The following is a 128,220-nucleotide window of genomic DNA, read 5'->3' on the forward strand; positions in this document are numbered from 1 at the left end:
CAACTATGACAATAGATGCCAAAACTTCCTGTCAACTGTGAATAATATCACAGGTCTTAGCTTTCACTGACATTTGTAAGGAAATGATTTAACAATTCAAAGTACTTAGGGATTATAAATGCAGGTTAAGTGATTCATAAACATATAATGGGTAGCTTGGCAGACAGATGGAAGAATAATTAGACAGATATGTAGGTGAATGGAGCTGTTGGGGGATCCTTGGATAGAGGGATGAGTAGGTAAATGAGTAGTTAGTAAGAGTGTAGAGGGTACTGGACTGGTGGGTAAATAAGTGTGTGGATAGAAAAGTGGGTGGTTTACAGGGGTATATAGGTGAGCCGGTAAATGGAAATGATCATAGATATGGGTAGATGATACCTAGACATCAATTCTAGATTTAACCCTTGAGATTGACCTCATTCATATCTTGGCAGAGAAACTTCATGAAGAAATTGACAGGGTTATTGGGCCAAGCCGTGTCCCTGCTGTCAGAGACAGAATAAATATGCCCTACATGGATGCTGTGGTGCATGAGATCCAGAGATTCATCAATCTTGTCCCTTCCAACCTGCCCCATGAAGCAACTCGAGACACAGTGTTCCAAGGATATGTCATTCCCAAGGTCAGGCATGAGTTGGAAAGCACTCCATGGGCATTGTCCTGTTAGCTTATCACCTAGGTTGCCCTTCAGGATACCTTCAAGGGCACCTTTGACAAGCATATGTGGTTGGATGTGGGAATCAAGCCAGCATTCATTCATTCCCTGCAGAATGCATTACCCATAGTCACTCCAATAACCTCATGACCAAAGAAATGGAAAATGTCACCTCAACTGGTCCAGAGGACTTATGGACCACTCTAAAACTGAGATCCCACAGCAGCACAACCCAGCCTGGAACCCATCCTATGAAAGATATAGGGCCTTCCTTTTCATTTAGACCTGGTTTGATCCCTGTCTCTTTTTCTACATAGTCCTTAAATAAACAACACTGCAAATTAAAAATATGCTAACCTACATATGTAAAATTCCAAGAGCCCTCTTCACTAGTGTCTTCCAGATGAAAGCCTATGTTTTGTTAACTTGACTGATAGAACTTCTACTTCTTCCAGGGTACAGTTGTGATTCCAACTCTGGACTCACTTTTATATGACAGCTACGAGTTTCCAGATCCAGAGAAGTTTAAACCTGAGCATTTTCTGAATGAAAATGGGAAGTTCAAGTACAGTGACTATTTCAAGGCATTTTCAGCAGGTAAGCAGAGTTCAGGAGTCATGCCTTCCCTGGGAAACTGTCTTCTTCAATCCTAAACTTACTTTTCATGTGCTCTTCCCGGATCCTAGATGAGGACTACCATCACAACTCCATCATGCCCTTGTAAGATATAACCCAAGTACATTCCTCCCTGTTCAGAGAAGTCAAATGATACATTTCACAAGGAGCCCAGGAAATGAGTTCTGGGTGGATTATCACAGAATGGACATGGTTTTCTAATTAATTGTTCAGCTATTTCTATTCTAACCAGACTCAGTAAAAAGCTCTCAAAAATGTATTACCTAATCTTCATAAGTTTCAACAAAAATTACTAAACTCTATCTTTTGCTACCTGGACTCCTCTTAGGAAGCATCCAAACCTCCCCAGATGGTCCCATCACAGGGCCTCACCTAGGGTTCCTGTAAAGGGAGATCCCACAGCCAGTTTGATAACTTAAACAGCCTATGTTTACATAGGCTTTGCCAGCCCCACCTTCCTGAAGTTATGGCAAATATGCTTTGGGTCCATTTCCCTAAACTATCACTTGTTTATGCAGTGGAGTTCTCAGTGAATGGTATCAGTTGTTGGTCCAAGTCAGTGTCACTGACATTCATGTTTTCTGACATATGAGCACTAGTGTTCAGGGACCAATGGGTAGGGATGGTGGATCCTGCTTTAGGTGGTGTGCCTGAAACCTCCTCCCATACCTCCAAGCCCTCAATGTTATTAGTGTTAGCTCTGCTTGGGTCCCTCAGTACCTCATCAGCACTGTTGTCCCTTCTAGGAAAGCGTGTATGTGTTGGAGAAGGCCTGGCCCGCATGGAACTGTTCTTGCTCTTGTCTGCTATTTTGCAGCATTTTAATCTGAAGTCTCTGGTTGACCCTAAAGATATCGACCTCAATCCTATTGCAATTGGCTTTGGTTGTATCCCACCCCATTTTAAACTCTGTGTCATTCCTCGTTCATGAGACCTGGAAACTGCCTGACACTGCTGCCCATCATTATCCCTTAAAATAGAACTGTTTAAAGAAATTCCAAGAATATGGAGTTCCTATCATAAAATAAAACAGAAAAGAATAAAATATTGATAAACTATGTTAGTTGTGGATTTAATGAGTGCCTTGTCCCTTTGCACATGTGAAAGTTCCCCAGTGAGCAATAGCATTTCACAGCCGGTAGTATAACATCTTCCAATCTATCTGCCCCTGACTTCTCATAATTTGTTTACACATGCATGGATGATCATGGTTATCTGCCCATCACAAGACACTGAGTTAACAATATGTTCAAAGTTCTTTTACCATATAGGTATCATACTCATAGGTTCTTGGGATTATAATGTGAGCAGCTTTATGCTGACCCTAACTTTCTAGCTCATCTACCTTGGGGTACTACTGAAACCCAAAGTTAACAGACACTATAACAGTGGCCCCACTGAAGGTGTTTGGATCATTGTAGCTCCATAATGACAAGATTGCTTCCAAGGAAAAAAGTGTAATTTTAAAATTTGCTTTGAGGTAGAGATGTTTCAACTTCATAGATTACCATTAGAGAAATTCTCAAGTGACAAAGGAAAGATAGTATGTATGTAGCTCTAGGGGCCATCAACTAATTGTAGCATCATCTGGCCACTGTAAGGTTGACACCTGGTCAGCAGTCACCAACTATCCTCTCTCAGTGGTAAAGCTTGAGATGGTTCAAGTCTGGTTGTCTTTTTGAGGAAGCAACATTAACTTCACAAATACAGTTGCAAAAAGGCATGGTGGCACACATCTCTAAACCCAGCACTCAGGAGGCAAAGGCAGGTAGACAGATCTCTGTGAGTCTGGGGCCAGCCTGGTCTATATAGCAAATTCCAAACCAGCCAGGACTAAAAATGAGACTCTGTCTCAAAACAAATAAAACATGAGTGCAATTCTTTAGAAACAGTCTGGCCTTAAGGAATTTACTATTGCTTTTAATGTACGTATTTCTTCCAAGCTTGGCATGCCCATGCCCATTTTGAAAATATAGTAACTGTGGCAACCTATAGAAAACTTTATCCCTGAATAATGGCAATGAAATAAGCTACACAGCAGACATCACGATCTATGAGAATAGAGCTGTTAGCATTCACTTATGCATGGAAGGGAAGTATCAAAAGACCCTCAGGAGACCCTTACAAAATCCTCTGCTAGGATTCCACAAAATTCCCAAGTGTTGCATTCTGTAAGATAAAAAACAAAACCTGACTGAGGCAGAATTTAAAAAGGTATAGCTCCTGTAAATCACCCCGCTAATTCATTTATTCACTGAGTGGGATTTGATAGAATCTTTCCTTTTTTGTCCCTTTCCAATATTTGGGGTAAATATACATTCATCTGCATCTTACCAGGAAAACCAAAAAAAAAAAAAAAAAAAAAAAAAAATGGCAACCAAACAAGGACCCAACAGAACCACAGATGAATGAGGAAGGTCTGCTCATTTATGTCCTCCCCAAACAAAAGAGCATTTTTAGTTTAGCATGTTCCTGGCAACAGTTTGGGATTGCTCACAAACAATATAGACTACATGTAGACTCAAATCTCATTTATTTTGCTTGAATAGTTGGTTTATAGCAAGAATTAAGAACTGGTGATGTATCTTCCTTTTGTTTCAAAGTCTATGCTATTCTGAACCTACATGAGGGAACTAAATTACAGAGTGGCTTCAGATCCTATAAGAAAGTCCATATTTGTATCCTTCTGTCCAAGAGTAGAAGAGTGTCGGATATTAGTGGTGAGCAAGAAACATGGAAAGAATTTGCTAAGGGCTGGCAGTGTGGACCCTAAGCTAGTTGAGAATCAAAACTGATCCAAGACTTGAGGTTTAAAGACTTGAGGGGCTTGGCCCCAACACCCATTCTTCCACTCAGCACATACTCAGATGAAGAAAGCTACATAAAACATCCCCATGTGATGTTTGGAGTTAGTATGTCCTCCAGGCTGAGGAGGGTATTACATCCTGCTTGATGGGCGCTCATGGACTGTCTCCTCGTGGACTTCTAAGTGCTTAGGATTGGCCTGTAGGAGGTAAAGGGCCCAGGCATTTTTCCCTGCTCCTACCACCCCCTTTCCACTTTTCTGTGCCCATGCTACCATAAGTTTACACCTCTGCTTCAGCTGTGCCTCCCACAGTAGGAATGCCCTTTCCACAGACTATACTCTGGAGAATACCACTTTTTCCCTTTCCCTTCTGGCTCCCAGATTTACCATCCTCCATGAGCTATCCTCTTTGTCTTGCATACTCTGAACTTGAGCAAGGATCTGTACCCCATGCTTTTCTAGTTCTTCTTTCAGCCTGTTAAGAAGAAGTGAACAAAGAGAATAAAAGCAGGAAAATCAAGAAAGTATGAGAGACATACAGGCAGAACAGGGGAAACAACTGCCATTCGTCTTCCTGGGATAAATGAGGACACAGGAGCTCCGTGCCTACCTCTGCCGTTTCTGCTGTAGCTCCTGGCACCTCTGCTGCAGCTGCTGGTGCTGCTGGGCTGCAGCCTCTAGGAGCTCCTCAGCTTTCTTGTTCTCATCCTTGAACATCTGCCTGAGAGTGTGGAAAGGAATCAGTGCTGGGCATTTCCTTCTCCTACCCCACCCTGCATCTTACATTGCAGCAGCTGCCTCATGGCTTCGAAGGAAGAGTCCCTCAGTGAAGGTGGAAGAACCCTCAGGCCCACACAGGGTACACAGCCGATGTTTCACATCCTCCAGCTTTACCTTAATCAGTGTCTCTACAGAAAGAGTAATAAGCAGGTGAGGGCAGGCTGGTGCAAGTGAGAGCCACCCTTCTGCCCTGACCTCACCTTCCTTAAGCAGCTGCTCCTTGCTGCTGTCCAAAACACACATCTCCTCTGTCAGATGTTCAGGCTTCTGGGGTGGGGAGAGGCACAAACAAGAAAATATGTCCAGATTTCCTGGCTTCTTCATGCTTCAGAGAAGCCTGTAGATCTAATCATTTCTCCTCTCAGTGAGTTTCACTTCCTAGTACCCTGCCCCTTGGTGTATGCCAGCCATGGCCTAACCTCAGGACACTGACCTTGCCATGCCCTCTCCTCGGACCTTTAACCTCTAAAGAGGTTCAAGGGAAAGTATTCAAAACTCTAAAATCTGCAAACCTACAATCCTGAGCCACTCTCTGGGGATTTAGTTATTAGTGCTTCTTCCTCTCTTCTCTCCTCCTGGCGTCCTCTTATCTCCTCACTGACCTCTTCTGATATCCAGCCTATTTTCCTACTGAGTGTCTGGGAACTCCCAATAGGGAGATGTCCCAGTAAATGTCAACTGTTTGTCCTGTGATATTTCTACTATGTCTGGGATAGCCTCATGCACATCCTGTGATATCTCTACTGTGTCTAGGATAGCCTCATGCACATCCATGGACACTCTCAATGAATGACTCCATTTGGTGCTACCACAGTACCTAGAGAACACTGAATGGACACAGTAACTTGAGTAAATGTGAAGGACCAATACTGAGGACACCAAGTACCTCAAGAGTGGTCACCAGGGGCTGGATTTACAGGGACAGCAGAGACACCAAGGCTTGCATAGGGCCAAGTATAATAGGTGATAGCATTCATGACTCACATGAAATTCCAAGGTGTCCTTATGTTGACTCATCAAAGTCTCCAGATGTTCTTCAAAATCCAACCTAGGAGCCAACCACAGAGCCATGATGGCCATGAGCTACCACAGAGCCTGGCCACGGTCTGAGTCTATATAACACCCAGGGACTTTGTACACTCTTCTGCAAGCAATACCTTCACCCCTTTGATCAACCAGGACTATGCCTGGCCATCAAGGGCATTACTATACCTATAGCACATCCCCAGCCCAAGCCTCATGCCTTGAGGTTTACCTCAGTTTTCTTAGTTTGGCCTTTTCATTGTCGATCTGGGAGCTCAGGAAAGAAATTCTCTCTTTACACTCCTGCAACATGCTGTGCTTCCTGGGAAGGAAACCAACACTCAGCCATGTTCTTTGAATGACTCTCCTGGAGGGAGGGCTGGGGGCTTCTATTCTGTTCCTCTGCAATGAAGCCTGTGTCTAACATAGCAGGTAGTGTGGGAGGTAACAGGAACACTTAGGGAGACTACTACAGGCATGGCATCTTACCTCTGTGCCTCACTTTCCTTCTCCTGGCAGTGCAGCTGCATAATCCTCAGGGTCTCTGTAAGGACAATAGAGCCCTCTGAATGCTTGGTAAGGCATCTAATTTGACAGATGGAACAAAACAGATCACGACAAGTCTGTGAACACTTAAGTGGAGTTTGAAATTTTCTGGGTCTGGTAAAAGCCATAGGAATGTCATAAGGTTGGGAGTTCTTAAGTTTCTAGCTACTAGACAGAGTGGGCTTACACAGGGTATCACAAAGCCTAGAAATGTGGAATATGGGAATACCTTCTTTTCTGTTCAAGATATCCTTCAGACGTACTTTCTCTTCATATACTAGAAAAGATGATGAAGGTTCAGGCATTAGAAACCAAACACAGACATCTCAAGGGCAGTCATATGAGAGGCAAGATATAACTGTGACCCTAACCCAGATGTAGTTTCTTTGAGGTAAGTTCCTAACCCTATGGGTATCCACATTTCTATAAACACAATGTGTCCTAATTTTCACAAACGATATCCATGACCATGAATAACAACTATTAGGACTGGGGAAAACAACATCAATCAAAAGGGCTATGTGATCAGGTAATGCAAGATGACTAAGAAAGACCTCTCCAATAACACACAGATGCTAGTGTGAGGCAATAACTTGTGTTATCTGGGTTAATACATGGAGGATCATCTCTGCAAAGGACTCAAGGCAGAAGTGTCCTCAAAGGCATTTCCACAACTTTTCTATTAGAAGACGGGAATGCTAGAAGAAATGAGGAGAACAATCATGGCCCTGGTGAGGCTATCAAGTACCTGCAGGACCACAATAGAAGTCTAAGACATCATAGAAATCTCTAGTGACTCTCAGTTAACTTACATGAGTCCAGTTCCTTTTGCAGGCTATCCAAGACAGATTGGGCCTCTCCAAGCTCCTCACTGGCTTTCTTTTTTGCTTTGCCAAGAGTAGGACAAACATTTGGTAAGTACGACCTCAAGCACAAATGATAAGATTTCACAGTCTTCCCCAAGAAAACCTAGAGGGGGCCCAGATTTTACAAAGTAGGAAACAAGGCTTTCTAAATCCTGGCCCTTCTTGCTAGGCTCAGGTGGCAGTAAGACCGTGTTCACAGGCAATTGACTATGGCAGTTATATGCAGAAGGGCCCTGCATTTATGCTCTCATGAAATAACTACAGAGATTTTAACAAGGACCCCTGTATTTCTACTTTTTACTGGGCCTGGCATGTTAAAACATATAGCTGGTCCTAGATAGCAGCCAGTCACTGAGCTCACCTTGTTGAACCTCATTAATACGGTTAATCAGGACCTCAATCCGGGGCTCTAGACTTCCCACTGCAAAGCAAAAAGGAAGCTCACTGTTGATAGAGTATGTCTGCCTGGCATTCTGCAGCTTTTACTTCACAACAATCTCCTAAGCATCTCAGATGTACAGGTGCTACATTATGGTCTCAATCTAGGATTGAAAGGACAAGGAACAGGCCGATAAGAGACACTGAGTCAAGCTGTAGAAACTTCAGTCAAGAGAAATGAAGCTAGGGAAAGGTCTATAGGCAAAGGTCAAGACAGACACGGGAAAGTGTCTTAGGGGCCTTCCATCAAGGAAGGAAGGCCCTCAAGTTCTCTGGGTAAAGTGGAGGGTGCCCTGACGAGGAAATGAGAAGGAAACAGGATACATATAATCAAGTAGAAGGTGGCAGGATGTAAAGTGGAAGAGGATTATGGGTAAAACCTCTGGATCTAACAGAATGCTGTGGAGTAAAAGAAAACCTGGGACAGGGCTTTGGGAAAACATTTTGCCTTCTATTCACTCTCATACTGCTATAACTTTAAATCATCAGGGCTCCCTTTTTAGTTCGAAAACTAAAATTTAAGGGGCCATTGAGATGGTTCAGTGGGTAAAGGCACTTGCTACCAAGCCTGACAATCTGAGTTTGATCACTGGAACCCACATAGGAGAATGAAAGAACTTAAGCTAGCCTGTGACTTCATTACATGGTATGTGTGAGCATGCACATTGCATACATACACACACACACACACACACACACACACACACACACACACTAAATTTTCTTTAAAATTAAAACTTATGTTCAGAAGCACCTATTTTGATTTTATGTGTATGAGTGTTTTGCTTGCACATATGTATATGTACCACACATGTGCCTGGTACCTACAGGGCATCAGATTTCCTAGAACTGGACTTACTAATACTTGTGAGACACCATATGAGTGCTGGGAAACAAATCTGTCCATTGCAAGAGTAGTTAGTGTTCTTAACTACTGAGCTATCTCTCTACACACACACATATTCAAATTTAAGTTTTAAAGTTAATGTAAGTAAAATAATTTCTTATTTTTGTGAATAGCAGTGCTTGGAGTTGAATCTACATCTGCCTGACTTCAAATCTCATGGTAAGAGACACGTGACCTTTCTGCAACTTTTTCACCATTTCCATTAAGTCTTCAATTTTCTGTGTGGACCCACGCCGCCCTGTAGAAATAAAACCAAACATTTCAAACTCAGCAGTATAAACAGCCAGGAGAAGGATCCCGTACCTAGGCTGATACTAAGATTAGCTGAGGACAGATGTCTAACCAGAACAGTGTTACTGATCTTTGTCCCAAATGAATATTACCAAAGTTGAACTAGGCCTTTCCATGGTTAGCCTTTTCCTACAGGGTACAATAGCACCACACAAATTCTCTTCATAAAACTCAAGGTGAGGGCAGTGCTATACTTAAGTTCTCTTGTGTTGCTGATATTATAAAAGCTAGGTCTTATAAGTATAAGACTGGGATACTAGGTGTAATAACATCTACCTGAAGTCTTAGAACTTAGAGAAAGTGGAAAGAAGAGCAACAGTTTGAGTTCAACCTAGCCTACATCACAAGGTCAAGTCTATCTTGAGATACACAGAAATCTTGACTCAAAAAGGCAGATAGCTAGGGACTGATCAGAACCTACTACAAAAGCCTATAGTAGATAAAACTGGTAAGTTTAGATGAAATGGATACTTTTCTAAACAGATACCATGTACCCAAGTTAAATCAAGATCAAGTAAACTATCTAAGGAAATAGAAATAGTTATTAAAAACCTCCAAACCAGAAAAAGCCCAAGACCAGATGGTCTTAGTGCAGACTTCTACCAGACCTTCAAAGACTAACATTTCTCAAACTATTCCACAAAATATTAACAGAAGGAACACTACCTAATTCATTCTATGAAACCAGTTACTCTGATACCTAAACCACCTAAAGACCCAATGAAGAAAGAGAACTTCAGACCAATTTCCCTTATGAATATCAACGCAAAAATACTCAATAAAATTCTCACAAACCCAGTTCAAGAACACATACATCAAAACAATCATTCACCATGATCATGCAGGCTTCGTCCCAGGGATCCAGGGATGGTTCAATGTATGAAAATCCATCAATGTAATCCACTATATAAACAAACTCAAAGAAAAACATCACATGATCTTCTCATTAGATGCTGAAAAGCCTTTGAAAGATTCCAACACTCCTTCATGTTAAAAGTATTGGAGATATCAGGAATTCAAGGCCCATACCTAAACATAATAAAAACAATATACGTCAAACCAACAGCCAATAATAATTAAATGAAGACATACTTGAAGCAATCCCACTAAAATCAGGGACAAGACAGAGCTGCCCACTTTCTCCCTGTCTATTCAATATAGTACTCAAAGTTCTAGCTAAAGCAATAAGACAACAAAAGGAAATCAAGGGGATACAAATTGGCAAAGAAATCAAAGTAACACTATTTGCAGATATGATTGTATACGTAAGCAATCCCAAAAATTCTAGCAGAGAACTCCTACAGCTGATAAACAACTTCAGCAAAGTGGATGGATATAAAATTAACTCAAACATATCAATAGACTTCCTTTATACAAATGATAAATGGGCTGAGAAAGTAAATAGGGAAACAACACTCTTCACAATAGCCACAAATAATAAAAAGTATCTTGGTATAACTCTAACAAACAAGTAAAAGATCTGTATGACAAGAACTTCAAGTCTCTGAAGAAAGAAATTGATGAAGACCTCAGAAGATGGAAAGATCTCCCATGCTCATGGATTGGTAGGATTAACATAGTAAAAATGGCCATCTTACCAAAAGCAATCTACAGATTCAATGCAATTCCCATCATAATACCAACACAATTCTTTAAAGACATGGAAAGAGCAATTCTCAATTTCATATATAAAAAAAAAAAAAAAAAAAAAAAAAAAAAAAAAAAAAACAGGATAGTGGAAACAATTCTCAACAATAAAAGAACTTCTAAGGGAATCACCATCTGTGACCTCAATCTGTACTACAGAGCAATAGTGATTTTTACAAAAATGCATGGTATTGGTATAGAGACAGACAGGTTGATTAATGGAATAGAATTGAAGATCCAGAAATAAAACTACACACTTATGGACTTTGTTAATCTTCAACAAAGAAGCCAAAAACTTATAACAGAAAAAAAAAAAAGCATCTTCAATAAATGGTGGTGGTCTAACTGCCAGTTTACCATATCTGTCACCTTGCACGAAGCTCAAGTCTAAGTGGATCAAGGACCTCAACATAAAACCAGATACACTGAATCTAATAGGAAAGAAAGTGGAAAAGAGTCTTGAACTCATTGGCACAGAGGCAGGAACGATTTCCTAAACAGAACTCCAATGGCTCAGGCTCTACGATCAAGAATTGATATATGAGACCTCATTAAACTGAAAAACTTCCTGCCATGATACAAATAAACTAACCCTGCAGAAACTGTAAACAAACCCCCCAATTCTTTAAATAAAAGAAATGCTTTCTTTTATTTAAAAAAAAAACTATAAAAAAATAATAGATGTTTAAGAGCAACTAGATACTTTATGTGATTGAGGAATTGTTGGTGCTGTTGTACAGCTGTGGCAATTGTTATTTTTCTGGAGTACCTGTCCTCTAGATACATATGGGACATTTATGGGGGACACTGCTGTCTGAGGTGGTCGGTCATAGAACAAAGAACTGAGTGTTGGGGGGGGGGAACTGACAAACAATCATAAACATCAAAGCTGGGCAGTAGAGTCACAGCGTAAGCCCACCTTGCTCTACACTTTTGTATAAACTTAAATTTATCACAATAAAAATATCATCCTACCGCCCCAAACACAGAAAAGCGCAGAGAAGTTGAGAACGGGAGTTTTGTTCGGATGCGGTCCCAGCACCCCCATGGCAGGGGCGCTGAGATGGCATGGAGTTCTGGACAGCAAAAGGGCGACTCCAGCTCAGTAGGGTCACAGGGCTTCGGCCTGGTGCCACAGGCCCCGGTGCAGGCCCGCTCTGAAGGTGACAGGTGTGGGACCGACAACAACCCCACTCTAGGGCTGGCGTCACAGGGAGACGGCAAGCTGGCTTCTCCTCAGTCAAGATCCCAGTCAGCAATCCCAGTCAGGCCCCTCCGGGGGTGCGCGCCCACCCACAAGGATCTCCTCAGACCTCGACAGGCGTTCCGCTCACCCCGCCAGCTCACCAGGCCAACCCAGGCACCCTTCAACCACTACCTCTGGCCCCCTCAGGCCCGTGGAGCAGGTCTGCTGATCCCTCGGGCTCCACACCCAACGGCTGCGGTCTGGTGGCCATACTGCTCCACTCCCTCAGCTGCCACAGCAGCTTCCAGGCCGTTCCACACTGCGCCTGCGCGGTACGCTGCGCGGGTAAACGCTAGAGGACCGCGTGGCCAGCTGCTACGCATGCGCAGGCGTCGTCCCCACCACCACCATCAAAAACAAATCCTATTTAAATGTAATAGTCGGAGTGAAGATTTCCGAGCAGTGTTTGGCCAGTTTCAGAGGCAAGTGCACAAGCATGAAGGCCTCACCCTCTACAAAGGTTAGGGTTATGGTTGTTAGGAGTCGTCGTCAAAGTTAGGATTAGGGTTAGAATGTGGAAATTTTCTACTCTCAGACAGAACGAGCAAACCCGTAATGCCAGCTGAAAGAACCCCAAGGACCTTCAGTGAACATGCTAAACAGTCCAGTTCACAGTTCCCAAGAGACCATTCACCACCACTACTTCAAAAAAGCCTGTGGGTGTCTCCATACACGCTATGCCTAAGCCACCATGCCAAGACAGTCCAGGTCGGAGCATTTCTGGCACCTTCTACACGGACCTGGGAGGTCTCATCTTGCTCATCTATGACTCGGGTACAGAATTTCTTATACCACAATACTCCAACAGTCCATGTGTCTGGTACTTTGCTGGCCCCAGTTCCAGTCTAAGAGTCTCAAAGTATCTGCCTTGGATTACACTGGGTTCTCAGAGTTCTTAATGGAGGCGGGGTTGTGGGGTGCAGACTCCTACCCTGAACAGATGCTAAGTAAGTAAGGCTTAATGGATTCCACTCAGCAGCCATTCTAGAAATGCGAATGAATAGCTGGGTCTCAGACCGTTCCTGGTGGCTTGTAGAGATGCTTTATATACATTGTATTAATAAATAACCGAGCGTTAGGTGGCCATAGGAAAAAATAGTATAATATACTAAGAATTATGTATTTTGTTTTATTAAGGACCAAGACTAAAATACTATATGTATTAAATACTAATATGTGTGTGTGTGTGTGTAATTGGTCCTAATATATATGTATATATAATTGATATATATAAAGAATTCTACAATCTGCTTCATTAAGGACCAAGAATAAAATTTTATATACACACACACATATGTATGAACTTTTCTAAAATAGACCATACCCTGGGACACAAAATAAATCTTTACAAATTCAGAAGGCATGAAATCACTCCTTGTGATTTGATTATCTGATATATTGATAGGATTATCAGGGCACAGTCATATATATATATATATATATATATATATATATATATATATATATATATATATATATAACTTTCTCATGATTAGAAATGTGAGAATGAGCTGGGCAATGGTGGCACACGCCTTTAATCCCAGCACTTGGGAGGCAGAGGCAGGCGAATTTCTGAGTTCAAGGCCAGCCTGGTCTACAGAGTGAGTTCCAGGACAGCTAGGGCTCCACAGAGAAACCCTGTCTCAAAAAAGAAAGAAAGATAGAAAAGAAAAGAAATGTGAGAATGTAATAGTTACATGTTTGTATATTTTAAAGGGTGGCAAATAGACATACACTTCTTTCCTACTTATGATGGTTAATCTTCATTGTCAACTTGATTGGTTTAAGAATTACCATGGAAACACATTCCTGGTTATAGCTCTGGGAGAGGTTTAACTGCAAAGCGACTTGACCTGGATGTGGACAGCACTATTCATAATGAAGTTCTGGACTGAACACAAAGAGAAGGAGCTGAGCACAGATCCAGCAACCTCTACTTCCTGACCCTGGAAGGACTGTGACCAACAATGCCCTGCTCCTGCCAACACTCTTCCCCAACACTGATGGACTATATCTCCTTGACCTATAAACCAAAATGAAGTCTTCCACCCTTAAATAACTTCTTGTCAGGCGTTTTGTATTTTAGAAAAGCAAGTTTTGGTTGTGAGCCTAGCCTTTAACAGCTGAGCCATCTCTCCAGCCCAAGTCAAAGATAGTTGATATATCTAGGTTGGGTATTGGGTTACACTTCTGATTGAGCATTACCAAACTTATAAAGCCTTTGATTAACATTTTAAAAAATTGTATAAAAGGAAAAAGGGAAAGGGGGCATGGGATAGGGGTTTTCTTTGGGGGGGTAATGGGGAAAGGGGATGGCATCCGAAATGTAAATAAAATATCCAATAAAAAGATAATACAAAAATAATTATTATACACTTTAAGCAATTTGTAAGATTTTTCTATATCAAAAGTATGTATGAGCTAAAAATTAAAAAATAAACATAAGTATTTTTGATTAAAAAAAAGCAAGTAACAAACTGGGCTTAATTTACAAATTAACCTTTCTTATAGCTATAGGTATATGTGTATAGGTTTAGGTATCTGCAACTAATAAATTTGTTATTTTTAGAAGTTTTCTGGTAAAATTTTTGGGATTGCTAATGCATAGTATCATGTCATCTGCAAATAGGGATTATTTAATTTCTTTCTCTAATTGCCTTTAATTTCCTTCTCTTGCCTTTTTGCTTCAGCTGGTACTTCAAGCCCAGTGTTGAAAGAAGCTGCAAAGTGGACATCCCTCTCTAGTTCCTGTCTTCAGTGGCATTGCTTCAAGCTTTTCTTTATTTAGGATGATGTTGGCTATGTCTCATCCACAGCTTTTATTATGTTAACGTATGTTCCCTCTAGCTCTACATTTTCTATGACCTTATCATAAAGGTATTTTGGATTTTGTCAAAGGCTTTTTCGGCATCTATTGAGATGTACATGTGATTTCTGACTTTTAGTCCATTTGTGTGATTTATTACATTTATTGACTTGTATGTGTTGCATATCCATGAGTTTCAGGGATAAAGCCAACTTGGTCATAGTGTAAAATCTTTTTGATATATACCTATATGTTATTTGGAATGTTTCAGTCAGTGTTTTTGAGTCTATGTTCATCAGGGATATTGGCCTGTTGTTTTCTTCTTTCTTGTACCTTTTTCTGGTTCAGGTATTTGAGTGATACAGGCTTTGTTAGAATTTGGGAGTGCTCCTTCTACTTCTGGTTTTCAAATAGTTTAAGAAAAAGTGGGTGTAGATCATTACTAAAAGAATTCTACAGCGAATCCATGTGAGCATGGACTATGTTTTTCAGCTGGAAGGCTTTTCATTACTGTTTCAGTCACCTCATTTGTTATGGGTCTGTCTAGGCTCCTTTCTTGGTTTTTAGCTTAATGAAGTATTGGTTTTTAAAGCATTACCACATAATATTCTAAATTCCCTTGGTGTCCGTTGTAATATTTCCCTGCTTATTCCTGAGTCTGTTAACTTGGGTCCTCTTTCTTACTTTTAATTAGTTGAGCCAATGGTCTATGGATCTTATTTATCTTTTCAAAATAGCAGCTTAGATTCATTGATTCTTTCTATTTTTTTCTTTGTTTCTATTTCACTGGTTTACACTCTGATTTTTATTATTTCTTGCCAACAACTGGGTTTGGATTTAGTTTGTTCTTGTTTCTCCAATGGTGTCATTAAGTTATTTATTTGTAATCTATTTTATTTTATTTTACTGTAAGCACCTAGAGCTACAAATTTTCCTTATAGGACTGCTTTCAATGTGTCCTACAGGATTTTCTGTGTTGTTTTCACTTTCATTTTTTATTTCTTCATTTCTTCTTTGAGCCATTCATCACTCAGTAATGAGTTGTTCAATCTCAATGAGTTTATATATTTACTAGAGACCTGTTTTCTGTCAGTTTTTAGTTTTATTACATTGTGGCCAGATAGGATACAAGGAATTGTTTCATTCCTTTTGAATTTGTAAAGATTTATTTTGTGTCCCAGGGTGTGGTCTATTTTGGAAAAGTTTCCTTGTGCCTCTGAATAGAATGTGTATTCTTTGATGTTTGGGTGGAATATTCTGTAGCTATCTGTTAAGTCCATTTGACATATGATGTCAGTTATTCTTAATGTTTCTTTGCTTATTTTTTGTTCAAGTGATGGAGAAATGGGTATTATTGAAATCATCCACTATTAATGGGTTGATGTTAATCTCTGCCTTTAAATCCAGTAGTATATTTTTTATGAGTTTGGTGCACATATGTTTAAGATAGTAAAGTCTTCTTGGGTAACTGTCCCCTTGATTAGGATTAAGTATCTCTCATTTCCTCTGCTTATATTTAGTTTGAAGTTTATTTTGTCAGATCGTGATGTCTGTTTGCTTCCTGGTCCCAATTGACTGGAATAGTTTTTCTAGCCATTTACATTAAGGTGGAGCCAATCTAAAGCTAAGATGTGTTTCTTGTAGAAAACAGAGAGATGGATTTTGTTTCTTGATCTATTCATTCAGCCTGTGACTTTTGTTTGGAGGATTGAGGCCTGTGATAATTAAAGACGCTATTAAAATGTGTGTGTTGATTGCTGGTATGTTGTTGATGTTTGGTGCTGTTTGGATTCTCACCCAAAGTGGTACTTTGTGGTTTGTTTGGTTTTTCTTTTTTCCTTTTCTTTTTTTTAGGGGGGGCGGAGGGCGCTGGGGGGGCTTGGGAGGTTTGTTGTTGTGGTGGTTTGGTTTGGTTTGGTTTGGTTTGGAGGTTTTTTTTATTTATTTTTGGTTTTGGGTTTGGGTTTGGGTTTGGTTTGGTTTGGTTTGGTTTGGTTTGGTTTTTGAGTCAAGGTTTCTTTGCAGGTCTAACTGTCCTGAAACTCACTATATAGCCCATTCTATTTCTGGCTTATTTATCAAAAATAAGGAGTCCATCTGTGTTTGAGTTTATGTCTGGGTCTTTAATTCAGTTCTATTGATCAACATGTCTGTTTGTAGTTAACACCATGCAGGTTTTATTACTACAGCTCTGTAGTACAACCTGAAATCAGAGATAGTGAAACCTCCAGTAGTTATTTTATTGTACAGGATTATTTTAGATATCCTGGATTTTTTTTCATATGAAGTTGAGAATTGACCTTTCAAAGTCTGTAAAGACTTGTATTGGAATTTTGATAGGAATTGCATTGAATCTGTAGATTACTTTTTGTATGATAGTTATTTTTACTATGTTAACTCTACCAATCCATGAACATAGAAGATCTTTCCATCTTCTGATAGTTTCTTAAATTTCTTTCATCAAAGACTTGAAATTTTGATCATACAAGTCTTTCACTTTCCATTATATAGTTACCCCAAGATACTGTGAAAGGTGTTGTTCCCCTGATTTCTTTCCTAATCAATTTGTCTTTTGTATATATGAGGGCTACTTTTTTTTTTTTTTAGTTAAACCTGTATCCACACAGTTTGCTAAAAGTGTTTTGCCAGCTATGGAAGTTTCCTGGTAGAATTCTGGGGATCAGTTATGTATACAATCATATCATCTGCAAATAACAATACTTTAACTTTTTCCTTTCTAATTTATATCCCCTTGATCTCCTCCAGTTGTCTTCTTGCTCTAGCTAAAATTTCAAGTTATGTATTGAATAGATATGGAGAGAGTAGACAACTTTGTCTTATTCCTAATTTTAATGAAACTGCTTTGAGTTTCTTACCATTTATTTTGATGTTGCCTATAGGTTTGTGGTAAATTGCCTATATTATGCTTGTGTGTGTCTTTTGTATCCCCAATCTCTACAGGACTTTTATCATGAGGCATATTGGATTTTGTCAAAGGCCCTTTCTGTATCTAATGAGATGATTATTTGGTTTTTATCATTCAGTTTATTTCTATGGTAGATTACATTTACTGATTTTTATATATTAAACTATCCCTGCATCTCTGAGATAAACCCTACTTGGTCATGGTGGATGATCTTCTTGATACACTTTAAAATGATACACTTTATACACTTTGTACTCCACCAAATTGGAAAACCTAAATGAAATGAATAAATTTCTTGATATATACAACCTACCAAAGTTAAACCAAAATCAGATAAGCAATTTAAACAGACCACTAGTGAAATAGAAGCAGTAATTAAAAGTCTCCCAACCAAAAAATGGCAGGTCCAGATGGATTGAACATGGAATTTTACCAGACTTTCAAAGAAGAATTAACTCAAACACTATCCAAATCATTCTGCAAAATAGGAACAGAAGGAATATTGCCTAAACCTTTTTACCCAAAAACCCAACAAGGAAAGAATATTACAGACTTATTTCCCATATGAACTTAGATGAAAAATTACTCAGTAAAGTATTTGAAAACCAAATCCAAGAACATATCTAAATGATCACCTACTGTGATCAAGTAGGCTTCATCTCAGACATGCAAAAAGAGTTCAACATATGTAAATCACTATATGTAATCCATCATATAAACCAGACTAAAAGACAAACCATCTCATCATCTCACTAGATGCAAAAAGAACTTGACAAAATCCAACATGTCTTTATGATAAAAGTCTTAAGGAGATAAAAGAACAAAGCACATACCTCAAAATTTAAAAAAAAAAAAAAAAAAAAAAAAAAGGTGAGTTACAGAAAGCTTACAGCCAACATCAACCTAAACTGAGAGAAATTCAAATCATTTCCACTAAAATCAAGAAACAAGACCAAGGATGGCTCCTCTCTCCATATCTATTCAGTAAAGTACCTGAAGTCTTAACTAAAACAAAAAGATAACTGAAGGAGATCAAGGAATACCAACAATAAAGGAAGAAGTCAGAGTATCTTTATTTTTCAGATGATATTGTTTTAAGCATAAATGATACTTATTTATGCTTATTTAAAAACTCCACCAGAAAATTTCTACAGCTGAAAAACTTTCAGGAGAGTATCAGGATACAAAATTAGCACACAAAAATTAAGTCTTTCTATATGCAAATGACAGACTAAGAAAGAAATCAAGGAAACAATACCTTTCACAATAACTATAGCTAAATAGGTGGTAGGTAGGTAATAGGTAGGTAGATAGATAGATAGATAGATAGATAGATAATCTCCCAGTAACTCTACACAAATAAGTAAAAGAGTTATCTAACAAAAACCTTAAGACATCTGAGAAAGGAATTGAAGAAAATATCAGAAGATGGAAATATCTCATATGCTCATGGATCAATAGGATTAATATAGTGAAAATGGCTGTCTTGCTGAAAGCAATCTGCAGATTCAATGCAATTCTTATCAAAATTTCAGCATGATTCTTCACAGACCTTGAAAGGACAATTTTCACCTTCATATGGAAACACATACACAAAATCAAGATAACGAAAGCAATCCTGCACAATAACAGAACTTCTGGAGGCACTACCATTCCTGATCTCAAGTTGTACTACAAAGCTATATTAATAAAAGCAGCACAGACAGCATGGTATTGGTATAAAAACAGACATGTTGATCAGTGGAATTGAATTAAAGACAAGACGTAAGTCCACAGGACCATGGATACCTGATTTTTGACAAAGGAGCTAGACATGCACACTAGAAAAAGACACCAATTTCTCAATTGGTGCTGATCAAACTAGATGGCTGCATGTAGAAGAATGCAAATTTGTCCTCTGTAAGAATCCCAACTCTAAATGGATCGAGGACCTCAACAATAAGGCCAGATACACTGGACCTGACAGAAGAAAAGTGGGGCACACTTGAACTCATTGGCACAGGAAAAGAATTCCTCAACAGGACACTGATAGCACAGGTGCTAAGAACAACGATTAATAAATGAGACCTTGTGAAACTAAAAAGCTTTTGTATGGCAAAGGACACTACCATTGAAACAAAGCATCAGGCTACAAAAATAGGAAAAGAAAAGATCTTTACTAAGTACTCCAATAGGTGGTTACTATATAAAATATATGGACATTTTTTAAAAACTAGACATCAAAAAATAAAGCCTAGCATGTTCACTCATACCTTTAATTCCAGAACTTGGGAGGCAAAGGCAGGTAAGTCTCTGAGTTGAAGCTAGCTTGGTCTACAGAGTGAGTTCTAGGATAACCAGGGCTACACAGAGAAACCCTGTCTCCAAAACCCAAAAATAAAAACAACCCAATTAACAAATGAGGTACAGAAGTAAATGAGAGTTCTCAAAAGATGAAATACAAAGGGCTGAGAAACACTTAATGAAATGTTCAACATCCTTGGTCATCAAAGAAATACAAATCAAAACTACTTTGAGATTTCATCCTATACCAGTCAAATTGGCCAAGGTCAATAAAAAAATGACAGCTCATTATAGTAAGAATGTAGGGTCAGAGGAGCCTTCATTCATGCCTGGTGGGACTGCAAACTTGTACTGTCACTATGGAAAGCAGTCTGGTGATTCCTCAGGAAGCTGAGAATAGATATGCTTCAAATCCAGCTATACGACTCTTGGGCATATACCCAAAGGACTCCACTTACAACAGAGACACTTGCTCATCCATGTTCATTACTGCTACATTCATAATAGCCAGAAATTAGAAACACCCTATATGTCCATCAGCAGATGAATGGATAGCGAAAATTTGGTACATTTACACAATGGAACATTGTTCACCTGTTTAAAAAAGACAAAGTCATACTGTTTTCAGGTAAACCAGGAGTAATGACACATGCCTTTAATCCAAGCAGAGGATTTGAAGGCAGAAGTACACAGATCTCTATGAGATAGAGGCCAGCCTGATCTAGATAAAGAGTTCAAAGACTGCCAGAGCTACATAGTAAGACTCCAAAAGGGAAAGAAAGGAAGAAAGGAAGGAAGGGAGGGAAGGAGGGAGGGAGGGAGGGAAGGAGGGAGAGAGAGAGAGAGAGAGAGAGAGAGAGAGAGAGAGAGAGAGAAATGAGAGAGACGAGAGAGAATGAAAGAAAGAAAGAAAATAAAGAAACTTCAGGTAAATAGATAAAGCTAGGAAAAAAATCATCCTAAGTGAGGTAGTCCACATTCAAAAAGACAAATATGTATTCTCTTATATTTAACATTAATATTTGGGCTTCTCTAGGCTTGTTACAATTCATATAACCACAGAGGTTAGGTATACAGTAAGGGACTTGCAGGGGGAAGGGAGTCTCTGTGACTACCATGGCCAGCAAACTAATAATCCACATGAAACAAGAAGGTAGTTCAGTTCAACACAACTAAGTAGCTGGTGTTGGTTCAAACTTCAAAAGTCTGACCCAAAGGAGTTTATTTTAGTCATTGTTTAAGCCCAACACCATTTGATGAAATTTCTCCTGCTGATAATTAACTCAATCCCATGAGCACAATAAAGCTTACGATATGACTACATCGAAACTCATTGTAAAGTACTGTGATAGCTTCCATAAATATGGGTTCTATAGATCGACTACATATAACAACTTCCATAAGGATAGGTTCTAAAGATTGAAAAGCTCACCATAAGGGTCTAGGGGAGGATCCAGTGTGGTTTTTGCCACACAGATAATGCAGAGGTCACTAAGCTATTAACCATGTCCCCTTCTAGCCTTCTAGGATGATAACAGATTATGCATCCCTTTCTTTGAAGAAACAACCGTGTGTATTTAACACTTCTGGTTCCCCAGTGCCTATATGTGAGCACAAGAACCTCTGTGCCTCCTACAAGACTTGGGAAGAAGAGAAGGGAGGATCTCCCCAGGAAGGAGAAATAAGACATATAGTTATCGAGAGACAGGATTGGGATCTGGATAAAATTTAAGAATTTAATGGAGAGAGGTAAGGAAGAGAGGGAATAGCAGGAAGGACCAACACTAAGGGCCCTTTGAGTTATAATATAAAAACCTACTACAGCAGAAGCTTCTTAAAATGTGTACCTATATGAAAGAAATCTAAATGGAGTCATCAAATGATGGCAGAAACAAAGCCCCAAAATAGACAACTTTTGCCCAACTGAAACCTTCAGTGTCAGAAATGTGTTACCTCTAGTTGAATTGTTAGCTAAAGGGGTCCCATGGAAATTCACAAACAACTAAGCTATTGCCATGGTTTTCAGTTGCTCTCTGCAAACTGATGGTAAGGCCCTATTGCTGAAAACAACACCTACATGTCTCGTTGAACACAGTGAAGTTAAGCTGGAGCCTTAGTAGAGCCTTTATCCATACTGAATAGCACCCATGGTATTAGAAAGTATTCAGCATATGACCAGAAGAAAATGGTAAATACAACCCAGCTACAAACCTTTCGATCTACAGTGGTGACCTGTCTGCATGATGCTCTGGTGCAACAGTGGCTCAAATGTTGTAGGAGCAACCAACCACTATCTGACTGGACTTAAAGCCCACTCTATGAGATGGAACCCATGCCTGACACTGCTTGGGTGTCCAAGAACCTGAGACTAGATAGGCAGCAGACCTGGGGGAAACCAAATACTATTGTTCTGCTGAAGGAATGTAGCAAAAGGATGACTCCTAATGATAATCTGTGTACTCACAGATTAGTATCTCAATCAGCCGTCATCAAAGAAGCTGTCTCTAGCAGGAAATGGAACTTAATAGAGAGACCTATCAGACCTTAATAGAGAACTGAAGAGTGTGCAGAGAACGAGACACCTTGTAACATTCAGTCCTAGATAGTATGTCTTCATCACATATACTCTCAGGGCTCAGGGAGAAGGGGTGGAAATATTATTAAGAACCAGAGGGGGTGGGTGATACCAAGGAAATGCAATAAGACTGACACACATATAAACTCACAGAGACTGTGGCAGTGTCATGGCATGCCTAGGACCTACACAGGTCCATGATAGACTGGGTCCTGGCACTGAGAAGGGGAAGTGGACATGAGCTTCTGTCTCTAACCAAGAAGCTATCTCCAACTGACAACCACTTGCAAAGGAAACAGTTCCTCCAATGGAGTCTCCCTAGATATACAAACCACACTTAAGGGGCAGCCCCATGCTTAGCAGTAGATACCCAACACACAGACACACACACACACACTCACACTCACACACACCACAATCTCAATGTATTTTTGAAGATTTTTCATCTCATATTGCTTTGTTTGGCCATTTTTTACCTTACTGGGTTTTTGCGTGTACATTATAGGTTCCTATTTTTGTTTTTATGGGTTTTGTTTGTATTGGGGGGCTGACTCTGCATTAATATGTGTTTCTAGTGCTTTTTCTTTGTTGTTGTTGTTGTTTGTGGTGGTGGTGGTGGTGTGTGTGGGGGGGTGTGTGGGGGTGTGTGGGCATGTCTTATTCTGGTTCTTTATTGGCCTGTTTGTTTTCTTTTGTTGTTATTTTTAACTTTTCATTGATTCTTTGTGAATTTCACATCATGCGCCCCAGTCCTACTCATCTCCCTGTCCTTTCATATCCACCCTCTGCCCTTGCAACATCCCCTGCAAAAGAAAAACAAAAGCAAACAAAAATCTCACCATAGAAGCTGTAGTGTGTCATACAATACATGTATATCCTTTCGTCCACACATCTTTACTTGCAAATGTTCATTGTTGTGAGTCATTGGTCTGGTTCAAGGCTTCTGGCTTCAGCTACACCATCAATACTGGAACTCTTCTCAGATATCCTGTTGTTACCCTGTGTCATGGAGATCCTGCAGCTTAGGATCTGATGGCCTAGCCCTTTCACACACTCCAGCAGATCCTAGATGAAATAGATGGGGTGAATCAACTCAAAGCCCTGGATCTGGGCCTGGAAGGTAGCTGAGTTGGTTAGCCGGCCAGCTTTTCTGGGCCTATACCGCCAAGGCAAGCTCTCCGACACTGCTCTGGCTAGCTCACCCAATGCTGCACCTACATGGGGCAGGGTCAGCTCTCCTGCTCTCCTGCCCTCTGGGTGAGCTTATCTGTGCCTTCAACACTAGGGCCAGCTCTACTGTGTTGCCCAGGCAAGGTGCAGGGCCTGCTATCCTAAGTGCTGCAGTGATGATGGGGGTAGGGGGTAGCTCTCCCACTCTTAGGACCTCAGGGACAGTTCACTAACCTGCCACAGGCAGCAAGGGTCAAGGAGGGAGAAGGTCATGTCTCCCTCACTCACCCCACCCCATGGCAGATGAGGTGAAGAGCCAGCTCTCCTGCACTCAGGCCCTTGGTACTAGCTCACACCTTTGGCACATCCTCCTGTTCTTGGGGCCAGCTCACCTACACCCCTGCCATCTGGATTAGCTCTACACTGCTGCCCAGGTGATGGTCATAACCATTTGTCCTGAGTGTGATGTCCAGTGAGGAGAGTGGGGGAGGGCAGGTCAACACAGTGCCTCAGGTGACAGTCTATGTTACCATCTGCATGGCCTTTGGTGGTAACATAGGCCTGGGATATCAACACAGTCCCTGGCTGTCAAACAACCAGTACCCAAACATGGCCCAGCAGCAGAATGGGCCTTGATATCCTCATGGCCTCAGATGGCAGCAAAGGCCACTTACATCAGCATGTCCTGCTTTGGCAGCATAGCCCTCAGACATCCACATGGTCTCCAGTGGCAGCCCAGACCACAGACATCCATTGGCCTTTGGTGGTAACTCAGGCCACAGACATCAACATGGACCCCAGCTGTAACAGAACCACAGACCCAGACATGGCCTTTGACAGAAGCCCAGGCCAGGATCTCACCATAGTCTCCTCATATCTGCCTGTTTCTCACCACTGTTGAGTTGACTCTTCAGCTCCCCCTTTCTCCACAGTATATGAACTCCTTGGCTTCACTTTCTCTTCCACCACATGCTCCATCTCTCCCATCTCTCCATCACACATTAGCCCATCATAGTGCCACCTGTGGCAGGTGCTTGGGGATCTTTCTTCTAGCCTCCCTGGACAAGGGTAGGGGTGTGGGAGGACAACCCGGGGCCAGCAATGGATGTCTTTTTTCTGGCCTCCCTGGGCCACCATGGCCCACTTGTTTGTTTTCTACAAAGAAAAGGAGGCATAGAGTTGGAAGGCTGGAGGAGTAGGGGGAATCTGAGAGGAGACAAAGGATAAACTAAGATGTGAATATTGTATGGAAAAGTTCTTTTCAATTAAGAAAAGAATATGGATTAGTGTTACTTTTATGCTCAGCCATCCCTGTTGCTTTTGGGCAAGTGCTAGTAAATTTGTTCTAGGGCCAGATCTTTGTATGGTTTGGCTAATATTCATTCTACTTGTTTATTCTGAGCTGGTTGAGCCTCCTATTTTATTTGCAGGGCATTTGGACGGGGTGTTTATTTTGGCCTGTTTTCACAACATGGGTTTAGATTCTTCATGTATTTGTCAGTGCTCAGCCTTCTCCCCTGCCACTTTTTCCTACCTTTCTATTTCCTCTCCTGCTAATTGTAGTGTTGTTCTTTTTAGCTTAGAAGTTCTATGAGTGTCTAATCACAAAGATCCCACAGTCTCTGCTACTCAAACCTAGCCAAGCAGAACACTAACTGAACACTGGTTGAGAGATACCCTGTATCTGTGTCCCACAGACACATACGAGGCAGGTCCATGTAGGGGTCAGAACCAGGGTCTCCACTTCTGTGGTGATTTGAATGAGAATGACTCCTATAGGCTCATATATTCAAATACTTGCTCCCCAGCTGGTGGAACAATTTGGGAAGGATGAGGAGACATAGTGTTGACAGAGGAGCTGTATTCACTGGATTTTATCTTGGAGGTTTCAAAAGCCCACAACATTCCCAGTTAGCTTTCCCCTGCTTCTAATTTACAGATCAGGATGTGTTCTTTTAGCTACATATAACTCCAGTGCCCTGCCTACCTGCCTGCTATTCAGGCTCTGCTTTCCCGCCCTTCCCAGTTTAGTAGGTTTGTGACTGCAGCAGGGGACCCTGAGGGGAGGAAGTGGGGGGCAGAAATGGTGAGGGGTGATGCAGACTTCAGGCAATGGAGAGCTGTGAGCATGGTGAAAAACAGACTTCTCAAGAAGGCTTCAGGAGAGGGGAGAGGGGAACAAAGGCTACCTAACCTTTAGGGGGTGGGTAGAATCTATGGAGTGAGTGTACATCATTGGTCTGGGCCAGAATGTTAAGGGTGTCTCATTTGCATAAGAAGGGATTCCAGGTGCATGCTGGACATGACCTTATAAGGAGAGGAGAAGGCTAACCTGGCTGCCAGTTTACAGGACCTCCTCTGGTGGGGCAAAGGTGAGGGCTTGGGTCTCAGTGCATCGAGACATGTAGGCTTAGAGGAGAGAGGGAAAAGTCCTACTCCTGCTGTTCTCAGGATAAGATTTCCAAGAGTTGGACATTCCTGGACCCTGCTCTTGCTCCAGGCCTGCTGCTCACGGCTTCATGGCTCTCCTGGCCCCACACCTGCCTTCCTGCTTCCATGTTCCCCATAGCCCTAACCTTACCTGCAGGTACCTCTGAAACAAGGGACGAAGTCTTCATGCATGTCTGTGAGATTCAAGTAGCTCGTTTTATGGCACCAGTTGCACCTGGGGATGTGACTGACTGCACATCTGCAGCTGAACCGGGCCAAGTGGCTGACACTAATTCCAGCCATGACGTCCCCACCAAGCCAACCCTGCCAAGATTTTTAAGTATGGGGCAGCACGTTTTCAGTTAATTTTCCATACCTCACATTTCCTTGTGTGACCTTTCCGAGCACCGACTTTATCATTTTTCCTGCTTGGCTAACTAGGTTTGCTGCTTTGAGCTAGGCCCATGAACTAAGAACAGTTGGTTGCTCAACTTTAACATGTAAAGTATAAACAAATACAAACTATTAGCTTTTGGGGTGAATAAGTTATTCACAGGGCTATGCCTAAGATATTTACTGTTTTATATGGCCCTTTGCAGAAAGGCTTTATCAACCCAGTGATCTTATGTTCTCTGGGCTAACCTTGTTTGTGCCAGCCTCCTGTTCACTGCTGGACAGACGGTACTTTCATAATATTTCAGTATCTATAGTTAATCCTTAAGTAATGTGGGCAATGAACCAATCACTGACCTAAACAGACATTATCATTTCATCCTTTGAAAATTTTGGGTCTAGTGCTTTTATACTTTGGATGAGAAAATTGGACCATAAATTGTCTACTAAAACATGATAACTATGAGCGGAGCGGTGGTGGCCACACCTTTGATAACTATGCCTATGGCACTAAACTATATATTATCTACCATCTTTTAAAAGACTAGAAGTTAGAAATTTTTCAAACTTTATTGTGTAAATATATATCCTCCTGTATACAGCTGTAATTATCTGTGTGTGTATGTGTGTGTGTGTGTGTGTGTGTGTGTGTGTGTGTGTGTGTATATATATATATATATATATATATATATATATATATATACCTTCTATGTAGTACCAGCTTTGTGCAGTTTTTTTACATATCCTAGCACTGTGAAATATAGAAAGACGAATGTGGCATGCATCTTGACCCTGTAAAAGTGTTTTTTTTAGACTGGTGGAATAGATATGTGTCAGCCAATACCAAGGAATAAGGAGTATTGATTCTGATCCTAGTTAACTTCCAATATCTCAGTGGAAGCATTAACATTAGGGTTACAGTTCTCCTGGGAGTAGGAGTGATGATCCGCAGTAACCTCGTAGAAATTAGTCCCAATGGGGTGTGTGCATGTGTGTAAACATGCATGTGTGTATAGACATCTTACTGAGGTTAAAATTGACCACTTGTTTTTATGCTTGGCTAAGTTAGAAGCTGCTAAGTGACACCCTACCAAATACAGGCAGGCAGGCAGGCAGGCAGGCAGGCAGACAGACAGACAGACAGACAGACAGACAGACAGACAAAAGAATTGTGTTGCTTTCCTCCTGAAAACACTTAGGGAGCTGACTGAGAAGGTCACCACCTCTTCCTTCTTAGACAGAAACCGTGCAAGAGCTCACCCTCCCCCTAACCCCACACACTAACCTAAACCCTATGTGATCATCTGAATGATCGTGGGTCCCATAGGCTCATGTTTGAGTGCTTGCTCCCCAATTCATGGGATTATTTAGGAAGGATTTCTCCTTGTTGGAGAAAGTGAGTCAGTCTTTGAGGTTTCAAAAGCCCTTGTCTTTCCCAAGCCCATCCCCCTCCCCTCTGCCTTTGTGAATATGGAAGTAACTTTCAGCTACTGCTCCACCACCATACTGACCGACAGCCATCTTCCTGCCGAGGTGCCATAGACCCACCCTCTAAAACTATAAGCAATATACAGTCTTCTGTGAGTTGCCTTGGTCATAGTGTTTTGTCAGAGCAATAGAAAACTAATTCTACCATGAGGCCTGATCCCATACCCTAATCCTTATCCCCAGCACCCTAACCCTAACCCTCTATCACTAACCCTAACCCTCCCAACTGTCAAGGCTAAGCTTAAGTAACCCTAAACCTAACCCCTAATCCTCCAAACCTAATTCTAACCCTAACCCTAAAACTGGGGACTGGGAGTTAGAACACTGATGGGTAGACAGACAGAGAAGGAAACAGAAAATGGTGGCATACTTCCATCTCCCTCTTGACCCTCTTGATCTGACAAAGGCCTGGCAGGTTCTTTCTCCCATCACTATCCCCCATTTCCAGTTGACTGTCCAGGCTTGTCAGATAAGCACAAGGTTGAACCTGGATGCATTTACCCAAAGCTGTGGGTCTACCAACTTCCCTTTCTTTGTTTAAACTGACCAATCTGAAATTAAGGAAATAGGGCCCAACCCTGGCCACAAAAGACTCTTAAGACACCCCACTCCCTGCACTGACGAGAAAATGAACTTCAGCTTCTAAAAACCCCAATGTGTTCTGCGAGGGGTCACTATGTATGCATTGCTATGGGCTTCTTTGCCTTTAATGACACTTTTAACCTTTTGCTCATGTCTGATGTGTCTGAAATTCTCACTGCTGTTCCCTGCTGAGTTCAAGATTGTTCCTGCCTTTAATTCTTTAATTGGCATGGGAAAGTAACCTGATCTAGACCCCTAGACAGTAACATTTGAGGTCTTGGAGCTAAGGGTTTCTTCCAAGAGCTACTGACCATGAAAGAATAGGAAGAAGCACTGATCTTCCAGACCCTGCCCAGTCCTGGAGTGAGTGTGTGTCTGGGCACTGTAGAGATCCCAAAGTGATTTACTTCTCCTTTGTTTCAGGAAGGGATCCCCCTCACCTATGAAACACTTCCAGGTATTTCAGAGAACAAGAGAATTTTTTCAGATAGCTCTGACCTCTGAAACTACCCCTGGAGTGGGCAAAGAGATCTTCAGCTGACTCCAGGGAGACTTCATGAGTTTTACTGCTGAGGAGATTGAATTTTTCATCTTTATTCTGTTACTCGTCATTTTCCTCATCAGTGGTAGGATTCTGACAGAATAATCTTTTCTCTTTGTACTTATCTCTAAATCTAAATCTAAATAAAAAGAAAGGAAGAACCAAGGAAGGAAGGAAGGAAGGAAGGAAGGAAGGAAGGAAGGAAGGAAGGAAGGAAGGAAGGAAAGAAGGAAGGAAGAAAGAAAGGAAGGAAGGTACCCCACAACGCAAAGCAACTGAGACTATTCAGTTCTTTAAATCAAGCCACTGGGTAACCTAGATGCCATTCACCATCCCTATCAGGGACAGAGGTTAGCTAGCTCCCCCTACTGGTCTAAACTCAGAATAGCCCTGCCCCATTATGGCTGCAGCCTTCAGGAGAGCTGGCCATGCACCTCCCCTGGGCAACATAGTAGAGTTGGCCCTGGTGGCTTAGGTGCGTGAAGCTGGCCCAAATGGTGTAAACATGGGAAATCTGGTCCCATCCCTTGCCTGTGCAAAGCAGGAGACATGGCCCTAGTGGCACAGGAGAGCTGGAAGATTGAAGAACTAACTCAGCTACCACCCAGGCCCAGATCTAGGACTTTGAGTTGGCCCACCCCAGTGTCTTTCCCCATCTGTGAACTGCTGGATCATGAGAAGGAGGGGACGGGACAGTCCTACAGAACCAAAGCTGCAGGATCTCCATGACACAGGACAACAACAGATATCCTAGAGGAGCCCTGGTGAAGATCCAGTAGTGAAGGTATAGCAGAAGCCAGAGGCCCCAAACCATAAAGTTTGGGCATAAGGATATACTGTGTGACACACTATGACACACCAATACTGCAGCTTCCTCGGTGAGATGTTGTTTTGGTTTTTGGTTGATGTTGGTTTTCTTAGGGAAGGGAGGTTGCAAGGGCAGAGGGCAGATATAGAGGGACAGAGACATAAATAGGATTTAGGTGCATGATGTAAAATTCACACCAAAAAAAATCAATGGAGCTAAAAACAAAGCAAAAACAAACATTGAGATTCCCTCATGGGGCTTAAAAGAGGCTAATCTTAAGACGGCCTTCTTACAGTGTGAGGTGATCTTCAGCAGCACCCGTGAAAGACTTACACAGACTCACTGGTGAAGGACTCTTATAGACTCACTGGTGAAGGACTTACACAGACTCACAGGTGAAGGACTTACACAGACTCACCGGTGAGGACTTACACAGACTCACTGGCAGGCCAAGAGGGTCTGTGGCACTGTTTCACAACAAATTCTCTTGGGGAAAAAAGAATGGCTGTCTCTATTGTCATCAGTAAAAATGGACAACCTCCTTTAAAGATACTTGGGCAGCCATTGTCAGTTGAAGACAAACCACACCCTTTGGTTTCTCCTTAAGCCTTTCTGTTATCCATCTTCTCCCTTGTCCTTTCTGCAACCTCAAAAGGGAATAGAAAACGGGGAAATCCAGAGCAGGAGTAATTTCTCCTCCTTCTGCTCCACCTTGGACATTATGCACGTTCACTGTCTGACCAGGAGCTTCCAGAGTGCATGTCTGGCCAATCGTTCCAGCCTCTTCCTGCTGGCTAATCATTTCTTCAGGCCATTGTTTGAGATTCCTTGGATCCTGCCCCCTTCTAAGTTTACATTACTGCAAACCATAGGACCTTAAATCATTATATTGCTTCCAAAGGAAGCGTCCCCCCTCAGAGGCTGAAGGTGCTTCTCGCCTTGATTTTTTTCATCTATTGATAAGGCAAGAAGGGAATTTATGTACTTACGGAGATGGAGAAATCAGGGATATCTGAGGTAAAAGAGAAACTGGTGGGGACCAGAATGGCAGGTGTGGGTAACCAGAACTAGTCCCACACTGGGAGTGGATCCCAGGGGTGCTCTGGTGTCACACTAACTTCCCCTTCACCGTGTTGACTCAAGATTAGGTGACCTCCATTAGTGTCTCCCAGCTCTGGTTTCACTATACAGATGGGGACAGAAGCTATGAAGATTCTTTAGGACTATTGGCTTTCAGGTTACACCTCCAACGACTTGGGAAAAAAATCTTTTTAACACATGCAGGGCCTAAATATCATTGGGGAGGGGGGAAGAATAAAAAAATAGCTTCAGGGTTTTTTGCTGGGTTTTGAGACAGGGTTTTTCTACACAGCCTTAACTGTTCTAGTACTACATAGACGAGGCTAGCCTCAAACTTAGACATCTATGTACCTCTGTCTCCCAAGTGCTAGGATTAAAGGCATGCACCACCAAACCCAGCCCAGGGGGAAACTCTGAATTATACCATCCTTCAATTGTTTATTCTGTAAATAAGGAAAGCTGCCTGAAATCCCCTATCTAACCCTTTATTTTCCTGCAAGATCACCCAGAACTCAGCAGAAAATACAGGATGAACTCAGACCACAGCCAGAGCTGTAATGTGCTCTAGCCCAGGGGAGAAATGTGAAATGTCGAAAAGAAATTCGAGAAATTACCAATCAGTAAAAAGTCCCAGAAGTGCTAACCTGATCTCAGGAAGGTCCAAGGCCCCAGTGCCTCTCATATCTGTGCCCGCTCCCTTAAAGTGCCCTTCTGCTGCCCCTCCCACACACTTCTGGAACGCTTTCATCTGAAGTCTCAGGAGACACATGGAGCCCATAGGCCCTGCCTTCTGTACTCTACAGAACTGAGCACTGGGAAATTATACTGAGAACTAAGGGCAGTCCATTCAATCCTTTTAGCAATTAAATTAGCTATATGAATCACCTGTTATTAGAACAAACTCTAACCCCTTTAGAAAAGAGAGTGTTAGAATGGGCTGTTACAAGTGGAAAATGATTTCACTGCCCATGGGACTAAAGATGAGGACTTCACAGAATCAAAATGGCATCTGTCAAGAATGGAGAGGATATTTTCTATCTTGTGGAATGTAGGACCTTAGGAAAGCTAGGGTGAAGCCTCTGAGTTACACCCAGTTATCCCACACACACTTCAGGAGGACGAGGTCTCCACTTGTTCCCTCAGATTACAGGAGACTAGAAGGAAAAGACAATGATACAGGACTGGAACCATAGTAGGAAGTAATTTGAGTTGTCTTTCATGTCAGTAATTACTGTATCAAGATAGGTGAGCATGAAACCCATCCACTCAAGGACACGCACATGCTAGTTATTTCTTCCATGTGTCTCTTAGTCCTAAAACTGAGCATTATATTGTAATAGTTATATATTTCAATGTTTTATATATTTCAACATAACACAAACCCAAAATGTGTGTACTACATAGGATCCAAGCATGACATATAAAAAATATTATAGGTTAAAATTTTATAATCACTGAATACTCAGAAATCAAGTTTATAAACTCCTATCTCTCCCGTAATTAATGTTTCAGCAATAGTTTTAAGCTTTAATGAACATGAGAAACCGGGCGGTGGTGGTGCATGCCCTTAATCCCAGCACTTAATCCCCAGATGCAGGTGGATTTCTGAGTTCGAGGCCAGCCTGGTCTACAGAGTGAGTTCCAGGACAGCCAGGGCTACACAGAGAAACCCTGTCTCAAAAAAAAAAAAAAAAAAAAGAAAAAGAAAAAAAAAAGAAAGAAAGAAAAAGAAAAGAAAAAAGAAAAAGAAAATGAGAAAATGATTACTAGAGATATCTGCTTACCCAGTACAACACTTAACATGCTGTCTGGAACCTCCAGTAGTTTAATGCCTATGCCAGAACAATTCATTCACATAATGCACAATTTTATACCTCTCTCCTTCTCCTCTGTCCGTGCCCCCCCCCACACACACACATACACACAATCTAAATAGAGTATTATAAAATCTTGAAAATAAACTAAGGCTAAAAACTCTACAGAATTAGTCCAACAAGATACATTAAGTGCAAGTTATAAGTTTTAGTTTCCATGAAGAGGAAGTTTGAACTTAAAAGAAATGTATCTTGACAGAATAAAAAAGAAAAAATGTATCTTTGCTGGTTGTTGGTGGTGCACATCTTTAATCCCAGCACTTGGGAGGCAGAGGCAGGCAGATTTCTGTGAGTTCAAGGCCAGCCTGATCTACAGAGTGAGTTCCATGACAGCCAGGGCTACACAGAGAAACCTCTACTGAGAAAAAAGAAAACAAAAAGTATCTTTTTCAGACATAAGTTATCTTCACTATTTATACCTGTGAACACCTCCTGATTTCCACTAATGATGTACAACTCTAGCAAGTTAAAGACTCCCACACATCCTCTCGACATTGGATCTTTCCAATAATTCTTTTACATTCACCAAGATCTGAAGTTCGAAAAAAGGTGTTGCTCTACATTAGTGAGCTGGAGTGAGCTGGAGTGAGCTGGAGTGAGCTGGAGTGAGCTGGAGTGAGCTGGAGTGAGCTGGAGTGAGTTGGAGTAAGCTGGAGTGAGCTGAAGAGCTGGTAAAAGACCTGCCACCAACTTGATAACTTGAGTTTGATCTCTGGGACCCACATGGAGGAATAAGAACTGACTCCTCCAAGTTGTCCTCTCATACATATATACATACATACACACACACATACATACACACTTATATACACATACATACATACACACATATATACACATACATACATACACACATATATACACATACATACATACACACATATATACACATACATACATACACACATACATACACACATATATACACACACATACATACACACATATATACACATACATACATACACACATATATACACACATACATACACACATATATACACATACATACATACACACATATATACACATACATACATACACACATACATACACACATATATACACACACATACATACACACATATATACACATACATACATACACACATATATACACACATACATACACACATATATACACATACATACATACACACATATATACACATACATACATACACACATACATACACACATATATACACACACATACATACATACACACATATATACACATACATACATACACACATATATACACACATACATACACACATATATACACATACATACATACACACATATATACACATACATACATACACACATATATACACACACATACATACACACATATATACACATACATACACACATATATACACATACATACATACACACATACATACACACATACATACACACATATATACACATACATACATATATGCATACCTACATACATACATAGAGGTAATTACATTTTTAAAAAAAATATTCTCCAACGTAAACATTTTTATCATTTTCTAAGGTGTATATTTTGAACAAGGGTCTCCCACATTCATTACATGTATAATATATTCAGCATGAATTATTTATTAAAAAATGTTTGATATTTAAATAAAACTGTTGCCACAGGACAGGAGAAATGACTAAACAGATGGCAGCCAGCAACCAAATAGCAGCTGATAACTGTGTGCAATCCAATCCCAGGAGATCTGACACCCTCTTCTGGCCTCCACAGGGTATCTATCTGGCATACATGTAGTGTACAGAGATGCATACAAACAAAGCATCCATACACATAAATAAAATTAATTTAAATAAAAAGCAAAACACTCTACCATGCAGGCTAAGAAGATGGCTCAATGGAGATAGCAGATGCTATTGAAACATGGGGACCCAAATCCAGATCCCCTCACTACACCTAAAACTGGGCATAGGCCGGGCATGGTGCATATGCCTTTAATCCCAGAACTAGGGAGCAAGAGGCAGGTGGATCTCTATGATTCAAGGCCAGCCTGGTCTACATAGTGAAAGCTAAAAGAACAAAAACAGCCAACTAAAACACTGTACCCAGAAAATGCCCATCAATAATGAAGGAGAAATGCCCTCCACTTGACTATTCCAGGGAGTCCTGACCACTGAAGAATAAATTCATGCTGGAAGGTTATACAAATCATATGAAATTTAAAGCTCTCAGAGAAGAACAAATACTTATATAAATATGGAATCCTCCAGTTCTCTCATGATGATACATAAAACATTTTAATTCCTTTATAAAATATGAAAGAAAAAATATAACCACCATAAAAACTGTTAAGTGGCTATGTAATATAAAGCAGCTGTCTTATTAGTAGAAGCTGAGGACTTTATATTAAATTTATTTAAAGTCAATTTATTAACAATCTGAAATAGTGTTATACATTTAAAATGTTTTATAGTCCCCTTATAAATTGCAAAATACTTATAGAAGATAAAAAAGGAAATAGAAAAAGCATAAAAAATTAGTGACAAAAAAACAGTAAGAAAGATAGGAGAAACAATTATAGGAAATAAAAAATAATTTCTTTTTTAGTAATTTTGTTAAATAAAAATTGTTTTATATTTAATCCCCAAAGTACATAAATTCACTAAAGGAATTAAACCTTTAAAAAAATCTAGTCATGTGGCTAGAGAAATGGCTCAGCAGTTAAGAACACTGGTTACTCTTCCAGAGGTCCTGAGTTCAATTCCCAGCACCCACATGGTGGCTCACACCTGTAACTCTAGTTCCAGGGGATCTAAAACTCTCTTTTGGCATGAGCACCAAACAAGTGGCACGCAGACATACATGTAGGTTAAGTACCCATACTCATAAAAATAATAATGTCTAATCACATGCTGTCTACAATAAACTTTTTTTTTTGATGGCCTTTGATCTACATGCAGTACAATGAAGATTAAGTAGGAGCCATCAGTAAACTCTTTAGACCTAAGACACAAGAAAGCCAAAAGCAAAGGGATAAAAAGGAACTGCCTGTAATAAGTGATTACACAAAAGTAGAGGTGGCTATAATTATATTGTATAAATTACATTTTAAGCTTCTTACACAAGAGGAAATATGCTTCAAGACTAACGCTCTAATAAGACAAGAGAAGAATCTTGGGGGGGGGGGCTGGGCATATAACTCATGCCTGTGATATAGTACTGGGGAGACTGAAGTAAAATAGTTGTCACAAGTTGTTCCAAGGAAACCCAGGCTACAGTATAAGACCCTGTTTAAATAAAATTAAACTAAATTAAGCTACAACTAAAATTAAAACAAACTATAAATAATAAAAAGGATCATTTTCTAGGATGTTGTGTATATAATACATATACACACATATACACTCTGTCATGTCATACACTCTAAATATAGGCAACAGACACTGATTGAACTGAAAAAAAGAAAAACAACATGTTAATAATCGGATTCAATTTCTCATTTGTAGCAGAAATAAAGTCAGATAGCATGGAAGCCAGGAAACAAGAGGCCCTTCAAAATATATAACCAATCAGAAGTATCCCAGATATACCAACTGCTGTGCACAAAATGGCCTGGATGGATATTAACATGCTGAAATTCTTTTCTAACCACCAAATAAAAACTAAAAAATAAATAAAAAATAAAGACAAGAAATCAATCATGAAAGAAAAAATCAGAAAATCAACAAATTTGAGGCAATTAAATAGAAAATGGTCTTGCTCCAAAACTGGAAAACTTTAATAAAATATGTATACTACCAAAATTGATCTAGAGAGTCTATGCAACAGCTATCAAAATCCCAGTATCACTTTTTTTTACAGAAAAAAAAAGTGAAATGGCCTAGAAAAGGCCATTGTAAAACCCATATGCAATCTCAAAAATCCCTGAAGAACACAATAATATCACAATAATAGCACCATCCTGCTCTGTTATAATTATATCCCATCACCATTATAAAACATATTACTATAGTAATCTAGATAGTTTAACACAGAGATAAAGTTTGATGAATATGTAGAATGACCACTAGATAGAAAGAAGGAGACTTAAAGAGGTTTCAAAGCATGATACAGAGAAGCCCTTCTGTAAAAGCAGGAAAACTGAAGCAAGGCCTCTGAAACTCTGAAACACTGTTGCCATTGAAAGTCTCTCAATGATAGGAGTAATTTTTAGCTCCTATAAACCTAAGACAGAGGCATACATCAATATGCTATGTATGATTTCCTCAATGACGGGTAATATAGGAGTAATATAAACGCCAACCTAAGCCAGGCACGGTCGCCCGGCCACTCTAGACCCTAAACGGGATGAAATATTGTGCCCCGTCCAGATATTGGCACTGCCATCTTAAAAAATTAAGGGGGGAACTGTGCCCTTCCCCCAGGCCTGAACAGGCCTGCAAAGTCATTTACCACAATAGACCAAGCAACAGTAGGACCTGAGATGCATTGCATTACCAGCCTTGGCGCCTTAGAGCCTGCTACCTGAGCTAAGAATGGACTGCCTGCTGAGCTAGCCTTGACACCTTGCTGACTGCTATCTCCTTACCCAGCCCCTGGACTGTGGGGGGTGGAGCTTCCCCTTTATATGTGAAAGCAAATTATTAAACTACAGGCCTTGATCAAAAAAAAAAAGAAAGTCTCTCAAACGGAACCGGAAGTCCAGCCTCCTCTTTAGCTTGCATCTCTCACCTGCTTCATTAATTCTACCTACCTGGGTGTTGAGACCCAGACTGACTCAGAGGCCCTGATGAAAGGACAAAGAGAATGGTAGGTCTGTGTCTCTGTCCAGGAACAAACTTGGCAAAGTACTGTCTGAGGCTGAAGTCAAGGTTTCAGCTCCTGGAAACCTGGCTTTTTCCCCTTAAGGGCTGTGGTTATCAGTGTTTGATGTATCCTGTGTTCTCTTTGTCAACATTGGATTTAGCTCTCTGCTGACCGTGGCCCATTTCTCCCCTACAAAAAGTACATAAGATGCTGTACTTCTTAATAAACCTGCCTGGTATAAGACAGCTTATAGAAGACCTCCTGGCCCCAGGTTTCTCTCCTCTCTATCCTCTCATTCCCTGGTCCATTCTCTCTCAGGAACCTGTCACTGAAGAAGGACCTGCTGGTCCAGGTCACCTGGGCATACAGCTACTGTCCCGTGTATCTTAACATTCCAAGGCTCTTTCCTTTACTCTACAAAGGTGACCATGTATGGCTTACACATAGCAAGCCTTGTTTGTGGTAAAACAGAATACAATTCTTGGGATTCTCAAAGTAAGTAATGACATCTCTATTCCAGTTGTGTGATTAATACAAAAATGATTAAACGGGGCTAGAGAGATGGCTAGGCAGTTAAGAGTGCTTACTGTTCTTACAGCAGACCTGGGTTCGGTTCCCAGCATCCACATGGAAGCTCATAACCACATCTAACTCCAGTGCCAGGAGATCCAATGCCTTGTCTGACCTCCACGGGTTCCTGTACATATGGGCACACAGACACTGACCAGACACACGTTCATACACATAAAATAAATATTTATTTTTTAAAAAGATATAACAAGACTCTAGAAATCAGCTTCTCCAAATGTTGATTCTTCAGACCTGGTCTAATACTTACAGAAGAATTCCAGTTTGCAAATCCTGGAATCTACTTCCAGCTACTAGCAAATCAAAAGGAGAGGGAAGACAGTGTGTTTTTGGATGTATGCCACAGTATTTTAAACCAGTGAGTTCCTATAACAACCGCAAATGAATGGTGTGTATTATCCCAAGAAATAGAGTGGGTTATAAGCACATCATGAATATTTTATTGATACCAACAAATACCTCATTTCTTCCTGAGAGGCAGGGAGGGATCTGGAATTCACTCATGTAGTCTAAAGATATGCAAGAAATTCTCCCCAAAGGAAGTTGTTAACTAGTGTTGGTGGTATGCCTCTGAGGGAAGCTGTCCTCACCCACACACACACAGCAGGTTTCTGTAATTCTCCACCATTACATCCCTGGATAAGTTCCACTGGCCAGAGTCCAGATATTCCCACTCTTCTGGAGAAAAATTAATGGCCAAATCATCAAATGTCATCAGGTCCTAGAAGAAAAAGAAATAATATATTAACCATTAATATTGACAGAATTTCTAATTCAGTCAAAGATGAAGAGAGTTAGAACTGATTGTGACAGTGGCCTTAATTATTCATCAAAATAATTAGGTTGGTTGGTTAGGTGGTTTTTTTGAACTAGGGTCTATATAGCTTAGCTAGCCTTCAATTCCCAGAGACTGCCTGCCTCTGGTTGAAATTAAAGGCATGTATCAGCACACAAAGCCCTAATTAAGGTTCTTTTTTATTTGGAAATAAATTTTTTGTCTAATTTAAAGATTTCTTAAAGTACTTTTTCAAAATTAGGCTAGGCATTGTGGCACTCACTTTTAATCTCATCTTGAGAGGTAAAGGCAGGAGGATCTCTATGAGTTCAAGGCCAGCCTGGTCTACATAGAGAGTGCCAAGCTAGGCAAGGCTACATAGTGAGAAGCTGCCTAAAAAAAAAAAAAAGCCCACAAAACAAAAATTAAAGCAAGTCAAAACAACACAAAAAGGAGACAATAAATAATAGAAAAAATAAATAAAGCATTTGGGCTGGGCATGGTGGCAATGCCTTTTATCCCAGCACTTGGGAGGCAGAGGTAGGCCTGGTCTACATAGTGAGTTCCAGGCAGCCACAGTTATACAGTGAAATCCTGTTTTAAAAAAAGAAAGAAAAAGTGAAAGGTCTTAAGTGTAAAAATACATTTTGGAAAAGAAAGATTACGAAAAAAAAGCCTTGGCATAATAAAAAAGTTATATAATAAAATAAGATTTTTATACTAAAATACTAAGAACATGATAAAACTATATGCTTGGGGCTGGACAGATATGTGGCTCAATGCTCAAGAGCATGCATGGTTCTTGAAGGGGACTTTAGTTCAGTTCCTGGCACACACAGTAGGCAGCTCACAACCTGCACACCTCCAGCTCCTGGGAATCTGATGTCCACTTCTGGTTTCCACAATCACTACAATCACATGCACAAATCCACAAACACACAGAATTAAAAATTTAAAATTAAATCTTAAAATCTAGGCTGCTGGCTATGCTGCATCTGCTGTTGGGAAGCAGAGAGGGATGCACACTCGTGCTCAGCTCACTTTCTCCTTCTTAGTCACTCCAGGACACCAGCCTATGGGATGGTGCCACCACATTCCGAATGCATCCTCCACCTCAATTAACATAAACTAGATAATTCCAGAGAGGAAACAGAAACCAAGGAACAAAACACCCACTCAAAAAGATAAATCCAGAGATCAGCACCTAGATCTTTATTCATCCCAAACCCAGCAAAAGAACACAATCAACAACAACCATGGCAATATGTCACCACTAAAGGCCAGCTATCCCACCTCAGCAGGCCCTGAATATTTCAACATAGCTGAAGCACAGAGAACGACTTTAAAACAGCGTTTATGGTTCCCATACTCACTCCCAGACCTCTTCCACCCCGTTCCCACACCTGATCACTATCCCCATTCCCCTCCTCACCTGCTCTCTCACCCAGATCCCTCCCTCTACCCACCTCAACCCTACACAAATCACTATAGGCAACTGAGGAAAGCTAGAAGTGGGAGAGGTGGTCTTCCCCAGGGAATAACATGCCAACTGGTTGCTCAGAGCCAAATGGTGAGCCCTGGAAACATATATACAAGTAACATTAAACAGACTGAGCATGTTACACTTAGAAATATATGTGTATATACATTTGTGCATGCAATAACAATTAATGGAAGAAGCCATGAATCTGGAGAGTTGGGAGAAGTGTATGGGAGTTGGAGAGAGAGAAAAGGAAGGAAAATGTATCAAAATTTTAAGAAGTAAAAACAAATACTGACAAAAAAATTTTAAATGATGGGATATCTATTTAAGAGACATCAGTGATATATTGGAAATTGCTGTCCAGTTTCCCATGTGAGGAAATGCTACTATAATAGAATATGAAGAGGTCCTTTGGGAAATGCATGTGGATGTTGAGGAGCAGAGTCCCAACATTGGCCATGTTTAAGTGTTAATAATCCACCTGTTGTCATAAGTAGTCAAGGGATGGATGGTGAAAGGGGGTGTGGCTGGGAAGAGGATGGATAAGTAGACAGTGTGGTGACACCAGTGAGCCAAGCCCTTGCATAATCTCTTCCTTGAGAGTGGGTGTGCTTCTAACCAAGAGAACACAGCACAGACGGCATGATGTTACTTCTGTGGTGATGTTATATAAATTCTCTTATCTGAAGCCAAAGATCTTCCTGCCAGGAGAATCAAGCACCAGTATCATCAACAGCCTGTGAAGGGAGCCATGGGCAAGAGCCAAGGACACTCTCCAGCCATCAGCCAACCAGAAAATAGAAGCCTCCATCTGACACCCACAAGGAAATGAATCCTGCCAACAAACTGAGAAGTAGAATAAGGTAGAAAATATCAAAGTATAGATACTGTTTATTAAATTGTGTGATGTTTACTTAAAGCACTATTTATACTACCTATTTGCCAAGCATGATTTCACTTCCTACCTGGAACAAAATGACCTGAAGAAATAACTAAAACACTGGCTCCCTGCCATGAACAACCCGTGCTTACCCAGAAAGATTCCTGCAACAACTGAGCAAGCTTGGAAGCAGATCTTCCCTGGAAGTCTCTGTATGAGAATGTGTCTTGGTGAGGCCCTGGAACAGAGATCTAGCCAAGCTGGGCTCCTGGCTTCCTGAAATGCAGACAGACATATACTGTGTTATGGCAAAGTATAGAGAAACTTGTTCTGCAGTAGTAGAAAACCAATACTGAGAGTTACATAGACAGATACGAAGTAATGTTAACTCAATGCTCATTGCAGTACTGCTTCTGGTTTTGTATGTTTGAAAATTTTCCCTAATAACAAGCTTCTATTTGGTGGTTTCAATTTGGAAAAATGGAAAAGATCCAGGCATGTGTATCTTACTTTTTTGTTTGTGTTTTGAGGTTTTTCCAGACCTTGCTCTTGTTAGGCACGTGTTGCCTTCCTAGCCCTTTGATCAGTAACTAAACCACAATACGCTATGGGAGAAGAATTGCCAACTCCAAGTATTTCTTTCTGTTTATAAGACCTATATCTGACAGAATGCTGTAACTAGACATGTTATATCTATGCTGTAGATGCCTTTATAATTTTGAATGTTTTTCAATTTTTTTCAAAAATTTTCACACTTTATTATTCTTTGTTTGCATCTAAAGATAGGCCAAGTGTTTATTATAACAAATGTTGATAGCTAATTCCCTTAAAAGTAAGGCCTCAGAGTTGGGAGTGAAGCTCAGTGGTAGAGCCTCTGCTTAGCATGCACAGAACTGTGGGTCTGCTGTGTAAATAAATAATGAGGACTCTTTCAAATTCGCCTACAGGCACCACAGGGCCCTGATATACACGGCCTTCTTTGGGGAAGTATTGGGAAGTCTCAGTGTGATAAACCTGGTTGGTTCTTTAAAAGGGCCAGGTACCAGGAGGTCCAGGACAGCTGTGGTGTTCTGCAACCCTTCCACACCCCCATTCTACACCATCTGGTCCTTCCTCCAAGTAGACAGCATTAGGCCTCTTTTAGAGTTTAAAGAGAACTTTCAAAAGGAGTTAACTGCTGTGTGGTAGTTTACTTACATTTAAGACTTTACAGGAAGTGATCTGGTTCCATATTGAAAAAGTGCCAACAGGGGCTAGAGAAATGGCTCTGGAGTTAAGAACACTGGCTTTTGCAGAGAACCTGGGTTTGGTTTCCAGCACCCACATGGCAGCTAACACTAGTCTGTGACTCCAGTTCCAGAGGATCAATCACCCTCCTCTGGCTTCTGTAAACATGTGGCACACAGACATAACATGAAGGCAAAATGACCCATACACATAAAATAAGAAATAAGTGAATCTAAAAGAAAAAGTGCCAAGAGTACAAAAGGTCAAGAGGGAAAACTAAAGGTCACAGTCCACAAAGGCCACGTGGGTAGTGGCCACCACTTCCAACTTTCTCTTCACCCTTCTATGTTGGGATCCCTGCAAAAGGAACAACAAAAGAAGCTTTAGAACTCATGAAATGTGGCCCACCATTTAGCACCACCATGCTGGGTGTGGCTCGGAGAGGCAGAGCCCCAAGAACTACATGCCCTGAGGACATTATTGGTACTCAGAATAGTGATTGATCTTTTTCAAACGTTACTACTGGAGCAGATCAATGACTCATCCACCACCCCTGGAAAGAATTTGGAGAAGCAGATTGCCAGTAAAGTTAGGTTAAGATGTTTTGCTAGTGGCTTTGACATAGAAAGCAAATAGAAAATGATTCCTAATCTTAAGGAACAATTAGAAATCCTCACTCTTAATAGCTGAGCTAGGAATTTTTTTTTTTTTTTTTTTTTTTTTTTTTTTTTTTTTTTTTTTGAGGTCAGGGAACAAGAACAATGGCAGCCCAACTAGTACTACCTGACCTGCCTCTCTTGCTAAAGCTGGGCTGGCGATCAAGGTGATGACTAACTTCTTGTACCCATTTTACCCTCAGCTTCCTGATATGATTTAATAAAAGTTGTTAATGAGTCAATGTGCACCCTGAGGATTTAAAGTAGAAATGGCTGATTGTTTGTTATATAAAAATTTAGACTTGTGATTCTTTTAAGCTTTTTTATAAAATTACTTTTTAAGATAAATAATAAAAGAATTGATATTTTCTTTGTAACTACAAATTGCAACCTGCCAATAGAAGAAACTGAGAAAATTACCTTGCTTGTTTATACTTTATTAATCTATAACAAATTGCTTAGTTACAAATGTGTTGAGTTCTTGAGAATAATTTGGGTTTTTTATCCATAATAAGTAAAACATTTGATCATGTGAGTGTATTTGGGGAACATATTTTTTCTTATGTATACTCATTGTAATCGTCCACTTGAAGAAAAATAGAATGTAACCACATTGTGATTTTTGAACTGCCTGAAAGATTTTGCTGGGATCTATAAACTGTGGGAGAAAAAATAAAGTTGTTAGTGCATTGCTGCATCCATCAAATGTGTATGTGTGGATATGTGTAAAATGTCCGAGCTTTGCTTCACCCACCAAATGTATATATGTGTACGTATGTAAAGTTGTTGGAGTTTGTTGGAGCATGAGTCAGCCACCAAGTGTGCATGCATGTGTGCTTGTGTGTGTGTGACTTTTCCCTCCCCCCTTTCCCTGGCCCCTAAGGGTTTACCGCTGGCCCCAGGGAGTGAACCATCAGCCCCATTGAATTTCCTGATGGCCCCACGGAGTGTTTCGCTGGCCCCAGAAAAATCAAACTGCGTTCCTTCAAAGAAAAGTGTGCTGAGTGTGATCAATCGCCAACTCTACACCCTACCTCAGTTTAGCCTGTCATGTCTAAGGTGGTCATTGACTCTTCTAAGGAATACTCTAAGGATAGCCTCTCAGCTTCTTCTCTGGACAGCAGTGATCAGGGAGATAAAAATGACAACTCAGGGTAGTCAGTTCTTTTCTGCCACTTTGTAGGATCCTGGGATCAAACTCCAGCAATCAGGCCTGCCAGAAAAAGCCTACCTGCTGAATCATCTCAGCAGCTCACTTTTGTTTTTTATAGATCACATGATACCTTGGGAATGTATTCTATGTAGTGTAGAACCCTAACACAGAGGAGTTAGGGTAAAGTCACAGGGTTCAGACAGCCTTGCCCTCCCACCCAACTGTACCAAAATGAAGAATGGGCAGAGAGTCTTGAAGAGTCAGAGAGCTTTGCTTGGAATCTCAACCATACTGGGAGTGCTTCCAGCTCTGTACCCATGAGGAAACTGAGGCAAGGTCACATGACCCCTGAGCAGTCAAGCTGGAACCTTTCCTACCTTCTTCAGTGTGGCCTTATCAAATGTTAGCAGCAGGAAGGCTAACCTGAGCCAACTAATGCCTCAATTTTTTTCAAAAATTAACCCTGTATTATATGTGTGACTCTGGGGGTGGGGTAGGAGGTTGTCACAGTTCTTGCATGGAAATCAAATGACAACTTTGTGGAGTCAGTTCTCAGCTTCCACTGTTACAATTCCTGGGTTCCAGGATTTGAACTCTCCTCCTCAGTGCTTCGCCCCACCCCCACCCCAATTAATTAATGAATTTATTTACTTTACATCCGGATCACGGCTTCCCCTCCCTCCTCTCCTCTCAGTCTCTCCTCCCCTTCTCCTCAATGAAGGGGAGGCCTCCTGTGGAGAGCAACCCATCTTGGCACATCAAGTTGCAGTCGGAGTAGGTGCATCTTCTGTTGCGGCTAGACAAGGCAACCCAGTTAGGGAAAGGGGATCCAAAGGCAGGCAGCGGAGTCAGAGACAGTCCCTGCTCCAGCTGTTCAGAGACCAACATGAAGATGAAGCTCCACATCCGTATATGTAGATGGCCTAGGTTCATGCCATGTGTGCTCTTTGGGGGGCAGTTCAGTCTCTGTGAGCACCTATGGCCCCAGGTTAGTTGATTCTGTAGGTTTTCTTGTGGTGTCCTTGACTTATCTGGCTCCTTCAGTCCTTCCTCCCCTTCCTTCACAAGATTCCCCAAGCTCTGCCTAATGTTTGGCTGTGGGTCTCTGCATATGTTTCCATCTGCTGCTGGGTGAAGCTTCTCAGAAGACAGTCATGCTGGCTAGGTTCCTGTCTACAAGCATAGCAGAATATCATTAAGGGGTAGGCTCTCTCTCGTGGGATGGGTCTCAGGGTGGACAATTTATTGGTTGGCCGTTCCCTCAATTTCTGCTCCATCTTTATCCCTGCATATCTTGTAGGCAGGACAAATTTTGGGTTGAAAGTTTTGTGGGTGGGTTGGTGTCCCCATCCTTCCATTGGAAGTCTTGTTTGGTTACAGGAGGCAGCCATATCAGGTTCCACATCCCTGTTGCTAGGAGTCTTAGCTAAGGTCAACCTCATAGATTCCTGGGAGTTCCCCTTATCCCTATTTGAACAGGTCTGGGAAAGCCACCTTCTGTCAAATCCACCCTGGAAACCTGCTGAGTTTGAGGAAATGAAGGGTGTTGACTTACAGGAAAAGAGTGGAACCCAGGAGGAGCATGCTGTGGGGAGGGGTGCCTCATCCTGGAGCAGCCCATCACCGCCACCAATTTCTGTTCTCTCATTCAGTTCTCTCTCCCTCGGTCTTCCTCGAATTTCATCCCTCCTGTTCACCTCCCCACCCCCATTCCACCCAGTTCCCTCCCTCTATCCACCTCCAATGTCTATTTTATTCCCCCTACTGAGTGAGATTCATCCATCTTCCCTTGATCCCTCCTTGTTACCTAGTTTCTTTGGGTCTGTGGATTATAGCGTGATTATTCTGTACTTTATGGCTAATATCCACTTGTGAGTACATACCATGTGTGTCTTTCTGGGTCCGGGTTACCTCAGTCAGGATGACATTTTCTAGTTCCATCCATTTGCCTGCAAATTTCATGATGCCGTTGTTTTTAATAGCTGACTAGTCTTCCGTTGTATAAATGTACCACATTTTCTTTATCCATTCTTCTGTTGAGGGACTGTTTCCAGAAATGTTCAACGTCCTTAGTCACCAAGAATACAAATCAAAATGGCTCTAAGCACCTTCAGTGCTTTAACCACTGACTGAACTATTTCCCTCTCCCTAACCCAGCCATCTCCCAATCTCCAATTTCCCACCAGTCTTTGCAGTAGGCCCCACTGGCCCCGCCTCTCTCAAATCTACCCCTCCCCTCAGCAACCTTCCTTCCCCAAACTGGCCCTTCCACTTCTTCCCACAGCATGCTCCCAACCCGGTCCTTTCTTTTCCTTTAAATCAACACCCCTCGGGCCCCAAAACCGAGCAGGCTGCCGCCAGGGCTCATCTGGCGGAAGGAAAGGTGGCTTTCCCAGAAGTGTTCAAATGGTGGCCCCAGGAGCTGGGCGGAGCCTTGGGTGGATCAGATCCAGGCTGACCAAAAGAGCTTGTTGAGGCTGGCAGGGTGACTGCCCCGTGGGAGTTGCACAGACCAGAGCTCCAGGGCAGGGCATGAGTTCCAGGACCGCCCCGCGACTGATGACGCTCCAAAAACACCTAGGCTGGCCGCAGGTAAGGAGTTGGCTTGTGCTTCTGATATTTAAGGAAACAGAGACAGAGGCAGGTGTGGAAGCTTGGGAGCAGGGTTGTTCCTAGGAGTCAGAGTCACGGGAGAGCTGGGTTCTGGGACACTAAAGCCACTGACCCGCTGAAACTGAAGGGCTTATACAAGGGAGAGAAGGTGGTGCCCAGGCAAGGTCGAAGAAGGGCACAGGTCAGCTTTGTTTAGCACTAGGCACCCCATCCTGCAACTCAGCAATTCAGCCTGCCTCTGGGCGGTAGAGATCTTTGTTTGCTTTCCTCACAACTGGATCGAAGACACCGTTGGGCCTGTACATACTGGCGCCAAGGTGCTCACGCTTACTCTCTCTGCCCAGGCTGGCAACATGGCTACGGAGAGCAGTCCCCTGACTACTCACGTACTAGACACTGCCTCAGGGCTCCCTGCCCAAGGCCTCTGCCTCCGTTTATCCCGCCTGGAGGCCCCCAGCCAGCAGTGGATGGAGCTGAGGACAAGGTAGGAGACAGTTCCTGGGCTGGGATCCCTAAGTACCAGCTCCAGCAGCACAGTGGCCTTCGCACCTGGGGAAGATCCTTGGCAGTGGTACTGAGGTGAAGTAGTAAGGCCAGGACAACACTGAGTAGGACTGAGTCTGTGTGACCACTGGGGGCTGAAAGGCAGGACTGACCATTGCCCTATTGACCCCTGAGCCTCGTTTTCCTCATCTGAGATAACAGGGATGGTAACAAAATAGCTTTTTTCACCAGATGTGCATATCTGGGACAATGTCATGGAATGTCTGAGACAGCTTCGTTGGGTCCTTCTTGCCTGTCAGACTCAGCCCAATGGGCCTACTGCAAGAGGAGCTAACTAGAGCGGCCTGGTAGAACATAAAGACTCCAGTCGCCTTGTGCCAGACTGACAGCCGAGCACTTATTTCTCCCCTCTATTCTTAACAGCTGTGAACTTGTAATTAGCCTTACAGAGAGAGGCTGAGATAATAGGACTGAGGTAAAACCCAAGGCACCACTCAGGTCCGGTACTGGATCTTTCAACCTCAGGCTCTGGCATGTCCCTGGTACATACTTTGTTGGGGGCCTGTTCCAGGTTTAGCCAGCCAAAGCTGGTGGGTTTGTGGCCTTGAGAGCAGGTTCTATTTAAGGGAGACAGGTTCATACATCTCCTCCCTCTGACCTGCCTGTGAGAACAGGGTGTGGCTTGCTTCCTCCTAGCTCAGTCCTTTACAAACCTGGGGAGGTTTTATCTTTTGCTTCTCTGCTTTATGATTTCCTAAATAGGCAGCATGGTGATACCCTTAGGAACTGCCCCCTCCTCCCCTCCCCGCCCCCACCATCCCATCTGCGCTCCTTCTGTGAGACTGTGGGAATCATCTGTAGATATTGGCATGCGGATCAGAAAAGCTAGGGAGGGGGGTTTCTCAGCTCTTCTCTCCACTTCGTCCCTTCATAGTTACACAAACCTGGACGGTCGTTGTCCTGGGCTCCTGACACCAAGCCAGATGAAGCCAGGCACCTACAAGCTGTCCTTCGACACGGAGCGCTACTGGAAAGAGCGGGGTCAAGAGAGCTTTTATCCATATGTTGAGGTGAGTGCCATAGGTGGGTGAAGCAGTTGGACCCTGATTCACTTTGACCAGGCCTCCTCCAGCCCAGGGACAGACTGGCCCCACCTCTCCCAGGGTGGTAGCAAGTGAGTGAAATCACTTCTTTTGTGCTCTCAGAAGGTGTCCAGGGACCTGAGGCACCATGATACCTCATGATGACACACGGAGATGCCCCTGGATCAGGTGGGTGGGAAGGAGAGGCTAGGCTGAGGGTGTCTCATCTTCCTTTGTAGACAGATTCTCATCTGAGCCCAGACCCAGGAACACTGGGTGTGTTAACTTCTGCAGCCCCGACGCAGCTTAAGGGAGAATTATTTACTTGGTCTCATTATTTCAATCCATGATTGCTTGGCACCATGCACTCACTACAGCAGTGGGGGCATGTGAAAGAGGAGAGCTGACACCTCATGGTAGACAAGCACCAGAGAGGAACACAAGAAAAGACACGGTTCCTTAGGGCTCTGCTCAGGACCTTCCTCCAGCAGGACCTACCTCCAAGTTTCAGTACCTGCTAATGACATCATCACATGATGGATCAGCTAATCAAAGGTTTAACCAGCCGATTCAGTCAGATCAGAGCACTCAGGGTCAAATCACTTCCCCCAAAGCCCACTAATTAGCATCTCTTGTAGGAGACACTTTTCAAACTTCTAGGTAGCAGCCATGTGGCACCTGACCTCCTGCTGTCTGGAAGGCCCAGGGGCTGTTACAGGAAGGACTCGCCGTCTTCAGTGTTTTCAAATGCCTTCTCTGCTTCTGACAGGTTGTTTTCACTATTACCAAGGAGACCCAGAAGTTCCACGTGCCTCTGCTGCTGAGCCCATGGTCCTACACCACATACCGGGGGAGTTAAAGTGATGTGTCACCTGAAGAAAGCCATCTATCTGCCTGTTTCTTTCCCAGACTTAGCCACCCACACAAATCATGGGATTTGTCCTCATCAAAGGACATGAAGTTGCAGCTTGCTGAAGAGATTCTAGCTGCCCTGGAGTTTTATTGTGGGGAGCTGTGACTTGGGTGTCAATAAAGACAGTTCCAACACCTGCAAATCTGAACCCATCATTGGGCCAGGAACAGTAAGCCAGAGCTTTGCTTCTGCTCCAAGTGTCTTAGTTTCTTTGCCTGTTGCTATGATAAAATACTCTTGACAGAAGCAATTTGAGAACGGGTTTTATTCTGGATTAGTTCAAGTTACAGTTCTTCCTGGTAGGGGAAGTCACAATAAAGGAAGTCGAGAGAGGTGGTCATTTTGTGGCTATAGTCAAGAAGCAGAGAGCAATGCCAGGCAGTTGGTAGTGCATGCCTTTAATCCCAGCACTCGGGAGACAAAGGCAGGCAGATCTCTGAGTTCAAGGCCAGCCTGGTCTACAGAGCTGGTCTACAGTATTTCAAGGCAGTCAGGGCTGCACAGAGAAACCCTGTCTTGAAAGGCCAAAAAGAAAAGTGGGGGAGAAGGCGGGGGTGGGGGGAGGGAGAAAGCAATGCACTGATAGTACTAATGGCTTTCTCTTTAATATAGTTCAGGATCTCCCACCCAGGGAATGGCCCTTCCCAAAATTAATGTCTTTCTACACCTATGAACATAAGCTAGCACCCTGCGGGCATGCCCAGAGGCCCTTCTGGCACAAGGTAATTCTAAATTCTGTCAAGTTGACAATGTTAACTATCACATGGGGCCTCTGAGGAGAAGCCTCGGAGGTCAAGGTTGAGTGCAGAGGCGGGCATGGTACAGACAGGGAAACAGCCCACCAGTGAGGCTTCAAAGAACAGAGCAGGAAGTTCTCTACTGACAATGAGTCTTAGGTTTTCCCTCAGTCCTATTATCTCAGCCTCTCTCTGTAAAGGAGGCTAATTACAAGTTCACAGCTGTTAAGAATAGAGAGGAGAAATAAGTGCTCGGCTGTCAGTCTGGCACAAGGCTGTTGGAGTCTTTATGTTCTACCAGGCCCCTCTAGTTGGCTCCCCTCCCAGCAGGCCCATTGGGCTGAGTCTGACAGGCAAGTGGCTCCCCTCCCCAAGGAAGCTGGGTTGCTGGTCAAGGCCAGGAAGAGCAGACTGTCTCAGTTGTGTACCATAGGAAAGCGTAGTCTGTAAGACTAGACCAGGATGGCTAGAGAGGAAATGGCCAGAGTTACTGGATTTGAAATCTGTTGAGACAGATAGACTAGGGGCAGAGGTAAAGCTAAGGAGTTTAGAAAAGATTTTTTTTTTTTAACCTTGGATGTACCTTTTAAAGTGTTAGTTTCATGGTCCTGGTAGTTGGAAAGAGGAGTCCCAAAACCAGGGAAAGGGGGAAGATCCCGCCCTCTGGGATGGGCAATAGACAGGAAAACTAGGCTGTTGGTTGGAGTCTGAGAGTTGGTTAGAGGAGCCAGGGAAATTTAGATTGGCTATATAAAGTTAATCGTGGAACATCTGTTATCTGAAATTGGGGTATGGTTGTGTTGAGTAGAACATAATTTGAGAGGTTTTGTTACATAGGAATAGTCTTTTCTGGGGTGTTTAAATGGGTTCTGAAACTGAGATATTTTAGGAACACAGGCTCTCAGCAAACGGTGAGAGGGAGGGTCTGTAACAGGTCTGGGGGCTTGGTGTGGAAAGGTTGAGAGAATTTGACTTTGGTCCCAAAGGAGGACTTGGCTGGTCACAGGGACAAGTGACCTATAATGGGGGTGGGACACTGACAACTGAGGACTCATGGAGGAATGGCGGCTAACAGAGGGCTTTGAAGAGAGGCAAAATAAAGTAGTGTGGGGCCCTGCAGGAGTCAGTCAGAGTGAAGAGACAGAGTTGGTTCAATGGCCTTGACAAGAATTTGGAAAAAAGTTCTAAAGACACTTCAGCCTTTTCTGCTTCCTTCTGTGGCCAACACACTTCTCAAGGAGTTCTTTGGAAGAAAGAGCACCAAGTTTACAGTTAGCAAGGGAGGTGTTTCTCCCTTGGAAATGCCCAGTGCATGGACTCTAAGGAGTACTTTCTTATGCTTCCTTAGTACATCTGTTAAATCTGCTCAAAAAGTCATCAAAACAGATTTTCTGTTTGAATATAATGTTGACTTGGAATGATTTGCCTTCAGTTTCATTACCACTGAAATGAGTAGCTCTGAGGGGTATGGCCCTGTGCAGAATTCCATTCCCAAAAGGTGTGATTTGAAGCTTGGCCTCCTGCTGTTCTTTCTTTTGGCACAGCCTCTATGGAGGGAATCTTGAGCTCTAAGTCAGTGTGCTGACTGTCTCCTTCATTTTAACGGTGCACTATTATAAATACGGCACCAGCCGGTCAGAACCCTGTGCCTGTAAGTGTACCAGAACTGTCACAGCCGCAGAAAGCAATGCCTTGCATCAGAGACAAGCCATTATGATACTATGAATGCTAGCTGTAAACAACAGCCAGTGCAGTTTTAGGTGTGCTGGTTACCAGAGAAGTTCTGTCAAGACTTGTTACATGAACGTTTCCTACACCCACGCACCCCAGATGGGTGCCAATGACAGAGCAAAGTACAGTTCCACACAAGTCCAGTTTGGCAATCCAGGGAGTTTACTGGGTCTACATACAGGGCATGGGTGAGGAGTTACTTACAAACAGCTGTTTGGCCAACAAGGCACTGCCCAGCATGGATCCTGACATCCTCAGAGCTGAATAAATGGAGTTCCCCCTCCAGTTACTCTTCCACACTTTATGTATTCTAGCACAAGACCATCTGCAATGAGGACAGAGTTACATACAGTTGGCAGGGAAGTACAGGAAGGAGCAGCTGAGATCTCAGGTGACAGTTTGAGGACCTTCACCATTTCCAACCTTGAGGATCATTCATAAATAGTTACCGAGGGCAAGACCACAGAGGGGAGAGGACAAGGGACAAGTGCTCCGGGTATGAGGTTGCTAAATGAGACAGGAGAATTAAACAGGGGCAGGCAGCCTGGAGATTCCCAAGTGCTCATCCCAGGCTGGCCTGAGTACTGTCAGCCAGCCTATGCTGCTGCCAGCCTACACTACTGAGCATCCAAGGAATGTAAGAGGAATACCTGCTAACTGGGTACCACAAAGGGAGGCCAAGGGGCTACTTGTTCCACATGGAACCCCAGTGGCAGACAATTTAAAGAGACAGAAGCTGAGCCAGAGAGTCTTTAAAAGAGCAGTTGTGTGACAAATTTTTTGAGGGGGCTCTCAAAACAGGTGTCCAGGCCAAGCCCTTGGAGATGCTACTTGCAGGAGTTGGCTCTCTTTTTCCATCATCTGAGTTCTGAAGATCAAACTCAGGTTTGATTGGCCTCAAGCCCCCTTATTCACTAATGTCAGGGTCCAGCCTCAACACAGGATCTCAACTGGAAGCAGGGATAGCTGGAAGGCGCATAACAAATAGACACAGACTACTTTTGGGGGTACAAACTGACAGGCAATTTTTCAAGGCTTAAAGTTTCTCTCTCTCTCTGTCTCTCTCTCTGTCTCTCTCTGTCTCTCTCTGTCTCTCTCTATCTCTCTCTCTCTCTCTCTATCTCTCTCTCTCTCTCTGCCTGCTCTTTTTCTCTCTTGCTCACTTGCTTGAAGCTTGAGGCTGCACACACTCTGCATTCTCCTGCACACTCTGCTTTTCTTGAACTCCCATACTCCTACACACCTCTGTGCGCTCCCCTTTCACTCACACACACACTCTTCACACACACCACATGCACTCTCCTTTTACTCACACACACATTCTCCACACACACCTCACAGTCTCTCTTCACTCACTCTTCACATTCACCTCCCACACACCTCGTGAGCCCTTCGCTCTCACCTCACTTGCTTTCCACTCGCTCATCACTTGCCCTTCACATGCGCTCTCCCCCTTTGTTTGCCCCAGTCTTTTACTGTTACTCCAAAAGCAGGTAGGAAAAAAAAGACATTGTATAATCATTGCCAAATCAAATTCAAAAGAATAACCACATCCCACAAATAATTAAGAATTACAATTGTTCCCCAAAGTTTCAAGCTTCCCTATTCCCAAGGCCTGTAGCCAAAATAATAATTGCAAACTTAACATTATTTAAACTTTAACTTTTCACTTATTATACTTCAGAGCTCAGAGCTCAGAGCTCCAGGGTCAGCTACTTACATCTTCCTATAAAGCTGTATTGATAAATGCCATGAGCAAAGTTGCCAGGCAGTGCCCAGAAAAAATCAAGTTAACCCTTAACTCAGTAGTTCTGATAGCCTTCTGCTTCTGCACACTGCACACAACGACTCTCCTAAGAGTCCTAGTGTTTTGACTTAGTTTTACTAGTATATAATTTTATGTATTCTATACTTTCTTATTCAGGAACCACTCTCAAATATTGTGCAAAACTTATTTCATAACTTCAATAACTTTTACCTTTTTCAGGGTCCCAATGTTGGCTCTATTTAATTTTCTAATAACTTCTTCAAACCTTCTTTGCAAGTCAAGCATTAATCTAGAACTACCATTGTGCAGTTATTGCATTGTTTCCAAGTTATTGCATGCACCTGGGCCATTAGGACTGTGCTGTGCCCTATGCCTCAAGTTTTAATTGTTTAAGAATCATTACATCAAGGAACATCTAGTTTCACAGAATTCACCAGAGCAGAAGGAGAAAGAAATAGGAAAGTCAGATATAAGAAAATAATCATGCACACCAACTGAAAAGCAGTCACGCACAAGTGAAATCTATACAGCCATTGTCCAGGGCTAAGGTTAGGGGAAATGGGAACAACTTTTTTTTTTTTTTTTTTTTTTTTTTTTTTTTTTTTTTTTTTTTTTTTTTTTTTACAAAGAGTTGCCGCAGGCCTCTGAGATGTCTCCATCCTGGCCTGCTGCTGGCAGTCCCTGTCATGGTATGCTGTCCCCAGCACGCTAAGCCATCTATGTAGCCCCCAGAGCCAGAATTTAAAGATGACCCAAGGTGAGCACCATCGCACTTAGGAGGCCATCTGCTCTGCATTGACTGTGGTGACAGATGCTGAATTGCACAACATTCCCACATTTATAGACTTAAGCACATAAACAGGTTCCAGCACGACACACTAGCTTCATGCTAACAGAGGATATAGAATATCCTCTTATTAGAGAATATTATTATTAGATAATATATTATTATTAATTATTATTATTAATATTATTATTAGAGAATATCCCTTATAAGCAGGAGTCTAAGAAGGCGAGAACTCCAGACATTGGAACAGTACTTGAAGGGCACAGAGCAAGGCTCTGGGAGTTATATCGGGCAGAGCATTAGAAAGGCTAAATACAATCAAAGAAAGGGTGGAGTGATGAAGACACCATGATGGCCTGCTCAGACATGGAACAGTGAGGCCCACTCTGACAGTGGGTAGAGGGAGAATTCTGAGCAGATGTGCAACCAGCACCATGTAAGGAAGGCCATTGAGCCACCAGGTGGCAGCAGAGGATAAGAGAGAAGTGGGACAATGCCCAGCTGCCACCCAACCTCACCTGGACACTGCCTCCAAACTTTAGACCTCCTGTGGCTCTGCGTCTTCCACCCTGGGAGGCCCCCACCGCTCTGACCTCATGTTCCCAGGCTCCTCTCCCACCTGTAGTAGTAGGGTGGCTTCAGCCTGAGCAGACTAGGACAGGCAGCTCATTAAGCAGAGGTGGGGGGGTCCCAACCACAAAGATCCAGACCCATCCCAAAAGCTGTCAGAGCATCGTGGAGGCCACGAGTGAACTTCGGCACTCCTGCCTGTTAACTAGCACTAGGTTTACCCAGACCTGGATTTATTCCACTTACCCCCGACATGTTTGCCAACAGCCCCCTTATGATCCACTCAAGTTTGGCACTTCTTGGCACCTGGTGGAACACAGTGACATGCCTGGCCCAGTTGTCCTGCCAGGTCCTGAGAGGTATGCCCCGCCCCTGGGCAAGGTGCCACCTTCTACAGCATAAAAGCCTGATATCCCCCAAGCAGTTCTTGTGACTGTCATCATGAAAGGGAGCAGCGTTCTTCTGCTGGTGGCTCTAACCCTGCTCTGCATCTGTGGTAAGTCTGGGCCTTATTTCTAGCATTTTCGATAGGTAAGGGGCCTCAAGAGGCTGAAATCCTGGGATCAGGTGAACAGTGCCTACCTGTGTCACAGAGCCCACCCCACCACCACCACCAAAGTGCAGGGAATCTGTTGTCGCCAGTCCTATCTCAACCCACCCCGACCTAACACTAACCAACCACCAAGGCCAATGCCACCCACCCTGGCTCAATCCAACCTGGCACTCTGGATCCAGTTAGCCCAGGGAAAGCCCTTTTCTTCCCTGTTGAGGTCAGAAAGTCAGAGGGGAAACCACAGCAGCTCCCACTGATGGGGAAGGGATCTGTAGAAGGTTGCCCTGGGAGTGATAAGAAGGTGAAGGACAGGAGATCAAGTCCCTCCCTTGGCATTGTATCCCCTTTGCAATACAGGGTTGACTAGAACAGAGGATGACAACGAGTTTTTCATGGAATTTCTGCAAACACTCCTGGTGGGAACCCCGGAGGAGCTCTATGAAGGGCCCCTGGGCAAGTACAAGGTCAATGACATGGCCAAGTCAGCGCTCGGGGAGCTCAAGTCCTGCATTGATACACTTAAGCCTGTGCACAAGGAGGAACTGGTCAAACTGCTGGTAATAGAGCTGGGACTCCTACCCACCAATGTCTCAAGTTCTTCCAAGACCCACCCATGCATGGTACCTGATCCCCAGTCCTCCCCAATCCCTAGATCTCCATCAGCAAGCAGAGGTGGAGACCTCACAGAGAAGTTTCCAACGTCTTCTAGACCTGCTTCCCCCACCCCAAGAACTATGTCCCACCTAGGCTGTGCATATGCACACGACCCCTCCCCAAGGTGCTAGGAGGGGTAGAGCACAGTGCCCAGGAGCCTGTCGCCTCCACTGGTGGGCACAGCCCTGTCTGCCTCTGGGACTGGAAGCTCTGGTTGTTGGTTACCAGCTCTTCTGATCCCCACACATTTCTCTTTCAGGTACAAGTGCTAGATGCTCAAGAGGACACATAAGCAGGCCCAAAACATGGCTTGACTTCCATAAGGGACAGGACCAGCCATACAAGCAGCCATGGATGTGCTAAGACCACTGCTTCTTCACGAATAAATTCACCCTCGAACTGTTAAATCAATAAAGCCTACTGCAGCCCATGCACTGGCTTCTCTCTCTGCCTGCAACACAAAGACACACAAAGAGTCCTATCAAGGGCACCCACCCTAAGATACAAACTCATATGAGGGTCACTTTCCAGAAGCAATGTGTGAGAGCAGGCTCGGGACATCACACGGACACAGGGAGCTATCTAAGAGAGACGGGGATGAAGGAGCCTAACACAGAAAGGCAAGCTAGCAGGGCTTATGCTTAAAAAATAAGGCAAGAGCACAGCCAGCTCATACGTAGCTTCTGAGAGCTTTAAAAACAACCTCTCTTCCCAAAATCACCCTAGGAAAGAGTCCAGCCTGAGCCAGAACCTAAGAGCCTTATAAGGCCAAGTAGGGAAACCCTGACTGCTCAGGACCGGGGTCCTGAGAGGTGGGCTTTGCCAGCAGGGAAACTGAAAGGACAGTGAGCTCTGAGGAGCTGTATGGAGAAGGCAACCTCTCTGGGTATGCCCACCACAATCAACCCAGTCTCCAACCCAGGCCTGCACTCCAAGATTCCCCATAGTCAGAAATGCCTGCTCCTAGTTTCCCCAAATCAGTGGCTTGTACTGGGCCAAAGCTAAGGAGAAACCTGCAGTCTCACTGTGTCTATATCTATCCCAGTCACCACAAAGAGTTAAAAGAACCTGGAGAGTAAGGGGGTCCCTGGAGAGGTCGAGGGTGGTCTCTGGAAGAGGAGTTTCCTGGAGAGAGTGGGAGCTCCTTGGAGAGTTGGGGACTCCTTAACAAGGCAGGATTTCCTGGAGAGCCGTGTGGTCACTGGAGATGTGCATAGCCCCTAAAGGAGAGGTCCACAGAGAGGATGGGGGCTCCCTGGAGAGGGTTAGTTCCCCCAAAAACAGGGTCTCTGGAAAGGGTAAGGTCTGAAGAGAGGCCTTGGGCAGAGGCCATTGTCTCCATCATACACACTATGATCTAGAACTCCTTGTGGGACAGAGCCACATTCTAGAGCTTAGGGGCAGGGACCCCTCCCCAATTCTCAAAACTGGGGGAGAAAGGGAAGCTTTCTCTCCATGTTCCTTTTTAGGAAATTGCCTGGCACAGACGCCAGGGGGACAGGCCACCGGTGAGGAGGCTGGGTCCTAAGCTGCTCTAAGCCCATTCCTGCACGGAGGAGGTGAGGCCTCCCCATTTGCTCCCCTCCCACCCATGACACAGCTCAGCCAAGCAGCTCTGGACCCTTGCCAGCCAGCTCTTTGGAAAATTGCACCCAGGGGTTTTTTTTGATCAGCCCAAGCTCCTTCAGAGCCAAAAGAACCGTCAGTGCAGGGCCAGAGCGAGCATCTCCTCTGGGCCTGTCCTGAAGGCATGACTCCCATCCATATTTTGGAGCTGGGTAGGGGTGAGCTCACCACACCAAATGGGGAGCTCTCTTTGCTTGTAACTATGTGAAACTCCCATGTTTCCACGGGGCAAGGCTTGGGTCTGCAAGATGCAGTATCAGCAGTACCGGGGATGGAAACATGAGGGCCAGGAATGAGATGCAACAAGGAGGGCATCCCAGCACCTGGTCACCCTCTTGTCCATGGACAGAGCCAGCCATGGCAGAGGAGGTATGGGTGGGCAACTGGCGGCCCCATCGCCCCCGGGGGCCTATCATGGCCCTTTACAGCAGTCCTGGACCCAAGTACCTGATTCCACCTACCACGGGTAAGATTGCCTAAGGCCCGGGGGCTTGTTGGGGACAAGGGAAGAAGCCAGGATTGGTGTGGCCTGGGATGGATCTGGGCTCAATCCTTGACTCCCATTGGAGAAAAGGATGTCTGGCTCCAGCAGCCCTGAGCCCCTGTGCCCACAGGCTTTGTGAAGCACACACCCACCAAACTTCGAGCACCGGCCTACAGCTTCCGTGGGGCCCCCATGCTCTTGGCGGAGAATTGCTCCCCAGGGCCCCGCTACAGTGTGAACCCCAAGATCCTGAGGACTGGCAAGGACCTTGGCCCTGCCTACTCCATCCTGGGGCGCTACCATACCAAGACCTTGCTGACCCCTGGCCCGGGTGAGTGACCCTTACCTTCTGCTCCAGGCCCTAATATGCATGTCCAGTTCTGTGAAGGCCAGATGGCCTCATTTCTCCTGCTTCTGGGAACAGACACTGTCAGGCCTGAACAGCAGAGCCTGAAGTCTACCAATCCTACTCTACCTGGAGTCCAGGGACAAGGCCCACACCTGATCTCATGCTCACTGCTTGAAAACAGCCCTGGAGCCTGTATTTCTACTGTGGACATCCCTGACCAAATCTGTTCAACCACAATGTTGGGGTCTAGAAGCCTTGTGTCTTAACTGTTGGGACATCCTTCATGGGCACCCAAGTGTTGGGGGGAGTGGGATGTGGAACCCCAGATGCTTGTTGCTGCACACCCTCCCTCCTCTCCAGGTGATTACTTTCCAGAGAAATCTACCAAGCATGTGTTCGACTCAGCACCCAGCCATTCCATTTCTGCCCGGACTAAGACCTTCCGAGTAGACAGCACTCCAGGTCTGCTGCAGCCCTGATGGAATGGAGTTGGGGGTCCAGCAGGGGTGGAGGAAGGGTAGCCCAACAGAGAACTTCAAAAGGAGGGTATCACAGATAGGAGGTAGTGGGCTCGTCCCAGCCTGAGGCTCCCATCGCCCACAGGCCCTGCCGCATACATGTTGCCTGTGGTGATGGGTCCCCACACGGTGGGCAAGGTCTCCCAGCCCTCCTTCTCCATCAAGGGCCGCAGCAAGCTGGGCAGCTTCAGCGATGACCTGCACAAGGCAAGGGTCACCCCAGCTGAGTACAAAGCCTGGCCCCAATGACCTTTCTGACCCTCTTCCCTAAGACCCACGAACCCCCAGCTAACAACTGCCCTGTTGAAGCTCTTGGGTCCCCTTCACCTCTGGGTACCTTCCACATGTTCAGGCTACAAACAGTAGTGGGGAAGGGCCAGGGGGCCGACTTGGGAGCTGTGATAACACTGAGAACAAGCTAAGGTATTTGTGGGGTACTGCCTGGAAAGCAAACACTAATTTTAGATCAAGGACATGGAAGCAGGGGGAGCAGGGGGGGAAGAGCCTTCAGATACTCAGGGGAAGAAACGTCTGCCAGTGTTAACAGTGCACACCTTAACAGTGCACACCTCCTGGAGTGGGCACGTAGTACTACAGGAGTATGTTGGCCTCACTAGCCGTTGGCCTCTGCCCTCAAGATTAAGAGGGCAGTGTCTCAACAGGAAAAGGGGCCTGGTACATACCCCATGAGGTATGGACACAAGACTGGCACACTGGGAATGTCACTGTGACAGTGAGGCTGAAATTGATAGTAACACCCTACCCTGTAAACAGAAGAGTGCTGTTCAGGCTTAAGAATGCCTTTGGTGAATCAAGGTCCCAAACCTAACCCTATCCTCTGGGGCCTTATGCCCTGGGAAAGCCAAGCCACTCTGAGTCCTCGTCATCTTCCAGACTCCAGGTCCTGCTGCATACCGTCAGACTGAGGTTCAAGTGACCAAGTTCAAGGCTCCACAGTACACCATGGCTGCCCGGGTGGAGCCCCCAGGGGATAAGACCCTGAAGCCAGGACCAGGAGCCCACAGCCCTGAGAAGGTCCAGGAACTAGAGGGGTCAGATAGGGGTCAGGGGAAATGATCCCATATGTATAGGGAAGACCTACACACTCTACAAGCACGTCTGTGGTGGGGGTAGGGCATGGGGGGTGGGAGGATGCACCCTTAGGATCTTGTGCATTTGTACCAGTGAGGGACCCTGACAGTAACCTTTCAGTTACAGAAAATCTGAGCTGTAGCTTCATCCCCAGGAACTAGCCCACTGTCCCCAGTAACAGGATTACCAAACACAACTTGGTCATTACACTGGCAACCTTGGGCTCAAGTTCAGGAGGGACTGAGCTCCTCACTCCAACCCCAGGCAGAGAATGTTCCTCACAGTCCTCCCCCTCCTAGGTGACCTTGAACAAGCCCTGCGCCCCGACCGTCACCTTTGGCATCAAGCATTCTGACTACATGACACCCCTGGTTGTCGATGTGGAATAGCCCATTCTACATCCCATCAGCGTATGACTACAATCCTCCCACAGAAACGTGCTGGGCTGGCAATGGATTGGGCACTTCACCAATGGGGTCTGCTGGCAGCCTGGCCCTACACCACAGAGCACGCTAGTTTGGACAGTTTTGACAAGTTATTTTTTTCTATGCTATCTCTTGTTTGTTAATCTTGTTTCTTGCCATGTCCAAATTATTAAATAAACCACAGATTGCATTTGCAAGGGTTTATCTTGGGAAAAGGACAAAGCCTGCCCAGACAGGCCCTGTCTTTGCCTTCCTGGCCTAGAGGTCCTACAGAGAAATTAGAAGGACTGGAAGGCTCAGAGTTCCACCTGATATCTGAGCTTCCCTTCACAGGGTCTCTCTACCCCCAGGCTGCCTCTGCCAGCCAGGAATCCAGAATGGCTTGAAAATAGGGTATAACAAAAGCGCTGACTGATGGTGTGTGTGTGTGTGTGTGTGTGTGTGTGTGTGTGTGTGTGTGTGTGTGTGTGTGTTGTGAAGAAACCAGATGTGTGCAAGGTTTTGCAACCACCTCACAACAGCTCATGTCAGTAAGGCTTTCAAGGGGGATACAACTCCAGCCTACCTGCCAGGAAGGCCCGGGCACAGCAAAACACAGCCATTTCCACTGAGCTTCCTCAAATTCTAAACCACCCGAGCAATATACAGACAAACCTCAGGGGAGCTGCGTTTCCATCTGCAACCAGTAGGAAGATGTGTGCTGAAAAGCTGGCATCTCAGCTGGGCCTGAGGACAGTGTCTGCAGAGGTTCTTAGGGTCTTAGGCCCAGTTTCAGGAAGCAAGAATGCAGTGTGACCAAGACTTTGCAGCAGGTCAGTGCAAAACAAGTGGTCTTATCCAACACACCTGGTGGGGGCCTTTACCTGCACAAGCCTGTGCATCCCAGTCAACTTGCCCTTAGTCCCTCAGCCCTTAGGAGGTAATGCTATCATCACCCTACCCTCAGGTTGGCAGAGAAGGGCCACACAGAAGGAAGCTGGTGGGTCTGTGGCTGTCCTGCCCAAAGCCAGGGAGATAAGGCATCTCTGGAAGCTGAGCAAGGGTAGACTTCAGTGCCCAAGGCCAGCCACAGATTAGGGTTGGCTCAAAATAACTCACATTCCTGGGAAATGAGGACAAGAAATACACTGACTCCAAGTCTTTATTACCAAGGCCTTGAACGACAGAATGAATCTGGTCGCTTGCACTCACAGCCCCCCAGACTGGGCACCCACTCATCTTACAGCTTGCTGGTGTTCAGGACCCACCCATGCACTAGGGATACAAGCCTGAGTTGGAAGATAAGGTTATAACCTTCGGGAAGCTGGTCTGACCCAGTGGCTGTGGAGCTGATATCCCCCTTCACAGGAGTCATACAAGGAAGAGAAATAGCTGAATGTAACAGGGGCTGCAACCCTGATCCTCAAAGTAGCTGGAGAACTACAAACAGCCACGGAGATGGTGGGTAGGGTGGAGACCTGAGGGGAAAACTAGCCACGTTTGGGGTTGCGGTGGGGATGTCTCGGAGGGAAGGACACTGGTCTAGAGGAAGTTACCCCAAAAGCGCAAAGTTAGATCTGGTTTGCACCAGCATGATGAGACGGCGCTGGCTGTTCCAAGTGCCTTTGGAAGCCAGATGTAGATGCACATGCCTATAATGTCATCATTCAGGAGCCTGAGGCCAGAGGATCAGCAGCTGGAGACCAGCCTAGGCCACATAGTTCAAGAGCAGCCTGGGATGCACAGCAAGCTACTATCTCACAGAAACAAAACAACTCAAGTGCCCTGCAACTCAATGTCTAGCAGCATTCCCAGAAAGAACAAGTCGGCAGTTCACGGTTCTGGGGAGTCAAAGCTGAAGCACGAACATGCTTGCTGTGGGTCTAAATGGAAGAATGATGCGAGCAGCTGGTACCGTTTGGTTACAAAGGGCAAGCCAAAGCCCTGGTCCACAGACGCTGGGTGACAAGAATGAAGTGCCTACAAAGGGAGGCCTCAGGATGAAGGACAACATAGAAGAGCCCAGCTGGAAGTGTGTGGGGCAAACAGCAAAGCCACAGAGCAGCAGTGTGGCATGAGCTGTACCTTGTTTGGGAAGAGGGGCAGGGAATTAGGAAAAACAAAGGATGGGCCCGCCTCCTCCAAGAAGGTTTGGGGCTCAGGCAGACACGATGCAACGGCCAAATAAGCCTAAAGTCAATGTGCTCAGAGGAAAGCAGCTCAATAAAGGAAGAAGTGGACAGGTACCTAGTGCTACAGCAAGACACTGCTGCCAGCATGCTACCAGCATTGAGAGGCCAGGGTGTGGCAAAATCTGGCTTAATTTAGAACACAGAGGTAGTGGTTATGGGCCGACGAGCCTCATGGTATGGCCTCACAGGTAGAGTGAGCCAGTGCATGGAGAGGGAAAGACAAGAACACAGCCATGAATAAGAGCAGAGAAGGGCACGGGACTTCACAGCTCATTTCTTAAAGATATTTTATGTGAAGACAAAAAGTGCTAGGTCCTCATACATTGCTGGCCCTGCCAGCCTCACAGGTCAGTTTGTGTGCAAATGGGGCTGGCCAAGGCAGCAGGGAGGGCCGGTGGAGCAGGCAAGTCTGTGGAATTACACAACAAGGGGGTGGCTCAGTCTCCCTCACACGGAGAGAGACTGGCTGTACAGGGTAGGGCAAGGTTCGGTACAAGGTCAAAAGTTCCCACTACACAAATGCTTTCATAGGTGGTCTCCAGCCCCATAATATCCCCAGCAGAGGGACCACTCCAGCACTGCCTGGCTCAGAAAAGCCACCTTGTACTCTTCTCAGTCTGTTTGTCTGGGGATGGGTACATCTTTGACACTGGGAAGATTTTCCATCCCAAAGACAAACATCTGTGCTCCTGGACACACGGTCTCGTGGCCCAAAAGGATCTTAGTCCAGTGCCTCTGGACTGCAGTCCACTCCTCTATCCACAGCTTTGCCTCTTCTCTGGGGTCTGACTTGAGCCAGCCACTGGTGGGTACAGCCTGCACAGGTCCACTCCCGATCAGCAGCCTCAGCCTGGAGTCACTGCCAGCCCATCCCGGTGACCATCATTTGGAAAGGGCTCATGGCCATATTCCTTTCTGGTGTCAGCTTCAGACTTTCCAGGAACACAGACATGGTTTAAATCAGGCATAAACAGGTTAGGGCAAAACAGAAGACCCTTAAGATACTGGCTGCTGAGGAGTGTGGCTGCTGGCCACAGTGGGTGCATTCGGGATTTACAGATGCTTTGCATAGACCTGGTTCGTTCCTATACAACATGGCTCTGGCTCTGCCAGTGTCTTTAGCACCAGGGAGTAGCACTGGGTTTTGCCTTTTTCTTCTTCTTCCTTCATACACAGGACAAGCCAATATGACAACCTTTGTTATGACAGATGCAGCTGCAGTCGTCCTGACTTAGGAAGATGAATGACCCATGATGACAATTTCAAAGGAATATTTTTTTTTGTAGTCAGGTCCTTAGGAAACCAGGATAGCAGGTGTACAAGAGCCTGACTGCCCGTGGCTCCCATTGGCTCACGTCCTTGTCCTCGACAAGAGGTAGGAGAGGATGAAGAAGGCCACAATTAAGACCACAGCCATACCACAAAGAAGCTTCCGGTTGTCTCGCCCAGACCGTGCCACCGTGGAGAAGCGTTTCACACTCCCTGTGAGTAGGCCAGTCACACTTGTGAAATCTGAGTCCTGCAGGAGAGACCCAACAGGATCACACAGAGTTGGGACCCTTGACTGCCCAACCACGCTAGCACTGAAGGCTTAGAGACAGCAGAGCAGACGGCATGCAGGCAGAGATGACTATAGTTTAATAATATAATGACTGCAGGCACTTACCATGCCATCTAGGTATCGGTTCTGGTCTTCTGTGTCTCTATCAATGTCCAAAGCCAGCTGGTTGGGATACAGAAGGCACAGTCAAGCCAAGCCACAGAGTACGGTGCCCACCTTCCCCTGAGACCAGCTAGACTTTACCTACAACTCTGCTGGGTATCTATTACCAGAGAAAGCTAAAAGGCCGAGGTATTACCTCAGGTATTCCTCGTGTCAGCATGCCCATGGACAGACAGCACACGGCCTCCTTCCTGCCCTCTCAGACCCACTCACCAAAGTATCTCATGGAAGGGAAGAGTGTCACCACTGACCGATTTAAGCCTGGTAACCTTGGAGGCCAGGCTGTCAGCCATCCGCTTGTTCTCTCTGTCTAGAATCTCCTCCACAGCACCAGAGCTCTGAGCTGCAAGAGAAAGAGGCTGAAAGGTAGCATTCACTCATAAATGTGGGGCCTGACTCCTCACTCCAGTGGGGTGTGGCCTAGTGAGACATCTCCAGGCACTCCGCCCATATACTTGTGCTAACTTAGCATGTCCCACCCTATGTTCCAACAGGTAGACCACCTACACATCAGACATTTCGTACGGGTCGTGTGAGTACCTGTGTGCATGCCCAGGCAAGGAGAGGCAGGGGAACCAGCAGGTTCAATCAGTGTACACTACGCTGTTGTATACTGTTCCTGAACCAAAATGAACATTGCCTTAGCTAAAATCACTATCTATGGGTGTGGGACAGGTCTCAAAGGAAAACAGCAAATTCTGACAGAGACCATAGGGAAAACAGAACAGAACAGCCAAGCAGGTGACCAGAAGGCTGTGCGAGGATGACTTGGAAATCAAGTCCAAACAAAGTGTAAAAAAGGTCTTCTTCTGTAGAAACTACCTTGGCCCTCAGTTACGTCTGCAACCACACTGGATCTCTGGAAAACCCAGAGCACTGTGCCTGTGCAAACTTGACTTTGACGGACAGGGACTAGACATGAAGAATTTGTCACAGCATGTAGTTGACAATCACCGGCCTAAGTGTGCCTGGCACTGGTCTAAAGCATAAAAACAACCCAGCCTCGATGTGACCTACCTAAGGGGAAGGCCAGCAGCACCAGCAAACAGGTGCGACCAGCCTCTTAAAGACAGACGGCTGTGTCCTACCAAGCACTGCATAGTCAGTAGTTAGTAGGGTCGAAGCATCTGTATCACAACTGTCACACTGAACACAGGCACGGAGGCCGAGGGTGTGTGTGAACAGAGGCACTCGGGTCCCTCATTAGTAAAACCCTGCTTGGACCCTCTGCTTCCAGCTCTTGGCATCAGCCACACATAAAACTGATGTCATGCAGGCTTGGTGTCCAAGGCAGCGCCAGTCGAAATCTGGCCCAGTTTTTCCTGGAATACGTAAACGCCACCCCATGCAGGCCCCTCCACCGAGAAACGAGCGATGTCTCCGGCTCCAGACTTAGACCTTGCCTCTATTCCTACTACCTTCAGGTGCGCTCACCTCGAGTCCAGTCTGCCATCGCGCCCTCCAGGGTCCCACTCAGGGAGTTCGCAGCACAGCGACGGACGTGGCACCACTACCTGGGTCTTCCGGTTCCGCCTCAGGTCTAATAACTTCCGGGAGAAGGATCTGAAGCGGAAGAAACAGACCAGTAGTTCTTCTCTGGAATGTAAATAAGGGAAGGGCGGGCTACCAGCATTCGGGCCCACGGATTGGTCAGCAATATTAGTCCCGCGCTGTGGGTGTTACCCGGAGCTGGAGCTCAGACCCCAATCTGGAGCGAGGGTAGGAACGGGCTCTGTAAAGCAGTCGGGTACCTCGGGTGCTGCGAAATCTGGGTGTGAGAACTACAGGAGGGGGAGGACCGGCAGAACCGAAAGAGACTGGTGAAGGAGATGGCTGGGGCCTGACACTGAGAAGGGGCAAGCGCGGGATAGCACAGTGGGTGACATCATCCACTGAAGCATTGCTTGTGTGTGTCACCGTGGGGTGCACCGACTCTGCCTTCAGCTAAGTGGCGTGCAGACCAGGCTCCCTACTACACCGCATTCCTACGCTTCTAACTTCAGACCCGGCGCGGCTGGTCGCTCCTCCGTTGCTTCTCCAGCGGCTTTTTCACCGTTGTTCTTCACTTCCTTCTCTCCGATCCTTCCTCACTCTACAGTTTTCTTTTTCTTTTGATGACCACATTCTTTTGGTGCTTTGGTCTTTTGATTGTTCTTAGATAGGTCTGCCCGTTTCTGCCTCTCGAGGGCTGGGATTTTTAAAAGCGTGCGTCACTATACCCGGCTCACCACGTACATTATTTTGACCATCCAAGTCGTTGTAGTTCTCTTTGCCTATTCCCCATGGAAGATGAGCTCCAGGGCCTGGACCTGAATCGTCTTCCTCAACTAAGCAGCCAGGAGCCGATGCTCCCTTTTTAATCACAGTACCGGGACTTTAGGAGGACGGTCCACTCTCAGGCCAAGCCACACCCCACTCACCCCCACCCCCCCACCCCCCGTCTGTCAGGAGCTCGGGCTAGAGAGGAGGGCTCAAAAGGAGGACACTACTTGGTTAGGTAGCATCGCAGCTCCAAGACAAGCGGCTCAGCGACCACAGCCGGGTTGCTCCACCTTAAGCCGGAGGCCAGCCCCGAGCCTGTACACACCCTTGGGCTCGGCTGCTCTCCCAGCATCCCTCACGCGTGGACGCTGGGCTTCCGGACCTGGGCGGAGCCCCCGGGTTTGGCCGATTGCGTCTTCCCGGCCCAATCCTTCCCGCACCCCGTGCCAGGGGCCATGGAGCCCCGGGCAGTTGCGGATGCCTTGGAGACCGGAGAGGAAGATGCGGTGACAGAAGCTCTGCGGTCGTTCAACCGGGAGGTAAGAGGCATCCGGCTGCCGAGGAAATTTCAGGAAGAGAGGAAGCAGCGGTGTGCGCGCCACTCGGCCAGGGTGCGCGTGCAAGTGTGGCAGTGAGCACGGCGGTGGGTGGTGGGCTGGGCCCTCTGGTGTGTCTGTGGTGGGCCAGGTGTATGAGAGGCGAGAGTGGGCCTTGCCTTACGTTCAGAGCGACGGCTGCTGCTTCAGAGGTAGAAAAGCAGACCTGCTGCTCTGGCCCGAGGAGCATAGGTCCTACCTGCATGTGAATCTGAGCCTCCTGGGTCTCCCTGCAGCATTCCCAGAGCTTCACCTTCGATGATGCCCAGCAGGAGGACAGGAAGGTAGGTGTCAGCCCAAGGGGCTCCTAGGGCAGGTACGGGCTGCCCCAAGAAGAGGGCCTAGTGGAACCACTTTTGTTCCTCCCCACAGAGACTCGCAAAGTTGCTGGTCTCCGTACTGGAGCAGGGCTTGTCACCAAAACACCGTGTCACCTGGCTGCAGACTATCCGAATCCTATCCCGAGACCGCAGCTGCCTGGACTCATTTGCCAGCCGCCAGAGCTTACATGCACTAGCCTGCTATGCTGACATTACCGTCTCAGAGGAGCCCATCCCACAGTCCCCAGACATGGATGTCCTACTCGAGTCCCTCAAATGCCTGTGTAATCTTTTGCTCAGCAGTCCTACAGCACAGATGCTAGCGGCAGAGGCTCGCCTGGTGGTGAGGCTAGCGGAGCGTGTGGCACTGTACCACAAAAGGAGCTATCCCCACGAAGTCCAGTTCTTTGACTTGAGGCTCCTTTTCCTGCTAACAGCCCTTCGCACTGATGTGCGCCAGCAACTGTTTCAGGAGCTGCACGGGGTGCGCCTGCTGACTGAAGCGCTGGAACTGACACTGGGCGTGGCCCCCAAAGAAAACCCTCCGGTGACGCTTCCTGCCCAAGAGACCCAGCGGGCCATGGAGATCCTTAAAGTGCTCTTTAACATCACCTTTGACTCTGTCAAGAGGGAGGTTGATGAGGTAGGTTGTAGTTGAAGTCATGGGGGGACTCAGCTCAGCTGGGACATTTTGTGGTTTTGCTTTCCTTTGTACTTCAGGTTGCGGGTGTCAGATACGGCAAGAACTAGAGGACAGTGTAGGCGGGAACTCAGGGAAGGTTTCAAAGCTGTGTTGTGCATGGGGTTGGGGATGGGTATTCTCCACAATGCTTCTGGTGGCCAAAAGCACCATGTGTGCTGTGGACAGGGCCTAGTGAGCAGCTCCATGGGGCCTTGGACCACAAGAACAGGGACTCATTCTCACAGGAGCCCCTTTCTGTCTTTGGTTAGGAAGATGCTGCCCTTTACCGGTACCTGGGGACCCTTCTGCGGCACTGTGTGATGATTGATGGTGCTGGAGACCACACAGAGGAGTTCCATGGGTGAGGGGCGGGGCTTACTGTGTTGGGGATGGCAAGAGTGCCTAGGGATGGGTACAGAAGTCCTTAACCCTAGCTGTGAATCAGAAGTACCTGGGATCCCAGGCCCCATCTTTGAGCATGACTTCATCAGGGGAATGGGACACTAGTGTGTTTCCAGAGAGCCTAGGGAACTCAGGTATGACTAAGAGAAGAGCTATGAACTTAGAGACGGGGCCATAGGTGGAGGCATTGTTGGCCATGGCATTGTAAGGCAGTATGGTGTCTTGCTGGTGCCTCAGCTCATCGTGGTTTTGAGAGATTGCTTGGCATCTCAGCTCAGACAGAATGGTATAGATGGGAGGGTCTACAGAGTCTCCCCACCAAACTTAAGTTGGGGTACCACCTGCCCTTGCCTCTATAATCTTCAGTGCTATCCTTCAGGCCCACATATGTGTACCCCAGGAGAAGGGCCAGGGGTTGTATCTGTGTTAAATATAGTTACTGTGTCAAGGCCTCTGTCTGTCTGTCTGTCTGTCCCAGCCACACGGTGAATCTCCTGGGGAACTTGCCCCTCAAATGTTTGGATGTCCTTCTTGCCCTGGAGCTACATGAAGGATCCTTAGAGTTTATGGGAGTTAACATGGATGTGATCAATGCCCTCCTCACCTTCCTAGAGAAGCGTCTGCACCAGGTAGGAGGACCTGCTATGTGGACACCCAGGGGCTTGGGCACCAGCTGTGGCTACTGTTTCCGCACCATTGGTACTGGCAGGTAGAGTTCAGCTTGATGGTTTATCTTGGACAACTCCTCTGATTGCTAGATGGTGGCCACTCAGTCAGGCCCTCTCAGAAGCTTGCAGATACACCATGTGTGAACCCTCCTGCTGCTGATTACCAAAGAAAAGCAAGCTTCTCAGGGTCTGTTAAGGTGAAAGTTATCTTTTAGGTCTCTGTGGCTCTGTTAAGTGGTTCTCAGAAGCCTTTGGATCCTGCTTTTGACTGTCAGGCTCCTAATGTTTCTATACATGGGCAGTCAGAGGTGACATCAGTTGTCCCTCTGCATTTTTTATTTTTTCTGTTTTGTTTTTTCAAGACAGGATTTCTCTGTGTAACCCTGGCTATCCTGGAACTTACTCTGTAGACCAGGCTGGCCTCAGACTCACAGAGATCCGTCTGCCTCTGCCCCCTGAGTGCTGGGATTAAAGATGCACACCGACACCACCATCACCCCCCAGCTGTCCCTCTGCATCTTATAGAGGCATAACCAAAAGTTATCTGATTCTTATGGGTTTCCATGGAACATCCAGAAAGCTGGTGATGTAGCCTATCCTTGTGGAGCTCACACAGCTGAAAGCCATAGACTGAGATTCATTATCTCTGAGGAGCCATGTTGCTGGGCAGAAGGTGCTCAACACCTATGAGCTTGGTGAGATGTGGCTGCCTGCTCCTGTTGCTGTGGCTGCTGGTGTCAGGCTCCAGGGAGAGAATGGGAAGGAAGGGCAGGGGTAGGTACACTGTTTGCTGTCCATGAAGCACTTTGAATAGGAAATATGTTACTTGCTTTTGCTGTTTCCTGAGGGTAGTGTGTACCTCAGGTGTGCAGACAACTTCAAATGCTTTGTTTTTTGTTCATGGCCCTGGTTTATAGGTGTAACAGTTGGTTTTAAAGAAGCAAGTTAACTGTTTGACCCAAGGCACAAAGTTTTCAGGCACTCCAGAAGTAGGTCTGGTTTCCGTCACTTTCTCCTTAAGGGTTTCATAGACCCTGGACAGGCAAGAATGAACTTGAACTTCTGATTTGCCTGCCTCCTGAGTGCTGGGGGTTACAGGCTCATACCACCACGACTGGCTTCGTGTTTCCATACCTTTGTAAGCTAACAAACACCCAGCACTGTCTTTGGCCCCTAGCTAACTTACTGCAGCATGGCCTCTTTATAAGAGGTTGTCAGAACCATCTGGTGAAGTGTGCAGTGTAACTCCATCTTACCTGGGGAGCATCTGTCAGTGACAGAAGCCCTTCTGCAGACCCACAGGCTGAAGGAGTGTGTGGCACCTGTGCTGAGCGTGTTGACAGAATGTGCCCGCATGCACCGTCCTGCCAGGAAATTCCTGAAGGCCCAGGTACTTAGAAAATGAGATGGAGCTGGGAAATCTGGCCTGGATCCTTTTTATAGGCCCCTGGCTACTCCAAGCCAACACTTAGAGACAGCTGCCTCCCTAGGTCCTGCCCCCTCTGAGGGATGTGAGGACTCGGCCTGAGGTGGGGGACCTGCTTCGAAACAAGCTTGTCCGCCTCATGACACACCTGGATACGGATGTGAAGAGAGTAGCTGCCGAGTTCCTCTTCGTCTTATGCTCTGAGAGTGGTGAGTTGGGGGAGCCCAAGCCCCAGGCCTCCCCTGCCTCAGCCGGATTCACACACTGACCTCTGCCCTGGTCTTCAGTGCCCCGATTCATCAAGTACACAGGCTATGGGAATGCTGCTGGCCTCCTGGCTGCCAGGGGCCTCATGGCTGGGGGCCGACCCGAGGGCCAGTACTCAGAGGATGAGGACACAGACACAGAGGAGTACAAGGAAGCTAAGGCCAGGTATGCTTTCCTAATGTACACTTGGGTTCCCTCATAACCTCATTCCCCTATCCGCCCCCTCCCCAACCAGAACCAGTTGGACAGGATAAGGACTTAAATTCAGGAACTTGTGTTCTGATGACAAGTTATGTCCTGGGTGTACTGTGGCCCAGCAAGTGAGCTCTCTGGGATCCAGGAGGTCCTGGGCAAGAGTTGTCTGGCTGTTGTTTGAGGGAGATCTCCTTTCTGAAGTCCCATCACCACCAAAACCAAGAAGATGGGTTCTTGCTAACCCAGCCCTAAGCATGAAGATGGAGACTACCTGCCCCACCAAGTGTCACTTTCCCTATAGCAGCGTCACTAACCCATTTCCCATGCACTGTTCCTGGGAAGTAGCATCAACCCTGTGACTGGAAGAGTGGAGGAGAAGCCACCTAATCCTATGGAAGGCATGACAGAGGAGCAGAAGGAACATGAGGCCATGAAGCTAGTGAACATGTTTGACAAGCTCTCCAGGTATGTGTTATGAGGAAGGCTTGTAGCTATGAGACATGGGAATGATTCTGTTTTGTGAGCCCAAGGAGACTGGCATAGGGATTAGGATCCCAGTGAGGCTCTATTAGACATTTGAGATAACTTGCCCTAGAGGTAACCCTCTGGCAAAGAGAGGGTCCAGTCAGCATTGAACCCTGTTCCTAGATGATAAAAACAGACAAGAATGTGAAGGACTGTCTAACGTCTCAAAGCTAGTTAGTGGTGGTTAGGATTGGGGCCTAGTTAATGGTTAACCTAGCCCAAGTAGCAGCCAAGAAATGAGCAAAAGCCCCTGCCCTGAACACTGGGTCCCTTCCCCAACAACCCTGTGCTTTCCCTGCAGGCACAGAGTCATCCAACCCATGGGGATGAGTCCCAGGGGTCACCTCACTTCTCTGCAAGATGCAATGTGTGAGACTATGGAGGGGCAACTCTCCTCAGACCCCGACTCAGACCCTGACTGAAGATGGCAGCAGCCTTGCTCCCCTTCAGAACTGGTGCTGCTTCCAGACACATCCTGGGGTGCTGCCTCGAGAAGCCACACCCCTCTCCAGCTGGGGAGCCGTTCTCTCTACTCCTCACATTTCCGTCATCTGCCTTTGGTCCAGTTTCTTGTGTTTAGGACTGTGGTAGTCTTAACCCTCTGTGAAGACTGGGAACCCACCTTTCATTTTCACAAGTGAAGTTGTTCCTTGGATTGGCTGCAGCCATGGCAGAGTTGCTCTGGCACATGAATGTGCATGTATGAGGGTGGTAATGGAGCAGGGTGCACACAGTGTAAGCATGACTGTGCTGGCATGCCAGCCCAGAGCCTGTATGTGGGGCATATGCTGTGTTTCAAACATTTTAGAATCTGTTGGAATTGTTTAAGTATGTCAGAAAACACACCATGCATCACGGTTCCTGCTTCCTGACCCCATAGAGCACTGGGCCAGTGGCCTCTTCTAAATTCTTGGTCCTGGCTCAGCCACCCACTGCAGTATCCATATACCCAAGCCTCCCTGGTTGTGACTCCTGACTCAGTCACAACCACTGGTTTAGTAATTATGTGAAGGCAAAAATTGTCTGACAAGGTAAAATCTGAGATTTCTGAGGCACAGAATAAAGAAGAATTTGGGACAAGACCGTATATCTGTGAAGTAGCTGGGTGAAAGGATATTAAATAGAAACTGATTTCATTCTACTTAACATTCAAGATTTCCTAGATCACACTTCTGCTTTCATTGAAGAACAGGGATAAAGGACAAGACCCCAGTCCCTGGAATCTTGTTGGGTCGTCTCCATATTGTCAGCTGCAGTTGGAATGGGTTGTAACAGTAATGAGGTACTTCTACCTAGCAAATAGCCTAAGCCATTTCTGACTAAGAGCCAAGGAGGAAACCGCCTGTGCTTAGTCATAACTGCACACAGGATAGGAAACGGGAGACCCAGTGGGGTTTCAGATTAATGCCTGCCATTGGTTTTAGCATTATTACTGGAAGCAGCCTGGGTCGAGTAGCGGGAAGTGGCTTAGGGAGGGCTGGGCAGATGGGGATTCTAAAGGAGGAGTGTTCTTGAGGGACTGTAGAAGAGGGGCCTGAGTTAACACCGGGGTAAGTCAAGGGGCAAATGGGCTCAGTTCTGTAATCCAAGAGGAGAACACCCCCATAACCTGAAGTATGTCAACACTTACTATCCCAAACAGACAAATGAAAGGATGCCAAGTTTTTATACTAAATTTATTTCATGTGAGAAATGATGTTTTAGTTAAAGATGCCACTTTATCAATTACCCTAGATTACCCTAATGTATCACCTGTATGGTGATGGCCATGCAGTACTGCCCTCTTGATAACTGTAAGGGCCACTACCAGAAAGCAGCGTCTGCACTACAAGCTTCAGCAGTGATGAGGTGGATGGAGCACACACATGGAGGGGCCCCAAGGGTCGACGTCCCTGGTCAGCCTTTTTAGAGGCAGCCTCAGGACCACTGCCCAGGTCACATGTTGTGGTCTGGCCCACATTTGTAAACCTGTTGGAGCTGTCTTCAGGCAAGAGGTCTCTCTGGAAATAGGATGATCTCCTGTGTGACTTTTCTGCAGCTGAAGAAGCCATAGTCTTATCTGTCCTGTCCATCCAGCTAGAACAGACAGGAGGTCAGTTAACACCACACCCGGAGAGGCTAGCATATCCCAGACATGGATCAGTCATTGAAGTCAAAGCAAAATATTTTATGGAACAAACTTTTGTCTTTGAAATGAACAAGAAAAGGGGTCCCAGAAGGCCTAGCACAACATAGGCAGCTAAATAAAGACCGTTTCCTAGTAAATGGCACCTGCGTGCATTCAGCCCTAAGAACCAAACATTGGAACAAAAAGATGTGATACTGGTGGTTACGGTGGTCACATCTCACCTGTGGAAGCAGTAAATGCCAAGGCTCCTCCTTAATATGCTGTGCTTCAATTTGGTCCAATTTCATTAAGAGCTCAGGCTAAACACAAGATGCTGGGAGCTTTTGCCAGCGAAAGTGGTACTACAGTCCAAGGCCCAGAGCCACATAACATCAATTGTGATATATTCTGGTGAGATCCTCTGGGCAGTGCTGCACCTTTTTATAATAATCACATATAACATGGTTCTCACAGGACATTATTTTCTGTGAATCACAGGTACTGTAAAACCTAGAATGGCATAGTGTTCCCTGGCTTCCTATTCCCAATGGCTGTAATGGATAATGGCCCTGATTAACAAACCATCCCTGGGTGGCTCTGTCCTGTGCAGGGTGCAGAGAATGTCAGCCTCTCAGCCCTCCCCTGCCCCTAGAGGTCCCAGAACCACGTAACAGCAGAGTTGTAGAGTAGGAAGCAAGGGTGTAGGAGTACCATCCTGCCCGACAGCAACACTCGAGGGCAGTGACCGAGGGTGCGCTGCTGGACTGGGCCAGAGCTTAGCATTTGTACCTTTCCATGCTCCCGCTGGATGAGATCCTGCAGCTCCTGTGTCCACCCCAGGAGGTCCACCAGCCTTTCTACACTGTGAACTACATCCCCTAGCTGGACCACATCTTTCCTTCGAGGACTCAGAGCAAATGGCCCCACCAAGTCACGATTGATGAGCAGTCGGGGCACTGATTTCTGTACTGCTTCAGACAAGCTGGCAAAAGGCTCCACCTGAAAGATAACCCAAATGTGAAGGGCAGGATGTCCACACACATCAAGACTGAGTACTACAGACACAGGCCCTGGAGCAGGAGTTATGGCAGACACTGAGACACAAAGAGCCCGCCACTTAGTTTCTGAAGGCTTTTACCCCTGGTCTGGGTGATCTCCCCCATCTATGGCCTCTCTCTTCTGCTCGGTGGGCCAACACAAACCCTGACTTCTCCCCATACTCCATCCTTCTACTCTGTCTGCATGTTCCACCTGCAAGCACTGTCCTTCTACCTTCTCTGTCCACTCTACAGCCTGGGCCCTGCTCTCAGCCTACCCTATACCTGCCTGACATAGAGGAGCAAGCACCCTTTACCATCCTGCTACTGCTCCACCTCCTGGGTCCGTCCCCATCAGTGTCCTCTTTCTGCACCAAGAATAACTGGGAAATGAGTCCTTAAGGGGTGATATCAAGCCTGGCTCTTATCTAAAAGGGAAAAGCCAATCCTTACCTTTCACTATGGAACTCTGATATGGGATTATGGATTTAATGTGAGCAAAACAGCTGTGGAGTAAGTTTGATCCTATACACCTATAATCCCAGCCGTCAGAGATGGAGACAGAAGGGTCAGATGGTCAAGGTCATCCTCAGCTACACAGCAAGTTTAAGGTCATCCAGGGCTACATAAGACCCTCGCCTCCCAAAACATTAAAATAAGGAGCTAGAAAGATGTTTCAGCAGTTAAGAGCACTTGCCGCTGCTGGGTCTGGTTCCCAGCACCCACATTCACAGGGCACAGCACTAGCAGGGCACCAGCAAGGCTGCTCCGGGTGGATGCTCACACCACCTACATCACACAGTGTACGGCTTCTGGCCATTTGTTCCCCACCCCCACCCCCCGCAAAAAAGACACCCATGAGGACACAGGCCAAAACACTAGTAGCTACTGGTCTTTAAAGCTGATTCTTGGGTATGGAGAGATGGCCCAGAGGTTAAGGGTACTAGCTACTCTTCCAGAGAAACTAGGTTTGAATCCAGCACCTACACAGCCGCTCACAACTACCTCTAAGTCTAGTTCCTGGAAATCACATGACCTCTTCTGGTCTCCACAGATGCCAAAAATACATGTAGACATAATACCCACATACATAGAATAAGATAATAAAAATTAAAAGAAAATAAAGTTGATTCTTCACTTTGCCTCTGCTGTTGTAAATGAGTCATTTGGTTGGTTGGTTGGTTGGTTGGTTGGTTGGTTGGTTGGTTGGTATTTTGAGACAGATTTCTTTGTATAGTCCTGGCTGTCCTGCTTCCCAAGTGCAGGTGTTAAAGGTGTGTGCCACCACCACCTGCCATAAATGAGTAGAAAGAAGCATATGGCTGTCAGGCAGTGGTGGTACACACCTTTCATCCCAGCACTCTGAATGCAGAGGCAGGAGATCTCTCTAAGTTCAAGGCCAGCCTGGTCTACATAGTGAGTTTCAGGATAGACAGGCTATGTAGAAAGACCCTGCCTCAAAACAAAAACAAACAAAAAAACAAAAAAAATCAGATGGTACATTTATAAGCAAGGAGAAATGGATATTTTCATTTTACTTCAAAAATAAAAGGAACTGATAGTCTCAGTATCCTTATCTGATAGCTGCCATAATCAGAAGAACTGTACCCATATACTGAGTACCACAGACCAGAGGGCCCAACCATTTGGCCCCTGACTGCCCCTCTACCCCAACTCAAGTCTGTCCTTTCTTCCAAACATGTATCTATGACAGCACTCTGCAATCTTCTACTTGCTCACCTTTCACCCAGTTCCTTCCTCAGGTTCCTCCTGACTCTACTTCCCACATATACATTTTGCTACCTTATACTTTCATAAGGTATTATACCTTTGCTACCAGATACCTCTGTAAGGTATGTGGCTGAGCTGGTGTCCTCAAACCCATGCAATGGGAACAGGGCACATCCTAGTCCTGTGGTAGCTCCCTCTCTCCCATGTCCTACATGGCATAGTGCCCTCTGTCTTTACACCCACAGCCCTGAGCCTCTGCTGGTTTGCCTAACCACCTGCCAGGACCATCTGACCCCAGCAACAAGGGCCTTTGCTGAGTCCTGTCCTGGCCAATTCACAGTACAGCCCACTAGAGCCTTTTTAGCAGAAAGCCAGAGCATCAGACTTCCCAGTAGTCATCTCCATGGCCTCACTGCTGGCCACTGTGGGATGCTCCGTTGAACCTTAGGCCAAAAGCCTTACCTTTTAATTGAGACCTAGTGACAAGGCTTACACTAAACAGGTACATTGTAATGTCACCCCTCCACAGCCCAGGCCACAATATTCATTCACTCTGACACTTTCCTTCCATACACACCACCATTAATGGTGCCTTAGTTTTGAATCTCACTTTAGTGGTATAAAGCATCAGACTGGCCTGGTTCCCATCATGCAGTAACAGTGACAGGCTGAGTGCAGACCTCGGCCTCGGCGTCTGCATATCTGGCCTCCTAAACAGAGCTTTTTGGACCTTCTGACCCTTTATTTTCCCACAGATGGGCTCCAGCCCATGGTCTTACCTCTTTACACCTTTTGGAAACTCTCTGGCATTCAGACTCAGATGCAGATTAAAAGCTTGTCCCCTCCAGTGGACATCTTCATACAGAGCCACAAACATACCCACATGCAGACCCCAACCCCACTGGTCCCCTGACTGGCCCCTACCAGATAACTGCTGATGATGCAGACAACCTTCTCCCACCAAAGGTGACTTCAAGACTGCCATCTGCTCTTCATCCCATAGTACAGCCGTGTCTAGATCAGTCCTTTTAGCCCTGCGTCATGGCTAACCTTTCACTACGTCCTTATGCCCTCCTACACAGCCATTGCTCTCAAACCCCAAGTGTCACCACCAATGACTTTACTCACCTGAAAAGGTGGCACCATCAACTAGGCCCTAGCCCTCCATTCCACCGTCCACCCCATCCCCACATGCCTTTCAACAAACCTCCAGGGAGGTCCCAAGAATGAGCAGCAGATCTGCCAAAGCGAAGTCAGCCATATGTAGTAAGAACCTTGCAGGCAGCTGCTCCCCAAAGAACACAATGTCAGGTTTTACAACGCCAGTACAGACAGGGCAGCGGGGCACCTTGTCTGCCATCACATCAGCCTGTGGAATCAGAGAGCAAGGGGGAGGAAGATGACTTTTAAAAGACAAAAACGCAGCAGCTTCTTGAGGAACACGTCCACAAATCTTCACTTTGTAATGAATCCCATGTGGCTTTAGCAATTTTTGTCAACTGTTTCTTAAATGCAGAGAGTGGCGGGTTGCAAATATTTCAAGTCAACTCCTAGACATCACCTAGTTTTACCCATAAATTTTCCTGTAGGCTCCACCTGGGCTGGACCACAGCCCTTAGAGTGTAGGTATCCTGAACACAGTGAGAAAGGCAGCACAGGCCTGTCCTCAGCTAGAGCTGAAGTGACCAGTGGTCTGCTTCTACCCTAGAGGTCAGCTGCAACTCACTGAGGACACTGTCAGGAGTGACCACAGCTGCCACAGACAGCTCCTTACAGGAAAGGTAAAGCAGATGACAATATCTAATAACTGACCCTAGACTATGTCTCACGCCAAACAGAAAAGGAGGCAGTATGCTTCCTGACAAGGCCACAGAAACATCCTTGTAAAATAAAGATTTATAGCTAACTCAGTAGATTTTAGTAGAATAAATTCAGCAAGAATGAGTAGAAATAACTGCCAACAGATGCCAGAAAGTATTAGCTACAGATAATAAAACTATATTGTGTTTAAATTAAAAGGGGAAAAATGACCAGCTTAAGATATCTAGAAAAAGAAAAATTTTAAATATTATAGATTATTTTTAAAAAGAACCAAATAGAACTTCTAGAAGTAAAAAGCAAAGGTAAAACTCAGTGAAAGAACTGTATTCTCTACAACACAACAAGGTATTGATGAGCTTGAAACAGATCAGAAGAAATCACCCAGAATGCAACACAAGCAGTAGCAATGACATACATTGCAGAGTAGCCATGACTTCCGGGGAGGAGGTGGGAGGAATGCTCATCCACTCAGAGAACACAGAGAGCAGGAGGAAGGGGGCAGATGTGATGAGCAGCTAAGGTGAGCCCTGCTAGGGATTCCCCTGCAGTGACAGCGAAAGCCCTGTGGATTACAACAGAATGACTCAAAGGGATCCATATAGAAACTCAACACAGGGAAACGGCAAATGCTTGAGGAAAAAAATCTGAAAAATATGCAGAAAACATGATTAATGGGTTTAGAAAAGCCATTACAACACAGAAGAAGGAAAGCAAAGTCAGCAAGCTCCCAGAGCTGAGGACTCCAAAGCCAAAGGTAGCAGACTGCGAACCGGTGACAGAAGAAAAAGGCCACATTAGAGAAGACGATGCCAAACTGACACAGGCACCAGCAACTGGTTTCTGACTGAAAAGCAGAGGCAGATCAGTCGGGAAAGAACATTTCCAACAAACATGCTGGAACATACATCCACGTGCAACAGAATGAACCTACACAGACTTACATGCTTCATAAAAATTGACTCAAAGTGGATCTGAGACCTACATGCAAAGACAAAAACTTCTAGAAGATGGCATGGGAGAACCAAGGTGAACTTCAATGGCAATGAATTTTTGGATTCAACACCAAAGCAAACCCTTGAAAGCAATAAGGATAATGTAATATCAAAATTAAGAACTTCTAGTCTGAGAAAGACAGTGTACAAAGAGTGAGGAGAAAAGCCACAGACTAGAAAAAATATTTACAGAAGACATATCTGATAATGAACTATTAACTAAAATAAATAAAAAATCTTTTTTATTACACTTTTAATTATTTTGTATATATAGGGCATGATGCCCACATGCAAGTTGGTCTGTAGGGATTGTTTCTCTCCCTCAGCATGTAAATCCCAAGGATAGAACTCAGATTGTCAGGCTTGGCAGCAAGCACCTTCACCTGTGGTACTTCGAATACGCAATGACCCCATGGGATCAGGCACTGGACACCTGGTCTCAGCTATTGGTGCTCTGGGGGAAATTTAGGAGGTGCTGCCTGGCTGGAGGAGATATGGCAGTGAGAGCTGGCTTTGAGAGGTATGTACCTCACCCTACCTCCACTTTGCTCTCACTGCTTCATGCTGGCCTTTGAAGACGTGAGCTCTCAGCCTCCTGTCCCTGCGGCCATGCCTGTCTCTTGTTGCCATGTGTCCCAACCAGATGGACTCATCCCTCTGGAACCACAAGCAAAAACAAAGTCTTTTTTTAAACTGCCTTGGTCACAGCGTCTTATCACAGCAAAAGAAAAGTAAATAAATACGCCTGTGCAGCCATCCTGCTAGCTCTGCAATGAACTCTGGAAGCTCAACTAGAAGAAATCAATTTTGAAAATAGCAAAATACAGCCGGGCGGAGGTGAAGCACACCTTCAAACCCAGCACTTGGGAGCCAGAGGCAGGTGGATCTCTGAGTTTGAGGCCAGCCTGGTCCACAGATTGGTTCCAGGATGACCAGGGCTGCACAGAGAAACCTTGTCTAAATCAATCAATCAATCAATCAATCAATCAATCAATAAATAAGAAGAGGGAGGGAAGAAGAAAGAGGAAGGAGGGAGGGAATGAAGAAGGGAGGGAGGGGAGAGAGAGAGAGAGAGAGAGAGAGAGAGAGAGAATAGCAAAAACCATGGATACCTCCCCAAAGAACAAAAGGTAACAACCACCTGAGAAGTTGCTCACCATTAAAAACCACCAAGGAACTGAAATTAAATCAGTAAGTATCACTGCACACCTGATCGGATCTGGCCTGGATCCTGAACATGAATAACTAAAAACTATTCATGAGGACATGGAGTAGTAGGGGTTCTGGTTGCTGGTTGGAAAGCACAGTATCATAGTAACTTTGGAAGACGTGTGTGTGTGTGTGTGTGTGTGTGTGTGTGTGTGTGTGTGTGTGTGTGTGCGCGCACACACACACATTACTAGGAACTGAACCCAGGGCCTCAACTGAACCAGTTAAGCTCTCTAAGCTATACCCACACATATATTACTAAGCTATACCCACACATATATTACTAAGCTATATCCATATATATATTACCAAACTATATCCATACATACATTACTAAGCTATATCCATACATATATTACCAAGCTATATCCATACATATATTACTAAGCTATATCCATACATATATTACCAAGCTATATCCATACATATATTACCAAGCTATATCCATACATATATTACCAAGCTATATTCATACATATATTACCAAGCTATATCCATACATATATTACCAAGCTATATCCATACATATATTACTAAGCTATATCCATACATATATTACCAAGCTATATCTAGTCCTAGTTCTTTGCTTCTTACAAAACTAATCACACTTCTACTATGATCCAAAAATCATGTTTAATATTTACCCAAAGAACTTGAAAGCTTACATTCATACAAAAACCTGCATAAAGTAATTTGTATTCTTGAACTGCAGCATTCATATTGCTAGCAGAGTGGATGGACCACGGCACATCTAGACAAATTGGACATTACCGAGTACTAATAAGAAGTTAGCTGGTGGGCCAGAAAAATAGAGAATGTGCTGTCCTGATGGTGGCCGTTTTCATAGCTTAATCTCAGAGGGTTTATTCAAGGACTGTGACAGGTGTGTGTTTCATCTGTTAATACACACTAGTCTAGACAAGACAGATCAGTAAGAAAATAAGATCAGAGTTGCTAAGGGTTGGGGTAGATGAAATATGAACGCAAAGAACCCAAAGTTGCTTAAGGAGACAGACAGTAGTCCAAACCCACAGAGTACACCACACTAAGGTTACTGTGGGCTCTAGGAAGTGTTGTCCATGAGTCCACCAGCTGCATGGCGCCTGACTTTGATGGGCATGCTGGCAGTGATGGGAGCTGTAGGTGTAAAATATGGGTGTGTGGTAACTATCTGGACCTTCTACTTAAGTTTGCTAAAACTCTAAAAATAAAGATTTTGAAACAAAACAAAAAAGCTTATCTCCAGAGGCCATGTGTTGAGGACTTACTCCCTAGCCTGTGGTACTGTTGGAAGGGGTAAGACTCCCTAGCCTGTGCTACTGTTGGAAGGGGCAGAGCCTGAGAAGACAGGTCTCAATGGAGAATCGGGTTGTGTGGACCATGCCCTCAAAGGGTGTGGACTCCTTCCTCTTCTTTTCTCTTTTCCTTCGTAATCATGGGATAAGCATTTTTGTAACACACTCTCCCATCATGATGTGCTACTGTGTCACAGGCCCAAAACATGGGCCAGAATCTCTGACACTGGAGCCAAGATAAACCTTTTATCTTCTAAGTTTATTACCTGAGGTATTTCTTGTGGTAACAGAAAGCTGATATGACCATCCTAAAACTTGTTAAAATTCATATTGCATGGGCTGGAGAATTAGCCTAGTGGTTAAGAGCACTGCTGCTCTCGCAGAGGACCTGGGTTTGATCCTCAGCACCCACATGGTGTAACTACAGTCCCAGGGGACCCAATGCCCTCATGTTTACATAACACACATACAGATGTATATGTGTGTGAAATAAAGAAGTTTAATTCATATTTCCTGACTTTAAAACTTGCTACAAGCTACAGTAACCAACGCAATGTGATGGTGGCATTGAAAAAAGATGGATTAAAAAAAGCTCAATAGAACAGAGCAGAGAGCCCCCAACAAACCCCTACACACATAATCAATAGAACAGAGCAGAGAGCCCCCAACAAACCCCTACACACATAATCAATAGAACAGAGCAGAGAGCCCCCAACAAACCCCTACACACATAATCAATAGAACAGAGCAGAGAGCCCCCAACAAACCCCTACACACATAATCAATAGAACAGAGCAGAGTGCCCCCAACAAACCCCTACACACATAATCAATAGAACAGAGCAGAGAGCCCCCAACAAACCCCTACACACATAATCAATAGAACAGAGCAGAGAGCCCCCAACAAATCTCTATACACATAATCAATACTTTTTTTTAAAAGAATATCAAACCTACGATGTCAAAAGTATCCCCTCTCCAGGAAAAAGACATTGGGGTAGGGCCCTCATGCCTCACTGAACGATAGGAGGATCAGAGCCATTACAAGGTCCCCTTTAATTACTAGAAATCAGGCCTCTATCCCCACCTTTGCAAGATTGGAATCGCCACAGTCCTTCTGTACTTGGAGAAGGGAGGAGATGTCAGGGTCAGCCTTGCTTATACACTGAAGGCCTAAAATCAGCCATAGGCCTAAGTCATCCTGCTAACACAAAACCTTGGTCTCTGTGGATAAACACTGAAACAGATAGCTGTAAGATACTGTAAACAGGCAGCTTTGGTGGAAATTTACCAGCCTGGATAAGAACGAATAGCCATAGACCTTGTGGATAGGTAACCTTGGTGGATAGTGCCAGCTTAGATAAGAAACAAGTGAATCATAGGCGGAGTCATAGTGAGCTGTTCCCTGAACCTTCACCCAGCCAATACTCTGTTCTGGAAGATATCTGGAAGATATATTCCCCCTGAACACCTACGCTCCTGTATCATCCCCTTCCCCACATCCTGCCTTTTTGTGTTTATAACCCCTGTGTGAAAAAGTAAAAATCATGGTTTGATTAAAAGAAAAAATAAAATTTAAACATTTTTTTAAAAAAAGAATTATCAAACCTATTGTTGGGGGCGGATGGGAAGTATAGTTTCATCCACTACAGTAGCTGGGCATGATGGTGCATGCCTTTAATCCCAGAATTTAGGACACAGAGGCAAATGGATCTCTGTAAGTTCAAGGCCAGCATGGTCTACATAGCAAGTTCCAAGCTAGCCAGGACTACATAGTAAGACCTTGTCACAAAGGGGGTTGAGGGGAGCCTGTGAGGGAAGCTGGAGAAACAGATTAGTTAAAAGTACTGGCTGCTCTTCCAAAGGACCTGAGTTCAATTCCCAGCACACACATGGTGGTGGCTCACAGCCTGTCCATTCATGCATGTGTTAGTTGTTATTAGAAGAACACAAGGAGATTGTGCAGCTAAGATCTGGGCACCCTTGGCAGTGCTATGACCGACGCCTCGCAGAAACAACTTAAGGGATGAAGCATTTCTTTGACTCAGTTCATCATGGTGCCAGGGGTGGCTCCACTCATGGACATGGGAATGTATGGTTGCTGCTGTTCATACTATGGCCAACCAGGAAGCAAAAAGCAAAGTGCAGAACCAGAAGCTGTGTAGCCTTCAAAGTACAGCACCAGACTACAGATGGGGCGTCCAAACATGCAACTTTGTGGGGGACATTTTACCCCAAACTGTAACAACTTCCAAGCTGATAAACTAGAAAAGAATGGAAGAATAGAGAAAAGAAAGACGAGTCAGAGGAAGAGACAGAAGAAAGATGAGCAGTGGGAAGAACACAAATCACAAAGTAAGATGGTTGATCTGAATCCCAGGATCCCAACAATTACACCAGCTTCCACTTGTGCACCATGGCACATGTATCCCCCCCCCCCACACACACACATGTACACAAATAAATAGAATATAAATGCAAAATATAAAAGTAATCTATAAAAGAATAAGGAAGACGGAAAGTAGATACATGCAGATGAGCACCAACCAGCTGAAGGCAGATGCACTCCACCCAACAGACTCGGCAGAAGTGACTCCAGTAACCAAGAAGGAAAACTGCTGGTTTGCACCAGGCTAGCCAGCGCCCCAGTGATATTCACTGTCAACCTGACTGATTTCAAGGACTTAAACTATTGGTAAAGCACATCTCTGGGAGTGTCTGCAGGGTGTTTCTAGACAGGGCTAACTATGTGGGAAAGAACCACCATGCTTGTGGGCGGCATGAGCCCATGGGCAAACTCCAAGAAATCACTTATCAGATTCACTTTGTCCCTAATTAAACCCTATTTTCCAAAAAGCCCTCAAAATGAGAAATAAGAACCTACTAAGACAAATAAGCCAATCCGAGGACACATGAGGTCTCTTTAAGAGGGACCACAAAGACCGATCTCAGGTAAATCCTGTGCCCAACAGCCATAGCCATGTCTACCCCCCACCCCCAAGTGGCCGCTGAGGTTTGTTTCCTCCGGAATTCAACACACTGTGCCTGAGTAGTCCTGCGCTCTACTGCTTCCCACTGTTCCCATCTTGCCTTGTGGTTTTGGTCCTTGCTCATTTATGATTAATGCTTCTAGCTTCCAGGCTTCAAATGATGCTAACTGAAGGATACCACCCCTGGCCCATCCCCTTCTCCTAAGGGCCATTGCATCACCTGAAAACCCTGGCCCTGGAGCCCATACATTTCACCTCTCCCCAGCATGGAACCATCCACCATCCCTACCAGCTGCAAGTAGCCAATGTGGTTGGCTCCATGTTCTCTGGACCTTACAGAATAGCAAGTGTGAATCTGGACCACTTATGAACACATGCATGTGGAGGGCAGAGGTCTCTGGACCTTACAGAATAGCAAGTGTGAATCTGGGCCACTTATGAACACATGCATGTGGAAGGCAGAGGTCTCTGGACCTTACAGAATAGCATGTGTGAGTCTGGACCACTTATGAACACACGCATGTGGAGGGCAGAGGTCTCTGGACCTTACAGAATAGCAAGTGTGAATCTGGACCACTTATGAACACATGCATGTGGAGGGCAGAGGTATATGCTGAGCATCTTCTTTAGTCACTGTCCACTGTGCTCGTGTGCGTGTGTGTGTGTGTGTGTGTGTGTGTGTGTGTGTGTGTGTGCATGTGTGTGTGTAGACAGGATCTCTCTATGTAGTCCTGGCCCTCCTAGAGCTCAATATGAAGACCAAGCTGGCCTTGAACTCACTGAGGTCTGCCTGCCTCTGCCTCAAGTGCTGGGAGTAAAGGCCTGTACCACCACACTTGACTCCACCTCAGTTTTTGAGTTTAGTGTGCCTCACCACCTGCAGCTCATCAGTTAGGCTTAGGCTGGTTTGCCAGTGAGCTCTACAGGTATACCTGTCTCCGACCACTCAGCTCCTGAATTATACACATGTACTACTGTGCCCAACTCTTACAAGGGTGCTTAACACTGGGGATCTGAACACTGGTCTTTGTGCTTAGCAGAGCTAGTATAGATACTAGCTTGTTCTAAGGATCTGAGATTCCAGGTGGGCTGCCATATCTGCCTAGCACTTAGATGGCAAGCACTTTACCTACTGAGCCATCTACCTATCCCCTCCTGAATTGTTTTTAATAGCAAAAAATATATATTAAGTAACAAAAGGAGTAAACATGTCTCAGATGTTAACATATCTATTACACTGAACAGGAATGTAGAGAAGTCATAAAAGAAATATAATAGGAATCAATGAACTAATTTTAATATTTGGAGGTATGTCTATATAGATACCTACATGCATGTTTATATGTACATATATCTTCTGTTTTAAAAAGCCAGACTATTACATTATCCCCCAATCATGAATGGCAGGCAAAAGGGATTGGCTAAAGAGAGATTCATTTTATTTCTCTTTCCGTTCTTTCTTTTTTTCTTTCTTTTTGTTTGTTTTTTCAGACAGTATCTCATATGTAATTCTGGCTGGCCTGGAACTCACAGAGATCTGCCTGCCTCTTGCTTCCACGTGCTGAGATTAAAGGCATGCTCAACCATGCCTGCCATGGGAAATTCATTTCCCTGTATATTTCCGACCTGCATTTTTGGGGTGGAGGGGTGCTGGCCATAGAGCCCAGGGCCGTGTGTACTAGACAAGCACTTTGCCTTTGAGCTGCGTCTCATCCTCAGCCCAGCCTTGGTTTTTTTACAAGTATATATTATTTTTCTAAGGCAAAAATTTGAGAGCCAGGCATGGTGGAGCACATCCTTAATCCCAACAGAAGCTAATAGATCTTTTTGTGTTCCAGGCCAACCTGGTCTAAATAGTGAGACCTTGTCTGAAACAAACAAACAAACAAAGCCAAGTATGGTGATGTATACTTGTAATCCCAGCACTGGGGAGGCAGAGATCCTGAGGGTAGATCTTTAGGGTTGCCTGGCCAGCCAGCCTAGCTATTTTGGTGAGTTTCAGACCTCTGCTAGCACCCTATTTTAAAACAAACAAATAAAGAAGCACAAAACAAACTATTATAAGATTCTCTATCCCCCCCGCCCCCAAGAACTGCAGAAGGCAGAGACTATTTCATGAGGTGACTCACCCATATGTCTTCCCCAGGGAAGGACCTTCGACAGACAGTGCATGTAGCTGATACAAAGGACCCATGAGCTTCAACCAGCTTTGAAGCAGGGATACCAGATGCTGAAATTCAAACCAAATCTCAGTGTTACAGCCTCTGGGATGGCTATGCAAGTACACAAGCACATCTTCTGGGCTTGACAAAACTGATTTCAAAAAAGCTGTATGGCTAATAAGCAAACAGAAAAGGACTTCTTAGTTGGGTATGGTTGCACAAGCACATAATCCTAGCACTGGGGAGGCTGAGGCTAAAGAACTGAGGGTCCCAAGACAGTCTGAGCTACGGAGTAAGTTTGAGGCGAGCATGGGCTGTAGCAGAACCTTCTCAACAACAAACGGGTTCCCATGAAGTTCATCTCTGCTCTTCAGTAACTGCAGTGCTTAAACCCAAAGCCAAGAAATTCCTACCTTCCCCCTAAAACCTTTCCTTCTGCTTAGGAAGACACTTGGGGTAGTCACTACTGTCACTGGTTCTAGGCTGTAGATTCCTTTTCACAGGAATCCTGTCCTTGCAATGTGATGTCTTACTTCAGACCACAGCACCCCACAGAATGGCAGAGAGTCTGATCTACCATGGGCCTACATATTGCACCTTGGAGAAGCAGCAGCACCTCCCTCAGGGTACTCAGATTCTAACCATTGCTGTCTCGGTGTGAAGCAGAGCCAAGACGTCACTAATTGACTTGGACAACACTGAAATGTTGGTGGCTCTTCAGTATAATGGCATCAGAGTTATGCTGCAACAAGGCTTTATCTTCCAAAGACACCCATAAACATCTAGACATTGTTTCTATATTAACACCATGATGTGAGGGATCTGCCTGGAAATCATCTGAGGGTGAAAGAGAACAAGGCCTGGCCATGTGTCACGCACAGAAACTGAGGGAAAGAACCAAGGGGTTCCCTAGGTGGGAGCCAGAGATGGAGGGAAAGATGGAGAAAGAGGGGAGGGTGGGAAGGAGAGATGAAGAGAGAGAGCAACAGAGACAGAGAGAGAGACAGAGAGGGAAAGAGATCCACACTAGATTCAAAATAATATGAATTTTAGTTCCATCTAAAACTCAGAACCCAGAAAGTGTGTAGGAGACAGGCCTACAGAGAGGTTTCCATGTGGCCTCAAACACAGAAGTGGTAAAGGCATAAATAACCAGCTGCCTAGCAACAGTCCCAGGATTGACATAAACACTAGGCCGGCCATAGACAATCCTGAGAAACAAGCACAGACATGCAAGGGACCAAAGGCTCACCTCTCTCAAGCCCGTCGATATTCTGTGTGTAGAGCCGCAGAAGGAGCTCCTTGTCATGGAGCAGCCGAAGGAAGTAGTGAGTGACATTGGGCCTATAGTGGCCAGGGTACAGCTCCTTGGCCAACGTGAAAAAGGGCTTGGGGTTGTGAAAGAAAAAGCCAAGTTCAAAGATAGCCTCAGGGTATGGGATGTTGTACTGCTGAAGGTTGCTGTAGAGGCCACTCCCTGGGGATCTGTAGAGAGAAGGGAAAGGCTGAGCCCTGCAGAAGACAGTGGGAAAAAGACATCAAAGGGAACTGCAGCATACCTGAAGTCCGGGATGCCACTGGGTGTGCTGATGCCGGCCCCCACCATGACCACGACCCTGCTGCAGGCTCTGGTCCGAAGCAGCTCAGCTACATCCTGCAGAGAAAGCTTCTTCTCACTGCTTCCTCCACATCCAAAGCCACCTGAAGCTCCCACGGAGAGGGATATGGGCCTTCTCCCACCTGGAATACTGACAGCAAGAGCACAGAAGAAAGGCAGCAGGCTACAGTCAGTCTTAGGCTAGCATGGGTGAGTGCAGCTGTTCCCACCAAAGGTGGACACGGCCTCTCCAGTGCCGTCCACACGACTCCTTTCCCACTACACGTGACTACCAACTAAAGCACAGAACCATCTTGCATCAGGAATTGAGATTTACTTGGGGGCAAAAAATTTCTGATATACAGACAGGTTCCCTGATTTACATCAGGGAACCGCTATAGTCTCATCATCAATGGTGTGAGCTGAAGGATTCTGAAAAACCACAGCTGACTGACCAGTTGGAACTTTAGATTTGGAATGTTGCAGATCCAGAGCCAAACTTACCTTGAGCTATCTTTAGTCCCCTGGATAGAATACCTAACATCCTTTTGACTATGAAGTAAGACCTTTGGAATATCTTGATTTCAAACAACACAAGCTTCCACTAGCCCAGGAGCTAAGACTCTCATCAGACAGTAACTGAAACCTATAGCAGAGATTGTACTTTAACCCACCTACCTGATGCTCCCACTGATTATAGTCAGTAAATATGTGAATTTCTGACTGTCTTCTGTTCTGTGACTGAAAGTTTGCATAACTCCTTCCATAAGTGAGATTTTACTTCATGTAACCTGAGTCCATGTTTCCAGGGCACAGTCCTACTCATACTGGGCTCACAATAACCTATGCCTTATGCACTCTGAAGCAAGAGCTGTGCTTTGTGTCCACGGTCTAGGCAGTCAGAGTGAGACACTCATAGATGATCCAATCCCATCAGAGGAGTCATCAGGATCAATGCCAAGGACCATAAGAGGCCTTTGTGTTCAACTGTGCCACCTCCTTGGATAGATGTGTAAGAGTCCTCCATGGGGCCCAGAGTCTGGACCTGCTTTTATTTGGCTGGTGGTCCACTGGCTTATCTAAGTGCTGGACTGGACAGCCTCTTGCTGGTGCAGAGCAACTCTTAAGAACATCAGTAATAGAGTGCCCATCAGATTCCAGCATTCACGATTTTCTCTCGGCACTCTTGCCCCCACCCACCCCCTTTTTCCCCCCTCTGTCTCTTCCTTGTTGCCACCTGGCCCTTCCTTTTAGTTTAGCACTCCTGTGGGGGCCTAATCATAAAGATGGTGGAGATAAGAGGCACTTGCTCTCTCTAGTTCATCAGGGCAGAGTTATCAGAGAAGCCTCAGACAAGAGATTTTGTTCCCTTGGAAGGAACCTTGCTCCCAGCTGGGAAGACACACATAAGAGGGAATCATCCTGTGTCCTGGGTGCCCTTACTTTCCTGCAAGCACATATGATAAACTCAAAATACAGTGGGCAGAACTGCTCAGTGAGAAGCAAGGGGGCTACTTCCATAAGTAAGGGGCACTTGAAACTTAGCCCTAACACAAACCACACCAGCAAGTAAAGCAGGCACCAGGTCCCAGGGACACATGCACTAACGTGGACACAGCTCCAAGGAAGGAGCGAGACTTTGGAGAACACCTGACAGTCAGTACTCCAGCTGTTACATGTTTGATAATTTCCATAGTTCAACTTATAAGTATTTAAACAATGGGGAACACTTGATATTTCTAAATTGGTTTTGTTTTCTATGCAAAACCAGATGCCTTAGGGAATAAAAGACAAAAATAGGCAAAGTAATTTGCATTTCAAAGCATCTTCTGGGAAGAAATTATTAAAATTGCCGATGTCTATGAAATTAGGTTTAAAAATGAGCAAAACTTTTTAATTAGTATGTTAAAATAATAGAAAATAAACAATGAGACCTTAGAGATGTGTTAGAATTTAAAGACAGACTCCAAGGACTCTAACACCCTCCATTCCAGTCTCCTCTATCCTTCCTGGATTTGCCTCTTCTTTTTATTTTGATTTGTTTTTCAAGACAGGGTTCCTTTGTGTAGCCCTGGCTGTCTTGGAACTCATTTTGTAGACTGGGCTGGCCTCGAATTCAGAGATCGCCTGCCTCTGCTTTCCCAAGTGCGGGGAGTAAAGGTGTGGGCCACCACCGCCTCACACCTCTTCTCTCTGTATCACCCTTTCTTGTCTTCAATTCTGTATCAGGGCCAGTGTTTGGGGGCACCCTTTAATCCCAGTGCTTGGGAGGCAAAGGCAGGCAAAGGCATATTTCTATGCCAGCTGGGACTACATAGACTCTATATCAAATAGAAAAAAAAACCCAACAACAACAAAAAAACCTATTAATTTTCAAACGTGGGTCAAGAAATTGAAGTGTCTAACATATCAAAGCAGGTCTGGACTCCAGGTTCTCCCAGCACCCCTCAGTCCCTACCATTAAAGGATATGCCTGCCACACACACCCCCTCTGAACACTCCAACTCAGAGGCTGGACTGCCCTTCCTCAGAGGCTCGTCCCTATATAATCCAGATATTGGTAACCTTTTGTGCCTTTGGCCTCCTGGCAGCTGTACTTGGTTTCCATCTCTGCCTTCCCCTCCCCTTCTCCCTACATGGTTCAGGGTCATGACAACTCTGGACTCTCCCAGATGTGCCTGCCTCTGCCTCTGCTCTCTTACATATCTATAATAAATTTTCTCCTCCAGCATACCTACGGGCAGTCATGTGCTTTTCTTTCCTTTTTTCTCTTTTTCATTAAAAAAAAAAAAATCTGTATCAAAGGAAACGATTGTTATAATGGTGGTTTGAATAAGAATGGCCCCCACAGGCTCATAGATTTGAATGCTTCATCACCAGGAAGTGGCACTACTTGAGTGAGATTAGGAGGTGTGGAGTAGGTGTGGCTTTGTTGAAGGAAATGTGTCACTGGGATTGGGCTTTGAAGTTTCAAAAGCCAATGCTAGGCCCAATCTGGCTCTGCTTTCTCCAGCTACCTCTCCAACACCATGCTTGCCTGCCTGCCACTATGTTCCCCTACCATGATGATAATAATGGATGACTAAGCCTCTGAAACTATAAGCAAGCCTCAGTTAAATGCTTTCCTCTATAAATGTTGCCATGGTCGCAGCCAGGGCTACAGAGAAACCCTGTCTTGAAAAAGAGATGCCACAGTCATGGTGTCTCTTCACAGGAATAGAACAGTGACTAAGACAGCCTCTTTGGGGATACAGCCCACATGCAAAGGACAATTGTGGAAAGGGTAGGTAGAGTTCTTGGACTTACATCAGAAAACAGTGTCCAGAATCCAGAAACAGAAATAGGGATATGATTTACAACAAAGGTATCCAGTGCTTCTCAGTGGGGAAAGGTCTGTTGTGTTGCTATTGTTTTATATCTAAATGCTGGAATAATTAAATGTCAATCAGAAAAAATAATTGACACCTTCCTTCACAGGATATATAAATATTGATTAGAGATAAGCTAAGAACATTGGTACATCCTGTAATCATGGCTACTTAGAAGCTGAGGCAGGAGGGCCCTTTAAGACTAGGAGTTCAAAGCCATCCTTGGCAATATAGCAAGATCTCATCTCAAAAGATAATGCATCACAGTGTTGAACAGTAATTTGCATCCCCCAAAATTGTTTGCCCCACAGATGAGTCTACACATACAGACACTGAGGGACCCTGCCCCCAGTTAATTCTGATTGGTAAATAAAGACCCCAGCAGCCAATAGCTGAGAAGAGCCAGGCAGGGTTTAGGTTTCCTGGGCTTGGGACCATGAGGAGGAGGAGAAGGGAGCCATGGAAAAGTAAGAACAACCAGGAGGGAGGAAAGCTGCCATGGGCTAGAGGCCCAGAGAACATGGCCCAGAGAACTGGCAAACTGGAGCTGAGAGCAGCCCAGATGAAACCTTGTACGTAATAACTTGAGTTATGGACAGGAGGTAGATTCTAACAGCGTGGAGGGTGGGCAGTTGCCCAGCTACTGTACTGCCTAAAGTACATTTAAAATATAAAGCTGTGTGTGTTTCGTCCAGGAACAGAAATGGTCAAAGGCAGGAAGAAACCCTGCACTGGGGTTTTTTTTTTTTAATATTTTTTACAACATATATGTAAATATATGGCTGGATAATTTATGGGAGAGAAGATAGAGAGGAAAGCTTTGGGGAGGGGGTACCAGGCACAATATTCATTTTCTGGCTTCTTTTCATTGGTATCAAGAGCATATAAATGTCTCAATGCCTAGAAATTTAAGTAGAAGAAACACTTGAGCCCTAAAATTCATATATAAGCCTGGTGTTCCTTGGAGCAGCGGAGACAAGAGGATCCCTGGAGCTCATTGGCCAATCAACGTAGCCAAATTGGTAAGTCTCAAATTCATCTAGAGTCTTTGTCTCAAAAATCAAGGTAGGAGCTAGAGAGATGGCTCAGAAGTTAAGAATACTTGCTGCTCTTCCTGAGGACCCAAGTTCAAGTCCCAGCACCCACATGGTAATCCACACTTGTCTATAATTCCAGCTCTAGAGGGCCTGATGCTTCTGACCTCTTTCAGCACTTGCAACCGTATGAACATATCCATGTGCAGACACTCACACAACTACATATAACTAAGAGGAATAAATATAAATACTTTTTTAAAAAAAACAGGTAGAGGGGCTAGAGAGATGGCTCAGCAGTTAAGAGCATATATTGCTCTTCCAGAGGACTTGGGTTCGATTTCCAGCACCCACATGGTGACCAGTAACCACGTATAACCACATATAACTGCTGTTCCAGGGGATCACGCTCCTTCTTCTGTCCTTCACAGGTACTGCATACATACGGTGCACAAACAAAACATGCAAGGAAAACACCCATACACATAAAATACATAAACTTTTAAAAATGGTTTTTAAAACACACACGCGCGCGCGCACACACACACACGCACACACACACACACACACGCACCCAGTCGCTTAAAAACACACAAGGGGGAGGGCAATACAAACAGCACAGAGCCTGCAACCTGGCCTGAAAATGCACTCCCATAAAATTCTGCAGCCCATCGAACACTGGGTACTGCAGCTTCACTTGGCCCTGGAAGGTTCCTGAGTCTACAGCCTTGACTCAGGACTCTTTTGAAGTCTAACCAAGCTGCAATGTCTCCATCACCGTGACAATCTGCCCTGAATTCAAGACCATCAATCTCTGGTCACAGGTACTTTTCCTCACACCTTGAGAGCTGGAGAACCAGGCCAATTCTCCCAACAGATGGCCCTAGTCACCAGTATAGAGACCCCTCCACACTGGTGGAAACAGATCAAATTGACAGCCCTCCCCACATAAATGACTAAAGTCCACACATATGTAAAACGGGCAGCTGAGAATGTCTCTTTTACTCAAATACAATTCAGAAATAAAGATGCTGTCAGCACATCTTTAGACAGGACACTTCAGAGCCTGTCTTCCGGCAGGATGATCCTAACACTGTTTGCTCTCTTGTCACTTCCTTTGCTCCTTACAAAATCAACTTCACATCCTGCTGCCTGCTTTCCCAGAAGCTCTCCTAGAGTGCCATTCATTCTCGCGATAGTTTTAACCCTTCATTTTAGCCAAACAGAAGGCATGTTTGCTGTTTATATCCAAGTCCTGGTAGTTCTAAGTAGCCCTTCTCCCATCAGCGTGTTCTGCGTGCGAAGCATGGTCTCCACTTCAGAGTACCACAATCCCACAGGGTCAAATGGCTTGCTGAATCCCCAAAATAATCACTGGCCCTCCTCTTACAGGCAGCTGTGCTGGCTCTCTCTTTTGTTACAGCGCCTGTGGCTGGCTTTTGCTACTTTGTGGATTCTTTCTTCCATCCTTCTCCACTCCTTTTCTTTCACCCTTTTTAACCCCTAACACTGGAAAAAAAAAGAGAGAGAGAGAGAGAGAGAGAAAAGAGGATAGAGAGGAAAGAAAAGAGATCCACGAATAAAATCAGGTCAGAAAGGAGACGAAGTTATCATTAGATTACTTTTCCTGCTGATTAGGGGCATCGAATTCCTTGGGGCAAGTTTGATCTTTGACATCAGGATATCTAATAGGTTCTTGTTTCTTCTTTGTGAATGACTACTTAACCAACCACAACCATCAACAAACAACCCACCCACCTCTCCCGGCCCTAGCATTTATATACCCTGTGAGAAGTACAAAATTCCAAATGTCATGCAATCACAGAAACTACACACACACACACACACACACACACACACACACACACACACCAGAGCACAAGGCAAACCATAGCTGCTGTGGACAATCTGAAGCAAGCCTATACCCAACACTGGGAAGTAAAATGAAAGCATTCTTATAATATTTCTATGATTTAAAAAAAAAAAAAAAAAACACAAGATGTCAAAACTGTCACTACATGTGGCTGTCAGCTCTCCCCACTATGCAGCTGTGTGCATCCACTACATCCACATAGAGTTGGTGGTCAGTTATCCAGCAACTTGTATGCCATCAGCAAGTCAGGAGTAATCCTCCACCACCCTGAGCCTCAGCTGCCAAAGCTAAAAGCAAGGAGGCCAAAGCTGTTTGGGGTATTTTGTTGCTGTTTTTGGTATTGTTTTGTTGTGCTAAGGGTGAAGAGGCAGAGAGCTTCAGCCCTGAATTATAGCCCGCTCCTAATTCTTACAGTCTTATTTGGAGAAACCTGTTTATAAACCTCTCAGCACAGAATACAGGAAATATACAAGAAAACAACAATAACAAACCCCAACATAGAACGGCCGCGCCTCCTCCAACACTGCAGAAATGGGCCAGTGCTTCTGAAGAAGCTGTATCAGAGCTGTATCAGAGTTGGGCATAAAAGTGCTTTACAAAGGTCCCCCTTCTAAGGTAAGTCAGATCCCTCCTAGGGATCTCCCGATGAAAACAAGAACGAGAGGAAGCAAGCCCTGGCTCCAACACACCTCTCCCTCATAATACCCCATCACACATGGCACCCAGGGCAGTCCACTCAGAGTTCTTGCCCTAATATTTTCTGAACTCCTCTTAAATACAAACCATATGAGAATACAAAAGGGACAATAGAAAAGTTGTGACCATTGCTGAGTGTCTGCCAACTGCTAGACATCACTCAGGGAACATGAAAGACATTTGTTAGTTGCCTGTACAAAAAAAAAAAAAAAAAAACAACAAAGTTTGCAAGTCACTGACATACACGTGGACAAAATTTTACCAAATATCTACAACGAACTTAAGATATAATTTAAAGTACATCTACACGGTATGGAAAGCTGGAGATGAGGAGACCCAGAGGCTAGTACTGAGTACTGCCCAAGACATTGCAAAGAGACAGAGGATGAAGTCACAAAAGAGTCCAAAATCTAAGATCAAGAGCAGAGGAAATGTTCTGTAAAGGTACCCTCCTCACAGACATCCCAGGGCTCCCGTGTTAGGGCTGATGACAGCCAGACAGTCCCACAGATGATCTCATATTAGAAATGCTTCCACAAATTAGAATGTCTTTTCTGATCCCTGCTCTATCCTCAGCACCCAGAAGTCTGGGATGGAGAAAAGGCTCTGTGGCAGTAGCCTAAATAAACACCTATTTATTAAAGTCTTCCCCACATCAAGTGAATATACCATTGTCTATCCAAATATTCATCCATCATCAAGTACTTCCATTTCTTTGCTAACAACTGTAAATCCTAAAAATGTAAGGACTCCAGGCTGGGTCTGTAGTTTGGTGGTAACATGCTAGCCTACCAGACAAGTACAAAGCCTGAGTCTGACTCCCAGCACTGACAAAAAAAAAAAAAAAATCCAAATTTGTACATTATATTTATAAATTGTCCAATGTTGTTTGAGTTCACTGAGAAGATGGCTTTGGAGACAAGGCTGACAATCCCTTCCCCCATATCAGACCCATGTTTGTCTCAAAGTCCAAAGTCTGGAGGTCTAGCTTCCCTAACTGTGTGATAGGACAGAGAGAGAAGAGCAAAACAGAGTGAAAACACTCGTGCCCTTGAGAACAGCTAGGTGAGCCGGTTCCAGCAGAGGTTACTATTGTTTATCCCAATATAGGAAAGTGCCTGCAAGGAAAAGAAAAGTGCCAACAGTGGAAAGGAAAACTGAAGGCAGACACAGAGAAAAAGCTCACCTGGGAGCTCCAACTGACTGTCTCATGTCTGTTGGATGGAACAAGTGTCCAAGTTGATATTACCTCTCTCTGTTGCCTTACTAAAACAACCTCACTGAAGGAAGGGGTCACTCTATTCTGCCAGGGACTCTTTACTGGGACTTCCACCTGGCTATCTTAAAGGAGCTTCCTCAGTAGCTTTCTGCTGGATTTTTAAAAAAAAATATGCAATGTGATCATTTCTAACTTAATAAACTCATTTCAAACTGAAAATATCCCTATTATTGATCACTCTCCGACTATACGAAGTACATTACTAATTTGCAGACAGTATGACTGTTAGTGAAATTTTTATTTTCACAACCTTTATGGGGGAAAATTAAAACATAAGTAACACCTGGATGTGGTGGCATGTGACTGTAATCTCAGTAGCTTGGAAGTAAGGAGGATCAGGAGTTCAAGGTCATCCTTCACACAGCCAGCTAAAGGCCAGTTTGAACAAGAGACCCAGTCTCAAAACAATACAAACCCTGTAACTTTACACAAGGCAGTGTAATGGGAATTTATGCTCAAAATGGGGTGCAAACATCACGTTATTGTAATAATTCAAGATTAGAAAGTATTCAATAAGGAAATGGTTATATAAATTATAAGATGTCCATACAATGAACTTCTATAAAATAGTTCAAAGACTGTGCTGCAATAGCTACATAGAAAAACATCTATAAAGAGATGAAGTACAGATGGCCGGTCAGAACCTTGTGGAAGGGCGCACCTGCCAGGTCCTTACTCCCGCAATTGCTTCCAGACACCCGCCCCTAAAACACCGCTGACAGCCTATCTGCGGGACCCCGTGTCTCCCCTGATGTGGCTCACCTCCCGGACCCCACAGTCTGAGCGCGGCCAATGCCAGTCGACCGCTCAGCGCCATGATGCTCTGCAGGACGACGGCGCCTAGAGGGTCAAGTGCCATCCGAATCCCCGCCCTCGTGTGCCTAGCCCCGCCCTCTCGGCACTCTTACTCCCGCCCCCTTCTGGCCAAGTCCCGCCCTCCCGCGCCTTTCCTCCACCTCTCACACCGTGTCCAGCCCAACTCCCGGCACGTTAACCCGATGGGTCGAAGGGTGTGTTCATGCCTGGTGCAGGCAGCTTCCCCCTCTGTGGGACTCTGACATATTGATTGGGAAGCCAAATCGGGAGATTTCATCGTTTTACCGCGCTCTCGACCTCCTTGAGCAGGCGGGTGGTAACTAATGCTCTCTAAGCGCTTACTGCCGTCAGGAATTGCATCACACCTAGTCCTCACCAGACACCATCCGTTTTCAAAGGACCCACATCTAAAGGCTTGAGGCTACGTGATCAGTCGGTGGCCAGCTGTCCCCAGGCACCTCTACTCTTTAACGCCTCAAGGGCAGGGCCAGAAACCTGGGAGAAGTTTGGCGGAAGCCAAGAACGCGGTTACCTTGACGACCACAACCCGTGAGGCTAGTGGGACTCTCCCAGCATGCCTCGCGCGGCGCGGTACCGGAAGTGAGCGAGCACTTCCGTCCGCCATCCCTGCCGGTTCCGACTGCTTGGTGTTTGTGTTCCCAGCTCTCTGCAATCATGAAGGATGTGCCGGCCTTCTTACAGCAGAGTCAGAGCTCCGGGCCGGGCCAGGCCGCCGTTTGGCACCGTTTGGAAGAGCTGTACACGAAGAAGTGAGCCCCGAGGCTGGGGCGGGAGGGAGAGGGCTCTGGGAAAGCCAGAGGCTCCCATCAGTCCGGATGGTCAGGGATATGGAGGAAAAGGGTCGACAGCCTAAGGAGCAGAGCTGTTGCCAGGGTTCTGAATCTAGACTCCCTGCGTTCCAGCCTTACCGGCTATGATAAGCTTCTAAGCTTTGTCTTCTGTATGTTCTTAATTAACTAAAGGAGCCCGGGTTGGCCTGTGATACTAGCTCTTAATTCAAACAGGCAAATAGTTCTGAAGCCAGGATGTCACCCCGTCTGAGACACAGCCCTGGTAACCAGCCTGCACTAATCCATGGTGTGATTGTCTGCAGCCTCTAATTTCTTCTTGATTCTACAAGCATTGATTCATCTCCCACTGCCCCTATTTTCTGATCTATTTCACATTGGCCTTTTTACCACTAAAGAGATCTTAGTGTTTGAGTTTGTTTGGAAACAGGATGAACTTCAGAACAATTACGAATTGCTAGCATTGATATAAGAGCTTTCTCATGAAGAAACACCTCTTCTTCAGAACCTTTCCGCATGATAATGTTCAGCAGTTAAAACTCTTAGTCATTTCAAGAGAAACAGTGTTTAGTATGTAACTGCCTAGATATAGTGTAGCATTCTGTGTTTTTCAAAACACTTTATCTCTGTTATTAAATAATTATCCTTTAGTCTTGGTGGGAAATGTGCTATTTCAGTGTCCTAAAGGTTCATACATTGGCTTTTTAAAAGTATTGGCTTATTTTATTCCATTGACAGATGAGGAGATTGAATATCAGTTTTCTATTCTTCTGTGAAGTATTCAGCTAATAAGTAAGAGAGCATGGAGTTTAAAATATAGCTGTAGAATTCCAAAGTTCTTCCAGTTGACACTCAGAGTGGGTGTTGAAGCTGTCTCAAAAGTGTCCTCCACTGTTACCTAAGAAAACTGAGTCTTGGAAAGGATGAGTGACTAAGTGGTAGCAGAATCGGTCAAGAAATAAGCTTGAATTAGCTGGCACTTGCTTTAACTACTGTACTGTGCAGTGGAACCAGGGTAGTACTTGGTGTTTGATGGGACCATCAAGGCCAAAGGCATCTGTTACTTCACATTAGTGTATGGGACTGAAGGGCTTTTTGTTTCGTAGGTTGTGGCATCAGCTGACACTTCAGGTGCTTGATTTTGTGCAGGACCCATGCTTTGCCCAAGGAGATGGTCTCATTAAGGTAATGACTTACCATACAGGTCAGATTATGTTGAGTATACTTACAAACTATTATTAATTTTTATTTACTTTTAACGTGTGTGTGCGTGCGCGTGTGTGTGCGTGTGCTTGTGCGTGTGCGCGCTCCCAAGGTTGCCAGAAGAGATCTCCTGGATCTGGAGTTGTAGGCAGTTGTAAGCCAACTGATACAGGTGCTAGGAACCCAATTTGAGTCTTCAGAATGCTCTTAACTATCACTGAGCCATCTCTCCAGCCCTTACTCATAATTTTTGCTTGATTGGTTGGTTGGTTGGTTGTTGGTTTGTTTGTTGTTGTTTGTTGGTTTGTTTGTTTCTCTGTGTAGCTCTGAGTGGCCTGGAACTTGCTCTGTAGACCAGACTGGGATCAAATTCACAGTCCACCAGCCTTGGCCTCCCAAGTGCTATCATTAAATAAATATATGCAATGTCATGCCCAGCTCTGCTCATGGACTTTTAAAGACAAAAATTGGGGATGGGGGGACATTATGGTGGTCACACTAAGCTGCATCTTTCAGCAGTCACTTTGTGCCAAGGACTGCTATAAGCACTGGGCCCTTCATGATAGCACTGAGGACATCTCTCTCTTTCTCATATGTGATGGCAGACATAGATGAATCACCATAGGTTATAGCTAATAAATTACAACAGTGAAACAGACTTTCTGGTTTTTAAAAGTTAGACTAGAGCTGGGAAAATGGCTCAGTGAAAGTGTGTGCTCCCATCCACGGGGCCCTGTGCACCTTACACTACAGCACCAAGAAGGAAACAGAAAGAAAGAAAGAAAGAAACAAACAAACAAACAAACTGGACCGGTGACACCCCTCTAATCCCAGCACTTAGAAACTTGAATCTGGAAGATCATTAGTTTAAGATTAACCTGGGTTACTGCAAAACTGCTAGGGAGAGGGATGATTTAAAGGGCTCCCCTCACTTCCCAGCTCTCCCAGCCAGTCCACGCACAAGGGTTCCACTTGTCCAGAGATTTCAGGCCAAAGTAGTATAGAAAGGAGAATGCCTCTTTATGAAGGTGAGAAGCTTAAGGGGTACTTCATACTATGCTGTCTCTCTAATGGAGCATTTTTAGAATTTTGTCAGCAAAATAAGAACACACTCTTTCCCATGCTTCATCAGATTCCCTGAGGAATCTCTAACCAGGAAATTTCTCACCAGAAGCTTTCTTTCTGGAGCTTTTCTTGTCACCATCTGAATTTGAAAGGGATAGTTAGTCTGTAATTGTAGCTTGAGTTATTTCTCCTGAATACATTGTAATGCTCACAATGAAGCCTACCCCTTACTACCTTACCTCCTGGGGTTGTAAGGGTTTGGGTTTGGGGTTTTTTTGGGGGGGTTTGTTTGTTTGTTTGTTTTTACTTATCAGTTTGACATTTTTCTACCCTTAAGAATCTGCAGTTGCTTGTAAGCCTAAAGATTTTTCTGGGTATTCTGTCTTCAGAATTATGTGGGAATGATAAATCACACATTGCATGTTCTATATCATAGTGATATATTTTCATCTTCTTTGCTTTATAATCTTCAGTTGATGAGGAGTTCAGCCCCCTCCTCATCTTTGTTTCTTTTTGTGATGGATGGTTTTTATTTTATGTGTAAGAATGTTTTGCCTTCATGTGTATGTGCACCATAGGCATACTTGGTGCCCTCAGAGATAAGAAGAGGGCATTAAATCCCCTGAAATAGGTATTACAGATGGTTATGAACCATCATGTGGGTGATGAGCCATCTCTCCAGCCCGTTTCTGTGTTTCAAAAATTAAGAATATCATCATTCCTTTGTTCTGTCTTCTTGGAAGCTCAGCATTTGACACACATGGTGTGTCCATAGTACTAGCCTAGTGTCTGAAGACATACTCCTGTGTGCTGAATGGGTAAGAAACTTGGTAATATGAGCCTTTAGAAGGCCAATAGCCTTCTAAAATCTGAAGGAAGTCTATTTTGTTTGATTAGGAACACTTCACACTGGTCCAGCTGTTGAAGTACCTTGGAGGAAGAATGTAGGAATTAATATTTAGGCATTTTCTTTTAATTGTTTGGTTTTTGAGACAGTTTCTCTGTGTAACCATGGGTGACTTGGAACCAGTCTGTAGAACAGACTGGCCTCAGATTCACAGAGATCTGTCTCCCAAGTGCTGGGACTGAAGGCATGAGCTACCACACCTAGCTATTTAGAAGGTTCTTATAGACCAGTTCTCTAATTCTCAAAGCTAGGAGCTCTGGTTTTCTTCAGTAATCCATTGGTGATCATTTATGTGGACTCAGATAAGCCCATCATTCCACCAAGGTTTAGGCAGTGCTGTCTGTGTGATGGGCATTGTGGTTTGCATGCTTACACTTGCCAGTCTTAGTGCTGCCTCTGTAACTAGAAGCAGCTTTTGGAGTCTGGTGTCTCCGAGCGAGGCTCATTCTGTACTAACTCTCCATCTCTGGTTTTGCAGCTTTATGAAAACTTCATCAGTGAATTTGAGCACAGGTAATCCCCTTTTGTCAGTTTTTTACTTTGAAAATGAATACATTAGTGCTTTTTAACACTAAAAAACTGGTGGTTTTTATTTCAGGGTAAATCCTTTGTCCCTGGTAGAAATAATTCTTCATGTGGTTAGACAGATGACCGGTAAGCCTCTGTTTCATAATAGAAAATACCAAATTGGCCAGGTTTAGTAATGCACACCTGTAATTCCAACACTGGGGTGAGGCAGTAAGTACAACCTGAGCTACGCAGGCCACTGTGGGGTATGTCATGAGATTTTTGTAATAATCAGAGAAATGTTACTGTTTATCTTGTCTAAAGATGTCTTAACTAGTAAGAAGCTGCTGGTGGTGGGTCTGACTTTGTTCTTGTTTCTATTCTAGATCCTAATGTGGCTCTCACTTTTCTGGAAAAGACTCGTGAGAAGGTGAGTGTAGAGTTTGAAAAGCATTTTCTAGTATTTATGAGATTTGTAATCTATGCCTATACCCTCGGAAGTAATGTTCTTCAGTCAAGTCAGTGCCTAAGGAGCTGCCTGCTTTGCAAGTTTGGTGCCTAAATGTCTGAGGTTCCCATGTTTTGTGTTTTTTTTGTTTTGTTTTTTTTGTTTTGTTTTGTTTTGTTTTTGTTTTTGTTTTTGTTTTTTCATCTCTTCAGGTAAAAAGTAGTGATGAAGCCGTGATCTTGTGTAAGACAGCAATCGGAGCTCTAAAATTAAACATCGGGGATCTGCAGGCTACAAAGGTGAGAGAGCAATGTAGACATCCTTCCTCTTTGACTATTTCTTAAAGATATTTTAAGTTACAGGGAGAAAAAAAAAAGCCAAAGAGCTCTCGTAATCTAACCGAGATGTCCCTGTTGCTTACTTACTGCCACCTTTGTCTGATAGCTTCCACCCTCTGCTTGCTTGCTTGGTTTGGTTGCTTTGGGGTTTTGTTTTCCCATTTAAGGATAATCTGCTGTTAAGACATTTACTCTTAAACAAAAAGCATTCCCTGGGTGCCCACAGCCGTCTACCCAGCCAGGATTCCATGTGGTCTCAGTGTACAGAGGCTGTGGGCCCTCGTTATGCCAGGCAGTGTGTTTCACTGTTCTCTTCCTTCCTCTTGAATTGTTGAAGGTTTCTGTCTATATTTATGTATTTTGGTGTAATACCTGCATGTATGTCTGCACATGTATGCCTGCAGTGCCAGTGGAGGCCTGAGGAGAGCATTGCATCCTCTGGATCTGGATCACAGCTCCAGATGTGAGCTGCCCTGTGGCTGGCGGGAACTGAACCTAGGTTCTTTGCAATAGCGACAGATACTCTCAATGGCTAAGCCATCTCTTCAGCCCCATTTGTACCTCTTTGTGTTGTTGCTCAGTTTGGGAGACATAAATAATGGTAGCAGAGAAACCAACATAATATTGTCAGGCCACCTTGTTTATCTAGAGACTGAGTGTGCTTTTGTTTTGGCTTAATTTTGGTACCCATAAATGTTAACGAAAATATCAGAAGTGGCAGTTGATAGTTTGTTTTCATTGTCCTAAAAAGGTCTATGTTACTGCTTCCTACTCCCAGATCCCGTCCATCCTGATTGCATTTCATTTAGAGGTATTAGCTATGACACACTGAGGAGTGCTGTAACAGGCACCCGTAGACTTCAGCCAGGTTGAGAGTAGAATAGCACATAGGCAGAGCATGTGTCCTTGTCTGTGCTAGTCCCCCAACAGGTCCATCTCAGCCCCCATGCACTAGTTACTGTTCTTGTTGCTATGACCTTATACCTGAGAAGGAACTTAGGGGATGGTTTATTTTGTCTTATAATTTGAGGGATACAGTCCACTGTGGCAGGGAAGGTGTGACAGCAGGAGCAAGAAGTGGTTGGTTACCATGGGTCTGCAGACAGGAGAGAGGTGCTGGTAGTCAGCACTGTCTTCATTTTAGTATTCCAACACCTGCTCTTGGGGTGGTGCCCACATTTAGGCTAGGTTTCCCTGCCTCAGTTACCCCAATCTAGACACAGACATTCCCAGAGGTTATCTCCTAAATGATTCTAGATCCCCTCAAGTTGATAAATTAGCCGTCACTGGATGGATATCTTAGTCTTCCCTAGCCAGATTCGTGAGTTGATATGTGTGAACCATTTTTACCTCTGTGTGGTATATGCCATTATATACTGTTTTACAGCATATGTATCTGCTCTCCTCTAAAAGGATTAAGGTCATTGATTATATTCCAAGTGCTCTTCATGTTAGCACTTCTGTGCCTGGTCTCTTTGTGCACGGGCAGTCCCTTCGGTGTGTGTGCAGGTGGTAGTGTGAGTTGTTCTACAAAGCCTTACAGGCACCTCTGAAGCTCCCCAATGGCGGCAGCCTTTGGTATTTTCACACTATTTAATTCTTCATGACCCAGTGGAGGTCAAGTGGTAGTGGTGTAACTTTTTATTTCTCAGTTGGTGGTGGTTTACTAGCAACTCCACTCCCATCTCTACTCTGTTAATTGCCTGTTACTAGCTTTTTCTACTCTGTCTTTCCTACTTCCTGGCTCATTACCCCTATAGAATATGGAGTTACATCTTTTGCCAGTCCACAGCTTGTCATTGTATTTTTGTCTGTGTTTTGGATTAACCCAAGTTTTCTATTTTAATATAGTCAGTTTAACTAATGCCATCAGTCTTTGCACTGGGAGGTCAAGAGTTTTCCATCTTATATTACTTTAAAGATCTTTTAAGTTGGAAGACGATGTCACTTCTTGTGTATAGGAAACCATTGAAGACGTTGAAGAGCTGCTCAACAGTCTCCCTGGTGTGACATCAGTTCACAGTCGCTTCTATGATCTCTCCAGTAAATACTATCAAACAACCGGAAACCACGCGTCCTACTACAAAGACGCTCTACGGTTTCTGGGCTGTGTGGACATCAAGGATCTGCCAGGTAACCCAGGGCCCTCCCAGTTCTCAGCACTCAGGGAGTCCATGGCTGAGCACAGCAGCTATGGATGCTGAAGAGAGTAGGTCTCAGCTATGTCAGGTGTTCATCACTTTTAAGGTGGAAAGTTTTGTGTACGTTTTAGATTTTATATCATATTTGTCTCCAGCACTGAGTCAAATCTCATGCAGTCCCATCTTTCTCAGTCCCTTCACTCCTCTGCAGGCCATATTAGTAGCTAAGTCAGATTGTAGTGATGTGCCTCTGCAACCCTCCACAGGGTGAAGGGCAGCTGAAACCCCCATAGCTGAGACCTCTGCTCTAAATTGATTCCCATACCTATGGGAATCAATTACAGTCTTTTGAGAATCTGAGGATGGAAGGAAAAGTAGCCTGAGAGTTTGGGTGAAAATACAAGGACAGTATATTTGAAAGACAATTTGACCACTTTCTTGAATGTACTGTTGGTAGGTAGTAAGGAGACTGGCAACTCCTAGAAATGCAGAGAAAATTCTATGTTAACAGGAATACATTAGAAAAGCCAAGAGAGGAGAATGCAGACTCATTCCAGTCTGAAGAGCTGTAGACTGTTAGAACCATGAGAGCTGAGGGTCAGGGTGGGAGTAAAGGATCTGGTTATTCCAGCCAGTAGTACACGCTGAACAGTAGGAGGCTGCATATCTGTATGGAGAAGTTTTATACAAGTGGATTTCCATAAACTTCACGTATCCATAGCTCCTGGTATAACCTGAATTCTAGTGCTTTTGAAGAGGTAGCTCATGCTGAAGTTTGGTACTAGAGCCATTCTAAGAACGGCTTCTGTTCTTTGTTGTGTGAGGCTTACAAAGCCAGACAAGACTGGATATGACTGGCTGTATCATTTTGTAGTGTCAGAACAACAAGAGAGAGCCTTCACACTGGGGCTTGCTGGACTTCTCGGAGAGGGAGTTTTTAACTTTGGAGAACTTGTAAGTTGGCCTGGCACTTAACTGTGGGGAGGAAGAAAGTCTGACTTTGTACCAGTTAACTATCTCTGTCCCCACAGCTCATGCACCCTGTGCTGGAGTCACTGAGGAACACTGACCGGCAGTGGCTGATTGACACCCTGTACGCTTTCAATAGTGGTGATGTAGACAGGTTCCAGACACTGAAGTCTGCCTGGGGCCAGCAGGTAGGTTTCATGGACCCCTGTGTCTGAGTTAGGGTGTCACTGCTGTGACCAGACACCATGACCAAGGCAACTCTTAAGGTCAATATTTAATTGGGGCTGGCTTACAGGTTCAGGGGTTCAGTCCATTATCATCAAGGTGGGAAAATTGCAGCATCCAGGCAGGCATGGTGCAGGAGGAGTTAAGAGTTCTACGTCTTCACATCTGAAGGCTGCTAGTAGAATACTGGCTTCCAGGCAGCTAAGATGAGGGTCTTAAAGCCCACACCCATAGTGATACACCTCCTCCAACAAGGCCACATCTACTTCAACAAGGCCATACCTTCTAATAATGTACACTCCCTGGGCCGACCATACACAAACCATCACACCCCATGTCTACTCTTACAACAAGGATTCACTAAGCCTTTTCCCCACACACACCACATACCCAAGAGGGTCTAGGCATAGACTGGACATTGGTAGGCCAGGCTTGCTCTCCCAGAAACAGGGCAGAAGAGATCTGAGTCACTGCAGTGTTGTTTGTGAAAAACACAACGTGCTTCTCTGTCTGCTGGCTAAGTTGCATCATAGACCTCCCAATGGAAGAGTGTCTGTGTAATCTTGAATGAGGGAAGAGATGCAGGAGGACGGAGGACAAGGAAACTTGGCACATTTGCTGAACTGAAAAGTGTGTGTGGCCAGCATGAGTAGGTGGTCCCCAGGGCCACAGTGCAGGGGGAAGAGCAGAACAGGAAGCCAAGAGAAGTAGTAGCAGTTAAGGTGCTTAACAGTAAGTTAAGCCTTTCTTATTTTGTTGCTTTATTTTGCATTTTTCTTATTCATGTATATGTGCGTAGTATGCATTCATATGTATGTTTGTGCATGTTCACATGTTTGGGCAAATGCATATGGAACACAGAGTTGATATCTGGAATCCTTTTGTCATATTCCACTTTATTCCTTGAGATAGACTCTATCACTTAAGCCCAGAGCTTGCCTGTATGGCTGGTTTTGCTAGCCAGCTTGTTCTGTCTCTGTCTTTTTGAGCTGGAGTTACAAGTGAGTAGCCATGCCACCTATCCCACATGACATTTAGATCCTGAGGATCTAAAGTCTGGTCCTCTGGTCCTCTTATTTGCGTGACACTCTAGTCTCTGAGCGTTCTCCCCAGCTCAGTAGCATCTCCTTTAAAATGAAATTATTAGAAGTAAATATTTCAACATATTAAGTATGGTAGGAAATATGTTTATGTTCTTATATTTCCTGAAAGTTTGGGTTTTCCTATTGCTTAATAAAAACTCCGTGTGTGTGTGTGTGTGTGTGTGTGTGTGTGTGTAATAGAGTCAGGTGGGAATGAGTGAAGGGGCTTTGAGAAGACAGCAAATACCAGATCCAGCAAGCCTTAACTGTAGTCTCATTGTGGATTGACCTGTCAGCAAGATATGCCACCTCAAAGAAGCTGGGGCTGGGGCTGGGGATTCGTGCCTGTAGTCCCAGCTGACGTTAGAGGGCCACTAGAGACTAGGAGTTGAAGACCAGCAACATAGTGAATGAGACCTCTATTTTAAAAAAAGAAAGACAAGACAGACTAGCTTGCTGTAGCAATTTATAAGAAGAAAAAGATTCAGGGATATCTGTAGAAATATCCCTCCTGGTACTTTCCTTAGCTGATTATAACCTACTTTCTTTTTATTCTGAAACATGGTCCTGTGTCATCCTGGTTTGTCTTGTCTTGAATTCTTAGGCTCAAGTGATCCTCTTGCCTTAACTCCACAGTGCTAGAACATAGGTGTGACATCACGCCAGCTGCAGACTTACAAAAGATGAGTTTTCTTTCTCACCGTTGGTGAGATTGTCTGTTGCAAATTAATCACTGGCTCTTTAGACTCCACACAAGCCATTAGGCCTTCAGCACTTTTGTCCGACTGTGCTCACATGTGCTGGCCAACAGCAGTGCTACCCAAAGCCTTTGAAGACACAAGACTTGTTCTTGGCTGGTGGTACCTCTGCCAAGAGTCTTGAGGTGCCCATTGGTGGTGTTTGGAACATTAGTAAATCCTGTTTGTACACTGTCTTGAGAGACAGTCTGTCAGTTTCTTCTTTAAATTCTCTGCAACCAAGGGTTTAGTATCACTTGGAGCTATTAGTGAGCCTCAGCTACCCACAGTCTCAGATGTTTAGCCTTGCCTGTTTCTTTTTGTTTGACCCATAGTAGAGTTTCAGAACCCGCGTCTCTGTCTTTCTGTACTTTGCAGCCTGATTTAGCAGCCAACGAGGCCCAGCTTCTGAGGAAGATCCAGCTGTTGTGCCTTATGGAGGTAAGCAGCACTCCAGCATCCCGTCCACCATGCTGGAACGGTGCCTGCGTGCGTGCCTGCGTGCGTGCGAGCGAGCTAGCCGGGCCCTGTGCCCTGCCCGCCTCTCAGGGCCCTCGGGCCCTCTTAGCTCCCTCCTCCCTTCTGCCTCTGCTCATTAAGTTTGCATTTGGATCTTACACTTTTTTTTTTTTTTTTTTTTTTTTTTTTTTTAACATTGCTTTTGTGGGAGAGGAGTACACACGTGAAAAATCAGAGAGCAACTCATGGAGTCAGTTCTCTCCTTCTGCCAGATGGGTTCTAAGGATCAAATTCTGGGTTGCCAGACTTAGCAGCAAAACCCTTTACCCACTGAACCATCTCACTGGCCTGTGAGTTTGACTCTTGGGCTCCAGTAGACACTTTGTAAGTTGTCCTTGCCCATTTGAACCGAAAGCCACGCTCTCTTCCTGCCACTAACCTCGTGACACAGCTTTTCTATTTCCACGTTCTCCTGTGCTCTCTGGTAGATGTGAGCTTGTGGAAGAGCTGCCACGTGCATTTCCAATTTCCTGCAATGGTCCCTGTACAAGGGACTTGATAGCCTCAACTGTTATCAGGGAATGAATAGTAGTTCTTATCAAAAACTCCTTTAAAGTTGGTTTTGACCTTTAACCTTCTCTGAGCATTGAAAGCTCGTTTGCAGTGGAACTAGCTTAAGAAAACTTGAGTACTTGAATATGGGACTAATAAGACAATCTATATTTTCAGAATTTTTTTTTTAAAACAAGACAGTCTCTCACTATGTCATCCTGACCATAGCCTGGAATTTGCTATGAACCAGGCTGGTCTTGGAGCTCACAGAGATTTTGCCCTCTGAGTGCTGGGATTAAAGGCGTGTGCAACCAAGCCCCCACAGAAAAACTGCTACGTCTGACAAAAAATAAGTTATTGTTTTTATCTTAATTTTATTTTCTATCCCAAATGCAGTTCCCCTCCCAGTCCTTCTTCCTACTTTCCATCTCCTACCCCACCCCAGCACCCATCCACTCCTCCCTCCTCCTTCAGAAAAAGGCCAGCCTCAGTGGATATCAACCAGCCATGCCATATCAGGTTGTAATAAGACTAGTAGGCACTTCCTCTTTTAAGGCTGGACAAGGCAACACAGAAGGGGGAAAGGGTCCCAAAGGCAGGCAGCAGAGTCAGACAGCTCCTGTTTCCACTGTTAGGAGTCCCACAGGAAGACCAAGCTACACAACTGTAACATGTGCAAAGAAGCTAAGTCCGTTCCTACGGGGCTTCCCCGTTGTCAGTTCAGATTCTGAGCCCCTATGGACTCGGGTTGGGTGAGTTGTGGGTTTTTCTCACCCTTTTCCTTGGGGTTTCCCCAAGCTCCACCTTGCTTGGCTGTGGGTCTCTGCATCTGTTCCATCAGTTGCTGGGTGAAGCCTCTAGTGACAGTTGGGCTAGATGCCAATCTATAACAGAATATTATTAGGAATCATTTCATTGACTTTGTGTGTGTCTGTGTATGCCATTCCTGTTTAGTTCTATCCTAGATCTCTGGACTGTCCAGCCTCTGGCTCCTGGCCCTCTGGGCAGTGTTAGGGATAGATTCCCTCTCATGGCATGGGTCTTAAACTAGACCAGTTGTTGGTTGACTGCTCCCATAATTTCTGTGCCACTTTTACCCCTGCACATCTTGTAGGCAGGACAAGTTGTGTGTCAGAGATTTTGTGGCTGAGTTGGTATCCAGTCCCTCTACTGGAAGTCTTGCCTGGTTACAGGAGATGGTCAGTTCGGGCTCTGTATCTCCCATTGCTAGGAGTCCCTACGGTCACCTCATCAATTCCTGGAAGTTTCCATTGCCTTAGGTTTCTAGTTTATCCCAGAGATGCCCTGATTCCAATTGTGTCTCCCAGTACTCTCTCTCTCCATCCTCCCCACAGCTGACCCTTCCTGTTCCCATCCCCACTCTCAACACCCATCCACCATACCACAAGAACACTCGCTCAGCTATGTTCATAACAGCCAGAAACTGGAAACCTTTTTTAATGACTTATTTTTATTTTGCATACATGGATGTTTTGTCTGCATGTATGGCATGTATGTCTGTGTGAGGGTATCAGATCATCTGGAACTGAAGTTACTGACAGTTGTGAGCTGCCATGTGGGTGCTGGAATTGAACCTGGATTCTTTGGAAGAAGAGCCAGTGCTCTTAACCAGTGAGCCGTATCTCCAGCCCTGACAACCTCCCCTCCCCCCCAAAAAAATCTTAAAAAAAAAAAATCTGACCACTTTTGCTTAGAAACATAGTTTTGTTTTTCAGATGACTTTCACACGGCCTGCCAATCACAGACAACTCACTTTTGAAGAAATTGCCAAAAGTGCCAAAATCACTGTCAACAAGGTATGGTTCTTGAACTGGGGGTCACAGCATCAGTGCTACCACAGCCCTGGCAGAGGTCTGGCCTCAGTGAGCACTGCTCCCAGCGTTCATGAAGCCCCTTGCACAGGTGGAGTTGCTGGTGATGAAGGCACTCTCGGTGGGGCTGGTGAGAGGCAGCATAGACGAGGTGGACAAGCGGGTTCACATGACATGGGTGCAGCCTCGAGTGCTGGATTTGCAGCAGGTAAGGGGGCTGAGCCCCTGCCCTTTGTGGACGTGGGGTTTACCAGTACTGTCCTAGTTTTATGTGGACAGAAGCCATTTAGGAAGCGGACACTGTTCCACACAAGGTGTTGCAGATGGGATTACTGCTGTGGAGTCCTAGGAAAGCAGCCCTGAGGTCTGAGCCCTGCATTTACAGGCTTACTATGACAACAGGGCTGGCTGTGCTGCTGATGCCTCCTAATCCTAAAATTGGTACTCCCATCAGACGTGTTCCTGCTTTTGTGACCTGATCCCATACCCTATCATATTTTCTAGACATTTAATCCTGTGATTTCCTCCATTCTTTTTCTTTCATACGAGTTTTAAGAATGACCTCGTGATCAGAATTGGCACAATGATTCCATCACACACCTCCACCTTCAGCCCTGTTGCCCTTAACATTTCCCCAAAAAGAACTAGAGATTTAGCCCTCCCACACAGACTCCCTTGCAGCTGATACCCATGTGATCCTGACTTGCTTTTAGATCAAGGGGATGAAGGACCGTCTGGAGCTTTGGTGCACAGATGTGAAGAGCATGGAGATGCTGGTAGAACACCAGGCTCAGGACATCCTCACCTAGTGCCCCAGTATCCTGCAGACCCTGCCTCACCTTGCAAGGCAATTCTGTGACCCCCGAAACCATCAGCAGAGGATCTATATTCATTTGGGATGGAGTTTGGGATCCTGCTAGGATTGGGAACTGTTCTTGGTATAAAAGCAGAGATCTGTCACTGATGGGGGTGTGATTACTTGGAGAAGGCTCCTATGTGGGGTCTTTGTAGCCTGCAAGGAGTGGGAGGGGGGCTCCAGGCCTAGGTGATAAGGAAGGGAACGATTGGAAATGGGGACAAAGTAATCTCCACCCAAATCCACCTTCTCCAGTGTGGTCTGAGAGTGCTTCTCTAATAAATGCCTTTGCATTGTTCTGTTGATGCTTCTGTTCTTGGACTTAGCTTCTTAGCCAATCCTGTGCCTGAAAAAAATGAGCGTGTAAGCTGGGACTCGGGGTCGGTGGAGACTCTACTTACTCCTCCCCTATCACCATGCACAGGACTGCCACCAAAGAAGTGGGTTGTGTATTGTCAGGCAAGGAGGCATTGGTTCCTTCTTGCAGGCCGCTTCAGAGCATTCTGAGTCAGGCAGCCACACTCACCACCTAGCATCGCTAAGACACCGGATATTGGGAGTGCCAAGCTCAAGAATCAGCACAAGTAATGGGGCTGGAAGCGTTTAATGTAATCTCTCAGGGATGTGCCACCTCAGGCTGCGGAGCTTTTTTTATAGCTCTCCAAGTGGGATAAAACCCATCCTGCTGGAACCAAGAAGCCAACGAATGTGACTGTGATCCCCACAGCCTGCTCCTATGGAAAGAAAAGCAAACATGAGTCCACCAGCCGTTAGAAGGCTTGGGCCTGGCCATAGGCAGGTAACTTCCCCATCCTTAGGATCCTTCCTCTCTGTTAGCCAGCCATAGTCCCCATTTGCCTTCTGCTTCTCTAGGCAGTCTTGTAAGCAAGCAGGCTCTGCTGTGTCAGAGAGCTTGGCAGCCTGGAGTCTTTGGCAGAGAGAATGGCCTCAGAAATCAGGAGAAACATCCTTGGGCTTCAGAACTCAAGATCCTGCATAGCTGAAGCAGCTCCCAGTGAAGCAGAGATTCACTCAGCTCCTGTCCAGTCTTATGTTCTAGGGTGCTGTGCAGAGTAGCAGGACAGCTAAGGTTTCCATTGTTAGAAACAAACACTGGGCCTTTCTCAGAAAGCAGACCCATTCAGAAGCCAAACTGGGTGAGGTCAGACACCTGCCTGTGTGACCCCCACCAGGAGCCCTATGTTCTCCGTAGCTTTAGATAGAAAAGCAGATTCTGAGGTAGCAACTGCATGACTCCTGAGTCCCCTCTAAACGAGGCCTGTGTCCAGGTCTTGAAGCTGTCAGTACTTCATTTGGAAACCAGTCCTTCCCATTGACCTTAATCTTGGGTTTACGCAAATTTGGCATAGAATAGGAATCTTAGTCTGGGCTGAGTCATAGCTCTATGTGTGTGACCAAATGACCTGGGTCTGTTTTTATGTAAGACAGATACACTTTATATGTCAGGTTTGCTGCTAGTTTAGTTTACCCTTCAGAGCAGCCCACCTTTCCCCACAACAGTGGAACAAACACATCCTGATAGGAGTCCTGTATCCTACTTGAACTCTGCCCCCTAATTCTGTCACTGTCAACCATGGCCAGAGGTATGTGAGGCCTGAGGAGGGTCCCCACCCCACCATTTGTAGCCCTTTGAGAGCATGGCCTGGCCACAGCCAGTGGTGCCCGAGCCCTTCTGGCACTCAGACACCATCTTGCACAAAACACTGATACCTAGCACCACACCCACCCGTCTCCTTCCTCATTTTAATCTTCCCTGTGGCCCTGAAGCCCAGGGAATGCTCCTTAGAAGTTACTTACCATGGCGGAAGTGGGAGTTTTGGCTGGCTTGGCAGAGACATGGGCTTTAGGAACCACTGTGTACTTGACGGGTGCTTGGAGCAGCCTCAGGATAGGGGGGAGCCTTGGCATGATTCTCAGGGTCGCACGCCTTCCTTGGCCCCAAAGACGCACCCTGAATGTCCGCTGCACGACCTCTGGTCACTTAGGTAGCTAGGGCTTTTTATAGCTGGGGTGGAGAGCTGCAGCTGTCTCCTGTCACAAGACTTGGCAGAAAGGATGGCTGCTGGTAACTGGGAGAGAGCCAGTCTGCCCTGTGAGCCTGCTTGGAGCCCCTGCACATGTAGGTAGACTTGGGCCCTTCCATACAAGATTCACTTCTTTGCAGAAAGACTTCAATGGGATAAGCCCAGGAAAGTCAGACTTAAAAATGCAAGAGGTGTGGCATACTTTAAAAAATAAGCCTTAAATCTTGGAGTATCAACCAAACAATACATACAGAGTCTGCATTGAAGTCTTGTGACCTGGTTCCTGGATGAGCGACTGGCTCTCCCATTCTCAAATGGTATACATTGAACCAGTACTCGTTCTTTTCGTCATAGGTCTAGCTGGGGAGATTCTCCAGGGAGCCATAGATTTCTGCATGCTGAATGGCCTCACAGTTGTGCTGCAAAGGAACAAAAATAGAGTGTAGACCAGGCACTTTTTCGAGTGCCAGCTGTGGGCAAGAACTATGCCTGACCCCAGACCCTTGGCCCCAGTCAAGGCCCCAGGCTGGGTGATCTCTAGCACCCAGGCCTCTCTACAGATAGTGTGCTGTCTGTCCATCTCTCCCCAGACTTGATTACTGCCTTGTTATCCTGATCCCTCGGAAACTCACCCTGCAGAGCCCCTCTCTTCTGTCCCCAGCAGTAGCTGTCCTCTTCTCCCAGCTGACTCCTACCACATACAAAGGGCAGTTTTCCAGCACTGTGTATCCTTGCTTCGCTCAGCTGCTGGTTTCCATCTCACTCAGTCTCTTCCTGACCTCTGGTCAGCCCCAAGCTTTTGGATCTCCGTCTGGTCTTTCAGACCTCCTGGCCCTAGAGCACTTTGCTTTTAGCACTGCCAGCTTCTCAGTCACCTGAGACTGACTGTGATTGGGACAGACTAACCACCAATGGCTCTGCCCACCTCAGGGCCAAGTTCTGTGGCCCAGAAGTGTTCCTTCTCCAGCAGCAGCCTCTGTTCACTCTGGAATTTACACTCGGCTTCCGACCTGCCAGTAGCACCACACCGCAGAGATTAGCTTCCCCGTCTTCCCAAACTCTGACCTCAAACATGTCTACTTGGGCCTCTCTACACATTGTCTCAGACAATTCTTGTAAAGCAGCCGTCATTACTGGCATGTTCTGCATCCTCCTACAGGCTCCATGCACTGCCTTCCCCACAGCCTCCAAGGCCTGAGCGGTGGACGTAACACTGTTGGCACACACTAGTGCCTTTTACTGGACACCCCCATCTATTCTCTCATATCACCATGAGGCTTTGTTCAAATGGCATCTGAAGTGTGAACATCTTGCTCCACCGTGTGTTCTCTTGACTAGAGTAGTTTGTGAGGGGTAGGAACTCCATGTTCTCCACTGAGTCTTTAGGACCTAGAGCAGTTTCTGGCTTAGCAGAATGTTCAGCCAGGATGTATGGATGAGTAAGTACATGTTCAGTGAGGATGTATGGATGAATAAATACATGGGTAGTCAGTAGGAATAAATACATGGGTAGTCAGTAGGGCAAGAAGAAGGATGGATAATGTTCCCTTCGTACGCCATGCCCTGACCTAGACTGTAATAAAAGCTGAGTTATCTTCAGGGAAAATGTTCCATTATTAGAATGTATTGTCATGGCTGGTAAAGGCCACAGCCCAGTGTGCCCCATAGTTGCTTTCAGACAATATTAGTGTGAGCCCAAGATGTGGTCCCGGGGCATTCAGCCTTGCCCTTGGCCACTGTCTGCACCCCTAAAGTTAGCCAGGTCACAACCCTTGCAGGAGACCATTGTGCCCTTATCTGTTTAGAAATCATGGTAATGTGAATCTGTCTCACTAGGAACTTTACTTTCATTCTTCCTGAGAAGAAACGGCTGTGTACATGGACTCCGTAAGCTCCCAGTCCAGTCCAGGAAGGAGACAGGTCTGAGGAGGTCAGAGGGAGGGCTCCGATGGGGAGGTTAATTGAATATTACTTCCCCCAGCACTGAGCTCCAGATTCCAGCCTCAGGCTGTGGGGGGCCTCTTCCTTTTCTCTGGTATAATCCCTTCCGCCTAAACCTTTAATTATAGTCTTGGGGTCCAGGTTTGGATAAGGCTGTGGACCTGAGCGGTTTGTTCAGAGGCTCAGTCTTCTACTGATGTTTCTTCTTTCACAAATAAGACATGTCCCTAACCGGTCCAGGCCTGCTTCTGATGGAGGTCTCTCTGGCTCTGCCTTTCTGGGCTTGGGCCATTTTCTGACTGACTATTGGCAAGACCATGCCCAGCATGCAAGACTTCCCTAGACCCGGATCGTGCTCCCTTTCTCAGCATGGCTCCAAGTTCTGTTAGCAGTGTCAAGGCAGTGGAATCTCTCTTGTTTCAGATCTGTCTGGTACTTTGTTTTTTAAGAGAAGTTTTATAGAAAGGTAAAGACAAGGCGAAGTGTTTCCATGTGACCTGCACTGCTCCCGATTACTGACACAGTAGTAGGGGCAAGCCCAGGTCGTGATGTACGGCACTGCAAAGGTACTTCAAATGAGCTATGGGGTCGAGAGATCCACCACCCTCCACTGCTTCAGGCTTCCCGACAGCTCTTAGCCCAGCCATGGTGGATGAGGCCTCAGTGAGGGCAGGGTTGGAGGGGGCAGACACTACACAGAGAATCCACAGGTCGCCCTAGAACCCAGGTGGTCACACCAGTGACAGCCCTCCACTCCCTTCCCATACCCTCCCCAGATGTTCTGACCTTCCAGAACTCTCCAGGCACAACCCCACCCTCTTCATTCCTCCACTGAAGTGGTCTTTATCTTACTACTACGAGTAGTAAAGTGGTCGCCTCTCCTCCCTGGTCTGCCTTTATACTTAAAGAAAACAATCTTGTCTGGAGAAGGAGAAAACAGTGAGGTGCAGTATAGGATAGAAATGAAGGCCCCAAGGAGCAGCCAAGAAAACTGAGCCATGGAGAAGTCTCAGAACAGGCCAGCCGACCCTAGCTTAGCCTGAACATGATGCCTTTCTGTATGGTGTGTGTATGGTGGACAGTTGCCCTTGGCATTCAAACACAAAACTTATGCATGTGGCACCACCGTGGCCCTGTCCTTATACCCAGGTTCTAGGAGGGCCTTGAGCATGAACACCCTTCCTGTAAAAGTGAAGCTCACCTCTGCTTGCTGGACCCCTGGAGATCTGAGTGTACAATCATGGACACAGGGCACCACCTTGTGCCCAGATTTGGAAGTACAGGAGCTGCAAGGGAAAGTAACGAAGAGGAATGGGGTAGTGTTCCCTTAGACTCCACTCCACAGGGATGCTTTACCTGTTGGGTGCCCAGAGGTCACTGATAGTCTCCTACCGTGTGCTTGACACTGGGCTCCTATCTATAAAACAGGTTTCCAGAATGTGGGATCTGAAAAAAGCCAGCAGCACCTGGAAGTCAGCTAAAGGAGACCCTCGTACTCCGTGCAGAGGCTGAGCAGACCACCCTTGGGCACAGCAGGCTCTCCTGCAAGCATTTACAACTACTACATTTATAGGCCTGAGGCTTATTGCACGAGTCCCATCACTGTTTTCATTTACATAAGATGTGATGGTTGGGCTGGAGAGATGGCTCAGCAGTTAAGAGCACTGACTGCTCTTCCAGAGGTTCTGAGTTCAATTCCCAGCAACCACATGGTGGCTCAAACATCTGTTATGAGATCCAATCCCTTCTTCTGGTGTGTCTGAAGACAGCTACAGTGTACTTATCATATATAGAATAAATAAATCTTTTTAAAAAAAAAAAAAACCCGCTTGCCACACAATCACGAGTACCAAACTTCAGAGCCCAGCACCCATGTAACAAGCCTGGTACCCCAAGACTGCCTGTGACTTCATCTCTGAGGGGTCTGAAGACCTCTTCTGGCCTCAGTGTCTGCACAGTGACCACACATGTGGATGCAAACAATAAGTACATAATTAATTAAAAACTTGGTGCTTCCCATGGATTTTAAACTAATCAGCTACTTTCCAATGTACACAATCCACTGTGTCAAAAAAAATTCCTCATTGTGAAGGTTAATCTTAATTATTGACTGGATTTGGACCCACTGTAGAAACATACTTCTGGGTTTGTCTGTGTGGATGTTTCTAGAACAGTTTAAGTGAAGAGGAAGGTTTCTCTGCTTTGAATGTGGACTGCACCTTCCTATGGACTGGAGCCCAGGCTGAATGAAGGAGGAAGGCAACTGAGCGGCAGCCTTCATCTCTCTCTCCTTCCTGACTGGATGAACATAGCAAGCAGCCTCCTGTTCTAGTTGCCAAGCCTTTCCATCATGATGCACTGTACCTTCCAACTCTGAGCCAAAATAAGAACTTCCTTCCTAAGCCATTGTTGTCAGAGAGTTTGTCAAATCAACCAGAAGAGTAACAGGCACTCAGCAAATGAAGATGCCCACCAGTCATCCAGATAGGAGCCCTACTTGATATAATGTAAACACCGAGGCACTGTGACATTGAAAAGGCAACTGAGATCACATAGGGAGACCCCACAGTAAGATGAGCCTTTCCAGGGAGGGACACAGAATCTCTTGGTTAAGGACTTTCATGTGGAAACCTCTGAGTGACATCCCCAGCACTATATAAACCTGGTGTGGTGATATGTACTTATGCCAACACTGGAGAGGACCATAGGTTCAAGACCATCCTAAGTTACATAGAGAGGCCAGCCTAGATGTGAAAGATACTGTTCCCAAAACTCTAAAACAACAGCCAGAAAGATGGATCAGCCTACTGATGAATTCAGTCCCTCCAAGAAGGGACTTGGTAGAGGGAGAGAACAGACTCCCACAATTATTCTCTGACCTCCACGGGTATTCTATGGCTTGTGCATGCCCCCCCCATAAATAAATAAATAAATAAATAAATAAATAAATAAATATTATAAAATTTAAAAGATAAAGTCAAACATTAAAATGTATTTAATATTTGAGTGGTGAGTGGCAAACACTTTTAATCTGAGCACTCAGGGGGGCAGAGACAGATGAATCTTTGAGTTTGAGACTAGCCTGGTCTAAAGAGTGTGTTCCAGGACAGCCAGGGATACAAAGACAAATCCTGTCTCAAAAACAAAAAAGAAAAAAACAACAACAACAAAAATTTAAAGCAGCTCTTAGCCTCTGCATGGTTTTCCTCTGCTGCCTGGCTTGCTCAGCGGCAGTGTATCTAGTAAGCTGGCCTTCTGTCTCTGGTAACCTTATTCTGCTACAGTGTATCTAATCATTAGCTGTGGCCTTCTGTCTCTGGTAACCTTATTCCCAGCCTGTCATTAGCCTCTTACTGTGGTTTTCAGCACAGCACTTCCGACCCTTGTACATATATGCCATGATTTCCTTTCACGAAGGACAAACTGACTCAAGCTCTCTTCACGAGGACGTGCCCTATGGACCTGGCACCGAGCTTCAAACCCTGTCTGTTTTGTTAATGTAATGGTTAACTTTAGGTGTCAATTTGACTGGACTCCGAAGTTGAGATATTTGGTCAAGCTAGATGTCTCTGCAAGACTGTTTTGGGGGTGAGATTAATGGGCAAGTTGGTGAGCTTTGATGAAGCAAACAACCTTACATAGTGTGAGTGGTTCTTGTGGCCAGTTGAAGCCCTGAGTAAAACAAAGTCCGATGTAACCTTGAGCAAGAGAGAATTCTGCCTCCAGACAACTTCCAGTGCAGGTGCAAAGTTAGGACTGCCCTGGGTCTCTAGCTGCCAGCTTCCCATCAGGCTCTGGGCTCCTTCCCCCGAAGTCCCATAATCAAGGAATCCAGTTTCTAAAATTAACCTACCAATCTCCTTTTCCTCTTCCTCCTCCTGCTCTTCCTCCTGCCAGTTCTGTGGCCCTGCAGACTCCTGACTGAAAGGACACAGTTAGGGAGAGTGAAACATAAAAAGGGTAGCTTTCTGTCCTTTCACTTTGAATTAACACCCAATAGAGCCTCCTTTTCTGCTTGCCATGGTAAATGGTGTCTGATGTAACACAGATGCACCATGCACTGCAGAAGCAGAGCATCCGGTCTTCCACAGTCATGCACACCTGAGGTACCAGGGAACACCAGTGCTGTGCACCAAGTGGACACCAATCCAGCAACTAAACATAGCATGCTTATCAAACTCTGTGTTTCTGTGAGGCAGAGACAAATCCAGGTAAGCTGGGTCCCTTCTCGTGTCCAACAGGTGATTCAGTGTCTGCTGGGCTGTGTGCTCCTCCTAAGCCTGAGGTCCGCGCCCAGCTCTGCTTCCCAGCATAGACCTCACTATTGACACACAAGTCTGAGCCCATTTCCTTGTGGGATATTGACAGATGTCCTTACTGCTAAGGCTGTCTGAGACTCTCCGTGAAAGGACTGGCCATGTGTGGTCGGTTCCAGGTGGTACTGCTACCTAAGAGGAGCAAGCAAATCTCTCCTGCTTCAGATCTCTCTGGGGTCATGAAAAGGTTGGGGGTTTGTTTGTTTGCTGGTTTTGTTCTTTTGGTTTTCTGAGACAGGGTTTCTCTGTGTAGCCCTGGCTGTCCTGGAACTCGCTCTGTAGACCAGGCTGGCCTCAAACTCAGAAATCCGACCGCCTCTGCCTCCCAAGTGCTGGGATTAAAGACATGTGCCACCACCGCCCGGCTGGTTTTTTTTTTTTTTTTTTTTTTTTTTAGATGCCACCATTCCCATTAACACCTTATTCTGCACACTGAGAGCCCAAAGCAAGAAGACACATTCGACGCTGTGATGACTCGTCCTGGCGTCAGACATTCATTCAATCCTTACTGTTCTAAGTATGTCCTTGAGGGTATTTTTGGATAAGATTAATATCCAAATATGCCAAACAATGGCAGCTTCTGAAACATCAGAAATATCAGCTATAAGACGTTACAAATGCACAAAATATTCTGGAGAAAAGTTAATGAAGCCATCAGTAGTTGAATTTGTGAACTTTAAAAAATTTTTTTGAATTTTTTTTTTTTTTTACCAATGCCAGTTTTCACAGATTTTAGTAAGGCTTCTAAAACAATTCCAAAGGACTTTTGGATACATGGAAATTTAAACGTGGATTCTCAGACAAACATGTGGAGGACACGGAGGACTGAGGCAGGATTGAACATGGACAGAATCAGGCCAATGAAAGTTTGGGTGTTCATATTAATTTATTAAGAGAATTTCTTATTTAATATGTATTACTTAAAACTGATACTGTAAGGCCACACGAATGGAGGACCTCACCCAAGCCTTGGGAATTCGCGGCCACCCATTAACTGCAAGACACCAAACGATGTAATCAGCAAGAGGCATATTTTAATCAGTATACTGAGGTCAAGACCTGTAGCCCACGCAGGGGCAATGGGGTCTGACCCTGGGGCTTTGGAGACAGAGAGAATTTAAAGCCCACAAATTTAAAATCACAACTCAGGGGAGGAACCACAACCCAGGGGGGAGTAAAGGAGGGCTATTGGAGAGCACCTGTGGAAAGTCCCAGCCCATTATTCAGTTTGTGACAGGGTACAAGGAACAGGCTATTCTCTAAGAGCCTATGCGTAATCAATCATCTATCTTGTGGTCAGCCAAGTTCCTGGTATCCAGGGTGCACAGGCACGCTAACTTGAACTCCCAGCTCAAACCCTATTCAATCTATCATCTATTTTGTCTTGTGGATAGCTAGTTTCCTAGTACCCAGAGCACAGAGCAAGCTGATCTGCACTCTTGAAATCTGTGGAAGGTTTAAAAATTTTTAACTCTTTCAATACATATACAAACTGCTTATAAGATTCAAAATGTTGGGCTGGAGAGATGGTTCAGTGGTTAAGAACATTGACTGCTCTTCCAGAGGTCATGAGTTCAAATCCCAGCAACCACATGGTGGCTTACAACCATCTGCAATGGGGTCTGATAACCTCTTCTGGTGTGTGTCTGAAGACAGCTATAGTGTAATTGTATACATAAAAATAAATAATATTTTTTTAAAAAGATTCAAAATGTCTGCACTGTGGGCTGCAGAGATGGCTAAGGGGGAAAGCGCTTGTTTGCTCTGGCAGAGGTTGTAATCCCAGCACCCTCATGATGCTCACAACCATCTGCAACTCCAGTTCCAAGTCCTTTTCTGACCTCTGATGGCACCCTGCACACATTCAGTACACACACACACACACACATATATGTATATATATGTATATATGTATATATATGCAGGCCAAACAATCATACACATAAATACATCTTTTTTTTCTTTTTTTAAATTAATTTATTTTATTTTATATTTTATTTACATTTAAGATGCCATCCCCTTTCCACATTTCCCCTCCCTAGAACACCCCTGTCCCATGCCCCCCCTTTCCTTTTTGCTTTTATACGATTTTTTTAAAATGTTAATCAAAGGATTTATAAGTTTGGTAATGCTCAATCAGAAGCGTAACCCAATACCCAACCTAATACATCTTTTAAAATGTATTTTAATTTAAAATGTCAGTTTCAGCTTCATGCTTGGGGTACAACATATAAACACACAACTTCTGGCTCCTGCCACCATGGCCAATCAGTCTTGCCACTGCTCCCAGGCATAAGGCCAAATCAACTCTATTAAACAACAAAATTAAATGTCACAAGGGTAAATCCATCCCCTGACTGTTGGAATCACTAGACTCACTTGCACAACAACACAGCCTGTGTTACTACAGCCTGCCAGGGACTGTGCCTGTGAGCAAAACAGGAGACACAGGAGAGACCTGAGAGTTGCAGGACCTGTGGGGTTTGCTCAGGGAAAGGTTTGAGGAGAAAAGGTGTGTGGAGGGACAACCACTTTTACAACCTTGTTCTCCAAAGTGTTAGCTGAGGCATGAGCCAAGGAAGAGTCAGGAGATGCTGAGAGTCTGTTTGGTTAACAGAAAAATAATAACAGGATGCTGTGGAGGGAGGAGAAATCCACCTCTTTGCTGCAAATGTCTAGGAATACTGAACTCATAAAATGAGATCTGCCTGAGACCCAGGCATTTCCCTTGCGGCCTGCAGGTGGCGATGTCGAACTGTTGTCTGGCCTTGGCGATCACCAGCAAAACATGGGGTGTGGGCAGGGTTCAGAGAGGTCTAATGCCTCAGATGCATTCTTTAGTCCAGGCTGGCCTCTAAATCAAAGCAATCATCAGGTCTCAGCCTCTTCCTCCTTTATGTCTCTGAATGTGTCTGTTCTGTGTGCTTCACATGTGTAGAGTCATAGGTTTCTTCACTTGCTCCATTGTCCTTGACTCACTCAAGGTTTGCCCATGTAATGACCCAGCCTGAATCCCTTCATTTTTGTGCCTTAACAATGTCCCGCTGTTGGTCCTGACCTCATTTGACAATTTATTCATTTGTGATAAACAATTTGGATCCAGTGAGTGATGGTTCCTCACTCAGAAACTACAAGGATGTGAATTCCTATTTTCATTTTGTTTCAACAATCGCAAACTTACCCACAGTTGCTGCAACTGCTTTCTGTGAGTTTGACATCTTTTTGTCTTTTTCTTTTTTCTTTTTCTATTTGTGATTTATTTCATATTATTTTATTTTGAGACCAGGTCTTTCTATGTATCCTTGGATGTTCTGGAACTTACTCTATAGATCAGGCTGGACTCAACTTTACAGGGATCTGCCTGCCTCCTGCCTCCTGCCCCCTACCCGCTAGCCCTGGCCCTGTACGCCCTACCTCCTACCCCTTACTCCTACCCCCTTACCCCTACCTACCATTCCTTATCTCCTGGCACATTCCCCTGCCTCCCAAGTGATGGGATAAATGGCTTATACCACCATGTCCTGCTCTTTTACCTTTTTTAATGATGGTTGTCCCCCAGTAGATACGCCAATTCAAGTCCATTGCCCTTTTTTGTTTTTTGTTTTTTGTTTTGGTTTTTCGAGACAGGGTTTCTCTGTGTAGTCCTGGCTGTCCTGGAACTCACTCTGTAGACCAGGCTGGCCTCAAACTCAGAAATCCTCCTGCCTCTGCCTACCAAGTGCTGGGATTAAAGGCATGAGCCACCACTGCCTGGCTCCATTGCCTTTTTCTTTTTCTTCATTTTAAAAATACTTTTTTAGGACCCAGAGAGATGGCTCAGCAGTTAAGAGCACCGGCCGCTCTTCCAAAGGACTTGGCTTTGATTTGCAGCACCCACTTCACTGCTCATATATGTCTGTAGCTCCAGTTCCAGGGGTTCAGAAGCCCTCTCCGAGCTTTCTTGGGTACCAGGAACACACATGATACACAGACTTACATGTAGACAAAATAATCAAAAGTCATTATTACTGTTGTTGTTATTGTTTAAATACTTTGAAGATCACACACTGTTCAGAATTTTTATCTTTATTTATTGTTTGTTTTATGTGTATATGCTGGCTAGTGTTTTGTCACCCTGACACCACTAGAGTCAACTGTGATGAGGGAACCTCAACTGAGAAATGTTCTCCTCTAGATTGGCCTGTGGGCAAACCTATGGGACAGTTTTTGATTGGTGATTGATAGAAGGCCCAGCCCTTTGTGGATTATGCCAACCCTAGGCAGATAGTCCTGAGCTGTAAGACCACTCTGAGCAAGTCATGGGAAGCAAGCCAGTAAGGAGCATCCCTTTATGGCTTCTGTTTTAGGTCTCCCTTCCAGGGTACTGATCTGAGCTCCTGCCCTGACTTCCCCAGTTACAGAGTATAACCTGAGAGTGTAAGATGAAATAAACTTTTCTCCAAGTTGCCTTGGGCCATGGTGTTTTATCCCAGGGAGAGAAACCCGAACTAAGACAGTATGTAAGACTTTTGGCCTGGGAGAATCTGCATTGAAGAACAGAGCATTTAGCTCCTCCTCTATCAGTGTGAATAGGAACCAAAATCTGGATGTTTATAACCAAGAAAAGCAGAATTTCACCCAGCACTTCTCCCAAATCATCACGGTGCTGACTGAGGATAAGCTGGGACACTCAGGGGATGCTATTACCCAGTTCAAGGAGGTCCTGGAGTTCAGTGCCATAGGAGGCAAGTACAAGTGGGGTTTGACCGTGGTACAAGCCTTCCAGGAGCTGGTGGAGCCAGGGAAACAGGAGGCTGAGAGTCTCCAGTGGGCCCTGGCTGTGGGGTGGTGTGTAGAACTGCTCCAAGCTTTCTTCCATGGGTCAGATGACATCATGGACTCTTCCCTCACTTGCCAGGAGGCAGATCTGCTGGTATCAGAAGCCAGGCATAGGCTTGGATGCCATCAATGATGCTGGGCTCTGGAAGCCTCCACCTACCGCCTGCTGAAGTTCTACTGCAGGGAGCAACCCTACTACCTGAACCTGCTGAGCTCTTTCTGCAGAGTTCCTATCAGACTGAGATTGGGCAGACTCTAGACCTCATCACAGCACCCAGGGCCATGTGGATCTTGGTAGATACACTGAAAAGCGGTAGGAATCTATTGTCAAGTACAAGACAGCTTTCTACTCTTTCTACCTGCCATTGATGGGGAGAAGGAATGTGCGAATGCCCTGAAGATCCTGCCGGAGATGGGTCAGTTCTTTCAGGTCCAGGATGACTACCTTGATCTCTCTGGAGACCCCAGTGTGACTGGAAAGGTCGGCTATGACATCTAGGACAACAAATGCAGATGGCAGATGGTTCAGTGTCTGCTATGAGCCACTCCTCAACAGTGCCAGATCTTAGAGAAGAATTATGGGCATAAGGACCCAGAAAAAGTGGCGGGGCATCACTGTATGAGGCACTGGATCTGCAGTCTGTGTTCTTCAAGTACAAGGAAGACAGTTATAACCACCTCGAGAGTCTCATGGAGCAGCGCTCTGTGCCCCTGCCACATCCATCTTCTTGGAACTAGCAAACAAGATCTACAAGCCAAAAAAGTGACCTTGGAGTTGTAGAGGCTGGGAGAGAGGGATTTCAAATTATTGTTCAACAACAACAAAAAGAGAGAGTTTTGTCCAAATGTTCATAAGCATACCACATTGAGTACCTGGTGCCCATGGAGGCCAGAAGAGGGCATCGATTCTTCTAGAACTGAAGTTACAGATGGCTTTAACCCACCATGTGGGTGTGGGAAACAACCCTGTGTCCTCTCCAAGAGGAACAAGTGCTATTAACTCCAGAGTCATCTCTCCAATATCCTTGGTTTTTAATCCTATACCTGAGAATTTTCTGTCAAGTCCAGACAAGACTTTCCTGTGTTTTTTACTACAGGTTTTGTGGTTGTAGATTTTGAATCTAGGCCACTGACATATACTGAGCTGATTTATGTGGTGTGGGGTAGAGGACACTTTCATTCAGGAAGAGGTCTCAGCTGCTTCAGGGTTCCTTCTTCCAAACTCACAACCAAAGAGAGGAAATGTCATCACTCTGGCCCAGGCAGGTCAGGAGAAGTTCACAAGTCACAGATGAGCAGTGAGCAGCAGAACCCCAAGTCAGATCCTACTGCCCACTCAGCAGTACTGGAAGGGGGACTTGAGTGTCGGGGTCACAGACCTCGAGAGATGAGGTAGGTGTGAGCAGAGAAGAAAGAACGGAGTCCCTTTGTGAACATGGGAAGACACAGGAGTCAGAGCTTTAAGGTGGGGACACTCATACACAGGACAGGCATGCAAGGCTGGGTGCCTGCCACCCTTCACACTGCAGCTAGAGTGCCATCTTGGGATGGGATGGGAACCAATATGCCCACAAGACCCCAGGGGGTGAAGGACAAAGCAGAGCCCTGAACACCCAGCTCTGTGAGGACTGGGAGGCTGAAGTTTGACCCTTGGGGTGGTTTCCCAGTATAACAGGAAGAGTCCCCAGAATTTTAGCAGCTTGAAGATCCTCAGTCCTGCTATACAACATGGGGATAGGGCAGTTTGGTTCCTTCACCCAGGGAAAGGCTCTGTGTGTGTATCCTGAGGGCACTCATTCTGCCCCTGGGCTACCAGGCTATTTGTTCCCATCCTTTGTCCTAAGACATACAAGGGACTGACCCAGGGCACTTTAAAGGAAGCTCTCTTCTGTTCACCTGCTAGGGCAAACAAGGGATGTCTGTCCTCAGAGGCTTTAAGTCTGGCTCCCCTAAAAACAAACACCTCCCGATGACCCCCACCCACAGGAAGTGCCAGTTGATGGAGGGCACTTTGCTGGCATTAACTGATCATTAACTCAGCCTTGAGGAGGGTTCAGGGTCCTTGCCAGCCTACAGTAAGTGAAAGGCAGGCATGCACCTGTTCCTGCCCTCTGAAGGTGGTAAAGGTTGAATTTATGGCCCTGTTCTCCCAGTGGGACAGAACAATTACTGTACCCAAGGTCTTGGTTTCAGCCTTAGACATGCAACAGGGGCTCTGGGGAGAACACTCAAGCTAATAATAAACCAGACTGTGTGTGTGTGTGTGTAATGACCCCTTTTGTGTTGTTCATTCATTAGTGGTGCGTGGGACAGGATCCAGGATCTGGAACATGTAAAGCATGTGATCTACCAAGGAGCTTCATTTGATTATAGCAAATAACACAGCGGGAGTTTCACCCAGTCTTACAGAAAAATAAAGTCCTATCACTTACAGGAAAATAGGTATAACTGGAAATTTTATCTGAAGTATCCCAGATTTGGAAAGAAAATACTGCATGTTTTCTCTTCTGTGAATCCTGCTTCTAATTCGAGTGTGTGTGTGTGTGTGTGTGTGTGTGTGTGTGTGTGTGTGTGTGTGTGTGTGTGTCTGAGAGAGAGAGAGAGAGAGAGAGAAACAGAGTGTGTGTGAGAGAGACAGAGAAAGACAGAGATTGTGTGTGAGAGAGAGATAGAGACAGAGAAAGAGAGACAGACAGACAGACAGAAGGAATATACAGTAGATGTCAAAATACTGGAAAGAGGAACATGAGAGGGAGAAAAGCAATCCCAAGGAAGGGAGGAAGAGATAAAAAACAGAACAGGTGACAGGAAGAAAGGCAGTCAGTGGTAGGAGGAGGAGGGGGCAGCACAAAGTGGGAGTCAGGGAAGAATATCAACAAAAACAGAGGAGTCCTATAATGAAACCCATGACCTCTTACATATTTTTAAAAAGATTTATATATTTTCATTTTATGAGTTTGGGTGTATGGTATGTGTGTTTAC

General features: G+C 45.1%; 10 protein-coding genes, 1 long non-coding RNA gene and 1 pseudogene across 20 annotated transcripts in view; 7 read left to right on the forward strand and 5 right to left on the reverse strand.

Moving 5' to 3' along the window:
• Cyp2e1 (cytochrome P450 family 2 subfamily E member 1) overlaps positions 1-2,349 on the forward strand; it is a 10,128-nt gene extending 7,779 nt beyond the window's left edge. Inside the window, exons 7-9 of the mRNA XM_034512669.2 lie at positions 435-622; positions 1,111-1,252; positions 2,038-2,349. Of these exons, the coding sequence (XP_034368560.1) occupies positions 435-622; positions 1,111-1,252; positions 2,038-2,222 (515 nt within the window). The 3' untranslated portion in view covers positions 2,223-2,349. The remainder of the gene's footprint in view (positions 1-434; positions 623-1,110; positions 1,253-2,037) is intronic.
• A 1,458-nt stretch (positions 2,350-3,807) lies between these two features.
• On the reverse strand, positions 3,808-12,086 carry Syce1 (synaptonemal complex central element protein 1). Its single transcript, XM_034518430.2, has 13 exons — positions 11,974-12,086; positions 8,833-8,895; positions 7,674-7,733; positions 7,259-7,333; positions 6,676-6,723; positions 6,390-6,444; positions 6,133-6,222; positions 5,862-5,925; positions 5,078-5,144; positions 4,882-5,005; positions 4,708-4,818; positions 4,485-4,572; positions 3,808-4,295 (listed from the first exon to the last, which is right to left on the reverse strand). The coding sequence occupies exons 1-13, from the start codon at positions 12,050-12,052 to the stop codon at positions 4,230-4,232; spliced, it is 990 nt and encodes a 329-aa protein (XP_034374321.1). The 5' UTR covers positions 12,053-12,086; the 3' UTR covers positions 3,808-4,229.
• Positions 12,087-38,316: 26,230 nt separating this feature from the next.
• Positions 38,317-46,580, reverse strand: LOC143434454 (uncharacterized). The gene is made up of 5 exons (XR_013103931.1): positions 46,223-46,580; positions 44,991-45,512; positions 42,501-42,887; positions 41,456-41,579; positions 38,317-38,886 (listed from the first exon to the last, which is right to left on the reverse strand). It is a non-coding gene; the product is annotated as an uncharacterized LOC143434454 (long non-coding RNA).
• Positions 46,581-46,664: 84 nt separating this feature from the next.
• Positions 46,665-49,593, forward strand: LOC117718015 (5-hydroxyisourate hydrolase). 2 transcript variants are annotated; one of them, XM_034515518.2, is made up of 5 exons: positions 46,665-46,931; positions 47,297-47,436; positions 48,391-48,526; positions 48,662-48,727; positions 49,308-49,593. In XM_034515518.2, exons 1-4 carry the CDS (start codon positions 46,872-46,874, stop codon positions 48,698-48,700), a joined length of 375 nt encoding a protein of 124 aa, XP_034371409.1. In that variant the 5' UTR covers positions 46,665-46,871; the 3' UTR covers positions 48,701-48,727; positions 49,308-49,593. The 2 variants fall into 2 exon arrangements, with proteins under 2 accessions (XP_034371409.1, XP_034371402.1); XM_034515511.2 differs by lacking the exon at positions 48,662-48,727 and having other exon boundaries at positions 46,685-46,931.
• A 5,792-nt stretch (positions 49,594-55,385) lies between these two features.
• Positions 55,386-56,681, forward strand: Scgb1c1 (secretoglobin family 1C member 1). The gene is made up of 3 exons (XM_034488419.2): positions 55,386-55,540; positions 55,955-56,154; positions 56,511-56,681. Exons 1-3 carry the CDS (start codon positions 55,486-55,488, stop codon positions 56,541-56,543), a joined length of 288 nt encoding a protein of 95 aa, XP_034344310.1. The 5' UTR covers positions 55,386-55,485; the 3' UTR covers positions 56,544-56,681.
• Positions 56,682-56,798: 117 nt separating this feature from the next.
• Positions 56,799-61,038, forward strand: Cimap1a (ciliary microtubule associated protein 1A). Of its 2 annotated transcripts, XM_034519600.2 has the most exons (7): positions 56,799-57,810; positions 58,227-58,343; positions 58,492-58,692; positions 59,071-59,172; positions 59,314-59,435; positions 60,123-60,263; positions 60,620-61,038. In XM_034519600.2, exons 2-7 carry the CDS (start codon positions 58,235-58,237, stop codon positions 60,707-60,709), a joined length of 765 nt encoding a protein of 254 aa, XP_034375491.1. In that variant the 5' UTR covers positions 56,799-57,810; positions 58,227-58,234; the 3' UTR covers positions 60,710-61,038. The 2 variants fall into 2 exon arrangements, with proteins under 2 accessions (XP_034375491.1, XP_076769251.1); XM_076913136.1 differs by lacking the exon at positions 56,799-57,810 and having other exon boundaries at positions 57,826-58,343.
• Positions 61,039-63,186: 2,148 nt separating this feature from the next.
• Positions 63,187-67,243, reverse strand: Bet1l (Bet1 golgi vesicular membrane trafficking protein like). Of its 2 annotated transcripts, none has more exons than XM_034503962.2 (5): positions 67,129-67,243; positions 66,074-66,202; positions 64,891-64,982; positions 64,583-64,639; positions 63,187-64,435 (listed from the first exon to the last, which is right to left on the reverse strand). In XM_034503962.2, the coding sequence occupies exons 2-5, from the start codon at positions 66,090-66,092 to the stop codon at positions 64,268-64,270; spliced, it is 336 nt and encodes a 111-aa protein (XP_034359853.1). In that variant the 5' UTR covers positions 66,093-66,202; positions 67,129-67,243; the 3' UTR covers positions 63,187-64,267. The 2 variants fall into 2 exon arrangements, with proteins under 2 accessions (XP_034359853.1, XP_076769266.1); XM_076913151.1 differs by lacking the exon at positions 67,129-67,243 and adding an exon at positions 66,875-67,042.
• A 58-nt stretch (positions 67,244-67,301) lies between these two features.
• Ric8a (RIC8 guanine nucleotide exchange factor A) lies at positions 67,302-73,069 on the forward strand. Its single transcript, XM_034503883.2, has 10 exons — positions 67,302-67,440; positions 67,734-67,781; positions 67,870-68,460; positions 68,769-68,860; positions 69,380-69,530; positions 70,864-70,959; positions 71,060-71,204; positions 71,283-71,427; positions 71,803-71,922; positions 72,284-73,069. The coding sequence occupies exons 1-10, from the start codon at positions 67,357-67,359 to the stop codon at positions 72,402-72,404; spliced, it is 1,593 nt and encodes a 530-aa protein (XP_034359774.1). The 5' UTR covers positions 67,302-67,356; the 3' UTR covers positions 72,405-73,069.
• A 571-nt stretch (positions 73,070-73,640) lies between these two features.
• Positions 73,641-98,504, reverse strand: Sirt3 (sirtuin 3). Of its 7 annotated transcripts, none has more exons than XM_034503931.2 (7): positions 98,365-98,504; positions 88,885-89,073; positions 88,578-88,810; positions 87,293-87,393; positions 78,065-78,226; positions 74,879-75,088; positions 73,641-74,058 (listed from the first exon to the last, which is right to left on the reverse strand). In XM_034503931.2, exons 2-7 carry the CDS (start codon positions 88,929-88,931, stop codon positions 74,038-74,040), a joined length of 774 nt encoding a protein of 257 aa, XP_034359822.1. In that variant the 5' UTR covers positions 88,932-89,073; positions 98,365-98,504; the 3' UTR covers positions 73,641-74,037. The 7 variants fall into 7 exon arrangements, with proteins under 7 accessions (XP_034359822.1, XP_076769235.1, XP_034359798.1 ...); XM_076913120.1 differs by having other exon boundaries at positions 98,354-98,483; XM_034503907.2 differs by lacking the exon at positions 98,365-98,504 and adding an exon at positions 97,935-98,065 and having other exon boundaries at positions 88,885-89,065.
• An 11-nt stretch (positions 98,505-98,515) lies between these two features.
• On the forward strand, positions 98,516-112,421 carry Psmd13 (proteasome 26S subunit, non-ATPase 13). The gene is made up of 13 exons (XM_034503892.2): positions 98,516-98,758; positions 99,904-99,982; positions 102,451-102,485; positions 102,571-102,626; positions 102,866-102,909; positions 103,140-103,226; positions 105,227-105,398; positions 106,281-106,360; positions 106,438-106,563; positions 108,798-108,860; positions 111,167-111,247; positions 111,354-111,470; positions 111,976-112,421. Exons 1-13 carry the CDS (start codon positions 98,664-98,666, stop codon positions 112,069-112,071), a joined length of 1,131 nt encoding a protein of 376 aa, XP_034359783.1. The 5' UTR covers positions 98,516-98,663; the 3' UTR covers positions 112,072-112,421.
• Positions 112,422-112,706: 285 nt separating this feature from the next.
• On the reverse strand, positions 112,707-114,993 carry LOC117723087 (cytochrome c oxidase subunit 8B, mitochondrial). The gene is made up of 3 exons (XM_034522491.2): positions 114,796-114,993; positions 113,937-114,582; positions 112,707-112,852 (listed from the first exon to the last, which is right to left on the reverse strand). The coding sequence occupies exons 2-3, from the start codon at positions 114,045-114,047 to the stop codon at positions 112,751-112,753; spliced, it is 213 nt and encodes a 70-aa protein (XP_034378382.1). The 5' UTR covers positions 114,048-114,582; positions 114,796-114,993; the 3' UTR covers positions 112,707-112,750.
• An 8,174-nt stretch (positions 114,994-123,167) lies between these two features.
• LOC117719989 (farnesyl pyrophosphate synthase pseudogene) lies at positions 123,168-126,005 on the forward strand (annotated as a pseudogene).
• The last annotated feature ends 2,215 nt before the right edge of the window (positions 126,006-128,220 follow it).

This window comes from Arvicanthis niloticus, chromosome 1 (genome assembly GCF_011762505.2).
Source record: "Arvicanthis niloticus isolate mArvNil1 chromosome 1, mArvNil1.pat.X, whole genome shotgun sequence".
Taxonomy (NCBI): domain Eukaryota; kingdom Metazoa; phylum Chordata; class Mammalia; order Rodentia; family Muridae; genus Arvicanthis; species Arvicanthis niloticus.

Coding starts and splice junctions, on each gene's coding strand:
- Syce1 (XM_034518430.2), bottom strand. CDS start 12,052: ATGGCCACCAGACCGCAGCCGTTGGGTGTGGAGCCCGAGGGATCAGCA. Junction 7,734..8,832: donor GGTGAAAAAGTTGCAGAAAG/GTCACGTGTCTC, acceptor TTTGCTTTGCAG/TGGGAAGTCTAGAGCCCCGG. Junction 5,145..5,861: donor AGGACACCTTGGAATTTCAT/GTGAGTCATGAA, acceptor TCCCCACCCCAG/AAGCCTGAACATCTGACAGA.
- LOC117718015 (XM_034515511.2), top strand. CDS start 46,872: ATGAGTTCCAGGACCGCCCCGCGACTGATGACGCTCCAAAAACACCTA. Junction 46,932..47,296: donor AACACCTAGGCTGGCCGCAG/GTAAGGAGTTGG, acceptor CTCTCTGCCCAG/GCTGGCAACATGGCTACGGA. Junction 47,437..48,390: donor TGGATGGAGCTGAGGACAAG/GTAGGAGACAGT, acceptor GTCCCTTCATAG/TTACACAAACCTGGACGGTC.
- Scgb1c1 (XM_034488419.2), top strand. CDS start 55,486: ATGAAAGGGAGCAGCGTTCTTCTGCTGGTGGCTCTAACCCTGCTCTGC. Junction 55,541..55,954: donor AACCCTGCTCTGCATCTGTG/GTAAGTCTGGGC, acceptor TTTGCAATACAG/GGTTGACTAGAACAGAGGAT. Junction 56,155..56,510: donor AGGAACTGGTCAAACTGCTG/GTAATAGAGCTG, acceptor TTTCTCTTTCAG/GTACAAGTGCTAGATGCTCA.
- Cimap1a (XM_076913136.1), top strand. CDS start 58,157: ATGAGGGCCAGGAATGAGATGCAACAAGGAGGGCATCCCAGCACCTGG. Junction 58,344..58,491: donor CCTGATTCCACCTACCACGG/GTAAGATTGCCT, acceptor CTGTGCCCACAG/GCTTTGTGAAGCACACACCC. Junction 58,693..59,070: donor CTTGCTGACCCCTGGCCCGG/GTGAGTGACCCT, acceptor CCTCCTCTCCAG/GTGATTACTTTCCAGAGAAA.
- Bet1l (XM_034503962.2), bottom strand. Junction 64,640..64,890: donor AGGTTACCAGGCTTAAATCG/GTCAGTGGTGAC, acceptor TATCCCAACCAG/CTGGCTTTGGACATTGATAG. Junction 64,436..64,582: donor ACCGATACCTAGATGGCATG/GTAAGTGCCTGC, acceptor TCTCTCCTGCAG/GACTCAGATTTCACAAGTGT.
- Ric8a (XM_034503883.2), top strand. CDS start 67,357: ATGGAGCCCCGGGCAGTTGCGGATGCCTTGGAGACCGGAGAGGAAGAT. Junction 68,861..69,379: donor CACACAGAGGAGTTCCATGG/GTGAGGGGCGGG, acceptor TGTCTGTCCCAG/CCACACGGTGAATCTCCTGG. Junction 71,205..71,282: donor CGTCTTATGCTCTGAGAGTG/GTGAGTTGGGGG, acceptor CCTGGTCTTCAG/TGCCCCGATTCATCAAGTAC.
- Sirt3 (XM_034503907.2), bottom strand. CDS start 98,031: ATGGCACTTGACCCTCTAGGCGCCGTCGTCCTGCAGAGCATCATGGCG. Junction 78,227..87,292: donor TCCCTGGGGAAGACATATGG/GTGAGTCACCTC, acceptor CTGATTCCACAG/GCTGATGTGATGGCAGACAA. Junction 74,059..74,878: donor TCCAGCGGGAGCATGGAAAG/GTACAAATGCTA, acceptor TGTCTGTTCTAG/CTGGATGGACAGGACAGATA.
- Psmd13 (XM_034503892.2), top strand. CDS start 98,664: ATGAAGGATGTGCCGGCCTTCTTACAGCAGAGTCAGAGCTCCGGGCCG. Junction 102,627..102,865: donor TGTGGTTAGACAGATGACCG/GTAAGCCTCTGT, acceptor TTTCTATTCTAG/ATCCTAATGTGGCTCTCACT. Junction 111,471..111,975: donor GAGTGCTGGATTTGCAGCAG/GTAAGGGGGCTG, acceptor ACTTGCTTTTAG/ATCAAGGGGATGAAGGACCG.
- LOC117723087 (XM_034522491.2), bottom strand. CDS start 114,047: ATGCCAAGGCTCCCCCCTATCCTGAGGCTGCTCCAAGCACCCGTCAAG. Junction 112,853..113,936: donor AAACTCCCACTTCCGCCATG/GTAAGTAACTTC, acceptor TTCTTTCCATAG/GAGCAGGCTGTGGGGATCAC.